Here is a 144,179-nt window from a genome sequence, read left to right as displayed (position 1 = left end):
CTTTTATAAACATCAAGTCCGGTAATAAACCGGTCGAAGGGCAAACATGAATAGTTGCGAAATTCGCGAAAACTTGTTATTGAGACACATGCAGGTTATGTTGCATAGCGGCGTATTGAATTCGAAATGTTATCAGGGCGCGTGAGGGGGGGGCCACCAGCCTTTCACATGCGCTCTCGTGGAATACCAAGTTTGCATTCTCAAAAATATCAGCACTGATATCTACATCACGAATTAGTTAATGCGATCAAAACAAATTTTCCAATGATAAAAAAAGTTCCATTATGGTATCAATTTCACACACATCCTCTGAAGCCACACCGCTTTTCTCAGGAGGTAGTCACACGCTAATAATATGTCTCCAAAAAATATGCATCTTTAACATCACTGTACTTTAAGGATTACTTAACTTCGTCGTTTATAAACACATGATATATCTCAAGCCTGAGCGCCCGCTCACAAATTGTGGGCGCTTGAAGCTTCAACGCCTTTATAACTCCGTCGTCTGAATTGAGGGTGAGCAGTGATAATCCTCCAAGATAAACACTACGGCGATAGAGTAAGAACGTACCACAACGTATAATTTTTCGCGGTGACAGAATCGATCCATCGCTTTTCTTCTTCAACAGTGCACAACTCCTTCAGCTACTACATTTAATAGCTCTTTTGCTCGGATCACACGAAACAGTTGTGTGTACTTCCTGTCTCTACATGAAAAGAAACCACTGAAAGATCGTTAATCAAATCCCGTGAAGCGTGTAATTGGATAACATAGCTTGTCTCTTATCCGATGGAGTCACTCTTGCGTCTTTTCTCAAGTGGCCTGCCCGATGCTTTGTTTCTTAAACTTTCTGCTTAAAGGAAGCCGTTAAGAAGGACAACAGTTTCTTACGACGCGAACAGTCGGGCCTCGTATACGCTGTAACGCCTGCCACAAGAGAGCAAGAATTAAGTGGGCGTTACTTTCTGAGCGTTCCCGTCACCGCCGCTGTCGCAAGTGAAAAATGGCGCAACAAGAACAAGCTGTACTTGATCTCGGCCCACTCCCTGTGAGCCGCGATCATTTTCATTACTTCGCGCGTTACCCCTCATACCGAGAGTAAATGTTCTTTCCTGTTTGCTCCTTGTGGCAGTGATAAACGCAGCAAGTTACAAATGTATAGACGGCTGTAAGTTGGCTTTAACCCCTTGTTGCCGCAACAAAATTTATATTAATTTTTCCCATTTTGTTCATGTCGAGAACACGTATTTCGTGGCCTGAATGTCGCCCAGGCCACCCTATCGGCTGCTCGCGGACCGGGTCTGGGCTGCACATTCGAGGGCAATACAAACTGGAACACCGAATTCGTTTCCAAACAAAGGCTGTTTGTGAAGAGTGGACTCGAACCTGACATGTGAATATGCTACAGAGTAGGTTTCCGGTTGAATATTTCGTCTCGCAAAACGCTTTAATGCGCTTGGCATATGCATTTAGCATGTACGGCCTCTTCAGTGAGAATTCGGATGCTTCCTTATTGGAACCCAGCCTGGCGAGTCTGTTGCATTGTAGCCGTGGGTTGGGCACGGGGGTCGTAAATATGGGCACCCCACACCTCCCCGCCTTGTCTTTGTTTTCGTGAGATGCACAGCTGCCGAGAAATTATATACACTGATCAACTAGCTTACACTTTGTCCTGCTTCTCCCCTTCGTGTGCAGAGTCCGGTTCCATACCCTGGATGGTCTTCGAGTTCATGACGTACGGAGACCTGGCGGAGCTGCTCCGAGCCAACGGCTACGGTCGTGACTCGGCAACTAGGAAACCCCCGACTCAGCTCACTCTGGTGAGTGATGAACATCCTTGGCGAACTGTCTGAAACCTTTCTTCTTTCCACTAAATGGGTAATTACCATCACCTAGTGCTGCTCATCGCAGGAAGGCGGCATTAGAAACAAAATATAAAGTAAAACGCTAACGAAGTGCACAGACAGGCTCGTTGTAATTTACACACACATCTGATGCTACCGGCTTGATTGACAGACTTTGACAATGCTGCGTTACGCCACTGACTCGTGCACGATCCTTACGTTACTTCTGCTTCTCTCGCTTCCACGTCTGTTTTCTTACGCCCTCCCCCCAAGGAGAGTAGCCAACCGTGGCTATCTCTAGCTAACCTCTCTGCCTTTATTACCTCTTGATCACTTTGTCCATCTCTCGCCTACTACACTGTCTATAAAGGAAGACATTTACAAATCGTAATGACATCTTGTGTTGCTAACGCAAAAGCGAATAAAAACGCGGAGCAACTCTTCCTTGATTCGAGTAGCATAGGTGTCTGCAAAGAGGCCCTATCGGCGTTTATGTGGAGTGAAAAGGAAAAGCAGAACGGGCGATTGTAGGTGCATTCTATTTTTCCGTTAGTTCAGTCCTCAAGAGCAACATGCCCAAGCCGCTGCTATCGCGCTGGAATAAAACAGAAGCAAAATGAGACAGCCCATTAAACAAAGCGCTTTTGCGGCGGTATCGTTAAAGTTTAGGTACCCGCCACAGCGGCTCAATGGCTGTAGCGTTTTGCTGCTGAGCACACAATCAGTGCGCGGGATCAAATATCGGGCCTCTACGGCCGCATTACAATGGATGCGAAAAAAACAAACTTTCTGTACTCACATACAGCTAGGTGGCACGTTGAAGAACTGCAGCGCTTGCATGAGCGCCATACGCAAACGAGTTCGAAAACGAAATATGGACACACAACTGTGGCAGGAATGGTATGCTTAACTGGTAATGAATAATATTGTGTGCAAGTGGCTCCAACACGGGGCCAGGTAGATGTCAGGCAATCTTATTATGCAAATGGTCCGGAACACCTTATTCTCTTATCATTTGAAGGAAGAAGGAGTGCTCGAAAGATATTGAGCGGAACTTGGGTGTAGCTTCAGTTCCCCACGGGCAGATTCTTTATTATTACTATTATTTTTTTTTTCAATACCACTAGCGACATTTGATCCGCTTGATTCTGCCCGATATTGACCAATAACGCAAATAACGCAGGTTTCCCGAGCCGACGAATCTCTTATCATTTGAAGAAGGATTGCTCGAAAGACATTGAGGCGGAACTTGGGTGTAGCTTCAGTTCCCCACGGGCAGATTCTTTATTATTACTATTATTATTTTTTTCAATGCCACTAGCGACATTTGATACGCTTGGTTCTGCCCGATAACGCAGGTTTCCCGAGCCGTTCCGCGGCTCGGGAGACCTGAAACGCGTAGACTTCGATTTTCGTGATGGAGGTCTACATCAGAAGTAAATGTTAAACTAACAATAGGCCGGAAATGCATGAGTATTCATCATACTTATTGTGGCTTCTTTTTCGCACTGCGAGACCACTGGCAAATCAGCTCGTGCGTCTGTTTGATTCTACTTTTTCGCAGGAGCAGCTAACTACATTTCTAAAACCTACGCCTCTATTTTTGAAATGAGAAACCAGGCTATATAAGTTAAAGCACTCTAGCCCGCCTACTGTTGACAAAATGACATAGAGTTGTGCGCGAGTTGGAGATCGCTTCAGGATGAAAAGCAAAAGCCGGTATCCTAGCAATTTTGAAGTCAGCCGCGTTTGATGGCAACGTATTCTAAGGCAAAACTGCAAAGAACAGTTATCATTAAATCTCACGTCTGAATAAGCTCCTTGGATGTTATGTGTAATAATCCCTTATCTCTCTCTAAATAGACTGTGCGCGCAATAAGCAGGAGAACGGGGAATTCAGAGACTTCATTTCGGACACGTGTAATGCGATAGTGTCGGCGATGAAACCTGCGTGGTTTATTTTGCCACCGTCATCTGCGCACTGCGCTGTGTCAACACGTATTCAACTTTAAGACGCGTACGAGTGTCAGGCAACAAGATTAGTATTTACACCATGCTAGTCTCAGCCGCTATGACGTTCTGTTTCGCAACAGAACGCCACAGCTATGTACAAAGTCGTGGACACACGAAGGCTAGATTTCCGATCGAAACGCGCGCATTTCGATGAAGGTCGAATGGTAAAACACCCAGATACATAAATGAGGTGTTCGCAGAGATCTGCACTGCGGCGCCTCTGTTTCAACTTAAGATGTCATAGCGCAGAAATTACTATAATTCTTATTATAATACTTGTTGCACCGGAATTGACGTCACGCGAGCTTAAGCGACGCGGCGCCAGATTGCACTGGCACGCTCTTCGGCACGTGCTAGCAGGGGTCCGTTACTTTTGCTCACCAATGTACATCAAACATTATGCAATACGGCAAACCTATATCGGAATTCGCAACAGGAAAGACCGAATATATTCACAGATTTTTCTCTTTACTTCTCCAAGCGGATTGCAAAATCTTCGACAGGCAGAATGCAGGAACGAAAGAGTCTCCTTTCTCGGTACTTCATTTGAAGTCGGTGATTTGACTTTTATTTATAGCTGCTTTGTTTCTTTCTATCTTTTTTCGTGCTGTCTGGAATTTTGCATACATCTGTCCAGTCAATGTTCATTTCATCGGCGCTTTCAGGCGTACTGGTGTCAGGTGTTGCGCAGTTCTTACGTCACGCCCGCAAGAACGAATTCACACAAAATCTGAAACGGAACTCAGAATGCAGTCGTTGAAAAGTTTGCCCCCAGCTGTTTGTCTCAAGCGCGGGCGAAAGCAAAGTTTGGGCTTGAGCCATACTGAGACGTTACCTTTTCTTTTTTATTTGCCCTCATTTTTCGTTGCGCACACTACATGAAATTCCGTACTGCTCAGTTCATCCATTTATTCTCGCTGATTCAAGCCGAAGAGATCGCGCGGTTAGCAATATTTCCCTGAGAAACTTATGAAGAGGCGAAGAGGCATGTTCTGGTCGGATACCGCATTTGCACGAAGGCAACACCAACGGCTGCACGCTGCCAACCACATCGCGCTTGAACTGAAGCATAAGCTATAACGGGTGTTATCTTTCTTTCTTTCTATTTTATTTCTTTCTTAAGACTTAACATAACGTGTAAAGGTCGCCCTGTGACATATAGCACAAATTTCCTCATTGAGCTGGATTGCTAGAAGGGGCCGATATTCTGTTGCACAAGAAGTGAAAATGCATGATCGACAAGATTACACTAATAAACTTGTTAACTAATTACTTTAGGGCACACATTGCAACTTACGAATTGAAATCAGTGAGTTCTCAGGCCATATCTCCACTAGGAACGAATTTTGTAACTCGCACCAGTCTTGAAATAAGCAACGCCAAACTTGCGGTTAAAATGCACTGTTGTTCGTTTTCCACGTGTACACGACGAGAAACAAAAGGTGGGAAAGAGAAAGAGAAAAAAAAAGAAAAAGAAAAGGTAAGCATAGCCCTATTTCGTAACGATCTACTTCATCTTTTATCATCCTTTTCGTATCACCCGACGATCCCTGCAAAAGGCCGATCCCGGCTATAACGGCGACGCGGCGGCGTCTCAGCCACGGTGTAAGATCTGTAATCTTTAGGTGGGGACACTCGCGAGGCGTGATCGACCAGATAAAGTAGCAACAGCGCTCGCCAATCGGCCCGGTGCCGGCAGCGGATACCTATCGGCGGTACGAGGCAACTTCAAGACAGAAAAGGTTTTATATACCGTTGGTATAGCAACCGGGCGATTCGCGGGAAATCCGAAATGGTTGCGCGTCGCGCAAAAGTAGGTCACCGTGGTGAGGGGCGCGAGGGAGGAGGGCATATCGCCTCGACGGAGCAGATACGGCGGCGCGATCTCTGGTTGCTTGTGTTATCCGCGCGCTCCTTGTCCGCGCAAACGTTTACCTGCGTTCTATATGCGCCTCGGTAAGGCCCACCGTGACGAGGCCAAATCAAAACGCGCGAAGCGGCGTTCAAACTCGTAAAGTTTGAACAGCACCGGACGGATCGCCGGTTTAGTCTTCGGACTAGCGTCACGTGGCTCAGTGCAGCCGAATCACGTCTCACAAAAGGAAGCCGCTGACGAAATGCTCGCGGCATGATTTGTTGAAGCTCAGCCATGTCTCTGATTAAGTGGTCTAACCCGTCGTGTGAATCCGGCTTAAGAAATGCTTAGAGGCATTCGGATTTTGTGCTCTTAAAATCGTTGTAGCTGTTCTTCGCTCACCTTCCGTCCCATTATGTTAGTTGCTTGCGTGCTGAGCCGCGTTCACTGACCAAGAAATCAACATGTATTGAACATTGCCATCTGCAAAATGAACTTTAAGTGGTGAGCAGCCATGTGCAAAATCTGACGAAACAACAGGACTACACAGCAAGCGACGATGGGCAGGAAATGCATCGTTAGAGGTTGCAAGTCAGGTTACCAGACCTGCAAAGAAAAATAAATTTTGTTCGATGTTTCTTCTGATCCAGAACGCCTCAAAGCCTGGGCTCAAGCGATTCCTAGGAAGGACCGTATGCTCAGCACAAAGGATGTAGTTTGCAGCAAACATTTCCCAGACGATACGATTTTGAAGAAAAGATACTTCTCAGAGCTAGGAGGAGAGCTCCTGCTTGACGTACCAAAAGGAAGCGTTCTTTCGGAAGCTGCAATTTCTTGCGTTTTTCCGTCTTCTCCCGCACAACCTTTGCTGGACCACCTTGCACAGCACGTTGTTCGCCCCACTGTTCTCCCCACAGTGCTGAACTTTCCGCCATGTATTAACCATTCAAACCACAAAAATGTAATTCGGGACAACACGAAACGGTACCTAATTGATGTACGCACAGCAATTGGTCCCGGTACCGCAAGTGGTTGCTTCGCAACAGAGGAGCAATATGCTTCTCGTTTACGAACAGTCACGCGCTCTCGTTCAAAGTTCTGCTTTGCTGCCAATCAAAAGCAGGCGTGTCCTCCTCCCTGTTAGTGCACTCGGAGACCCCGCAGCGAGATCGCCGATGCGAGAGCACCGAGTACCGTCAGCGAGCGCGCGTAAGCCAAACTTCTTAAGAAATAGAGCCGCAAAACACGAAATTTTGAAAAAGCTTCGGATCAAGCACGTGTCCGTTACACGCGAACAAATAGTAAGTTGGTAGGAAGCGCGAGAACCAGCTTCTAATGTCAGCGTGTTTCCCATAAATAAGCAGAGAGACCGCACCTGCCACATGCCTCAGAGCCATGCATGCCACATAGAGACGAGTAATCCGTGGCAGTAAGAGCGCCCGTCAGGGAATTCAGATTTCCCGCGAAACGCCGGTTGTAATAGCAACATTAGATAAAACCTTTTCTGTCTTTAAGTTCCATCGCACCGCCGATAGGTATCCGCTGCCGGCACCGGGCCGATCGGCGCGCGCCTTTGCTACTTTAACTGGTAATCTCGCCTCGCAAGCAAGTCGAGAAGTGTCCCCACCTAAAGAGTATATATCTTACACCGTGGTCTGAGCCAATGACGAAGAGCGAAAATAATGCAAAATGAAAGTCATCGTTATGAAATGTTAGCGTGATAAAGCATGTTAGAGTAGCTCAACATTATTTGGGACCCGTATCAAGCTAGTTTAATCGACCAAGTTTACAACGTGTCAAGAAAGACGCAAGGTCAGTCAATAATATCCAGCTATTCCTGCATATGTTTACATATGCTTTACACATATGTATGTACATATGTACATACATATGTTTTACACACGCACACACTATAAGGTATACACATGTTACAGGGCAGACTTTAGATAGGAAATATTTTACAGCGTAAGCTGTTATATGGGCTCATTCCAATAGCCGTTTCGGGTCGCGATGATGCCACCGCCGGCGGCCGCGTAACCACTATCGCCGGAAACGCGAAAAAAGTACCCGATTCCCGCTGGGATCGAACCCGCGCCCGCTTCGTGGGAACCGGATACTATACCACTGAGCCACGCAAGCGCTTGCTATCGAGCCGCGGAAAATACCCTAAGGCAAACGCAGGGCGAGACGACTCGAGCCTCCGCCAGTATGGTGGCGCCATCTAGGTAAGATGCCTGCAAACGCAGCGTCCGCAGGCGCAGACCACGATATGCGATTCAGACGAGGCGCGCAATCAACGCGCTGCCGAGCCTCCGCCAGTATGTGCGCCATCTAGTTAAGGTGCCTGCAAAGGCGACGCGCCCGTCATGAAAGTTGTAGTTTTAAGGCTTGATCGGGCTCAGCAGACTGCTGTGGAGAGAGCATTACAAGTCGCAGCTCGCCGTCGACGCCAGGCGGACAGTTCAGATCGTTCTCGTCAAAACGAGGCGAACAGACTGCTGCGAAGACCCTGTTGTGCGTGGTGCCCAAATTCGAGCTACTCTTGAGCAGCTCCACCAGCTTACGCTGGGGCTGTGCTGCGTGTCCCACGCAGGCCTGTGACTTTTTTTTTCAAGCAGGGTACAAACTTTGTCTAGGTCTTTATGTTCACAGTAAACAATTCCAGGGGCCGTATTGTATAACGTTTCATCCATTTTCCATTCTTTCTGCCCTTCGTCATTGGCTCGGATGTAAATCGCGCGCTGTTGCGCCGCCGTTATCGCTGGGGAGGGGTACTCGGCGCGGTGCGTGATAAGATAAATGGAAACAGAAAACAAAATTCCTGGGTCTTGCGAGCTAAAATCACGATCTGATTATGAGGCACGCCGTAGTGGGCGTCTCCGGGTTAATTCTGACCACCTGGGGTTCTTTAACGTGCACCTAAAATCTGGGTACACGAGCGTTCTTGCATTTCGCTCCCATCGAAATGCAGCCACCGCGGCCGGGATTTAACTCGCGACCTCGAGCTCAGAATCGCAACTCCACAGCCGCTAAGCCACTGCGGCTAGTGAAAATGAAATGAGACGTGACAAAATACGGGCCCATATTTTGACACCAGTGAACAATGTTATTCGGCGGCCATAGCTACTGAACAATGAAAAGATGAACGATGAAATGGAATATTTGTGTTAAGAAGTTTGGGCACGAAAATGGCAGTTTTAATGTCACCACCGAATTGAACGACATGATGTTCAGTGTATCGATGAGTATCGTAGATGGCGCACTCCAAGGTTATGATGGGATTATTCTGACATACCCATTCTATAGAATGTTGACTACGTGGCCTGTAATGCGAGACGTAAGTGAAACCACGTGTCTCAACGCAATATCTCAGGTGGCAATAAAGCATGCTAATAAAGTGTTTGCAGGCTTCCGATAACTTAAAGCAGCCAAATGTTAGTTAGCAACCAAATTCAACTTTGACTGTGTCAATTATTAAGCACCGAAAAGCTGCACCCACCCTGTAACGGCCAAGACGGCTAATAGTATCAGTAAATAATAAATAAAATACGGTCCCAGACACTGTTTCGCAAGTCGTCAAGCGTGTACCCCCGCTTACCTGGCAAGAATCTCATCATCGAATAATTACCTGCCGCTTACTCCATATCAGCCAACGAAATCCAACCGTGACAATGTCCTTCTCGTGCAATGTTTTCTTGACCCCAACTCGAAGGGCAGCAGCATCGCATCATACCTCCATTACCTATGCGTGTACTACACGTAGCTCTTATTTGATGTCGCCTATCAAACTGACCAAACAAACTAAACTCCCTTTTTTTCCTATCACCCTCCTAATTACGCATTTCCCAACGGCTGTAACTCAAACCTTCACGTACCAGACGTGGTTGCTTAATGTCTGGCGTTGCGCTGCTAAGAACGAGGTCGAGGGATCAAATTCCACGGGGGCTGCAATTCAATGGGTCCGAAATGCAAAAACGCCGGTGTACCATGCACTGGGCACACGATAAATAATTCCAGGAGGCCTAAATTAATCCGGAGTCCCCCAATACGGTGCGCCTCATAATCAAATCGTCGTTTTCGCACGTAAAACCCTAGAATTTAAAATATATATGAAAAAAGCCTTCAGGTTTTTTCTGTGGAAAGGGAGCCGACGTGGTTGGTTGGTCGCTGTTCCTATATTCCACGCCTTGCAGTGGTACGGGCGGTTAGCCTATAGAGGCCCGCGCACAGCGTCTATAGTATCCGTAATTATTGGACCAGGCCCGGGTGTTAAGAACAGTTTACTTCCAAGACAAGCACCTCCGTTGCGTCGGATGCGCAATATCTCTGGAGTGCCGTGTCGGATGCAAAAATATAGTAATAACAAAAGCATTTCGTGAAAGCCTCCGGCAAACACGTCGCTTGTCCGATCGCGATCGGACAGGAGTAAAAACACGACGGGCGAATTCGCCGTTCCTTAAATTGCGACGCTTGCAGAAGGCTCCGTGTAATTTTCTTCCACGTGACACGCATGCGTCCGATATCTCGTTACGCATGCAAACCTGATGCGAGTTCCCTGGACAGTCTTATCAGCACAACGCGGTGGCGGAGTGTTGGAACAAGTAACACGAGTAATTTGTTTGCGAAGCATGCTGGATACCTTCATGGAGGGAGTAAGAAAAAAAATATTTTTGCAGCTCACATGATCGAGTTTTGGAGAGCTTCAGATGCCGAAACTCGGAAGCACTAGAAAAAAAAAAGTACACAAGGAAATGGCCCGCCAGACGCCGAAGCGAGGCAATTCGCGAAGGATTCCTTCGGGCGCACTTGCCGTCACGCAATTTCTGCCGCTGCGAGGCGGCACGTCATTCACAGTTCCGTACGCGAATGGGAGCGAGCTGTCGTAGAGGCCCGTAAGTAAATCAAATAATCTGGCCCTGCCGGCTTTATCAAAGTGTTTCTCGTATTAGTGGGAAGCAGAAAATATGCTCATCGGGTCTTTCGACGGCGCCGCCAACTTGAACGTGCGCGATCGAACAATCAGTCAATCGATAAATTGATCATCCTGTGTCATCACAGTGCAGTGACGTCAATCCTGTCGGTCGGCGAACAGCTTGCTGCGGCGACGCTGGGGCAAGATGTCCAGATAACGACCGTAACAGTGTCATAATTCGTTTCTGTGGCGTCTGAAAGGTCACTGCGCTCGTTCAATTATATGCCGCAGGCGAACGACCGCTCACGTGAATCATGGACGAAAGCGCGCGCTACGCCCGCTATCAACGTCATTCTGCATCCAGAATCGCTATTCTGGGCATTGTCAATTCCCGCCATATTACCGAATCTGTCATCTAGTCAGTTCTGATCAGATGATGATGATGATGATTTATTGGCATCCCCTTTGAAACGGGGTGGCGACGAATAGTCACCTAGCCTGCTTGATTTAATCAGGTATACTACACATGTTCTTTATCTCGCATTTTTGTATACCTTTTTCAAAAATTTAGCTTGTACCGCTGCCTATGATTTTAAGAGATCAGGTCGTATCCATCTTTTCCCTGCTTTTTTTCCACCAGTACTCTAATCGTCTCTTGCTGATCTCTACGGCTGATCTGTTTATGTTTCCTTCCACTTTAAACCCAAGCGCTTCTGGGAGTTGCACGTTACCTACGGTTCTCGCTGGGTGGATCCCGTCGCATTCCATTAGGATGTGCTGAGTGGTCTCTGGATCTTTACTGCAGCATACACATGTCTCATCTAGTTCCGAATATTTGTTCCGATATGTTTTCGTCCTTAGGCAACCGGCTCGAGCCTCAAATAGCAAGGCACTGCCCTTTGTGTTATCGTACAGATTTTTCCTTCCAATTTCTTTCTTCTCATTCTTGTAAATCTCCATTGTCCTTTTCGTTTCCATTCTTTGCATCCAATTCACGGTCTCTATTTCTCTCACGGTCTCTATTTCTCTCATCAGCCCACAGGGCTGCTACGGCCTCTAGCGGATTGGCTCGAAACGCAACATGGCGAAATTCGCCAAAATGGCGAAATTTAGCAGTGCTGCAAGACAACACTCTAGGTTACGTTCATTTCTCGACTTATTTAATAAGAAATATACTGTGATCCCTTGGGCGTGGACGCAAAGAATTCTACACACAATTAACGTTTGTGGTCGATTTTATGGTTAAATTTTCACTGTGTAGCCTTTCTACGCTTTATCAATCAGTTTGCGTATTAATCGCCGGAATGCCACTTCTACTACCTTTCTATTCGTCTATATATCTGAGTGTCGAGATTTCATAACTTATATGCGCATTTTGCGTGCGTGTTATCTTGAGCAATACTGAATCAGGAAACGTTGATCCGCTGAAACGGCAGCATCCGCATGGGTTGGTCTCTCTCCTCGCGGACGCGCCTTCTAAATGTTCGTGGAAGTTAAATTCTCGCCACGCGAGGCTGTCGCAATGACTCCTTTACGTTCTACCGCATTTAAGAATGAAAGCATTCGCAGCAACTGGTGCTCACACTGTGCCGAACCATCGTGCGTATTTCCTGACCTTAGCGCTTGCTTTCTGTGCAGTCGAGCCTGCCATGGCTGGCGACGCAGATCGCGAGCGGTATGTGCTACCTGTCGTCCCAGCACTTCGTGCACAGAGACCTGGCCACAAGGAACTGCTTGGTGGGCAATGACCTCTGCGTCAAGATCTCCGACTTCGGCATGTCCCGCGACATCTACACCTGCGACTACTACAAGGTAGCACGCTTCAACACTCCAGTACAGTATATAGCCCATGCCTACCCGCTTGTTCTTGCGAAAGTGTCGCAGAAGAACTGAAACAAAAACACCATCGCCCTAACTTTAGCTCTGCAAGAGGTGTCCTCCGGTTTAAAGCGATATCACCAAACACTATGATTTGTGTAAACTATAGGCTGAATGGTAAAAACAAAAAAAAAAGAGGTGAATATATATCATACAAAGGCTGAATTTTCCCACCAAGTATTGAGATGCTATGGGCTGGCATTACCGAATCGCGGAAGAGCGGCCCAGATGTTAGTGACACAGTCAACGTACTACGCACGAAAATGCACACGAAAAAAAGAAAGAAAGAAAACAAGAAAAAAATTATCTGGAGCAGTGCAAGGCAAAACTAAGTGGATATCCAGTACATTTCTTCGCAGTTTGAGGAAGGCACCTCAAAATTGGTGTGATTGCTCTGTATTTCTATTAAATGGACAACTTGGCTTCAATTTCACAGTTACAACGTGCTTTCTAAAGCAAGTTTTTAACACATATATTGTGTAAGTTAGTTAATTAGCTGCAGTTGACATTTGTCATGGAAGTAACATCTGCCTCTTCAAGTAAACTTCCTGAAAAGGCGGAGTTGTTCCACCTGCCACAGGCTATAGGCTTTTTATTTCTTTTATCTAAGAAAATAAAACAGCGGTAAATTAGCATTCAGCGCCTAATAATACAGCTGATAGTCGCACTCAAATCAAATCAAATCATTTTAATTTTTTTCCAAAATACACGTAATGGATTGGAAACTCGTCTTGTGTATCCTTTTATGTTTCGCATATGTGCGTTTGCTTATCTGCGTCCACGTAATAATGAACCAACTAATTCATGAAGAATTCCAAACGTGAACCCGAGTTTGGTCGATACTAAATAGTGGAAGTTTAATTTTTAAACCGTATTTTTTCTACGCCAGCAAGCACTAGCAGGCTAGGCAAGGTAAGGCTGACGTAGAATACAAACGAGTTAGTCTCATTTTATTTATTGATTTCTTCATATACATCAACAGAAATCGAAGCAAAAGGCTATACAGCCTGACGGAGCCTTTTGCTCCCAGATACAGTTCGACACGCAGACATAATACAAGTAGGCAAACGAAACGAGAAGCCATTGAAGAAACGCTAAAGAAATCGAAGGCGGTAGCGTGTTAAGGAACCGCGAACAGCGGGTACTACGTAGACGCTAGCTCACACTCCGAAAGAGCTTCCAAAACGGAAAGTCCCAGCCTCTATAGGGACTTTTCCTCCTTGAGGCCAGTAGCAGACGGTTCGCCGTCTTTTGCCCAAGTTTTCGTCCCTTGAGCATCTGGTTCTGAAGATAGGGCGTTTAGCTTCATGATTTTTGCAAAAGAGTAGCTCCTGTGCCATGAGCAGCGACCACACTCGTGCTGTTACTCTTCGTTGTTCGAGGGAACTGCCTTTCCACCAAATTAGCCGACAAGACGCAGTCGACCGTAACGCAGTTAGTGGGTCCAAACGTTTTTTTAAAATGGATTAACAACTTCCGTTGCCTCCTACCTTTTTCTATTTATTGATTTCTCTCCTCAGTCGGCGAGCGTGCTCTCGTCTAAAACGAGGCGAGCAGCTCTTACGGTTGTTCGCGCCCTGTGCCGGGGAAATGAGTGGTTGTTACGCTCGCATATAAGTATGAGTCAGCAATTAGAGAGCGAAACTCCACAAATGGCCTCTCGGGCAAAGTTGTGGCCGCACTCGGCCTGCGCGGTCCACCAACGGACACTGAGTGCGCTGCTCTTTCGGACTCGCAGATACGTGGTTCCCGCATGCTGCCAGTGCGGTGGATGGCCCCCGAGAGCATAATGTACGGCAAGTTCACCCTCGAGTCCGACGTCTGGTCCTACGGTGTAGTCCTGTGGGAAATCTTCACCTTCGGAAAGCAGCCCTACTACGGCCACTCGAATGAGGAGGTACGTGCAACATCACCCTGTCATGAGATGCGCGGCCGTGAAGTCACTATGCGACTCGTACATTCTTTACATGCCCTAGCATCTGCAGCGAGTACGCTCCGATGCTGCTCAGTGGTGAGCGAAAGTGGGGCCAGGGTTTCCAACGACGAAACAACAACGTTGAATCGGTCATCCTGTACATGCCTGCCAAAGACTGTCTCCAGAACGCAGCGCACAAGCAGTTGATATAGCGATATTGTGATACAATAGATATGGTACTGTGCCACGCGCTCACGAGCCAGGTTGTGGTTAAGTTCCCTACACATCTTGCAGGCTGGCCTTCGCTCCATCAATCGATCGAACAAGACGCCGGAAATGTGACTAATCAAGTCGTTATTCGTCGCGCATTGAGCCGTACATTTTGCTCCTCTTGAAACTTGGGTATGCCTGACTATAGGCATATCCAAGTATTCCATTTTCATTTTCCAAGCTACGAGACTGTTGGAAGAACCATACGCTAGCTAATGTTAACGTGGACAGCGTCACGTTTGCCTGTTCAGCGAACCTCTCACTGTCTTTCGCGCGTTCATGTTTCAGGGCAACATCGAACTTAGACTCGCAGAATGATCCACGGGAGGCAGTTAACATTGCGTTGTGTCGAATAACTTCATTCGGCCATGTGTGCAGCCTCGACAACCATGTCCTTTAATAGATTATCTTAATTGTAGTACAAGAACTCAGACAAGACGCAGATGCAATCAGTTCAACATTACTGTCATTCTGGACGTTTTTCGCTGACAAATCAGCAGACAAAAAAAAAAAAACTTCGCGTATGTATGCAAATCCAGGCAACATGCATTAAAGACAACGAAGCTGTGTAAGGAAGATCTCACACGCTTCGGAAGATCTAGTGGTCTGTTTTGCCACTGCTCGAAATCTACCCAAGACTTTGCCACCGCTTCACCATATCCGGCTTAGAACTTCTATAGTCTCCGCCTTAACCGAATCTTGTTGGTGTATTCTGTGCCGGTTCTACCAGCACCGGCGTCCGGCTGCGCGTTCCCATGGCCTGTTCAAACATCCGCTTCGCGGCAGGCGAGGCAGGCTGCGTCGCTGGCCCTTCTTTGACTGACATTCGTTACCGGCCACGCCGCCACACGCCGCAGCCGTCGCCGCACGAAAAGTGTTGTGGAGATCGCTTTTACAACTTCGCAGTAAAAGAAGGGCGCTAAATGTCACGCATGAAATGTCGTTGCGTGAAGGCACCCGCAATCATCTTCACAGATGAGGCCACTCAGCTCTCGCGGTAATGAGCATAAGGCACGCATTGGCTCCTAGTAAAGACGATGTATTGCTGCTGAGGTTTCATCGTAAGTGAGATGGATGCACGCATCAACCCCGACTTTTGGCTTGGACTTAGCGCGGCTGCGCCTCGTCGAAGTTTATATCTGAGCTTCTTTCAACGCCTAAAATCCTACAAATATCCTAGAGTACCCACCAGCTCAAACACAAGACTTGTTAAACTCGCATCGACTGACCGAGCTCGGAAACACAGAAGCCTGAAAAAAGTTGTCGCAGTTTCACCTGAAAGGCGAAGCATCAATTGCGATAGCAAACTTGTAGAGAGCTATACGGAGTAATGATATTAGCTTTATCAGCTGTATAAACTTGGACATGCAGCAACATCGGCAACACGCAGAACTGTTGAAGACACCATCGGCGTTTTGCCCGCGTTCGCTCAAAATGCGTGCGGCGTTGGTGACTGTTGCCGGAGCCTCTGATATAAATAGGCACTGCGTGCCGCAGCTAAACGTCGCCTCCCTTCCCTCCCCCTCCCCCACGGCCTCTCGCTCGTCGAAAGAAGGCGCGTTTGCTCTACATACATGGTGATTGTGAAGGAGAACAGAGACGCCTACTTTTGCAGCCCTTAAGCGAGCACGGCGCAGAACGCGCGTTTGTTCTCCGCCGTGCGTTCACTCCCCGTGAAAGACGCGCCCCTCGCGCCCTTTCACTCGCACATACAGCGTTCGGCGCGCGGCGACGATTTCTTCTCCAAATGACGTCATACGGAACCTCACGGCGACGGCGACGGCGACGGCGACGCCGACGGCAGAAATCTGCTTTTGAGTGTCCATATAATTGCTATCGCAATAAAAGGTGCAGACCGCGAGCGGATGCGAACTCTTCGAAGACGGCAGGCAGAAAGTGCAACCGCCCGAAAGAAACGAGCAGGATAGGAAAAAATGCCGCAAGAAAACGTCTCATAGTTGCTCTTCGCAGTAACTAAGCTAAGGCAATAAAATAGTCGCTGAAGTCTGCCATTTCTTTTTTTTTTTTTAAGCTCTTACCGTCGTGACGCGTCCCTGCTTGAGAGCAAAACACCTTTTGTCGAGGAAGGTGTACTTGTACGCCGCGCAATTACAGCATGCAGCTGACGCTCATCCAGTGGCATGTTGTCTATACGCCAAAAGCGTTATCAGGCCATACTGCCAGGAGACTTTCCCTTGTCACAAAAGAAGACAAACGGCGTTCTTTGAATATCATCTTGAACGAAATAAAAATTACAAACACGAAACAAAACAGAAGCATAATTGACTGTTTAATGACAATCAGAAAGCAAAAAAGAATGAGAGAGAGGAGGGAGATTTGAAGCATGTTTATTATGGCTGGTAACAGCTCCTACGCGTTTCTCTCGGGAAATGAGGCATTCAAGCGTAGCAGACTTCATTCTTCAGACACAAGAGCACAATAAAAGGTGAATAACATGACTGAAGCTATATACATGAAGAAAACTTGAGCAGAAATTTTCATACATAGTCGCATAGTCGTACCTTGCCGCAATAGCCAGTCAGTGTAACGGACACATCAACCGTTTATTTGCCGTAAAAACGGACGAGTTTCAATGTCTCAACGTTATCACTGGTAATGGTGAACCGCTGTGCGTTTTGTTTGTTCGCGCTATCGGAGAACCGATTCTGTAACAGACATGTTGAAATGCTGCGACCTGGAACTGCTGGAAACACGACGAGACAAACAACGAATGAAATTGTTTTTCCAGGTAACCAGGAATCAAATAAAAATAAACAAAGAAACGTACATTCGTCCCTCTCTAAAACACAGTGCGCGTTTAAACCACGATCCAGCCTTATAAAACACACCTTGATGGTTTCCATACTCATTCTTTCCCTCATGTATTAACATATGGAATGGCCTTCCGGATTGCACTGTAACAGCACAATGTTGAAGAGTTTTAGACTCAACTAGACTTGTATTACAGGCAACGGGATAATTAAGAATTGATCATGCTTTGTGTTATTTCTTGCATTTCTAAGAGTCCTTACACGTGTACACTTTGTTCATTTTTTCTGTAATTTTTGTTTGACAATGCTTTATGTTGTTGTATTATCGGTGATGATATTTATGTTATTTTGTTTTTGTTTTTTTGACAATTCTCCTGTAATGGCCCTCAAGTGAGGGCTACAGTATTTCTAAATAAATAAATAAAAAAGGAAAAAAGAAGGCCTGTCAAAGCTTTCTGCTCGATGGTTCCGATGGGAATTAAAGTCATGCGACAATTCTGAATCACGGGGCAAAGTAAACACCAAATGAGTGGCCATTCAGCAAATAATCACCGCCAACTCCGCTCATTCGTGCGACGAGGCAATTTTGCGCACTGACAGCCTCCTCAGGTCAATGCCACGTGACATTTTACGGGCACCTCGGTAAGGACGACTTGATGCAGCGAAGCAAGAGCGGGATGCATGTTTCCCGGAATTAGCCCTCGAATAGCATCGAATCTAATACCTAGAAGTCTGGCGTACTGGCAGCAGAAACTGCCACCATTTCTGAGATGACAGCCGACAGGAATTAATTTACGAGAGCAATCATTGCTGGACTTCCGTGCTCGTTTTCCTTGGGCAGCTCCTCAAGTCTCCCCTTCTCTTCTCCCTATTTTTTTAGTGCACAACTATCTGAGTATATCTTGTGAACGCTTTCTTTCTTTTTTTTTTTTTTCTACCTGCTCCCCAGCAGAGGCCGAATGTTATAAAATGTTTGAAAAGAAGGATTCACAAAAAATAAAATTTGGTCGTACGTCACGCTGGCTATGAAAGTCAATCGGCACGTTCCGTTTGCTTGGTTTACTTTTTGATAACTGGCGGATTTCATTTAGAGGCGCAAAAATGTCCAATACACCTGCGGGTATGACATTAAAGCTGCGCATCGTCGGACGACGCCTTCTCTTTCTCACACGTAGCAGACACGCGCTGCTCTGCATGGCTAAGCCTAAACTGGTAAAAAGCGCGGTGCCTCCTCTTTTTAACTTTATAGAGAGGGACGTATTTACCCGACTTTCTTTTTAGTTTTGAGGTAGTGAATACTTCGTGCGTTTTTCTCACAAGTCCGCTGCTCACAGCCAGTAGCATATATCTGCCTCAAAGTGCGGCAATCAAAAAAAGGAAGAAAGAGCAACGCCCGCAAAGGAATTTGCACGCAGTCCACGTAGCTTTCAGAAACCGTGAACGGACTTCGAATATGCATTGTTCTGTTTTACTTTCTCCTGACGATTGCAACGCCTCTGAAGCCCTTCAGAATTCAAAAAGAACATTGCGCGAAAAACATAATAACTAGAGTCAAGCAAAAAAGAAAGAAAGATAGAAAACGCTATGATTATACAACAATCCGCACATTAAGCGACATCAGCGAGCTTCTAATTTGATAGCTCTGTGAAAATGCTATATATGAAGTTCTTCCTGTTGTACTCAGCAACCGATGGGAACGCCTCGTCTATCTACCAGGCACCTTATAACATTTTTTTTTTTTTCTTTCATCTGAAACGTGTGTCTTCAACTTGTCAACGTACTGTGTGTTTTTACGCTCAATCTCAAATTCGTTATCCAATGTAATACCTTCTTCTAAAAAAAATAAAAAAACAAGAGTTGGAATTTTAAAAATGCGATTTGAGTAGGTCCAATATTTGCGATTTGAGTAGGTCAAATATTGAGCAATATTTGACCTACTCAAATCGCATTTTAAAAATTCCAACTCTTTTTTTTTTCTGTCTAAGGCGGCCATGTATGCAACATGTAACTGTACAGCACTGTACAGTTACATGTTGCATACATGGACGCCTTATACAGAATGTTTCAAATAACGCGCACTAAGGTTTTAAAATAGCCATGCCCTTCTGCGCGAATGAAACACGTTGTAACTTGTCAGCAGCCACGGGAAAAAGCGACCAGTATGGTCGTGCGCGTTCTGTAAAATAACTAGTGGTGACCAATAGCCTGACTGCTTAAGTATTCATTTGACGGCCCAATTTCTACGTCCATCAGACGCTATTGTTTTCTGTAAGCTATCTTTCGTGAAGCTCTTTACTCAAACAGAAGTTAAAGCCAACAAAAAATTAAAGAAAGAAAATAAATACCTGTAAGTGTCGGCAAATGGGTTAAAGTTTCTATGACGACTAAGTGTTTCGGAAGTCTTGCAGTAAGCAATAATGTTTATTCCACTAAAAATTCAAAAATAAACTTCTCAATAGTTCTGGGAACTAGCATGAACCTAAAAAGAGCGTTCGGAACGAGGGCCGTGACGAGACCATTTAAAAGTCCACGTACTCCTTCACGATTGAACCATTATACAGTCGCCCGTACCAGTCTCGCCTGACGGCGCAAATCGAGAGCGCGCGCCGCGGTCCCTGGTAGCTTGGATTTCACCGACTGCTTACCGCTGTCAGAAACTGTCTAGCGCACCAGGCCCCAGCCGAGAAGCTAAACCGGCCACTGTACAAATCGGTAAAACTCCCGTCACATCTTAACAAAATATTAAACGTGAACTGCGTCTAGCTCATTCTGGGCGTATTTGCAGGGTTTCACCACTGCTGTAGCGCGCAACCTTGGCCTTCCGCGTTTTTCTTGATTTTATTACTCGACCTTTGCCTCGAATACCGAGAAAAAAATGCTACACAAAAGGGCGTCTGTCGGAAACAACTGCTTTTGTTGTTTTGAGAAGCGTGCGGGTTTCGCTTGCTGTACCCATCCGCAGCCGTGCAGAAAGACAGACCAGAGTCCTCCATTCGAACAAGAGCGTTTACTCGCGCAACTCGAGTGCCGCGCAACCGGCCGGACGACAACCCCCGAGGCCTCGCCTTCTATGCGGATGCATGTCTTTTATGCGGATCCAAAAGGAGGGCGCGGCCTACGGTGAGATCGAACCTCGAGCACAGCATCCCGATGCTCTACCCATTAGGCCACGGTCGTATGCATGGCTCTCTCGTGACAATGCCAACTAGCTCCTTGAGACGCGTCTGTCTCGTGTGCCAGTTTCTCGCATTCTTGCCTCGCGGAAACTACCGCTTTGAGAGGCTGTGTTAGACCCCCATCCTGGGGATTGACTTACGTTCCCCGCTCCTTTCCTCGTACAAGCTCACGCTACGCAGAAGCTGTGCGACATAGTACTGCCTTCGAGATCGTGCCAGGTCGAACAGGTTTCAAAGGGACACTAAGTAGAAAAATTATTTCAGATGTACTTGTAGATTACCCTTCTAGAATAGCAAAATAAAAATCACTATTACCCTGAGAAGAGGCTTAATAAGCCAAAAGAGACGCAAGCACGACAGACGGCTGGCGAACGTCTCCTTCCCGCACCAGCCAGCCATGACGTCATTGATTTTAGCGGCGTCTGCTACGGCGTAGTTAATTTGTTATCTGTAAAAAACAACTACATTGTGTTTAAAGGAGCCAAAGACTAAACGTGGCAAACTTCAAGAACTGTAACTGAGCCACAACGTGCCAAATACGAAAAAAAAAATGCTCTGAAATCCATGAGGTCACATTGACATACCGGCGCTGGGATCTCTGTGCGAAATTAAAGAAATGCAACTTTGACCTTCATTTTTTTGTAGTAATCAACCTCTTACCGCGAAATTAACAACAAATATAGTTTGGAAAGAATACTTCGTCAGTCTAAACTGATTTAGTGTTTCTCTTTAGTGTCCATTTAACGTTCCATCGCCGGAGTACAAATGTCATCGTCGTTTTAACGTAGATCACATGACACATGCGTAATACGTACGTTCAATTGTATTCCGAAAAGGGGGAATGCAAAAAACGCCCATGTACCTCATTTTGGGTGAACGTTGCAGAACCCCCCGTGGTCGAAATTAATCAGGAGCCTCTCACTACGGTGCCTGTCGTGGCCCGTGAGTTGGTTGGGGACGTCAAACTTAGTAACGTTAGTTCGAACACCCCGTGTAGAGCCACGTCTTACAAAGTTTGTACCGCGTAATCGAGGCAAATTCTGAAAAAGTGATACAGTCTACGAAGTAAGGCTACTACAGCATTGGTTGCAGTCACCTAGGGTAGCGGCTCGTGTTATATTGACGTTGTATTTAATTTGGGAATTAATCGAGCTTAGTTAACCAACTTTTTTGAATATTCACTTTTTGCTCGGTTTTTGTGAGAAAGTAGTAGATACTCATTAAAGATACTGCATTTCATTGTATGCACCACGCCACTCAAATAGTATCTTCTTGTTATTGGGTGTTTTTTCTTTGTTGTTGTTTTTGTTTTGTTTTGTTCTGTTTTTTTTTTTTCAATCAAACAGAAAGCACGCGAAAACAAAAATATTTACCACGCGGTGGCCAGTTCATGCTCCGCCACCATAATACCCTTAAAAAATTTGAAAATAAAACACAGACACGCACACGCGCGCGCTCACACAAAAACACAACGCGCACACCGACAGACACACGTACAAACGCACACACATCGCACCGAAGCGCGTACACTTACACACACAAACACACACACCACACAAATATGATTGTTTGTCCGGCGTGGGGCACATTGGACTGACAGGCCATTTATTACGCTGATGACATGTGCATTCATGTCAGCCACTGTTTCAGTGTTACGGTGCAAGGCAAAATCGCGCTGCTTCGTGACACCGGTTAACGACCCGCGAGAGCGCAGCGATCACGTACTGTCACCGGCTGCTATAGCGGGGGGAGGGGGGGGGGGGGGGGAGTGGGCTTCCTCCTGCTTCGATGGTAGCCGTCGAGCAAGACAGCAAGACCGGCTCGATCGTCTTCGCGGCGTTTGCAGCGCGGCGCACGATTCAGTCATCAAGTGTGTTTCTTCGTTTTTTTATTGTGTTGCAGACATTGCTTCTGTGTTCAATGCGGAAAAGAGTGACGTGGTGGAAGCAACTGATTTTGATAGTTGGATCAGTTCTAAAATTTGCTCGCGAACATCTAGACCAAAATGTCAACTAAAGATGTGAAAATTTCACTAACTAACCTTGAATAACTAATTAGTCTGAAAAAAAGTAAAATAAGTTACGCAAAATGACTGCATACAGCACGATAATTAAATCGTTGGAATTAACGTCCCGATGTTGCATAGGAATGCCGAAGTTCAGGGCTCCCGATAGTTATGACCAGCCGGTGATCTATACAGGTACTCAAGGAACGACACACAACCATTTTCTGCAATCCCCCCCCCAAACCCTCCGTTACCCCATTGGAATCAGCCGCCTCAGTCCGGAATCGCCCTCATGCTCAGCAGTCATTGCCAATGAGCAACTGCGGCGGGTGACAGTACCGTAATAGTCCCACCCCCGTAGATTATACCACTATTTCCATAAGCTTGACTCAACACACTCTGTGCTGCAAACTTAATTGGCTGGAAGAACTTCTTTTGCTGTAAAACATACTATATGGAAAGCGCCTTTTACGACTTCACCAGTCGAACCCCTCCTCCAGGTTTATACCTCCTGTAAAGCGTGCTTTGCCTCTCTATGATACATAACGCAGAGAAGCTGACATCAATATTGTAGCTGAAAAAAAGGAAAGACTTCTGAAGAGTTCGAGCTGCCTGCGCTTACGACCGGTCAAGATGCTTGAAAAGAACAACAATCGAATTCGTGTCTACAAATGAAAACAATATTGCTGGGTGTTTCGCCCTTAACTGCAACCTAAGTGCTACAAGCAAATTCCTTGCGTGTTTTCGCGTGAGGTAACCCTTTCGTCATTGCCCTAAGCACGAAGTCGCGGGTTCGGTTTCCAGCCATGGCAACCGCATTCCTATGGTAATAGAATGTAAGAACAATCGCGTACCTAGACTTACGTAAACATTAAATATCTCTATGCAGGTGATGCTTATCTGGAGCCCTCCATTATGGCACCTCTCATAGCCCCCACTGCGCAGTTTGTTTCTTAAAAGAACTAACGGGAATAAAACCTCAAAAGTTATCATTATTATTATCAGTCATAATCAGCATCTCGAACGCGGCGCGCACACGGCATCCTTCGTCGCGAAGAAACTGTTCCAATCTTCCCGGCGCGACGCAACCTTTTCAAAATCGCCGCAGCAGTTTCATAAGCACGGATTTCAGAACAAAGAGGAACCAGCTTCGGTCCCCGATGACTAGGCTTTATTTCCTTCGTCGCTTGTTTATTTATGACGTGACGCTAAGCTCGACATCTGCGTGACAGCCTCATCGTGTGTCGCCTGTTCATCGATATCGACAACGATATGCATGCGCGGTTGAGGATGCGCGCGCCGACCTGCTCCAATATATAACAAGTTACCCCCTCTAAATGCGTTGGAAAGTGAACAAAAAGGATGATGGCTGAAAAAAAAAATCGGAAAAGAGAAAGAGGGACTGAAACACACCTGTAGTATGCACTAACGCAAATTGCCGAAATATACGTAAATGAACGCACCCTCATACGCAAGCTAACGCATATATATACAAACAATGACACAATATATATAACAAACAATGACACCGAGGACAACATAGGGGAAATTACTTGTACTTACTAATTGAATTAAAGAAATGATAAATTAATGGGAATGAAATGGATGAAAAAAAACCGTATATATTTATAATATAAAGTTGTAGGACTTAAAAAAAAAAAGAACAATCAGTGTCACCTAGTTCATCCCGACGACCAGGAAACATTGAGCAGAAAGGCTGTTGTTTGGTTTCAGCATGATAATATTTCTTATGTTGTCGACCGCGGAGACACGGGGCCATTAAAACCTGATGTTAATTTATTTACATTCGTGCATAGTTCAGACAGTGCTCACTCTGGTGCGATTAAGAAGCGATGACGCAAAATATATGTCAGAACGTCTCGCAGACTTTCGTTTTCTCTCGATTCCCGTATGTCGCAGGAAATCTGCCTGCATTCTAATAATACACAGCTTTCCGTGAGCTTTAATTTTACAAGAATTGGCTTCGTCTATCGTCGGTATTAGCTGGCAGTGGATCGCATGGTAAACAGACGCGCACGAGGCAGCATTGAGACTAATGATGTGTCAGTCCTTTCCACACAGGCTTCAGCACAGTGCGCCTCTAGAGTTAAGCGTATACGTAAAAAATAAATACACAATTCACTCATTGCAGCTTCAAGAGGCTCAGGCTAATGAGGCGCTAGAAATAAACCTCACCGAGCTGCAAAGTCTGTTTTTTTTTTTTTTTTTTTTTTTTTTTTGCACGCAGCTGCATTGTGGAATTGGGTCTGCTCAAGAGACGACTGAGTTAAACGAAATGCATTTTTTCTTCCTTATTTGAATTTAATCACTTAGTCAATCACATTTTTGTTTATTGCGTCAGCACGAAGTCTTGAGAGTCATACGAAAGTAGAAGCTTCGTAACATTTTCCTGGTTCCGTCGAAGGTAGATTTAACTATTTGCGTTCGTTTCGCATCGGTTTTACGTGTGCCTAGCACAGCGGCCCACCGAAATAATTAGTAGTGCTTCGCTGAATGCATCGAAGGTAAATAAAAATAGAACAACCAGCGTCAATAGCACAGCTCTTTGAGGGCGCTATGCGTAAGCAGAACCAATATCATTTTCTTTACACGCAAGGCCGTTGTGTAACTTCACTAGGTTAAGCATCTTTCGCTCGCTTTATTTTACCCAATTGGCTTTACTTCAATCGCGAACTTGTATTTTAAGCTCCTCATCCTACAAAATATTTTAGATTACAGTAAAAAGAAACAGCACTACGAGATGGGACGAATCAGGAAGGAGCACACAGACACTACGCAGTGTCTTAGTGTTCTTTAGTGTTTCGTCCCGTCTGGTAACGCTATTTTTTTTTTTACTTTTTTTCTGTAATGAGGAACCAACTTATCAGTCAATTCCTGATAATATTGCAGCTTTCATATTCGCACAGAAAGAGAGTGTTCGTATATTGTTATTCAAGCTGCGTTCCCTCTTGTTATTTCATTCTTTATTCATGTGTGACATGAACGGCCTGTTTCCTTCAACTATGTACCACGCGCTTCAACTTGAGCGAGAAATATAATACTAAAAAAATTCTTCGCTAATATTTTGTTTCTTTTTTTTTTTTTACTCGCGCATTTCTGTACACATAAGTACATCGCTTTCCACATACCACACACCAGCATAACAATGGTATGATTAATTTACATATGTGAAAGCCTGTTACATCACAACTCATTACAATGGTACCTAGGGACATTGCGATGTTTTAATCATTCGTTAGGTGTAACAGCTCGTGAATGTGTAATATTCAATTAATGCAAATAAACAACAGTGCACTATCTTTACACGTACCTCAAGGGACCAGGGTAATTAGTTCGGTTTATGAGGAGTTCCATTCACCGAGAGATTGTGCTCAAGGGTACACAAGGTGCTCTTTTGAAAGAGCCAGATGCTCTCGTGCCAAAAGCACATAATAGTTGTAGCAGATCTGATTACAAAGCTTCTTCGACGCAGCCGCTGACTGGAGCTACCGGCGCAAAACTTGATTACAAAAAGAAAAATGCCACAAGAAAATAGCCGTGTTAGTGAAGCAACCACTCTCGAAGTCATCGATAGCTTTGACGTTCGTCACCAGCGTGAGCGTATTGTGCGGGCGTTTCTGAGCCGCCGTCTGAAACACGTCAAACTTGCAGCTCACTGTCCAGCAGAAAGAAACCACAGCTAGCCACGACTATGTTAAGCCACACGGACCATGGCACCCTCAAAAGCCAGCAAAAGCCACCTCGGTAGTTGTCCTAGTCCTGGAGAAATGGCGGGAAATCACGAAAAGGAAACGCAGGAAAGGCGCCAACAGTGATGCGTATCGCTATGCCACCGAGAGTGGCCACTCAGATTCGTTTTCGGTAACATTTGTAGTTCCGTTTACCCGGAGTTCGAAAAACAGCGCTTCCGTTTAACGAACATTCTTTTTTCAAATTTTTAGGTTTATTATCCATCCAACAAGCAACGATCAGGTACATATAGTATGCAGATGCAGACGAGGGTCCCAAAGTCAACGGTCGCAACGGGACCCTCGGTTCAAAAAAAAAATGTATACAAAACGTGGGTTTGACGCAGCGAAATTAAAAAGTACAAGGAATACAAATGAACGCGCGAATCGTAATACATTGGTAAGTGAAAATAAGCAAGGAAGTACACAATATATCAAAAAGTATAACTAATACAGCAGAACATATTATCGGGCATGAAACTTTGTTACTTGAACTTTAGCAGTTTTTCTTATCCATAACGTACGTGCGGTGATCCTTGTTGATTTTTTTTTGTCCTTTTTTTACCCTTCACGTGATTGTAATGTGGCTCATACGCATTGCTTTTCATGTATGAGTAGCACTTCATCAGCAATAAAACCTTTAGTTGGAAGTTAGCGCTTGTGTACGTCGTTTCCCTCCTGCCTCGTTCTTTGATTACGCGCTACGAATGAGCATAGAATCAATGCAGGCACCTGAACACTTTCGCAGGTGGTGAAGCTGATCCTGCAGGGCATCCTGCTGAGCCCGCCCGAGGAGTGTCCCGCGCACGTGTGTACCATCATGGCAGGCTGCTGGAAGACGGAGCCGCGCGACCGCCTCAGCTTCAGCGACATCTACAAGCGGCTCGTGGACACGTACCCGCCACCTCCGCCGCCGCAGGAAGAGCCGGAGCCCCTCGAGGAAGAGCTGGACAGCGAAGACTACCTGGTGCCCAAGGCGCCGGCCGCGCCCCGCCACCAACCATGGTGAAAGGAAGGCACACAAAACACACCCGCGCGCTCAGTCCGCCTCCTCTTACTACCATCCGGAGGCCAGTGACGCTTTTTGGAGGTCATCAGGCTCGCAATCACGCTCACCAGATGGTTGGCGAGAGTTCGCGCTAGTTCACTGGAAACCACGGTTATGCCGCTGTTGCTCGGCGATCGGTTGGTTCTCGGTTTGTGTGTGATGTACGGTCGATGACGTGGCTCTGACTCCGGCACGGTTGCGTTTCCACGCCCTGGAGTTCACCAGAAAAAGGCGCGGCGTTAAGACTTCAAATCGTAAAGTCGCACGTTTCGGAGTAGCATCTGGTTTTCGGGAATGGATTGTTGCATCCTGTAGTATAACGCCGCGCCGAAATGGCCTGACAAGACAGCGCGGCAGGTGGCGCGCGCTATAATTAAGGTTACCGAGCTCAATTTCCTCTAACCACGCCCAGTCAGCTGACGACAGTATGGTAAGTCGTGCAACTGAGCAAACTATTACTTAAAAAACTGCGCTCGTCCCCACGACGCTTACTGCGGCCGCCATCACAAGCTACATGCCAATCGAAAGCTGTGGCGCAAAGCGTACGTGTGTTCGCCATTTGCTGCACGCTTCTTGCGGAGTATGTTTGGAAATGAAAGTGAATCAGGCACGATGGCGTGGTTATTTTGTGTCCCGCGTGCAGGAAGGGCTTTGACCGCAGCAGTGGCAAAGGTGTCGCATCGCTACATAAAATCCAGCTCTTATTAATCACAAGCCTTGACGGAGACCTTCAGAGGCTTCTGTTTGGGTCGTTTCATTAGACATTCTTCACGATAGCCTTCACCTCACGGAATTTGAAGAGGAACTGCTACTGTTCGCAGGAACTGCTTTTTCAGCAAATCTGACGCGACGAGTACAACTGGATTAAGTGCGCAACAAAGAGAGAGAGAGAGAGAAGACGTTTTAAGCGTGCTCGTAAAAGTTGAATGAGGCAGCACCGCCCTTGGGGCTACTTGAGAAATGCTAGTTTTACGGACAGAGATAACCGTTGAAGGTAGTGCGCTTTCCATGTGGAGCGGTAATAAAGCAGCTATACATGCTTACGGGTTCGAGCTACGCTACTGCTCTTGGTGAACGTCTTCCTGCAAACGTGCGTCCGCCTGGACGCCTGTGGTAAGCGGTTCATCTCGCGATACCTCCTTCACTGGTTTCCTTTAGATGCGAGCCACATGCCCCTTTGCGTAAACCAGTCTCGCTGTGTAATCTGTTCTGAGTACATGCACTCTCATCTTTATATGCTTCAATTGCGTTTGTTCGAGCAGGTGTTCGTGTTTCTATTTATTCTATTTATTTCCTAGCGTGTATACAAAGTGTCGCAGGTATACTCGTCTGTGTACATAAACTGCATCACTGCATCCACATATGTGCGTGTAAGCCAAGTCTGTCATGTCTGTACAGTGTTGCATTAGATGCATGTTAGCCAACGCGCCGGCGGAAGCGCAAAGTGATGTTGAGTGCCACACAAAACAGGCCAGAATGGCTAACTTGGTGGAGCTACGGTGACTCAGAACGAACTGTACAGTGTCACGTTGGTAGATTTGTTGCGCATTTGCGACGCCTCACGCAAGTAAACACCGCGAGCCAGCCTCAATCGCTTATTATTGCTCATTCATTCGCCTAAAGAAACCAGTGCAGTACAGTGCCCTTCTTAAACGCACTTACTGCATTATATGTGAAGGCAGTGCCACTCCGCATGCGTGTTCGTAAGTGGAAACCCTATCACACTCGTGCGATGCTTAACGAAGCTACGGCGCTTGGCCGTCGCTTAGCTGGCTGATTCTCCGAGTTCTATCACGCTGCAGCAGGTGCCCCGGAAATTCCATCAAGGTGTCCCGTAACTCCTCTAGCCGCCTTTAAAGTCAATTTGAGGCGTTGTAACAGTGGCGACACAGGCCCGAACGGTAATTCCAGCGCTCATGCGCGCTTTCCCAAAGTGAAACCGCACTTCCGTCTGCACAACGCATAACACTTGAAGCTACGCTGCGCATTCCGTGGGCCACTGGAGGACGGAGTAAGCAGCAGCCGTAATGTAGCTGACTGTCCCGAATGCGCAAACCAGGGCAAGCTTGCACACTCGCAAAGAACACGCTGTGCTCGTCCTTCTGGGTCACCGTGGCACATTTCTGTACCTTAATACTGACATAATCACATTACGACAACCGTCCCTGCCTAAGGGCTACTCTGGAAAGCATATCCCAAGCGAACGCAGTCGAGTTCCTTTCAAAGACGGCTTCGCTAAGGCCGTGTGCAGAACCACAGTGAGTGAGGTTTATGTAAAACTCGAAAGATTGATCATCAATCGGACTCTATACGACAGCGGCTACGTTTGAGCAAAGCTCGCGCGAGTATCATGTTGAATAGTAACGGCTTTACGGGTGTCTCTCTTGTTCGTTGTTGTTCAGTTCGCCAGAGTCTACGAACGCAGTGTCTGTGATAGATATTTGTCCCAACGAAAATGTACCCCACGCGATATCGGCGTAGGCTTTTTTTTTTTTTTTTAGATATTGATGGCATAGAAAGTTCACTCGACTGAACAGTATAGCATACTCCTATTTATTTTTGCGTTAGGCCGGCAGCAAGCCATGCGACAAAGTGTTTAGCGAGTTATAAAGGCAGGCGTTGTTCATGTTAAGCACAAGCGGGTAGGCTAAGCTACGTACATTGAAATACAGCGTCTGCTTGTTCTCCGCTAAAGCCGGTGCCTGACAGCGAAATTGCTCAAGACTATACTTGTTTTATTTTTCTGCGGGTATTCCTTTTCAAGTTGTACTGTTTCCCGTCGTGATTCGCCTCGCCACTTTATTTTACGAGTGGAATGCCGATTTGGGCACGCACTTGTCTTACCGTGGTTAAAACCATGCACATGTAGCCTTTCTAATTACCTGGTCAGGGCGTTTCACCAGAAAAGTTTAAAAAACGTGGTTCACCAACTGTTCTTCCAACTGAACGCACTAGAAAAAAAAAGTGTCAAGGAAGAGAGCAATCTGTGGCATTTACGCCATCGCAATAAAGACCCAAAGGAAAAGAGCACAAAACGTGAATAATTAAGGACCCAATACCAATTATCATAGGAAACGGCAATGAAAGACTATAGCTACTAAATTGTGGGAAAAAAATTTCTCACATCACGACGTCTCGCATTACGCCGTCTATGTTGCACTTATTCGTGACGGTGCGCGATCAAATGTTGCACTCAGATCGATGAATGCCTACTTTCCGAGAAGCACTTCATTCCGCTCCGGAGCGCGGCACCATTTTATAACGCGTTGTGTTCAGGGCTTAAAGCGAGCTTTCGTTAGGGCGCCTCGCGGTGTAATCAGGTATTAAAGCGACGGCATCTGCCGACGAGCGTCCTTATCCAGAAAAGTCGCATTAAGAACAACATTTTTTTTTTTCTTTTTCTGATGCAGACGCACGCGTACGCACGATGTCACCCCGACGTGTTCCCACGTGTTCACAGGCGCTAAATGTTGGGAGCGTCGGAAGTTTTTGCGCACTGCGCGATGTCGAAAGTTTCCGTTAATCCACACTTTCGGTCGCGAAGTAACGGCGCGTTCAGCTTTCCGATGCATGTTCACGCGAATCGCGATCCATTTACGGTCCCCGTTGGAATTCAGTGAGATGCCCGAACTTTAGGCTGCAGCGAGGCGGCATTCGAGTCGTCGGTCAACTGCCCGAGTGCTGTTACACTAGTCGCCGTGGCACAGTGCGCAGTGCTTGCGTTTGACTGTTGTTCGAAGGCAACTGCAAATTATAGTTCGAGAGATACCGTTTTTACTCAATGCAAGCCTTTGTTTACTTTTTTTTTTTTTCGTGCCTGTGATCACAAATGTGGGGGAAGGTGCCTACATACGAAGCCAACCTTAAATTGTCGCGCGTATATATTTATTTTCTGCCAGGTTTGCATGGGATTGGATGGTGATGCCTGTAGAATGAAGGGGTGCTTGATAATCGATAAAATTCTGTCAATCACGTCGTCCGGTGAACTTTTGCCTGTCGCAGCCTTTCTTATTTTTGGCACCACGTGAGCATTAGCAGGCTACTCGTGCGCACGTACTTCATTCTGTCGGCAGCACTATAGTGCCAATTATGCCGCACGTGGCTAATCGCCTAAAACGCAGCAATAAGCATGCAGCTATACTTTTGGCCCGCCGCTCACGGAGTAAGCGTAGATGTTAGCTCAATAGATTGAGAGTTTCCAAGCGGTATTTGCAAATGGTGAGCCGCCTCTCAGTCGGTGATGGCACTTGGTGCTGATTTCTCATTTGCTGTAATGCGCTGAACGCAGTAAGTGGCACAATTTTCTCTGCTCGTGCGCACCAGGCACACAGATAAGATCGCACAAAAAACGGGCTTGCGATCAGTGACTGCATACTTCAGTGAACTCCAAGTGCATTTCGCATACGTCAGGTCACATTTAACGAAGAATTTTCTTTTTACTTATCGAAGGTACACGTGTCACCTCCCACACATGTCCTCGGTCAAAAGGTGTGTAAACAAGCTGGAACTTTTGTTTGGAGCTTTTTTTGCCCCCCACCTGAGGAAAGACGGTTTGAAAATGCTGTACTTACCAAGATTGAATGTACGTCGATATCTCCGTCGGCAAACCAAAAAGCACCCGCATTTCATCCTCACTACGATGACGGTCCCTGAGCACGGTCAACATGCGAACTGGCTAAAGATGTCCACGGTGCCCGAAACCTGCGGCCATAACATATCGCTGTTATGCTTTGTATTCCTTGAAGCACCAGATAACCATCAATTTTCCTTCCTTCTTTAGTTTAATCTGAACTGTCACAAAAAAAAAAAAAATGGACCAACAAGAAGCATTTTGTCGCTGCGACTCGCGAACAAAAAACAAAGCACGCAAGGAAATGACCTTTTTTTTTTTTTTTTTTTGCTTTTCGTTTCCCCATTTATCGATTGAAAAAGTTGGCGCAAACGAATTGTGGAAGCGATCACAGTCATTGTAATCTAATTCTCTCACTAGAAACTGCGCCACGTATTGGTCGTGGGACGTTCATTCTTTTTCAGTAATGGCCCGGAATTCACAATCCCGCAATTAGCGATCAAATTCGCAATTCGCAATCCCGTGTGTCGTGACACGACACACGGGATTGAGAATTGCGGACAATCACTGCGAATTGCGAATGTAATAGAATGTGATGTGGAGGAGGCAAGACTGAGCGCAAAACTTCCCTGTCGCGAAACTTTTTTTTTTTTTTTTTTTGCTCAACACGCAAGAATATAAGATATTTGGGCAGAAAAGCCCCCATTCTCATGCGAACTTCTTCCTAACCGCTGGAATGCTCAAACACTGCACTTAGCACAGCTGCGCAAGGCCCGCGCGCTTGAAGCCAGAGCATCACATTAACGCTGAGCTACGTTTTCATTTCCAAGCCTGGCCTTATGAAATCATACACCTTGACGAGCGCCACCGCATATCTCTGGTTTTGCCCATTCGATTTTACGGGCTGTCAGTACGTCCACTTGTATGACGTCAGGGCGCAGAACGCAAAGACATTGTGTTATGTAAAGTGATGTTAGCTTAACACTGACGAACGGACAAGAGCGAGGCTTGTCATGTGCAGGCGACGCGCTTACCCACACAGAAAGTGCGCGTTTCTTTGGCGGGCGGCGTTTGGTGCACGCATACGTGCACATCAAACGTATCCATTCACGAATGTCCAGGCCAGCTTTGCTTGATGCGCTTTGACGAGTCCCATGCACCAGAAACATGCGCTTACTGACGTGCGTATGGACTCATCTGCGCAACTGAGGGAGAGTTTCGCTTGGTATGTACAAAATTAAAGCATTTATACCGTGTCACGGCTTTCCGAGTGCATGAATTGTATAAGCGATGCCTCGTTGTAATCATCAACCGGTTGTTTGTTGAAGTCACATTTATATGTACCTATATATGTCGTCCGCAAGCGCACCTAGTGCGCCAACGGCGTGTACATATTATACATGTGCGCTCTTTATCTCCGCGTTATGTTCGAGCCGCTGTGTAAGAACCAGAAATCGTGTGGCGGCAGCCTGCGCTAGATAGGAAGCAGGAGCGCTTTTTTCGCTATTCAATTGGCGATTGTGAGCTGAAGGTTTGTCAGCGGCCATTTTATTATTCGACTGTTTGTGTACTTAATCGTCTTGGCGCCATAACTGCTGTCTGCTTTTGCAGACGAGGCGCTTCTGCTGGACAGACGGCCGCTGGAACTATAGATACGCGGAATTAAACCTACACGGTATTAGAGACGTATAACATAACACGCAGCTTACGGCCGCTCAGATCGCGAGCCATGCCTTACCCGTGTAGGGTTCTAAGAAGTTAACTGCTGTCTCAAAAAGCAGAAAAAAAAAAACATTGGATAATAGTAAAAAAAAAAAAAAAAATCTCGGAGCTGCTGCGCCAGACGTCGAAAAGTGAAGTTTTATCATTCGTCCAGCTCGTATACGACCGCTCCGCTACGCCGTCGGAGCTTCTGTTATTGTTACACCGCGGCCCGAACTAGAGATCACCCTTCCATTATTATCAACAATCTGCGCTTCGGGAACGCCCTGTACATAGATGTTGACGCTTCTGAGACACTCCCCGTTGTAAGCTGCACCGCGCTGCAGGCCGACCAACTCTACATGTGAATAAAAGCTTTATTTATCGACTACTCGTTGTCTTCACTGCTACACGCCAAAGCGAGAGCGACACCTCAGGACGACAATGTGTCCGCTGGCAGAGAACGGCCGTACAATGACGCCTGGCACACGGTGAGTCGGCCCCAACATCCAGGCTGTTTCCCGACTGGTATACCTTGAGTGCGTTACGCCTCTTTGAAAGGTAGCCGTGCTGTCTCCTTCAAATGATAAATTTGCGGCCGGAGGCACAGTCGTCATTCATTGTTATGTAGAGCCCACATACAATTATCCACATCGCCATTTCATCTCCCGTTCTGCGCCATTAGTTCCCACTTCAGTATGTATGCCCCAACGCCACATCGGCACAATTCGACAATTTTAAACAGGTTACGTTCCTCCTGCACTCAGACTTTCTGCTTTCCGGAGCGAGTGTCCGATCGTGTCAGATGCGTTTGTCTTTGAAAAAACATTATTAACGAATGGGCTGGCTTTTGAGCCTTTGGCTGGAGCACAAGACCACCAGGAAATATGCGTGTTTTTCAGGTATAAAGGGCTCTGGTAACAACTTCCCCCAAGCTGCAAGCAGTTTCCTCTCCCCTGACGGTTTTTTTTTTTTTTTTTTTTAATCTTTTGCCAGCATTCTTTTTAGCCCCAGTAGTAGTGGACATTGTGCAACGCACGCACCGCCCTCGAAAATCATGCGTGGTTGTGCCCAACTTGTTTAACCATCTCATTCGCCGATTCGCTCGAACGAGCCGTATATTGAGTCCCCGTGCAAGTTGTTGGCGGTATTCGATGTCAGGAACCATCATGAATAGACGCGAGCGATGAAAGATGTGGAAGGACAAAAAACGAACACTCGTCTTAGGTTGAAATGAATTAACATATAACTGACATTTTGAGACCGCGCTACGGGTCCCTCGTTCAATACTAAGAGCGGCACGAAAAAGCCACGCCGTCTTAAAACACACGATAATGGAAACATGAAAGGGGAAATTGTCATCTGCCCGACTGTGCCACAGAGTTACAGAGCTATAAAGCAACAAGAGCGCTTCAGAACAACGCGTCCACCAGATCAAGAAAAAAAAAAAAAAAAAAGAAGAATGCTGGTGACTCCTTTTGTGAGAGCAAGCTACTTCTGCCCTATGTAACACTTTGATGGACACGAGACAACGGATCGCTTTGTATCTGAAGCTGCTTAGCGTTACAAGTGCGTTTCTGATCAGGTACTGTTCACGAAAAGTCGGATATGAAAGCTGGCAAGCATTTTTTATTGGAGAAGTGAGACGTAATGTGCCACTATCTGCCTCATTTCTCTAACAGTCATCTCCGCCGTGTTCACTGATGTAGCCCGAAAGACGACCAATAGTGCCTGCGTCTACTGCGAAGACGGCTGTGCATCGATGCGATGGCATTTATAGTGCACAAGAACTAACAGAAAATAAGGGACATGCAGAAAATGAAAGAGTGCTGGCATCCCAGACTTCATTCTCCGACTGCCTCTCATTTCCTATAACCTTGCGTGCGCTGTGAATGCTATCGGAATGAATGGCAACCAACTCGACCAAGCTTCAACACTTGCAGCGGCAAGCTTGCAGCAAATAAAGGCGTTGAGCGTGTTAGGAGATAGCGGGTGAGCTTGTTGCTGTTGCCTAACACGTCTGTACCCACGATGGGGGATTGGCCAAGAACTGGCTGGATTATTCCAAATTAATATGGAGCATAAATTTCCGAATATCTATGGAATCAGCGTTGAATAGCGTAGAAATTCGCAGTTTTCCTTCCCCCAAGAACGTGGCCCACTGCAGTGTGTTCACTCCACCACAACCCCTTTTGAACTATACTTTCTCTGTATGTGCATCTTTTGTACTGCAGGCACTAAACACATTTTCTCGTACACTTGACAAGACAGCTCTCCTCTAAAAAAAAAAAAAAAAAGTAAAAAAAAATTGCGGCAGTACCTATTCACTATGACTGTCGATGGAAATGCGTTTAGCATTGAATCAACGCAATAGCGACACAACGTACTGCCACCGTCGAAACGAGTTATGTATGAAGCGTGTACTGCAGCGGCATTCCTCTTCCGTGCTTCCCTAAAAACACTGGGCGTCATCTAGCACCGCCGCTGTGAAGCCTACACTAGGCCTCCGAAATGCATGGCGCGCCGGTGCTCGCGAACGCTGAGAAACGCGTTATGCGGCAACCGGACTCCTCTCTCGCGCTTCTTTCTAGACACGCCGCGCCATCTGGTTGCACTGCCAAGAAGTCCGCGCGACTGATGCACACTCAACAAGGGCGCAGGTTCACAAATCAACCGGCGAAAGCCCCGGCACCCTTCCTAAACGATTCCGGCGGCGTGCCGCAGAGGGCAGCACCGGAAAATGAAAAAGGCGGATTGTTGCCTCAGTTGTCGCACACTCATTGACCAGGGTTTTCGGGAGGTTCAGCGAAGAGCGGCACATACTCAGTGTATTCATGGCGGCGCTGGCGTGAAAGGCGTTCATTGAAAAGCGCCGCATTCGCCCAGTGCGTTCGTGGCACAGCCTGCTAATGAGTCGGGTTGCTGTTCTTGCGGAACTCGTGACGTGTGTTCCGCTGCGCATCGGTAAAATAAGGGAGCTTTTTACAGAGAAGCTGTATATATGGCTAGGTTCTGGCGGGTCGCGTTCGCGGACAAAACGACGCGTAGAACAATTTTCGGCGTCGAAAACTCGCGTCTTGTTCACTGGGTATATACCAAAATTGGCATGGAAGGGTACGAATGTGGCATGGAAGGGTACGAATATATGACTAACATGACTGATAGGTTATGACATAAATAACGTCACATGCTCGTCACTTACGTCACGATTAACGATAATCAGGTGTGGCGCATATACCCCCATTGGATGTGCGGGTATGAGCCAGGGACAAGAAAGAAAGAAAGAAAGGTAGGTAGGAAGGAAGGAAGGAAGGAAGGAAACAAAGAAAAGAGAGAAACAAAGAAGGAAAGCAACCACGCGTGGCTCATACCGGGGCCGCACATTTCAGCTTCGCTGGTTTACCATCTGTACGGGGTACATGGGCGGTTAATTTTTCGTCATTGTAGAGCGGCACATACCTAGTTACCCAAGCTGGCATTAAAGACGTTAATTGAAGAGCGGCACACACCTACTGGCACATAGCCAGCTGCTCCAAGTGGGCGTCAAAGAGTTTCTTCCTGCAGCGGTACATACCCAGTCGCGCATGTCACAGCGACCCATGTGGGCCTGAAAGAGGTTCGTTGAAGAGTGGCACAATTATGTACACATTGCCACATACTCAGTGGCCCAAGTTGGTCCAATGGTTGATTTCGAACCTTTGGTCCCTCAACACAGCAGCCCTATGCGCAACCCATTCGACCATGGACTACCAGGCAGGCGGGAAAACAGTTAAACATACAGACATAGATATAGTTTGCCCCCGGAAAGTGCGCCAAGTAGCCTAAGAATGACTTAAAAAACACAAATTATCACTAAAATTGCAAAAAACTTGACAAATTCGGACTTCAATCAGCCTTTTTACGAGTCCGGCCGCGACCAAAACGTTTTCTTTCTTTTTATCTTACCAAAAGAACGTCATTTGCGTGTTATATGTGCTCGATATAATTAACATACTGAAAACCTAGGAGTAATCACTGCCGAACATGTGCTAGCATTCGTTTGTCTAACTACGTTTCAAGAGAAGGTGACAGCCAGACTATAGACACCGCTCGTTGTAAGATGACGCGATTACGCGGGTATCAAGAAACAGCTGGTTTAGCAGAGCGAATATGCCACCTAACTAGGGCATATTCCATGCGTGCCAGCTGATTCGCGATGTCCGAACGAGGCGACGATGCGGGAAGTGCAACAGAAGCCGAGGAAGAGGAGGCCGCACAGCGCGCGCCGTTTCGGGGCTCGCGTGTCAACAAGAGAAAGCGTTCTCGAAGGAAACGTCCCTGCACGGGAGCTAAGCCATGTTCGGGCCTTTCTAGCGCCCGATGCACCTGGAGATCCGAAGAAGCTTCCGTGTACGGGAGTACCAGCGACGTCCGGGAACCAGGAAACGTCACGCTGGCCCTGGCACGTTGTGCGCCGGCGAGTAGCACGAGCAAATGTACTACGCGCCAAGCGAGACAGTCAGCGGGGCCGCCGACGACTCCTGGAACGAAAACATGGAGGGCGTGTCGCTCGTAGGACCCACGGACACCCTATGCGCAACCGCCGCCCGCCGCCGCAACCAGCAGCGCAACGGCGCCAAGGTCCGCAAGTTAACCCCCATACCACAGGTGAAGCAAGGCGGCCGCTACCGGCCGGTGCGCGTCATCGAGACCGAGGTCATGGCGAGCGTGTCCGAGGAAGACGATCAACCATTTACTGAACTTGGCCAGGTTCGGTGGTCACCAGTCTCGCCTTCCCCGCAACGCTACCATCAGCACTACTACGATGGCACTTCTGGCCTCACGTCGTCGCGCAAGGTGCAGTACTGCCGCAGACCCGAAGTGCACGAGTACACGAAGGAGAGCAGCGGTTCTTACGTGGGCGCACGTCTCGACTGTAAGATCCACGCTGACGGCACCATTGTGAACTTGGGCCCAGACCAGGCTGCTGGCTTGCTCGCTGCCAGAGCCGGCAACGTTGGGAAGGCTGCAGACTTCGGACACAGTAACGCGGTAATGATGGCAGCAGGCACGCGAGCTGCAGCAACCGCCTTCGACGCAGTTGTCTGCAGCCCACCAAGAGAAAGCAACATCATCACGGTCTTGGAGCAGACCAAAGGAGGTCAGCAGCAGCAAGTCCTTCAGGTCATAGAAGACTGCAGTTGCTTTGACCAGGAGCCAAAGGCCGAGCCTTCGCCACAACCGGAGGTACAGACTTCTCCCTGCAGAGAGTGCTTGGACGAAATGCTTTACTACGGCCACGAACACGATCGAGCAGTGAGCAACACCGGCGGTGCGAAAGCACCAGCGCAAGTTCGGGTCATGCAAGAGGCGGCGCTATACGAGACCAACGATGACCGATTTAGATCTGTGCAGGTGAAGCAAGAGCGTATCCACGGAATTGTCCAGGAAGAGGCCCGCGCCACGCCAATGCCACGAAGCATTGAATCAAATCATGGAGCTGTTGCTGAGCCAGCCATACGCATAATCCATGAAGAGCGTCTTATTGATCCAAATGCACCACCAATGAAACAAGAACCAAGTGCAGTGTGTGTTCAAACGCCAAAAGAAGCGCTTTCGGCGACGGCGGCTGCAGCAGCAGGTGCAGCTGGAAAAGATGAACCCAGACATGAAGCTGTCATGGATCCTTCCATCGTTCCCGTCAAATCTCTGAGCAACGTGCACATCATTCAAGACTTTCCCAAGTTTGACGTTCCAGCATCAGTGCGCATTATACACAGTACTGCCAGCGCAAACAGCGCGCGACCTTCAAGCGTGCGTCTAGGACAGGACGTGATACCCAAGGCTATTCCAGTTCCTTATGAACCTTTGCATGTTCTCAAGGAAGAACGACGATTTGAAGCCGTAAACCTCATTAAAGGTGATCAACAAAGCGATTCGCACCAGCAGTTGTCAAAGCAAGAACGCAAGAGCGATCACGGTTCGGAGTCTCCCACACAAGGAAAAGAATCTCGCCCCTCGTCCGGTCGTGAACTTGGGCGCCAGCTGTCACATAGCCACGTCCACCAAACGTGGTCAAATAATTCTCGAGCTCTTGTGCCTTACGAAGAGCACATTAATGATGATGACAGGCGAGGACCAAGACGTCCTCGTGAGCCGGGCCGCATTAGCCGCGGGCACTCGCGCGAGGCGGCCTACCGCGCGCGTAGTTACGAGCGCCCCTGGGATCAGGCTCAACCACCAAGCATCCACATCCAGTCACGCCGACGTCCTGCTGGGCTGCACATCAACCTGGAATGTCCAGAGCCAGCGCCTTCGCCGTCACCCGACAGGACACGGCGTGAAAAACCCACACTGGACAAGCTAAGAGATCACAAGACTTCCGACCGACACGTGATTTCGAAAAGCCTGTTGCCCTTCGACCCACAGTTGAGACCACCGGAAGTACCACCGATTGACACACGTTCAGCGCCCATGGAGGAAGTGGCTCGTCATGCATGGAAACAATACTCTCGAGAATACCAGCGCTACTTGAGCAATCTTGCTGAATGGAACCAACATCAGCAGATGTTGCGAAACCAGCTGGGAAACTTGGGAAGCGACTCAACGGGAGCCGGAAGTGAAGTCGGTCAGTCCTTGGCCAGTCAAAAAGCCGATGTGGATGAAGAGCCGATGCATATTCGCATCACTTTGTCAGGAAACAGCCTGCGCCGTGGCCGCTCGGGCACCGTGCCCGGCCCATCCATGTCTCCAATGGGCTCGCCAAGAGGAGAACGCCCGAGCAAGCACACAGTGTGCACTGAAAGCATTAGCCTCATTGAAACTGTCGAGCCACCAGACCCACCACGCTGTAGCAGTCACATAGAAGCCAATCGGCAGCGCAAGGCCCGTGCTGCAGAAGAAGCAGAATTAGAGGCTAGCTTTGAAGAAAGGCCAGACAGACGCGTCCACATGACGCCACTTTGCACTGAGCACATGTCGTACCGTGCTTTTAGCAGCAACTCTCCAAACACAAGACCACCTCAGAGAGCCCCCCCTCCTCGAGGCACGCCAATGTCCCGTCTGGTGCCAGTGATGCCCATTACTAAGCATTACATGGAACGTATCGACTTTCCCGACAACTTGGAACCTCTGCGGCGTCAGAGTCCGCCACGCAAAATCCGTCGCCACGTGGTTTACCCGGTGTTTCCCCAGCTACAAATGGGAATACCAAGGGACTTCCTCGTCTACTTCCTGGTGTCTATGGCCACATTGGCCAGCATATTCGCAGCCATTGGAGTGTTCAGCAAGCACGAGCACAGTCTTAGTGAGCGCGTTACACAGAACGCACCTGTTGCCGTGCCACTTCCTAATGGCAGCAACTCCCTCTTTGTAGGTCTCAACCGGCGTGCTGCGCCGATGAACAACCTTGATGTATGTAAAAACACCGATTGCCAGAGAGAGGGACGCTATCTGACAAGTCAACTGAGCTGGGCGGTTGAACCATGCTCCGACTTTTATGCATTCGTCTGCAACAGACCAGGACCAGCACCTTTGAAGGTGCTTGAACGCAACGCAGCCAGCGAACTGCAACGAAAGTCGCCAAACGGGGAGATCATGCCACTCAAACAGCTCCACGATCGTTGCATGAAAGTTGACGGCCGCAACTGGAATCAGCTACATGCCGCCTTCACCCTCCTATCACTCGATGGTTGGCCTTTCGAAAACTCACACAACCTCAGCCACGACCTCATCTGGGAAGTTGCTGCAGCGTTAGAGCGACGTATCGGAGTGAGCAGTCTTTTAAGCGTGTCTGTGCAACCGCGATCAAAAGTAGTAGTACTCGCCAAGACAAAAATCTGGCCAGAGTCTAACGACAAGCTGATGGAGGCTCACTTCACAAAATATGCCAAAGCGCTTCATCCAGCAAGCGAAGATCTTGAAGAACGTATCGCCGAAGTGCTGAGCTTTGCCAGGAAGCTAGATTCCCTACAGGACCATAAGCCAAACGAGCGCTCCAGTTCTAACGCTAGTCCCTACAGCCACTTCATTTCTCTTCTCGGGCTTGGCGAGGACCAGCGAGATGTCCTTTTCTCCAAGCAACTGGCTTCACAGCTGAAGCAAGAGGTAAACAGCGTGGCGCCTCACATTGTGCTCAACTACCAAGGTTTGCTGGCAGCCGAGAAAATGTCGCCGCTTCTTCCCGATGCTAGTGTTAGCGAGGAGGGTTGTTGGCGCCTAGTGCAAGATGCACTGCCGGAGTTGTTCCTTTACGCCGTCTATCGTAACAAGAGATCGGCACTCAAGCAATCTGCCAACGTCACTGAGAGCATCAGAAACAATCTGGTTCTCTACGTGAACTCGGCCTCGTGGATGGAAGCTACCGTAAGACGAAAGGCCGTTGAGCGGCTGCATAACCTGCGCGTGCTTGCTTTCGTACCTGGCTGGTTCTCGGACGCCAAGCAAGTGCGCACCGAGTTCGCAAGCCTGCCGCATCCCAGTATGGACAATGGGCCATTGGCATACGTCGCGCTCAAGGAGCACACTCACGGCCGCCGACTACATGGAAAAGCATGGCCCGTACCGCCACACAGCTCACAGTGTGCCTTCGACGACACGCGGCGCACTGTATACGTGCCATTGCTGGCTACCAATCTCACCAACGTCCAGTCGGCACCGCTCATGCTGGCGAGGCTGCCGAGACTGGGCGTGCAGCTGGCCGCTTGCCTGATGCATGTAGTGACCGCGGAGGCAGCCCAGTGGTGGGGTGAACGAAGCTTACGAAAGCTGGAGCCGCTCCGCAAGTGCATCGACTCGCAAAGTCCTGTCGCTGAACCATCTACACGACACGTTCTCCTGGACCACACGGCGGCGTTAGCACCCGCGCACAGCGTCTACTCAAGCCGTCTGCGCGAGGGCGGCGCGCGGAACCACGAGTACCGGCTCAAGCACGCTGAGAACATTACGACGGAACAGATGTTCTTCATCAACTTCGCCACAGCACAGTGCCATGGCCCAGCCCAACTGGTCAATGTACCACTGAAGAACTACGAGCCCTTCCGCAGAGCCTTTGGCTGCCATCCAGGGGCGCGCATGAGTCCAGCCAAGACCTGCCGCTTCTGGACCAGCTGACAAGTCCACGACCCAAGAGAGCAGACACACATTTCACAACAGTGTTTGCCTGAGCTCATTGGCTGCACATAGCACAAATGGTTTCCAGCAGAATGTACAGTGTCATCGTCCTTTTCTGTCTGTGTCAGTACGTTCTGCTGGAAACCATTTGTGCTATGTACATTTCACCTTTGGACGTTCCTTGACAAACGTGTGCTTCTCGCACAGCCCGAGCCGAATCACTGGCGAGCATATTGCTGCTCCATTCTTCCGTCCGAGCAAGGCTTTGTGTGCCAGTGTTTGAGTACCGTTTTCCTATCTTGTGCAAAATAAACAAAGTAAAACAAAAACATGGCAAAATTTTCTACGCATGCATAGAATATGCTATGCAATAAATCTGCAGGCCTATTCTCCCATCTTTCACGTAAGCAGAAAATATAACGTTCATTGAAATGCTAATTCTACACCCAGAAGCTACATACTGTTGCTAGTAATTCAGTAAAAGAGCTTAGTGTACGAAATTAGTGTTGACAAAAGCATGTACACCGTGGGGTGACATCCGTCCTAGCTGCTACAGTCGGGTGAATGACTATTCTCCTTTCATGAACCTTCCTCCATCTTGCAAGCTGTAACACAAGAGGTATATATGTATCGTACTCCTCTCTGTTGCATACACCTCACAATTATTCCCTTAACAATTAAGCATCATGCACATCACCTTCGCCCTCATGACATCGGGGCGCAGACGTCTTATAGTGTGTATCCGCATGAACTAGTGTTTACATTTCAGCAAGCCTTTTGTGAGCTGTGCGGTGCATAAACATTTGAGTGAGATTACATGTTGCATTTAATGAAAGTAAAGACAATTGTACGCATTGAATTTAGTCGTGTAACATTTAGTTAACAGCTTCACGAAAATTTGTTTTGTATATAGATTTCAACATGTTCGATCAGAATAATTTTTCGCCCTCTATCCGCACGAGGTATGATTTGTCTAACTAATGTAGGTCGGTCATCAACAGATTTCTTCTAGCATGACCACACGTTTTCGATGCCCTACATCTAAATCGATGACTGTACAACTTTTTATACTTTCACTCTTCCAATGTTGGCAACATTATTATTTTTTTAAAGGCCGTTACCCTTTTGGTATTCTACAGCAATCTGGTGAAGTAAAAGAAGTTAGCAAGCTCATGAAATAAGACACACTAATAATACAAAAGGAAGGGCCCTTATCAACTGATCGAGTTTCGTAATTTAGAAATTTAAGTAAACGTCATTATGTACAGGCGTCCGTGAGAGCTCGATATCCCATTGAGTCGTTGTATGGTATATAATATTGTGAACTAGAATACTATTCTATTTAACTATAGTATATATGCATAGCGAGGCTTTATAACGATCCCTTATGTCCTTATAAACTTTCGTAATTTAAGACGCAGCAATAAGTGCTAGAAGAACGACTGCAGGGTAAATATTGGCCACTTCGGCACGCAAGAGCTACATGGCTTTCGTAGCGATGCATATACGTATATGCGTTTCCTTACTTTAGACTAAAGCACCTTTTACCATCTGTGCTCAACATTATCCAAGCGTAACATATATAGGATGTCGCAGCTAACCAAGCTGTTAAAAAAAAGAAAAAAAGAATTTAAAACATGGTGCAAGATACGGTTTTAAGACCTATGATGTTTGGCCGTCAGAGGTCAGACGACCGAATATTGTAGTTCTTATAATCATATCTTGCATAGCGATCATACAGTTAAACCTGGATATAACGAAATTGACAAATTCCCAAAAAACTTCGTTATAAAGAGGATTTCGTTATATGCAGGTTCGGCACGAAAATTCGAAAAAGAAACGCTTACCGTATTTACTCGATTCTAACGCGCCCTTGATTGTAACGCGCACCCGTTTTCCGTTTTCGTCGAAGCACTCATCCTTGGAATGTCACACCAGGTACCGGATGCGTGGACGCGTGTCATTTCGCACAAGCGCGAGGCATCGGAAACAAAGAGCGAGCATCACGATGGCGTTGTAGCGTCGTATAGTGTTACATAGAACCCCGCTGTTACGTTCCCGGGGGCTGCGTTTTCCCGGCTGTTCGTTTTCGGTCGGTCCCGGCACAGCTCCCACAGAACCCAATGCATTGGTAACCCCGCTGTTGCGTCGCAACTGTGGGACCGTTCCCGCATCATACGTTGCGAACTGCCACCCCGCGCCGGCCTGAGCGGCCATTTTGACTTTTCATGTCGCTTGGCTTAGTGGCTTGACGATGGCATTGGCCGCCCAAAGTGCCGGGGGCGACAACTATGACGTATTTTCGGTTTCCGCCAGAAAACGTATGGCCCTTGAGATCCGTATTGGCTACATAAAGATGGTGTCTATGACGCGTTGTGGCCCTAAAATTGGTTTTGGCTCATAGAAACTCCAAGGGCGATAACGCAGTCGCCGTGCGCCGTATGCTGTATGTGCGAGTGAAAACGTGCGAGGGGAGCCGACGACCGCGTCTAATCTCGCGCGCGCAAGAAAAGCAGGGAGGAAGCGCGCCCTCTTCCGTTGCGCTAGAGGCACCAGCGAGCGAGCAAGGGAGGAGGGATAGAGGGGCGGCGTTGTACTGTACTCTGGCATCAACTGCGTACTGCGCGGCGGCGCGCGGTTGCGCGGGCCGTATCTTGAAAGCGATCTGCGTTGGGGCAGAGTCTAGCAGTGTAGGTGTGTCGGCGGCTCGTAGCTTTGTGCGTGCTGTGTGTTCTCGGCGCTCAGTTTGCGTTGAAGCGATAGACAACAGCACGAAGGTCACTTCGCTCGCTTCTCCAGCGGCGCTTCCACACGCCGCCAGCGTTTGACAGCGCGTGTCCGCGCTCATCGAGTCTGATGTGCCACAGCGTGAACCAGCGCGTCGGCAACATCAGCTGGAAAAGGAGAGAGTGCCGGCTTGGCGGGCTAGGCCAGCTGCAGCAAGCGGCAGGATCAGGTTTGAATGAAGGGAGGGGGAAAGGTCACGCCCGCGGCGGCAAGATCGCCGGGTCGAGGGATGCAGGCCCGCCTCGCACACGCACGCACACGTGCGCTCGCTTCGTATTCCGTCGCGGCGGACAAGGTGCTTCCGGTTGCCGCTCGCGCAATAATGACAATGACAATGACAGGAGACCGCCTCGTTATATCGAGGGGGTCTCCTGCTGCCACTTCGTTACGTAGAGGTCTCAAATACATGTGCTTCTATGGAGTAATGGCGGGGAATAGAAAAACTCCGTTATATCCAGGAATTCGTTATATGGAGGTTCGTTATAAGCAGGTTTAACTGTATAATCGTTTTTTTTTTTCTTTTTTTCTTTGAATAGCTTGTCTAACGTTAGCTGGGACTCATGGTGCATGTATGTATATGTCGTGCACAAATCTAGAGTGAAGGGAAGAAAGATATATTGTAATTTGGATACAAGCACAGTTATACAGTATTTTTACACCTCTAACTTGCGCGGTTGGCTGCCAATGGCCCCATCGATAAATTCCAGACACGTTCCAGTTAAGAAAGTACACATTTTTGTATTGTGCTTCAAGTATTTTGGTATACGGCTAACAAGTTTAGCACACTGTTTGGTTTTAAGAAGTATAGAAGGACCCTGGTTTTATGTACACGCATCTAATACGCCCATCTCGTCCAGAAAGACTTGTGACATCACTGACCAGAGGGCCCAAATCTCCTTTCTTATTTTCAATAGATTCAACCACCTCTTTCCGCAGTACACCATGCAGTCAGCCTGAAACTGCGATAAGCTGGGAAAAGAAAAGAGAGAGAGAAGCTCGGCCATTTTTATCGTTATGCGCAGTACCAGGCAAAACAGGCCATTAACAACATTTGAGGAAGCATGAGCAAAAAATTATTGACTTTAATTCAATATATTTAGTGAACAATTAACATGCGGAAGTACATAATGAGCCGTATTTCATAGCCAGCCGCGGCAGCGCACGGATGTTGGCTATGCTGCACGCACGTGCATACATACATACACCGCCACAGCGCAGGAGGAGGCTTGGGTACGAAGTACGGCTCATTATGTATGCAGGTGTTGGCCGCACTTCCATTGCACGGGTTAGAATGGTTTAATTGCGCCTCCAGAGGTTCCATTGTAGAAGCTCACTGCCACCCCCCCCCCCCCCCTCAATCCCCGAGGGCCAACAGCCCTCCAACGTAGTAATTTAATCATTATTCTCACAATATCAAAAAATTACAGCAGAACTTATCTCATGATTAATGTCAACGGCAATGCGATTAGCATTCACGCAATGTAGCGACACACCATATTTCTGAATCCAGGTTTATTTAACTGTATTGCGACTCTGAGACTTCGGTTACTGAGGTGACATACTCCCGTATCATCGCACCTTGTTGTGGCACTCACTTTCCATGGTCGCCCATGAGCATGGCCGCATGACGACGAGTGTATGATGCCGACGCAGTGACAACGATAAAATGACGAAGAAGGAATGACGTCGATGGAACGACGAAAGGCGGTATGACGACGACGGCATGGCAACATTGAGATCGATGACGGCGCGTGAGATGTAGTGGTTAGAATGATCGATTGGAAAACTCAAGACTGTTGGTTCGATCTCAGGCTGGATGTGCTGGATGCCTTCTCTTACGTCATGCAAGAGAGACCAACCGTAACTATTGGAACCCATGACGTTGACGAACTTTCGCAAGGCGCAGATGCAAAGCGATTTGGTGAAACCTTCTGCGGCGCGGTATTATGACTCTGTGTAGCATGTACTCGGCGAATGACGGTTGTTGCCTTAGAGATTTCGGTGTAGAATTTGTTTTTTTTTTTTTTTTTGCCTAATTAGACATATGACACACAAGAGACTTCAGACAAGGTTACACAAACCAGTGCACCCTTGCTATTTTTTAATATCGCACGAGCGTCGATGGCACGGCATGTCAGCGGCCTTGTTGCTGCGACGGGCAGAGGGATCGGCGACAGTATGCGTGAAAGCACAAGGCGATTTCCAGTTCGAATGTAATCTGCTGTGCTCTTCACTGCAGGAGTGCACTTCACCGCTACAAGGTCGCTGACACGGTGTGCAGTCGACACTTGCGTGATATTATTAAAAAATATCAAGTACAAAACTTGGTATATATCACATGAAAAATTCACAGTTTCGCTCAAAGCAGTGACAGCGATAGCTTGTGTAACTCTAAAGACCCACCGCTTGTCAACCTTGCTCTCTTCCTTGTTTCATTTCGTGTCTCAACAGTGTGCTATCCCATTCTTTGTCCTTATAGATTTTTCAGTGAGCTTGGGATAGTAGGGTGTTTCAGTAAGATGCAGTGCTTTGGGAATCCTCCTCTATTGAAAGTTCAAACACAATATGAACTTGCATTGGGTGCATATTAGTCTATAGGTAATTTGTATTAGTGCCTGCACAGGGGCAATAGTGCTTGCTGATGAACTAATATAATTATGTATTAGGACCACCGTCAATTAGGACTACTACAGATAAAGCTTTACGTTGTAGTACAGTAACAGATTAATTAAGGACAAGCACATTTCTGTTGGAACTTCTATTTCAATTGGAACTAAATACCAATTGGTCCCAATTGGAAGTCATATGTGTAAGTAAAGCCATGAAACAACAAAATCTTTTATAATTATAGCATAATTATCATTTTAGTCCTCAAATAACAGATATTTGTAGTTTGTTATCAGTGGAGAGAAGCATTTAGATTTTTCATTAAAGATCTGCTATAAAACTTCACCGATTTGCCTCAAACCACTGGGACCACTGGCAACAGTAGTGCAGATGTCCATAAGATGGCCTTCACGCCGCCATTGTGCTGTATTTTCTCTTTGAAACATGGACTTTCACTGTCTGTTCATGTGTGCTCACAAATATACTTAAGCATATCTGCCAACCTATAAACTTTAAAATTTGTAAAAGTCCTGCAGCAGTGGGGAATGAGATTAGCATGCATTTTTTATAGCTTTGACCTGAACACACACCTTTTGTGGCATATATATGCACTTAACATTGATTTACCTTTAGACAGCATAGAAACAGCAGGAAACTTGGCACAGCAGAGAGTGACAAGCAACATTGTTTTTAGATCATAGTGAATTTTTCAGCAACATTGCTTTTACTGATTTTGCCTGCTTTAGGAACTACTAGCTTGCTCGAACCAAGTAGCCTTCTGGTATATGGTGTCTCACGCTGCCACAAGAAGGCTGCGCAAGTACCACCAGAATTTTTTTTGCATGCATTTCTCTTTTTTGCATTCTGGTGCAACCCCTTCTTTCAACACCTTTAAAACATTTTCGTGAGATAATTTATTTTTCGTATAACTTGGCGTAACATTCGTTAAGTCATAAAAGGGCCAAAATTTGTAAATTTATGAAAAATTTGCTAAAGTTCACAAATATGCTTAAGCCAATGAAGATTGGCATTCCATATCTTATCTATGTTAGTATGTCTGGCCACAGCAAGATTCCTGGAAGCATGTGGGATGTAGGCCTCCTCAAGGGCGACAGTCCGTCCATCTCACGCAATCCAGAAAAAGAAGCCAGCTTGATGTGCCAGAAAAATCTGTGCATTATCAGGATGCGTCACACTCAGTCTTTCTTCAAATCGCATGTAATTCCTCAAGCTGGTTTAGGAACGTCAGAAGCCAAACCCCAGACAAAGCAGGTGCAAAACGTAGAAGGCTGTAGCTTAATGCAGCTGTAAAGTGAGAAACTTTACACCTGACGTGTGGAGACAATGATTCATCAAGCAGCATTCGCAAGCGCTAATTACATCAGTGTGCCGTTGCCATCACAACTCTCGTGCCTCCATAAATTATGCGCTTCAATGTGTACTGAAATTGCTTCAAGATGGTGACCATGAAAGTGTAGTTTAGTTTGCCCAATAGGTCATTCAATTTAAAGACCAATTCACAAGACTATAAATTGACTTTTTATAAAACTGCCCTTTTTTAAAAACATCAAGATTCACATCGTGGACACCTTTCATGGACAGTCCAGTCATGACTGTAAGGAAGTGCCAGAAGAGATCCCAGGCTCCGCCCACCAAGAAATGTGGACACTTAAGTAAGAAATACTGGTTTATTCTTATTCCTTTACACAACCGGCTAGGCAGAAAGACCACTGAGTTAAGGCACTGGACAGAAAGTAAAGTATCAAAACATATATATTTAATGGACGGAAATTAAAGGAACCATATCAATGTTAGCAGTAATAAATGATATAAAATACCAGTTGAACCTAAATATAGCAAATACAAATATAATAAATTATTGGATATCACAAAGTAAATCTAAAATGTTTCTTGCCAATATATAAACATGTAAGGAATATACGCTTATAACGAATACTCGATACAATAAAAAATTTTTTGTCTGGTACGATTTTTGTTATAACAAAGCTCGACTGAAGGAAAAAGGAATAATATGCAAGTGATTTGGCGACTCCATAATCACAACACAACTCTTATCACCTGCACTGTGGCATCGTTCTTTTGGCATTCACCATTACAAGCAATAGGGATGGACTTGAGTGATGCAGGTGAGGCCCATTCTTTTTCCTCAGATGTATCTGCACTCCACAAGCAGAATGTTAATAAGCAGTGAATGTACAGGTACAAGCAGAGGGTATACAAACAAAAGCAAACATATACACACTATACAGCCACATATTAAATGTCTTTCGCTCTACCATTCTGGTTCAAGCACGCTAAGCATGCACAAGAAACACATTCTTGGGTTCAAATCGTTCCCAGATATTGCATGCAGCACCGCCTCTTAGCAGCAAATACGACACCTTAGTGGGCGTGGGAAGTGAGAGAGAGTAGTGCTCCACATTCAAGGAAGTGACACAACGTGGTCACTATAAACTCAGGTGCAGCTAACACTCTAAGCAATTATTTTGACGAGTATATCCTTTTAGCTCGCAAATCAGATAATAGTACTTACAGCTGCAAGAGACATACATATACACACCACTTTAAAAATGAAATTAAACTGTGGGGTTTATGTTCTGAAGCTGCACAGTGGGCTATGAGGAATGCTGTAGTGGAGGGATCTAGCTTAATTTTGACCACCTGGGATTCTTACAACATGCATCCAAAGCACAGTACACAAGCATTTTTGCACTCCTCCCCTATCAGAACGTGGCTACAGAGGCTGGGAATCGAACCCGCGACCTCGTGCTCAGCAGCACAATGCCATAGCCACCTTGCCGAGTATGCACAGCACTTTAAAAATGCACAAGGCACATATGGAATCACAACATGCATTGTACGGTCACACTCAATGGATTATAAGTTTACTACAATATGTAGCCACATGCCAACCTTAGCGTCCTTTTTTGCTCTCAGTAAAGAAACAAGCTGACATCTGCATGGCTGACTGGAAAGCCTCAATGTCATAGCATTGCAAACCAAGAGACATGAACCAAGTCAACATGACACCACACAGCAACAGTCAGCATACAACAGTGAGTATATACAACATGTATGCAATGGTATCTTTTTTTCTGAGGCCCGCGCAAGCCTAAAACATTAGAGCTGGCTTTGCAGTAACCTGCGCTGAAATGTAGTTCTCACTTCCTGCTGACCTCTGCAGTAACATTAAACAAGGTCAAGAATTTGCTAAAGTTTGGAACTTTTATGCAATTCTGTCGCACAGCATTGATCCTGCCTATGTACAGCCTCCCGCATTTTTAGCTATATCGTGCGAGCATCCATCACACGTCATTTTAGCGCCTTTAAGCGGCGATCATCAGCAAGACCGGCAGAAGTACTCTCAAGTGCACTAAGCACTCTCGTGTGCAAGAGTCGTCTAATGCGATGTTCCCTTCAGGACGACTTACAACCATATTATAGTGTTCTCGCACAATATAGCTAAAAATGTGGGAAGCTGTACACACATTTGTCTAATTTTCAATTCTGGGCAATGGAGATGATTGACTGATTTATTGATTGACTGATTGAGTGACTGATCAATCAATCTGAGATGTGACAGCAGCGGGTAATGCACGTTTTAACTGACTCCCACTGTGCTCCCAAGGGAGAGGCGATCCCCGGCAGTGCCACAGGAGTTCCACTGTGCAGCTCAGCTGAAGCTTGCAATTTGGTGAACGATACAACTGCATCTGTAGTACCTCTGACACAGCCTGTACTTATCATACCTAAGGCAACTGAATGTGGTGCGACACATGAGGGTGCACTTCTTCACTAAATTGTGTCACAGACTATCAGTTGGAGCTGCAGTTTGATGAGGCAGTTTTTATTTCGAGAGTAAGAAATGTAGGATAAGAGAAGCTGTCCTGAAGGAAAGTATGTACGAATGACTCTTTTCATATCCTGGGCATCGTAAGTGCACAAAAACAACAGAGCATTGATGTGCAGTCTTTTCAATGCCATTAAAGTGCTCTCTCCCCCAAGCCACTAACCAATAATCGAATTCCCATTGTTGGGCAACAACTAATTTGTCACATGGCACCATGCTAATAGCAGCATCCCATGAACTGCTTTCATCAGTTGTCATGCGGCAAGCGACCCAGTCACGCATTCAAGCATGCACACACACACGAAGATAAATAAATAAAAATAATAAAAAGACATTGCAATTTTCGATTGGACGAATTGATTTTTCAAACACAATTGGGACCAGTCAGCCCCATTATATCTTATTGAGACTAACCAATTGGACTAAAAAAATTTTTTTTTTTTTCTGCCAAGCTTTTGGATTCTACAGCATTGCAGAAAACAAAAGCTTGGCACTCAAATTGAGAAGCTTACTCGTGCTTGAACACTTAACAACAATTCTAATTCACTAATTCAAAAAGGCTCAACATTTCGTTAAATGTAATCAAACTTGAGTGCCATACATAATAGCAAATCACGGGTCACCGAGTGGTGCCAGTCTTTCAAAACAAATAGGCAAAGCTTTAAGGCAGATCTAGTGACTCAAAGAAATGCTAAATGCTTTGCTCCATTTGCCATACCAAACTACAGAACTAATACCTCTTATCCGAGGAGCTGAATTTCAATTGTGCTATTATTTTTATTAGCTATTTTGTAGTTTCACATCACCCATCCATGCAATTTTCAATTGAGACCAACTGTTACATCCACAGCCCCATTAAGACCAAGTGGAATTTAAGGTCCCATTAAGATCACTTAGTATTTATACACTCCAACTCAATTTACCAACATGAATATGAGTACATAAGTAGGAGGCACAATTGTGACTGTTGTAACACCAATCAGACCCACAGCAATTTTCAATTGGAACCAACTGGACCAAGCTTTCAATTCAATTCAATTTTCAATTGAAACCAACTGGACCAATTGGAACCAAGGTTCTATAACTTCATGTTGCTGCTGTGGGAGGGTCCGAATAATCAAAAGGTTAGAAAAATCAGGTTCTAAAAAATCGCTCAGCAACCGTATTTGTATTCTTCTGAAATCAGTTTTGCTTTAACTAGATGCATAAAATCATAAAATTATTGGTTTGAATACGACAATCGTGAACAAGGTCTAAAAATATAGCCTTTTACAATGAAATTGTAAAAGTTGGCAGGTATGTAATAACCAACATTCTTTCACCAAATAAAATAGATTCACTATTGAAAAATACTTCATCAGACTTGCTCTTTAGCGTTCCTTTAAAGCCACTACCATGCACAGCCACTCACTTTTCTTCAATACCCCAGAGAGAAATTATTAAACGAGCATAAAGAACATGGAAATTAAGAACAGCAGTGAATGTAGAAGTGACATTGTGAGGACCAAGTGCCAACAAAAGCTGTAAAAGTGTAGTGAACATGCATTGCACCTTATTATCACATGTCTGCACTGTTTCAAATTACTATGCAACAAATATCCCCATGGCACAAACTGACCTTCTGGAACTGAAGGCTAGCAACTAGTAAAGTAGCTGAAAGCAATTTGGTTATGATCATGTGTATACATAAACCCATCCATCGCCTGCTATTCTAACTGTATAAAGATAACTACAATGACACTTGTTTTCAAACTGCCCACCAGAATGTTAAGCAAGTCACTTTTCATGACCGCATAGCTCTCACAACATATGAATCACAATCTAGCTTAAACATTTCAACATTTCAAACATTTCAGCAATGGGCCACAATTGAGTCACACCATACAACACAGACACTGCCCCAGTGTGATATTGCCATCCCTTAGAAGGACACTAAAGGCCAACATTAAATTAATCCAGACTGCCTCATTACTCTTCTAGAAATTTTACAATGACTGCTTCATGTCAACAGATGATATAGTAGCAGAGAAAATCACAACTGAAGAAGGCCATACAATTTATCCAAAATTCAAATTGCCAGCAACAAATGAGGCGACTTAAACGCGGGTATCCTAAGCTGCACTAGAAATCTCAGAGTCATGCTCCAACAGGATCTACTGCCTGCATTAAGTCAGAGGCCTGCACAGAAACAGCGCCATACTTCCGTAAATGGCACAAACAGAAGCGGTGTGAAGATATAGCATCAGTGAGTTCTTCGCTTTCTTTCATACTGAAATGCACTGTGATTGGTATTTCACGTATGCCTTTTGTGCCAGCCTTTTCTTTATCTGTTCCTGCTTTAGTGTGAGTAAAGAACAAGCCAATGTTTTCTCATTATTTAACATAGCTAGCTTTGTTATTATCAGTGACTGACTACAACTTGCCAGTTATAAGAACATCACATGTAATGTGCTCTGAGACGATATTTTCCCAGTGATATCACTAATCCTGCCCTATATTTACGTCATTATCTCGCATACAAAAACTATGTCCTCAATAAAACATGATGCTTTAGGCACATTTGAGCACTAGCCTATCACTTCAGCTCAACTAAATATTTGCCTTCAATGTCCCTTGCACAGTTATGGTCCCTAGCTTCTGCAGCTACAACATTAAAAGAAAAGTTTAAGATAATGATGTTCTTTCTCTAACATATGTAAAGCTAGAGCAACAGAGTGTCATTTAAAGGAACAATTCATTCAAAAGAATTAGTATACATATAGGTCAGCAATCACAGCAATTTATAGGCAACCCAGAGTGCATAAATCAAAGAAAATTAAGCCTATGTAGAATCCAGAGCACTGTAACATTACCACAAATTGTACAAGTAAAAAGCAAAGAAGCTGCTGAATTAAATATGTCGCAGATTGCCCCAACTCAAGCCATTGTTTCTGGCTAACAACTGTGGCCATGACGCCACCTCTACATAAACTAGGGGGTTTCTGCAAAATACAGGTAAAAGAAGACACATCTAGTGGCTTCTGTATAGCAGTAAGGAATGCTTCCATGCTACGCACATTTAAGGCACTATATATTAAGGCACAAACAATGAATACAAGCAGCATGATGGGATCATGTTCATAACTTAGAAGCAGTTTGTGCTCTCAGCAGTACAAATCACTTTTAAACAACAGGCATTATTTAACATTCAACATATTCACAAAATTCATGCAGAAGTGCTGCTTGCATTACTTGCAGCATCTGTGGACACCTTTTCATGAATTTGTAGCAAGGTGACCTTGACAGGTGAGTCAACTGCAGTGCCGTCGCGTGACTGAAAAGTATGTTCCAAATTAAGAATGCAAGCAGACCTGTTTGTGATAAAAAGCAGATTCTATAAAATATGCTGCAATGACCAAATGTGGCAAGTGAAGCTCCAGTTTATGCAAACCCCTTTCCATTACTCATTATTCATCCAAATATTCAATGTTTTTGACTATTCAATTCTCTTTCATGGAATCCCACGAATGTCAGGCAACAAATAACGGGCTAAGTGTAAGACACAAGATCAAAAACAAGGCTAGCACACGCCTGGCATACTAATAACAGAAGGGCCGCAAAGTGAGACAAGCATTTAACACAAAGTGTACTCTAACTGTGGTATGAGGTGGCTGAATGAGGTGCATGTGGTATGTAGTTCTGTTTCAAAACTACAAGAATGAACCATGCACACTTTCTATGGGACGCTGGCCGAAAGTACTATATGTGGTGCTGTGGCCTATGGTACATTTAGAAGCATACACAAAGCTTAAATAAACATCCGATTCTGTTGCATAATGTGTAAATAGGTGACATGATTTGCACAAGCCATATGCATGAACAAACGCATGGCTGTTATTCCTTGGTGCAAAATATTTTGCCTCAGCAACACCCAGAAATGTTTTCACACTACCTGTGTTGCACTGATTTGTTCACTAACTGAACATTATTTAACTGACCAGACATCCCTAGTAAGCAAGCAACAACAAAACCTTGCCTATGTACACTGAGCTCAGAATGAAGCTGGAAATCTATGGACATGCATTGTCCACAGTAAGTGAAACAAAATTCCCCCTCTCACCAGTTAAAGAACGAGGAGCTTACGAGAGATGCCTGTGGTTTAACCAGATAAATCATAATTCTTCCCCAGGAAAGTGTGAAGTATACTTGCACTTACATGACCACATAGAATAGGAAGTGCCTTCAATATTTCAGATGCCAAAAGCAGGAAATTCTGGGCAAATGGTGCAACAGTCATGTTGGCCTGAAATGCACAATTCCACTTTAGTTGAAAACATACCTTTAGCTCCAATTACATAGGGTATATTTTAGAATGTCAATGCATGTTGCACAGTTTGGCATCAGTTTAGGTTGTTTAGTGGTACCCAAGATCATACAGCTTAACCAAATGGTGGTCGTTTATCAGGTGCGATTTGGTTAACCTGCCAAACAGACTAAACAAACATTGGACCACATGACACCAGGCAATGCAATGAAGGTTTGTTGCTACTAGAAAAAAAAATAATAATAAAGATGGAGACAATCACTCTCCATGTCGTTGGGCAATTATTCCTAAATACCACAAGAATAGTTTCGAGCAAACACAAAATTAGCTAAAATGTAAAGAAACTCCTACATTTCTGTAAACATAACATTAAAATAACCTTGAAATGATGGAGAAACTCAACAGCCAGAGATTACCAATGTTCTCAGACCAATTTCAACCTAATGTAGTCTAAGAACATTGGAGATAACCATGAAAAAATTGTCAGCAGGATCGAAGAACAGAAGACAAAATGTAAGCATAATACATATGACTTTGTCTTATCGTTTTGTCCTGAGTTTAGAATTTTGTTGACAGCTTTTTCATGGAAATGCACCAATTGGCTCAGATTCAGATGCTGATGGAGATGACAGCAAGGGTTCAGAGGCCAAGCACAGGACACTTGCACAAAATCCCCATGGTGCTAAGCTAGCTAGCTATAGACATCAACCTAGACTAATCACAAACATCAGATCAGCCTTTTAACATCATTATCAGGTGGTGCTATTAAAGGTAATAAAGGTGCGCTAAAGAGAAACACTGAATCAATTTAGATTAATAAAGTATTCTTGAAGAACTCCACTTTCGTTGAGTTCTCATAATACAGTAAAAGCTCGATGATACGAATCTCACGGGGTCACGAAAAATATTCGTATTAGCCGAAATTGGTATCATCGAAACACAATTAAAACTACTGTCGAATCTCGATAATTCGAACTCGAAGGGGCCCGAAAATTTGTTTGAATTAAAAGCACCATTTTTGAAGTATTCGTGCACCATAGCACGAACGGTGCGAGTCGTGAAATATCGCGGCGCGCAAGCGCATAGCAAGCGCGGGCCACAAACTGCTCACGCCTGCTAACGGTCGCTTCCCGATAACGACAGAAAACGAAGCTTCAGGGAGCGAGCGGGCGGCGCGGGCACACGGGTGCGCGCGGAGACCGTCGAAGGTGAGGGAGGAGGGCGGCTGGGAAGCGGATTTGGCCGCGTCAACTCCGCCGCTTCGGTGGCTCCCCTCGCCCTCCCTCTCAACTCCCTCGTAGCTCTCTCACCTTCGACTCCGTGCGCACACATCGAGCCACGGCAAACTCTTCCGCGCACTGCTGAACTTTGCCGACGACGTGGGTTTGGTCGACCGCCTGTTGGCCTCCCGTGTGGGCTCCCGTGTGGGCTCCCGGCGGCTCTTTCGGGGCCGCCCGGGGTGCTGTGTTGGCGTTGGGGTCTGGCGGGTGTCTCTCGGCGGCTACGCCCTTCCTCTGTTTGTTTGTTTGTTGTTATTGTTTTTATTGTTGTTGTTGTTGTTACTTTTTTTATTTTTTTTTTATTTTCTTTTTTTTTTCCTTACGACCTGTTCTCATTTCCGACAGTATGCGACGTGAACCCCACGCGCCTGCGGCGCCTTAGATGATGCTGCTGCTGCTTCCGCTCCTGCGCCTGCGACCTCTTTCCCTTCTCTTTCCTTTCACTCCCCATCCCCCTGTGCAGCGCGGTTGAGGTGTCCTCTATTGAGAGACAGTTATCGCGCTGCACTTTAACCCAATCTTTCACCCTTTCCAACAATAATCTCTCTACATCTCCGTGCGCGCCCGCCGCCGTGCTGGCGCCAGCTTATTTTAGCCGCCCCCTAAAGTTTCGTTTTCTGCCGTTATCGGGAAGCGGGCGTTTGTGGGCGTGGCAGTTTCGTTGGCCCGACTGTGCCTCCGCCGCTGCTTCCCTCTGCGCTGCTGCCGCAGCGTGCAAGGTCAACATGTGACTAGAAAATAGAGGAGAAGGGTTCACTGCCATTTTATCCGCGTGGCTGAGACGTCGGCACTAGTGTGTGCTAGAATACGGTTGTCTAGAACACTCTAGTGGGCACGTACACGCTTGTTCCGGCACGATGCAGAAACGGCGACCTTGCAATTTGAAAGAGGGGGAAATTTCCGCCGCTGGTTCTTTTTTTTTTCCCCGTTCCTTCGCGCGCGGCATTGAGGGGTCTCTCCTGAGCTTTTGCTCTACGGCGGTGTCGGAGCAATGCCGGTCGGAGGCGCCGCCGCGTAATTTGGCGCGCTGCTAAGAGCATTGTCGGTGCGCGGTATGTTCGAAATAAGCGTGTTCGAATTAACGAGATTCGACTGTAGCTAAATTAAAGAGTCAGAGGTGAACTCACTCAGGCACATGTACGTAAAAAGCATTTATTTCTTGAAGCGCCACCGCTTCAAACTCTTCGCGCCCAGTCGCGGATTCCGCGCTGTCCGCCTCCGCACCAAAAGAGAAGGAGAGAAAGCGCGTGACTGCGCGCTGTTCTCTTTCGCGGCCGTCGGTGGGGCGGCGTTTATTCGTATCAACCGACGCAGGCTGAAAATCGATTCGTAACAACCGTTCTCTAGCACGTTGCCAAGTAATGGGGCTCGGCCGGGACCACAGAAAAATTCGTATCATCCGGAAATTCGTATTAGCCATGATCGTATCATCGAGCTTTTACTGTAGGTTAATTATTAAAGAGGAAATGATGGTAAAGTTTCATTTATTGATTCCACACTGAAACACCAGAGCCGGTACGTCAGTGCGACGACCCGAATTTCAAAGTATTTTTTAGCATTTCGGTTATTGTGGTTCAGTAAAAGTACGTAATTGAAACTTCCCAAGTTCAGTCTTTGGCTCTTTGCGAATACAATGGAGTCCATTTTTACCGCTAAAAATTTGACTAGGCCCGAGAGAGAGAGAGAGACAAAGAGAGAGACAAGACCAGAGCAGACGGCATCAAAATCCATGACGTCATGGCATGCTGGTGTAGGAATTTCAAGGCAGCGTTGGCACTCATCCTTCATTTTTGGTATTAAGGAAGGGTGATTTACTAACACAGCTAAAATCATTTTTCTCTTTGATGTCCCTGCAGCATTCCAAAATAGCGGCCGTACTAAGCTAGATCTACATCTTGAACAGCTGGCATACTTTTTCCTGTGGCAAATGGGCCACCAAGACTTTTTTTTTTTTAGACATAAAATTTGAGATCATGTGGCTCTTCAACATTATGACATCTAAATTTGCTTGTCATGTGTTGCACACTTGCAAGCAGCTGATGGCAAAAACTACAATTACACAGCATATCTATGAAGACTAAACATTGTGCTCAAAGACTGTTTAAATATGAGGAACAACTCTGACACATGGTCAAAATGTCACAGCACTCAAGGGTTTTGAGAAGTTCATCAGTGCTCTGACATTTTTGGAGGGACTTCGAGAAATCATGAGGAGAGGGCTCCTCACCATTCCCCTGACAGTGCTAACAGCAAGGTACAAGAAATTTATAAGAAATCTTCGCTGCATTACAAGATTTTATTTAAATGTATGTGTTTACGTGAAATTTCAAAGGGAATTACGATTAGTTTGATATATTCATCTGTTCGTTATGGCATGTTTCGTTCTGATGAGGTTTGACTGTATAGTATATACTGCTCCTTTCAAACTGAAAATAAACAACAAGGCTAGTTATCATATATGCTGTAGTGTGGCGAGAACCTTTGGAAGAATCCTCTGCACACAAAATTGGTTGAAGCCATGCAGGGCATTGCTACTGCAATGAAGTATAGGCTGAGAGAAAGGGCACCTGACTGGTTACAGTATGTCATGCATTGTTCAGTATACTGAATGTGCCAGTGGAAGAAAGGAAGGAAGCAGAAATAGACATTTGAACTTTTTGGTGTAGTCGATAATTTGAAATATTTTGGCTCTATGTAAATGGGCTCAACTGTATTACATAATTTTACTTCAGCACTCACCACAGGTTTATCCTTTCCAAGATCCAAAAACAGCTGCATCTGACGAGCAATGAACTCAATGTCACTCTGTGCTTTCTCCACATCTACAAGCAACCTGAAAGAGGAAATAGCCAATATCACACTGTGGCTTAGTCACTAAGGGATAGGCATACAGCCTGAGCAGTAATTGAAACTCTCAAAACACATGTACAAACCAAAGTGTGGAGCTTGATATTTCTATGGAAAATAAATTTTAGGGCAAACTGCACAAAAATAAAATAAAACAGTGCAGACAACAAAATTGCATAGCAGTACACCCAGATGCAGTAAACGGCAGTTCACAAATGTGAAAGCTCACTAAAACAAAGCAGACATACACTTCCAAGAAACAGCAGTTTTTCAAATCAATTACTAGTGAAAGGCAACTTATTTTCCAACTTTGCTTAGGCTGATTTTATTTTACAGACAGCTTTTTATAAACTGCATTGCTGCACAGTGTCCTCTTCCTTTTTTAGCAAGCTCTGTGTCCTTCCTGGCACAAGCCATGCAGCAATTTTTTTTATCTAAAATAATTATACTTTGCAAGAAATCTAAGAAACATGTTTACGCACCTGGTTCTGTTCATGGTAGCCTTTATATGGGAACACACACTGGCCACTTCAGATGCCAACTTGTGGCTAAGATCAGCCAGTCGTGAGAGCGAGTCAGGACAGCACACCTACAACAAACCATGGTTTCAACACTTGTTTGAAGTCCAAGAAAAGTATGGTAACATGACCCAGGGCTTCTATGCATATCTATATTGCTAGGTTATATTGTGAAGTAAGCTATAGCTGCCACGGTTTTGGCAAGTTTTTGTTGAATGAACCATCAGCTACCTAAAACTACACTGTCCCCTTGTCGTGGAGTTACTAGGGCTTAACTTGGCATTTTTTTTCATACAGTGTATCAGATATGCCAGTCACTGGCAAAGTAGGCAGTCAACAAAAAAAAAGAGCACATGGAAACAAGCTCATTATTATTCAGCAAATTCCTGTTTACCACAGTGTTCCAAGTGAAAAGAAAAAGAACTGCATAATTTTTTTTTGCACAATTTAGGCTTCTGTTCATGATCTAATGCAAACTGGCTGAGAACAACCTCTTGTATAACAGAAATCAGTTTGACATGGGTTACCAAGTCTATAAAAAATGTTTGGTGAATCACATTTCTGAAATAAAAAAAATACCTGTCACCCTTACCACAAGCAGAAGTTTGGTAATGCTGTAAATGGTGTAAAAGTGAAGCATGAGAAGCGACAGTAACTTAGACTTAGTGCACCAGCTCCCTGTGAGATCACAGGAGCTGGCAATAACTAGTAAAGGCTAGCTATACATACAGGACATTAAAAAAAAAGATAAATAATGCAACATTAAAAAAAAAATTCAGCTGGCAATTTTGACATATTTGGCTGTGATAAGAAAGAGGGGGCTCCAAGCCTGCAAAAATATTGCAATAGATTAAATTTCGCACAATGACATCCCAAGTGCAACATTCTGGCATGAGAGAAGCAGTAAAGAAAAAGAAACAAGTAAGGTTGGCCTTCAGTTGCATAGGAGCATCGTAGCAATCTTGTGTGACCAAGTGAGTGCTAACCTATGATGTTCCTCACCAAGTTTACCTGGAAATTGTGGAATGAGTGTAAAAATGTTAACAGCAGGTACCAACCTCTTCCTGAGCATCCAAGATGGCCTTGACAAGCAGCTGTGCTTCATGAATGAGTGCATATATTGTGCTGTTGTTCTGGAGCCAATTCTTGCAACTTGTATTCCCAACACACAGGCTCCTCTGAAACAGGTCAAGAGAAACTGACATGGAAAAAAGAGCGTAAACTCAGTGTGACAAAGGAGCTTATAGGTGTCGAGGTAAGCTTACATCAGAGTACCAGAGGGAGCGACTGAGTGCCTCACGCCAGCCAGTTTTTGTGAATGTGTTTGACTGGTGACTGATGCTCGCATGGGCTCTCGGTACTCGTGGCCGCACTGTGTGCTTATGCCTGCAAAAAGAAAAAAAAAAGTGCCCACCTCTAAACACAAGTTTGGTACAGAATAAAGTATTGGTGATTTGTTATGGCACTATTATTACAACAAAGAACAGTCTATAATATCTAACAAGTTCGACACACTTCAGCTGTCCTGTACCAGTAATTGGGCATTTCCCACCTCAACAGGACAGCCTGCGCTTCCAAGATATTTTGAGATTCCCACTACCACCATTCTATTACAGCCCGTTTATTAAAAACAAGGTCACCTCAAATATACTCTCATTACAAAACACATCCTCAGTTGGGCATGAGATTAACTAAAGCCCGTACAATACTTATTAATACTCATGTCACAAATGGATTCTCAGTGGTCATTGAACTACTTGTGCTCATCTGTAAGGACACGAAACTATCTCTCCTTCAAAAAGGTACAAACGTGAGCGAGTTGGTACTGATTCATAGCTATCAAACAGCACGAAATAAAACTCAGACAAGAAAGATGACACAGGACGAGCACTGACTGCCAACAAAATGCATTTATTCTGCGTGTACATATATATCTCCTCTTAACAGGGAACATTACTGCTCTGCAAGCAATTCAGCTATAGCTATTTTACATCTGGGCATTGCTGCAGCTCTTATCCAGTGCAAGAAGGCCTTGACAAGTTCAACAACTATGCTAAACAAGCACGGAGAGTGGATGCATGGCATAGCTCTTAATCATAAATTTTATCCACTAAGGAACCACTATGACAAATAATTAACATTAGCATGAAAATAGTAATGTCCTAGAGTTCTTAAAATTGCCACAATAATGCGGATAATAATAAAGAATAAAACGTAAAATATTTTCAATTGCATGCACTATAACCTCCATTATTTAAGGCATTTGAAAACCTGTTTTTACCATGCCTGAATGCAATTTTTTTTTATGCAGTCATACCTTGATTTTTCTATTTAAGAAACTGCTTTCAATTCCCAAATGCATTTTCATACATCCTAATGCACTGAAACATTGAAGCAACGAATTGAACTCAACGGCTCAACCAATTTAACAAACATTTGGTGAAAAATATGGATAAATATTAGATAAATATAAGCATGCCAGGTTTCAAGTCAGCTGGCAGGTGCCATTGACCTGTTAAGGGTAGCCACTTAAATAAAGAAATGTAAGATGCACTCAACGGGCACGCTGTCTACAGTGTGTGCACATGCAAAAAAAAAATGTTTTCCCTCTTAAATAAAGTTAATGTTATTAGCGTGAGTGTTTTAAGTGTTTTCCATTTAACAAAGTGCTCAATTTGACTAAATATTGTTGGTTTGGTTCCATCAGCTTCGTTAAATAAAAAATTAACTGTATAATTTTCTCTACAGCTGCCAAAGTGATCACATAAAAAGGAAGTGTCTTATTTTTCGCCACAGAAAATTCCACAGAAAAATTCACTGCAACAAAGCAAAATTCTCAACAATGAGCATATTTAATGACTGCACCAAAGTCTTCGACTTATTAGAAAACTCATTACTGCATAACAAGTTGCTCTGCCATGGTATCATAGGCACCCCCGTTATACTAAAGAGAGTTACATAACAGGTCGTCAGCAATACATTGTAGCTAATCATAATGAATTTGAGATAATCTGCCATTTGCATTTCTCAAGGATCTATGCTGGGCTTTTTTATTCTGATGGTCAGTGATGATTTACATATTATGATACTTAAATCAGGACTGCACATTATGTGCTGATGGTATGAACATTTTTACACAGTATAAAATTCAGAAGCAGTCTATAAAGCATCGAAGGATACTATAGAGCTATAGCACATCAATGCGAAAATTATAAGAACACACTCATATTCTACAAAACTACATTGTATATTTTCAATGAAAATACTGCCTAGTAATATAATTTCTTCATACAGTGCCACACATTATATTTTGTGATCACAGCTTGCAGTCTCACTTCACATACTACACTATACACGCCCATATCACAATGGCTACACACACAAGTCTTTTTTTGAGGAGGTATGATTCTGTTTAATGTGCAGATAAATTGCTCACCATTCTATGGGTTAGGTCCACAATCACACGTCAAATAAGTGTAATAACACTGAAACTGCTAATAGGATTTCACGCACCCCTGCAATAAAACTGGGATGTGAACTTGTTACTTTTTTCACTTAGTTGTCACCAGCTTGGCCTCAATCACTGCAAATCAGAACTAACTATGGATTGCTACTTACTTACACTGACATTAAACTTTACAATTCTCACCCATCACATGTAAAGAGCAGATCTACTGTTGTGAGAAAAAGTAATGAAGCCTCATGAATGCGTGCCAATTGCAGCATCGCACCGCCTAGAACCTCGGCACTTAGGCTGGCACTGATATCTCCCACCACAAAAACCTATGTCTAACACATTTAACAGGTAGTGGCGGCTTGCGCAGAACTTAGATAGTGGCAGGTAAAGCATAGGATCAAGCGAATGGTCATGCTGGCAAGTAATATAGGATGGGCATGTGCACCGTGTGGGTCTTCACATCAGGTGAATCCAAAATGCCGAGGTGCTCGGTGGCAAAATTCAGCACGCACTTAAATTGCAGCCATTACTTTTGCTCATGACAGTACATAATGACAATTTATCGCACAGGCACTACAGCATGTCATATCACAACGATAAGTATAGTAATACAGCATCTGTATTATTTTGCTTTTGAACAGTATTTGTGTCACTTATCACACAATATTTATTTATTATTTGCATATTTTCCAGTTATTATGCCCCCTGCAGCAGTCTTTCCATTACCTATATATTTATATGCCTTTACTTACACTACAACTGATATAGTACATACATAATTACACACACATGCATGCATGCACCCCACGTGCACATGCGCTTATGCATGCACACACACACGCACACACCATATTGCCAAACCATTTCCCATTACTGCACTGTAATTATGGGTTCTAGCAGTTTACAAGACAGGAATATATAAAACACTCAAAGACATTTTCAGCTTTTTAAATGCATGACACACTTAAAGCTTCTGAAACTAGCCTTCAAAAAGATATATAAAACAAAAATTTTCTAACCAATATTGCAGCAATGTACCTAAAAATTTTCAGTCTTTAATAGATTACAGATAAGGCTTGAAGAGCTAAGATATTTAAGCAGAAAATGTCGAGATTGAATGAAAGCAGGTACCGAGAGCTCAAGAACATTTTCCACAGAGCAAAAAAAAACAGCATGAGCTTACAATAACATGGTGTGCCCGGATTCTTCAGCAGAAAACGTAGTGCCAGTGCTACCCTTTAGAGGACTGCACAGAAGGAAAAAAAGAAGGCCATTATTAGATCCAATGCTGCACAAACAAAACAAACTTGCTTATCAAAACAATGTGCATGCCTTTCAAGGCTCCCACAACCATTTACCCCAATTTTTCACGCCCATACATACACACCAGGAGCAATGGAAGCTGATACATGGTTTTAAGGAGTGATACTCTAAGCTGCTATTTATAATCAATCCTTTAGAGATTACCCAAATACTTGAGTTTATCTTAACGCTCACCAATCAGACAAAATCATTCAGTTACCAAAGCACATAGAGTGTTCAAGTCACAAATGGCCAGTGAGTAATTTCTTGTTGCCATACTTGCAACTTCAGAACACACTTTATTTTACATAAGGAAGCTCTGTACATAACACATTTTTCGTTTCAGCAAGCTGAAATTTGATTGAACTTCGCATAAAAGCCAACTTCCCAGTGACATAGGGAGAAAGCAGATGCATATGTGCAGAAGGGGACACAGGAGCACAGAAAAGGGTAAAAAAAAAAAAAGCACCGATGCAAAGTGATCCCATGCTTCAATACGCAATGTGGACTCTCGTGGCCTCATCTCTGGTAAAATGGCACGGTAGAGCCATCTCCCCACTCTAACAGCGACATGCAGCATGCACTGTGCTTTGCCCCAACTGTGAGAGATGACTCTGCCATTTCATTGCAGTGAAATTAACATTTCTTTTTGTCTGGCATCATCACAGACAGCCGGTGCTTCTGATTCATGCTGGATAAAAGAGGCAAGTAATGTACTTCACGATCGCATTAAACTGTATGCATTACAAGATAGCACCTCTGAGCGAAATTTAAGCACGAACGAGCCAGCATTTTATGCAGAAGAGTCATGTCTACACGTCACTCTTATTTATGCTATATTCGGTATATGTACACTCCAACCTTGACACCAATTGGGTTGTAAAAAGTACCCCCTTCCCTCTTGCATTACATTTGAGGTTGTGCAAATACAGTGACTACCCAGTGAAGACTTTATCTAGGGAGATTTGCCTGGCCACACTAGCACATGATGTTAATTCCTTTCCTCACAAAATAAGAATGTGCTGATGTATCACAACTGAAAGCACCGACAACTGTAGTTAGCTTTAATAGTGAGGAAGTCTTTAAATTTTGAGATGCATTATATTCCCAGTTATTTGCTTCCTGCAATGGCATAAACTAAAAATGCAACAGAATCAGAGTCCTACAAAGCTTCTGTGGCAGGTGACTTCGCACTCTCACTTGCTTGCGACTCCATTGCATCCAAAAGTGCTGCAAGAAAAAAAAGTTAGCGAGCTAGTTAGTTCGTTAGTTAGTTATTAAATAGTTATATAGAATTTTATGGCACAAAAGCAAATGAGGCTGTGATGCGCCCCCAAGCAAAAAAGTAAAGAATACAACTTCATTTCTTTATTGCACATTTTTACAGACTATCCCCAACTATCCCTAAAAATGCAGAAGTCATATATGCCAGCCAACTACACTGCAGTTTTCAAGGAACTGTCATTGTTATATATTTCTGAAATTGCTTACAATGAACTTTAAGTTGAGTTAAAAACTCCAATCAACCCTACACAATAACAAGTCCAGAAAAATAATACCATGTCAAGCCTTTTTGCAGCTTGTGCAATTTTACCAATTTCCTTTTAGAAGCCAGCTTCATGAGATAATGCATAGTTGTTTAAGATTTATTTACCTGTTATTTCGAGGTCTAGTGACTTCTCGACTGCTGGAGGACATCTGCTAATCATCGGTGTGGTAAGCCCAGTCAACAAGTGACCTATGACAATTTTCAAAAGATTGTTCAGTATGCCATCCAACAAAAGAACTGTTCAATAAACGAGACACTCCCATGACACACTTACTCGGAATATGTGATGGTGTCTGGGAAACAACATCCAAGTGCCTATCAATTTCTTCATGTATAGCCTTCACGCACCCACGAACAATCTTGGCCCCTTTGAGTCTATTCTCAGGCGGTGCTCGCTGCAGTGATCTTCGAGCTAAAGCAAAGAAATCCGCATTTCAGCTTGATACTGAAAACCACTTGAAGCAAGGTTATGTAAGAAATGCTGGTACTAATAAACAAGCCAACTAAATATCACAGTTTTATACAGTTCAACCTTGACATCACAAACTTCAATATAACGAAGTGTGTCTATGCACGATTTCAATATCATGAAATTTCACTGCAGCCGCAAAGAAATACCGAGACAATAAATGGAAACTACCACGGATGCAGATGGTTAAATGGTTGAATTACATGCGGTGGCTTGCAAACGCACCTCTAAAACGGCGTGCAGTGCGAACGAGAGTGACTGCCGAAGTAGAACAGCGTCATGTTCCACATAAAGTCCAAGTGCGATAAGATCCTATCACACCCACGCTGTATTTCATTTCATTTTATTGTTTCCGACACAATACAGGTCAGGGGAAGGTACGGCTAAAGGCAGAAGAGACTGCCTGACAATGGCCCTACCACCCATGCTTTAGATGCGAATGAAAGCTTGCGAGAGTGAGCCGAAAAGAATGGTGGCTTGATGGGCGCCGTTTTACCACATGAGCAAAGGGGAAAGGGGGTAGGAGAGAAAGCTCACGGTAACGCGATCCAGCGCGCGCAAGGGCTTATAGTGTTCATTTGAGTAACTACAGCACCCACAGGGCATTATTGTAGGGGGGAAACAACAATGTATACATCTTGATAAAGAAAGAAAAAGAAATAAGGAATGCAGACAGCAAAACACTTCACTGAATTTTCCTCCTTGCAAAAAAAACTAAGCAACAAAAAAGATGTCAGCCAAGCATGCACTGTGGGTATATTTTGAGTACAGAATTTAATGGGGGTGGGTTGAGTGTGTTGACAGTGGGGGGGGGGGATTCACCTGCGTCTCCTTTTCTAGCGTGGCCGTGGCTGCACATGGCTGTCAGCATGGCTGAGTGCATGCACAGCCCACGCACCCTGCTTTAGAGGTAATCTGCTTCATGTGCAAAGACTGGGCAGGTTGAGATGGCATAGCATTGTGCACTGTCTTCCTGCGCGTTTATTGCTGGAGGTTGCATAACCTTGAGTTTCGGAGAAGTGTTGAAGCGAGAGGCAGACGAAACATTCATTCCCTGCTGCTTGCTCTTTTCATGATAGCATCGTCCCATTGCGGGCGACACTATCACAGCCATGGGGGCGGAGTGGACACGAAAGTGGGGCTGGCTTCGCTTCGTACCACCAATTTCAATATACTATCGCCAAAATGGCACGAAACCGTATCTTTTGTCACGGACTTTAAAATTCAACAAAATAATTTTTTTTTTCTCGTTCAAGTTTGCTCTTTTCCCGACTGCCCGATAATTTCGAAAACTTTGCAGCCCCTTCCATGTAAGAAAAATACATCAGTGACATTTCGAAATTTCAACATAACAAAGCAAACTGCCGATTTTACCGACTTTGGTATATTGCAGTTTACCTGTAGATGGTGAACACCTGTACATGGTAGTGGAGTGAAGCAAAACATCAGTCTCAAAGCTTATAACTACCATAGTTATCCGAATATAGGTCGACCTTTCTATTTTCAAAAATATTACCCAAAATTAGCTGTCGACCTATATGTTTGATCAAAGAATCTCAACGTACTATATTCGTGAACAAAGCTAGCAAAAGTACTGAGCTAAGGGACCTCAACCATTGCACCAGCCATAAAGCCACTCTGGAGATAATCCAGACTAGTTTTAAGAAATTCTGCACATCTAATACACCGATGACACAGAGAACAGCGTCGATTAAGGTGCCGAAGATGCCTGCGGAGCATCCCATGAGGATGACTTCTCTGGCAGTTCCGACAAGGATGCAGCTTGCAGCATCGACTGGCGAGATTTAGTAGTTGAGCTTACAGTAAATAAAGTTGTGTCACATTGAAAGTCTTGTTTTTCGAAAAAGATATGGGACGACCTATATTCAAATTATATTTATTTTATTTCTCGGCGAGTTCAACATACTATAGGGGTTGACTTATATTTGTGTTTGACCTATTTTCTAGTAAATAGGGTAGTTAAGATGTAATAGCTTTATTACTTTGTGTTCCAGAAATTTCTATGATCAATTTCATTCAAGTTCATTATCATGCTTGGCACAGTATTTCTTAACCAAGAGAAAAATGTATTGGAGGTTCCAGGAGTAAGGGGATGTGTCTAGGATGTAGTATTATGACAAGAAGTTAACTGCTACAGATCTCTCGAATAACACCAACAGTGGCTGTGACAAGCTCACTTGATCATGTGGCCAAATTACTCTAGTGCTTGAGAGGCCACTTCGGCTGTGCTAGATGACGGCGCTGGATTGCTACAGCAGTATACAGTGGAATCTCGATGATACGATCACGGCTAATACGAATATCCGGATGATACGAATTTTTCTGAGGTCCCGGCCGAGCCCCATTACTTTGCAACGTGCTAGAGAACGGTTGTTACGAATCGATTTTCGACCCGCGTCGGTTGACCCCACCGACGGCCGCAAAAGAGAACAGCGCGCAGTCACTCGCGTTTCCCCTTTCTCTTTTGGTGCGGAGGCGCGGACGCGTCGCCGGACAGCGCGGAAGCCGCGACTGGGCGCGAAGAGTTTGACGCGGTGGCGCTTTTCTTGCTTTTGTGCTTTTCTTTTTGTCTCTTTGCTCGCTGCGGTGGCCGCGCTTCCCCACGCGCGGCCGCCGCAGCAAGCGAAGGTTCGTGCGGTCTATCGCTTGAACGGAAACTGAGCAGCGTAAGCACAGCGCATACAAAGGTCAGAGCCGTGTGGAGATCGCTTTCAAGATACGGTGTGCACGACAACACCGACAGCCGGCACAGGCGCAAAGTACAAGAACGCATTTGTTGGCAGAGTAGGAGCCCCCCCCCCCCCCCACTTTCTCCCTCCCGCGCTGCCTTCCCGCTTTGCTCCTTTCGAATGGGAGATTGCGTCGCCAGTTACCCTTGCGCCCGGTTGCAAGATACGCATTTAGTGCCACAGCACAGCGTCGCCCCCCCCCCCCCCCCCCCCTCCTTCCCATACCCCCACGGCCTCTCGAGCGACGGAAGCGGCGTTTGATCTCCGCTGTGCGTTCGCTCTCCGTGAAGGCGCGCGTCCTCCACACGCTTTCACTCACACATACGGCGCACGGCGACGATTTTATCGCCCTTGGACTCATGCTGCACATCTCATGCTCCTCCTCCGCATCACCCTCGTTGATCTCCTCTTCCATCGGTGGGCGCACCTCGTTGAGAAGCGTGCTCGCTACAGCCTTTGTCGGCGAGATTTTCCCGCGGAAGACGCATTATAATTGGTATTTTGTCTCACGCGGCTGCACTGTAAGCGGTATGTGTATACATGGAGTCGGAAAAGGCCGCGTTGTGGCCAGTTCTGCACTATAAATGGTTACGTTATAAGTGGCCTATACTGTAAATGCTTTTTACGTACGTGTGCCTGAGTGAGTTCACCTCTGACTCTTTAATTTCGCTAGTTTTAATTGTGTTTCGATGATACGAATTTCGGCTAATAGGAATATTTTTCGTGACCCCGTGAGATTCGTATCATCAAGATTCCCCTGTAGTACTAACAACAAAAATAGTTGGCTCATATTTGTGAAATCTATATTGCTGGCATGATAAGCAATTACATATCTATCATTCAATGCATAAACGTCAACAGAAAGTTTTAGTACTGCACATGCAATCATGCAAACAAACACTACGTTTTACGCAGAGCACATGCACAAAATGCAACAAGAATGGAAAGTCATGTGTATGCAGCTAGCACATAAGCACATATCCAATTATTGTGAGCATATGCAGAGAGCCTCACGTACCGCTCTTGTTCTCGTCCTGTTCAGGACAGCACAAGACTTCTTGTTTTCACAAAATGGCAATATCAAAGGCAACTAGTAGCATTATGCAGTTCTACCATAGTGCTAGAATACGAGCGAGCTTTACTTTTCAATGGCTTAATAATTTTTCTTGACTTGGCCTTAACTATATGCTGCAAGTGCTTTTAGTTTTATCAATGGTGCAGCAGGTTTACGTACAAGGGCACCCCCATGTACTTAAAGCACTGTTGTGACATCCATTGTTACATTCCATAAAATGCTTACCTGCAGCGTACAGGGTACCATGTACTCAGTGCTGAAACACTTGTGCTCTCTTAAAAGCTACAATAAATGTATAATGAGAGCAACCAAGAAGGATGTGGAGGATGATGCACTACATCTGACAAAAAAGAAAAGAAAATGTATAAGACCTAAAATACCTACCAATTTTTAGGTTCTTCAAGGCAGCCTGAACTTTTTCTGGCACTGTGCTACTTTCAAATGCCACTGCTGTCAGATCCTGCACAGCATTTATCCTCGTGCAGATTTCACTGATGACGTTAGCTGACTCCCGATTATCGAGTGAACTGTCATTCAAAGAAGCAATGCTTCTTTTCAGTGATACATCTGGAGCATAAAAGAAAAACAGCAAATAAAAGCCTCTGTGGTCATTCATACTAGGGGTACTCTTCACAAAGACCACCAGAGAACCTCAAAACATTGTGTTTCTAGCAACTCTTCGCAATTCTTTTTAGTTGGGCCAAACAGTTCTCGCCTTCAAGTCTATGTTGCTTTAATTCTGAATTAGGAATGGTGATATCTACAGAATGAATATAACAGGAAATCCATAGGAAGAAGAAAAAGAACTTCAGGTGAGACCCCCCCCCCCATGTGGATACATTGTGTTAATAAACAAAGAGAAAATTAAGAACCAATTAAAAAATCCCAAAATGGTTGGATGATTGTATGCACATAATATATCTAGTAAACAATGGATCCAAACAATACAACATGCCCAGCAAGCAAGTACTACATAGCCACTAGTGTCGTTCCACACCAAATGAACCAGTGTTTTTTCGACCATCACAGATAATAGTTGAAAGTAGTTTATAGTAGTTGTGTCTGTTGAAGTTAAAAACTCATTCTTCCCATCTGTTCTTGTTGCCAAAAATTGTCTTGCTTTTTTGGTGAGAATTTATTGTTCTAGTCTAATTGAGCTAGAAGGCACTAAGCAACATAATTTTTTAAAAGTACTGTATGTTGTATGACCCAGATTCTGATTTTGTGCATGGCAAGCCAATGACGTGGTGTGACTGTAAATATAGTCAATTTTTTAAATACAGTATAATCTCAGTATTAATGGAAATCTCTTAAACAAAACTGCCGGTTAAACAGAGCAACTAAATTGGTTGGTTTTTTTATTTGGATAATGCAACAAAAGCTTTCATTAGTCGGAATCAAAACTTTTGCAAGTCTTTGGAAACGGAACCACAGAAGCCAGAACTAAAGTAATTTTTTTCAGAAAACGTCAATATCTGATATTTTTTTGCGACCTGTGCCTTCTATGCAGAAAGGGATCCTTAACCCTTTCAGTGCCACTGACTTACCAGTACTTTCTCCATTCTCTCCAGTTGGATGTGTGCAGTTGGATGTGTGCAGTTGGATGTGTGCAGTTGGATGTGTACAGTAAAGTTGGATGTGTACAGTTGGATGTGTGCCTGCTAGCGCCTTTAATCCCTGACCCTTCTGGTTTTCTGTAAGCAAACTGGAGAATTTGTGAATAAAAAAAAATGTTACTTTGGTGGTAGGCTTAAATATATGTGATAGATACTTGGACAGTCCTATGTCTCTCTTATGCATGTACAAAGTTACAAAACTATCTTTTAAATGTGAATTTTTTTTTTTAATCTAGGAGACAGCATCGGGTTGTCTCCAAAGCGAGGCAAGCTGTGTTGAGCAATCACACCAGTGCTCTACAGCCCAGGCATGCCAAACTGGAATGTAGGTAACATAGCTAGCACCATCCACGATGCAGCAAAAAAGAAATGGTGCAATCATGTTTTATTACCAACAGATGTAGTATTCTGTAATGCAATACAGAATACGTGCCAATGAACCAACCAGTGCTATTAGTATAACACCGTTACTACATTTCCATCAAGAAATTCCTGGCACTATGTGCCTAAAAAATGTGTTTGAATCCTTTCTTCGACCATGAGACAAATCATCAAGGAACTTTGCTCATACCTCTTAATTTGAGGACAATGAGTTTAGAACTTCAAGTTGTGTAAATTTTTCAATTAAAGTATAATCTTGATGATACTAATTTCTTGGGGCCTATTAAAATATGTATTCGTATAATCAGACATTCGTATGATCCATGACAAACGATAGCCGCAGTACCAAAGTGGAGGTAAGGCACTCTTGTTTAAGGAGACTACTATCGATTGAAGAAGCCACTGGTGGCTTTGTGGACTATTCTTTTCTCAATGTCGTCAAGGAGACATTTCTAGAATGAGTAAAACTTCACACTTGCTCCTTCGCCTATGCTGCCAGAGCTCAATGTGTGCCTTAGTGAGCACTCTTCCAAGTGCACAGGTCTCTGCCAGTATTATGAGACTAATATTTCATAAGCTGACTTTACAACTGCCATGCTGTGGCCATACTTCCGTCTGTGAGGGATGGCAGTGCAAAAATATGTATCATCCGACGCAGCGAGAGAAAGCGTTCAAGTCATCCCGAAACAAACTGCATTGCACTCAATGCATTCTAGCCGGGGCTTTTTCAGAATTCCTATCACACCAAAATTGGATTCAAACGTGATCCCATCATTGAGATTTGACTGTATATCAATGATGGTAAAAAAGAACACTGGCTCATTTAGCGTGAAATGAACTTAAAAGAAAATAACAAGCATTCTGTAAAGTAAACACAACGTTACCACAAAGCACACAGACACAACCAGAGCAAGGCAACAAGTTATTCAAAGCAGGGGCTCACCAAGGCATACAAAGAAAGCAGTTGGCTCAGTGAGGTGAAGTAGGCTCTTGAAGAGGCCTTGAATATGAAAGTTCCATGCGCACTGCATCCTATCCAGCACATCTGAGAGGCCTTCATCGCTACTACTGACCAGTGACATGACTGCTGCCACCAGCTCTGGGTCTAGCCATTCCATCAGACGCAGGTGTTCCCACAGTTTGCTGACAGCTGAAACATCAAATGGTGGTCAATTCCCCTTTTAAGGGATTCCTTAAAGAGGTGTGTCACAAGGATTGCCTACTACTGACACTTTTGCTCCAGTTCTGTTTCCTACAACTGATAAGATACTATAGTACAAAAACAAAAAAGAAATTTATAGAAATCAGTTCCCACAAACAGATGTTTCTGAAAAATTCAAAGCTGCAAACACACGAAATTTTAGTGACAACTCAATCCACAACAATTCAGTTTCTCATTTCACTCCATCAATGATATTTCTGCAGGCCACCAATAATCGAAACAGCTCATTGCAAACATGCAAAGAAAGTTACCATGCCATGGTAGTCAAGTCTACTATAAGTGTATCTGTGGCTGTCAACACAGTACTTGAGGTAAAGATAATATTGCCACTGCAGGATAACACATCTCTGCTGCATAGAAGATTTCTCTGACAGATCCCATTCACATACTCGCACAAACAACAAAGCATTGCCATGTCCTATACTATGTATATACAAAAGAGAAATGAAAGCCCTCTTGGTATACTTTGAAGAGCCTGTTAATTATTATGGTGAGAGGACAGGCTTAATGATTGGCTCTAAGAAGAAATAACACATTACATTTTCACCTTTACATCTTCCCCCTTACTGATTCCATGCCTTTAGTTATATCATCATCAGCAGCAGCAGCAGCAGCCTATATTTATGTCCACTGCAGGACGAAGGCCTCTCCTTATGATCTCCTACAGTTGTTATATACAATAGACCAAAAATCAAACAATCAAAACTGCAAGCCGCCACTTTTCAGACTATCAATGAAGTGATCAGCCCCAACTGCATGTCTCAGGTTCAATTACAAACCACACACATGATGCAGCTCGTTATGTCCTAATATCCTGCTGCAGAACAATGTGGCAATGCCTGCAACAGAGCTATATATAGCTACGACTGTTTAATTTCTGGCTGACAGCAAACTCCCTGTCTAGAGCAGAAAAATAAGCAGCACTTGTATTTTAAAGTTCTATGACAAGCATGGCCCAAGATGTAATCATGTAAAGCCACTGGGCACACTAACACAAAACACAGATGTCAGAATGCTTTCTACTTAAATTTCGTGACAACAGATACAGAACACAGCATTAGTTTAACACCAATGCTGCAGAAGAACATTGATATCAAAAATAGAAATTTATATTTACTGTTCTATTTACTAATGATTTTTACTCTTCTATATTCTGCAGTAACTTTACTGTATTATTCACAAATTACTTTTACTAGTAAATGGTATTTACTAATAATGCAAAAGTAAAAGGTTAAGGAGGTATTTAAGCTAAAAAACATTTGGTACACTAACATCACTGTAATTAAGGTGGAGGAAAGAAAATCGCCTAGGACATTTAAGGAAGCAAAATTTCAAAAACATAGGGTGTTCATGCAAAATTTTAAGCTTGGAGCACATCACTGGTATTATACACCAAAAATCAATGTCACAGGCTACATCATGATTAAGCAACACCAAGGGTCAACGTTTTGTGACAAACTACTATTGCAATTTTCATCCTTTTCATATCATCCGTCATTCCAAGTGGGCAACTTTGGAAATAACGGTGGTGTAGCAGTATCTGAGTCAATCACGAAGGGTGAAAAAGAATTGAAAATGAAGTGGTTTGTTACAAAATATGACCCCAAATCACTTTCAGTCAAACGAGTTGCCATAAGGGTTCAGAACAAAGGTAATTCATGTTGTCATGCTGGGGAGGCCCGATGCATCACCCATCTCTATATCTTTCCATCACAACACCATTCAAAGGCTTGCTATATAATAAGCGACATCAGCATCTCTTGTACACAAAAGGAGGTCTGGTGTGGCTGTGGACCCCACATCGCCAGCGAGGATTATACCAAAAGTTCCTGGGCCTTTACACTGGCCCCTTCATTTTGGCACCTCTCAGTGACGTCACTTATGTGCTATATATATATATATATCCTCACATCTACTGGCTGCTGCTCTCACAAGACTGATGTCATTCATGTCGCCTGCTTTAAATGTTATCACCCTGGGAATCCTTACTGACTTGCCTGGTGGGCATCCTCTGCAACAGGAGAAAAGCTACGCTACTTTGGGTGACAAATGAAAGAAGAGAACAATGTTCGCCTGGACTCTGAGTGGCTCGATAGCTAAGCCTCCAACAATCATTACTCATCCTTTTATCTAAAATAAAAATGTCTCATCGTAACAATCCCTTTTTATTAACATGAATGCGGCTTCTTTCTCCTGAAATGGAACCAGAATTGTAGGTTCTATTTATACAAAACTGTGCAGAACTATGCTCAGTGGAAAAACACCTTACCTGCTAAGCCACTACCCAGACAACTCAAAATATCCCGTGGATGTTCCGGGAAGATCCGAACGTCCTCACTCTTTATGGGACGTACTGAGGACATCCATAACATCCTGCTCACAATGAATTTTAAACACATTTACTGCTGGACTTATCGCGAACCTAACTTGAGATATATCCGAGAAACATCCTCAGCAGGATATTCTCAGGACTTTGCTTCCAGGTGTGTTTATTTCGGAGCTTCATGCTTACCCGAACGAAATTGAGTATGACCAAAAACGAAATACAAACGGCACACGGCAAAAAGAGAAAAAAAAAAAACTTATTTGTACACTATTTTGTTTTAATTATTATTATTATTATTATTATTATTATTACGTTATTATTATTACATTATTATTATTACGTTATTATTATTGGTGGTGGTGTCCAAAGTGCATCTTCCACTGACGGTTCTCTTGAAGTAGCAAAGGCTATGCTTTTGCAAGTGCATAGGTGGTGCTACAACTGAGATAGTTCGTTTGATACCAACCTGCTTTTTAATGGTGGCAAGAAACAATGACGCAAAATTTCTGAGATTTCAGAGCACATGAAAGCACACAAATATACAAACCAAGACCTACAATATGGGTTCTCCATATCCAAGCTGCGGCATGCATATTTTAAATCAATTTGTAAATATAGCCCTCTAATTACAGTGTCAAACACTGTAATAACTTGGAACATGTCCTGACATCATCCTAAAATGGTCCCCCAATTATGTATCCGGTATGTTCTCAGCATCTACTTGGGACGGACAAATGAACTTGATCAGGAGCCTTTTAGGATTAGTGCAGGACATCCTTACGATGTACGAATGTCCTGATGCCCACATCCCACAGACTTACTGAGGATGCCTTTGCGTTGTCTGGGTACATAGCAAAGTGCTTCACTGTTGGCAGGCCACATTTAGTGCTTTGAAGGAGATGTCTAAGCCATTAAATGACATAACACAGAAGCGTCTCAAGAAGCACAAACACAAAGACAGCTGAAGAGCCTTGTCACAAACTACTTACATCTAACATCTGTCGTACAACCAGCAGCTAAATGTGCTATGCTGTATGTTGTGTCCACAGATTCACAAAAAGCATCCGCTTTACTTTTGTAGAGGTCAGACAGGTTGGCTGCACTGTTATTGCCCTCTTTTTTCTGGAATAAAAACAGGATAAAATTATTCCCCAATCTTTGGGTGCTTACCGAGAGGATGGATGGCTAGTATGCATTATTATCAACATGATCAGGGTTACACAAGGGACTAAATTAGTACTAAGTTGTTTTCTTACCTAAACAAAAAGTTTTTGAAGTCAATATTACTGAAGTTTTATTAGCAAGTGCACCACTTCAAATATTTTTTTTCCTTGACCACCTCATTGTACAGCTTATAGAAGTGGCACAAAAATAAATGCATAAAATTTTGTTTCTTGGTCGTTCTCAATTATTTAAGTCTCAATAAATTTTTTAATAATTATTTACAACCTAGAAAAACAAAAATTAGTAAACCGAAACTAGTAAACAAAAAAAATTGTGTGGATCCCATACATTGTGGGAATCGACGTAAGTGAAGCTTTCTGTCTTGTTTGCTTTGATTGACGATAATTAGCGGTGATGTTGACGACGAATGTTTAATTTCTTCAGCGTCTAGTCTAATACGAGAGTAGTGAGTTGATGTTAAAGGTTACCTTGCATGCACCACTGCTGTTTGTCTGCAGAGTACACAGAACACACAGGGAGACATGTTTGCTTGAGACGTTGTTGTGCACCATTGTTCATAATCACTGAGAGGATTGAGCATTATCATTGCCTCACATGACACATCGCATCGTGGCAGAAGTGTTAAACTGTAATTGAATTATGGGGCTATACGTGCCAAAACCACAATCGGATTATGAAGTACGCCATAGTGGCGGACTCTGGATTAATTTTAACATTCACTTCTTCTTTAATGAGCACCTAAATCTAAGTACACTAGTGTATTTGTATTTCACTCTCATCGAAATGCGGCTGCCGTGGTCGGGATTGAACCAGAGACCTCGAGAAATGCCATAGCTGCACAGCTACCACGGCAGGCACAGAAGTGTTGATTTGACATGCGAGCGCTTCTGCAGAGTTGCCTATACTCGCGGACAACTTTCTGTGGCAATGAAGGGAAAGCTACGGGCGCGTGGCTGCTGCATATGTGTTACCGCACCAACTAGTCCGGCAGCATTTGACAGTGCTTTTGGTTGCTCGGAACAGACGCTGAATTGGCGCAACTTCCATGTGTGACAGTTGTGCGTTTGCTCTGACGTGGAAGGGAAAAGCCGCAAGATAAGCTAACTTTCACACTCAGTGGTGTGTTCTATCTTATTTAACTGTAGCTAATAAGGTGTTTATGTTTTCTCTTCTCCAGCCTAAACTAACGTGGATTTAAATGCGGGACTCTTTTCAGAAGCGCTCTCACTTGTGGGCGCTTTGCCTCCAGAGCTTTCCCTTCATTGCCACAGAAAGTTGTCCGCGAGTATAGACCCTACGGTGCTTTAATGCGGCTTTGTGTGTGCAGGCCCTGCATCAGTTGTTTGCTTGACAAATTTGTATGGGTTTTATTTTTCAGAAATAGCAGAAATGTACCGCACCATACTTTCAGTTTGCCCACAACCGCTGTCGTGTCTATATCACGTCACCTTTTCCCTCTCCCGCTCATTCCCCCTGTATGAGAACTGCAAGCAAAGAGTGGCAAGACTGTTATTCACTCGTTTCACAACTGGGTTGGTCCTACCCATTGTGCCTCCTCTTCCCCCTCCTCTCTACCATTCTATCTACTTCTCCTCTGGAGTTGCACGTTAGTAGAAAGGTAAGTGCTGCATTTTCTGCAATGCTTTTGTGGGGAGTCACGGATAATTACAGCTATCAAAAGGCTGATGTGGCGACGCCCAGGCAGGTCCAGAGGGCATTTGCACATGCAACGCGATGGAAAGGTCCAAACGAGTTTCTCGCATCACCTTTAGTCTCTGCCACGCTACTTCTATGTATATACACGCTCTGAACCATCCCTCCCCCCGACGTGGCATGCAAGACAGCAGCAGCAGCAGCAGCAGCAGTAGTGATGCAAAAGTAAAAGGCAAAGGCAAAGAAAGATTCGCTTTAAAAATTTGGTTGCTCTCGCTTTATTTCAATGGAGTGTTCTCCTGCTATATAACGAAACTTAAAATGTGGGATCCGACACAGTATCAGTTTTGGCGAAGCAAAATCTTGTTCAGACGTGGCTCAAATCATAGATTCTGGCAGCAAGAATATCAAATACAGTCACACACCTATTTTTCAGACACCTGATTTTGCAGAACTGCACAATTATTTTAACTTGCCTGCGGCAACTCCTCTGAACCAATGCATAATGCCAGCCAAAATTTGGGATGCCATGCGGTGTGCCTGTCAATTTTTCAGACATAATCTGCAATTGTGCGATGCTGAAAGGGCATCAGGCGTCTTTTTAAGTATTTTCTTTTTCTTCTGTTTAGAAAAGTCTTCCATTGTCGGATATCACAACTTTCAGCTGTTAAAACATTGCTCGATCAAGAAGGGCCATAACACTGTTAGCATCTTCTCCTCCAGGTCGTGCTGCTACCATTCTGGTGCACTGATCTATTGCAACCAGAAAAGATTGCGTCTTGCGTACTCCAGGACTCTTCAGTTCAGCAAAGTCTATGTGCACCACTTCAAAGGGTTTCTCGGAAGGATATGGCTGTCGAGAACAAAGTTGCCAGCATGTCAACTCGGCCTCAAACCACAACTTTGCCTGACAAAGTGATGCTTTTAGTCTAGTGGCCTAGGCAGTACAGCTGTGATGAAAATTTGCTGATTGACAGCGCCAGGACATGGGGACAAGCTGTCGCACAAAGCTTGCCATCAATATTTTCATATCCACAGACCTCATCAGCGATGAAGCATGACACAGGATGGCCGTAGTTACGAAGTTCGAGTCCCTGTACGGCCCCGAAAAATCAGTAAGCAACTGAGCTAAGCAAGAGTACACAAAAGCAACTTGAACTGACATATTTAGGAAGCGCATGCGTGTTTTGGTTAGTGACATGGCTTGAATGGATGGCAGCTGGCAAACCAACGCGCTAATCCCGTGTGATCGCACCGATAGCACAGGGGCATATTCACAACGGCGCAGAGCACTGGCTATATCGCATCGCAATGGACAGACAATCTGTTATTGACCAGGTCAGTGGCAAAAAAATAATCAGGATGTGCGCATGGTAGTTAAAGCAGATGAAGGTGCGTTCCGCGGTAACGCTGCGAGAGCCAAACAGGCACAAGATGACGAGAACTGCAGCTTCCGTGCTGTGTTTGTGCAAAATAGAAAGAGGATTTTCTTATCCATTCAGTAAATAAAAGTGTGTTGACGTAGTAAGCACTTGTTTATTGTTTTTTTAGATACCCTCGACAATTTTACATTCGGTTAATTCGGACATTTTTTTCGGTCTCATGAAATCCAAATTAACGAGGTCTTACTGTGTAACAGACCACACTACACTGTAACATAGCATGGTGTCATTCATATATGCAAAAGAGAGTGACCATGTGACACAGAGAAGCAGAGATGATATGGAGTGGGGAAGCATATTTGCAGCTTAAAATGAGTTTGTCCATATCAATGCTGCAATGTAAAGCAGAACTACGAGATGCCTGAAAGAAGCTCATTTTGCCCAGAACAACTGAATGTCTTCAGGCTCTCACTACTTTCATGAAGTCAAAGAAAATGACACTGGCAATTCTGAGACAGCATTTGCAAGAAAAACACCAAGGGTTCTCACCAATGGGTCTTCTTTGGCAACTTGCAAGAGCCTCAAGAAAGACGAACTTGGCTTCATGTAGTTATGGACTATCAGTTCCACAAGAGCAATGTTCACAAGCTCCTCAAAGTTCTCCAAAGTGGCCTTCATCTTTTTGCGCTTTGATTCTGTACTGTTTCTGAAACATGGTGACTACGTAAGAATCACACAAGCATGAAATTATAGGCTGTGGCTTCCCATGGTTAAGAATCATATACATACCCTGAATCACACATTGACGCTTTTTCCAGGTCAAGTTTACACTCTAGAACCTAGTTGTACAGGAAAAAAGAAAAGTCGGTTAACAACATTACAGAAATTTCATGTTTTGTTGCTATCAGCAAACTTTTTCAGCAAGAAAATAACCAATCTATCATGTACACTGCATTGGCAGAAGTGGTACAGCGACTTTCAGCTATATCATCCTTAACATCTTGAAGCACAATTTATTAAAGCTCTTAAACAAAGTAGAAATCCAACACATCCCCGGTTTTCTAGCAAGAAAAATTGGCAAGGGTCTAATATGTGTTGCACAACAGCGGGCGGTTCCTAAAGTTAGCTTCGCCGCAATACATCCGTGTTATGCGGTAAAGCATACAAACGCCACGAAGGCGGTTTTGGTTTTGTATTCGAATGTACCGCACAGGCAATATTCGCCACAATTAAAAATAAAAAGGCATGTGTTAGAATCAGGTAAATAGTAAACACCATACTGAGACATTCTAAGCAACGGCTATTGCTTGAAAATTTTCCTAGGGCAGGGAGAAAACAGGCGTTTTCGATTAGAGATGTTATGTTGTGTGTTGAACGCATTCACTGTCCCGAGAAAGACGCTACCACTAATGAGGTCTCTTTTGACTTTTGGGGTGACCATAGGGGTCAGGTGCGTGCATGCTGACTGGTCAAGTTCGAATTATCCAGTAAAGGCCAATTGTAAAATCGATTTAACGAATGTGTGGGCCCATAGAAATACATGGGTTCCGGCCGGGACCTTCAGTCGGGAGTGAATTAACCGAAAAATTTAATTTCCCGAAGTCAAATTAACAGATGTTTACTGTATTAAAAAACTAAAGTGGAAAACTCTGTTGAGCTGCTGTATTGCTCAAAATTCATGACATTGGGCATTTGGACCTTCTTCAACCAACGTTGAATATTTGTGCAATGCAATTAGGGAATGCTACAAACAAAACTCAGAGCAAACACAAGGGACGAAGACAGAAGTGCACGACAGAAGCACTTATTTCTTCGTCTCTTATGTTAGTGCTCAGTTTTGTTTGCAACAATAAATCGATTATGACGAACCCAATTTGCTGTCCTAATTAAGGAATGGGTGGCATTTTTTTCTTCTCAAATGCTCTTCAATTATTTTAAAGGGGCCCTGAACCACTTTTTACTGAAGTCAAGAAATGGATTTGAAGTTAACATTGACTATTTCAGAAATACTTTGACAAAAGTACTCCAATGCGTTCAGCAGAAGCGGAGTTATTGGCAATCAAAGATCGTGTATGATACCCTTCCCGGTGCTCCCACTCTTTCTTCAATGCCTTACACAGCGAAGGCTACGGCAGAGCGGGGCGTGCCCACAACACACCGCCTACTGAATGTCACCATGGCGCGCAGTTCAAATTTGATTTTTGATGTTCACGGAGATGCCACTACTTCCAATTTTGGCGCCTACGACACGCCAAACTCTGAAGCTATCTATCAACTTATGGTGAAGTTTACGATGTCTTATCCTTTTGCTGTGCTACAGTGGACTAGATAGCTACACACAACTTTCTCGCACTGAGTGGCTTGTAGCACACTTCCTTTTACACTTATGTTTACAACAATCACATAATTTCCGAGGGTCAAACGAAACATTGCTTTATGTTCACTTATAACGAGCTTAGACCATGATGCCAACACACCTCGAAGGTGTGCAACCCAGGAAGCAGATGACCTGTTAGAGTCGGATGTTGGCGCTCGGGCAGGCTCACCATGTGCCTGGAGCCACAACGCCCACAGAGACTACTCGGAGCACGCAGCTGTCCTCAACCAGCCACAGTGAGCTGAGCGAGCCGGCTCATCACGGAACCCCACAGTGGCCGTGTTATCTATGTTACATAGCAGACGTGGCTATATGCAACTGTAGGGCATTCGCTATGTGCACGACAGGGCTGGAGTGCGTGCTCACACTCATGTGCTCCAGTCTGGCCGTGCTACATGGTGCGGACTGGTTTTTGTACTGCACCAGCTTGACCGACGGATGATAGCCACATCCAAATTGCAAATTTAGAAGTGCTGTCAATAGCTCAATACGAAGCGATGTCTGTCAAGGCGCCTAGTCAGGAGCTGCCAGGAGTGAGTGCGCGCTGGCAAGCATATGTGTGGTCTGAACGTGTTTCGTGTGATTCAAGGCTAGTTGAATGTTCAAAGCATGGTGCTCTTTGGCCATACCTGGCCCTTGTGTCACTAAATAACATACATTCATTCAATGTTCAAAGCTAATCGAAATTAGCCAGACCTGACGGCTACAACACCAATAAGCGGTGTGGCCAAAGTTAGCTCCTGCACGGCCGCAGTCGAGCGTGAGCAGACGATAGTTGGCTTCTTCCTGAAGTACGTAATCCTTATTGAAGTTCGAAAGTAGATTTTCTCTTAATTCAGCCTGTTAAGTAAACTGCATGCCAAGCACCATTTTTGATTGATGTCAGCTATCGGACAATGGCAGCGCTCTATGGGAATCTGCCCACTGACATCAAGGGGCAGCTGCCAACAGCACTGAAAAAGTGAGAAGGCCTCTGTTGAAAAAAATGTTTGAGAAAAAGGTGACTTTGCGCTTCACTTCAAAGAGGTGACGCCGCACACGAGTGCAAAATTTGCACGAGATACTCACAGCAGCGTATGCTATCCAAAGAATGTGTTTTTTCCCCAAGCCACTAGTGGGAGTGGGAGCTATGAGTGGGAGCGGCAGCACCAAAGCAACCATGTTGCTAAGACATTGCTGGCTTGCTTTGCAGATTTTGCCGCTGATGTCCCAAAGCGCAGTGTCAAGCACTACAGGCAGCACGTGTGATGTTTTGGAAGCTTCATCAGTGATTGCTTCTGATGCACATGGACCGACAACTGGAGCCCACCAATCGGAGGCACGTCTGCGGGGTTCCCGGAGTGCATAAAGCCTTCCCTGCGTCTGTTTCTATTCAGTGGGAGCAGCAGCACCGAAGCGAACATGTCGCTAAGACATTGCTGGCTTGCTTTGCAGGTTGGTTACGATTCTCTGGTTTATGGTTTCCGTTCTAATAGTCTTTGTCTAAATGTGCTGTCACTCCCAATGAAATGCTCTGAAATTTTGTGCACGTTGTGGTGTTGCTGGCAACTTTTGGTGGCGGGAGATATTGAGAGTAATCCTGGCCTCTCAACTGAGGATATGCTTCAGCTTATCTAGGACAAGCAGGCAATGTTGGATGATAGACTTGCACATTTTGAGAAAAACTAGACATGGCGGCACAGTCATGCACTAAGCTACTTGCACTCGAACGCAATGTGCGCGATCTTGAGTGCACTATCAGATTACAGCAGCAAAGAATTAATGACTTAGAGGATAGAGCTAGACACAATAATATTATGGTTTTTGGTGTACCGGAGAGCCCAAATGAGATGCTCAAAGACAAAGAAGATAAAGTAATTAAGGGTGTGTTTGGTGACCGCCTCGGTGTGGCAGTGTCCTCAGTGGAAAGGATTCATAGGCTCGGCCAAAAGACGGCAAGGGTAAAACTTGTGCATGATAAACTCTTTATCGGCGACGTTGCGTATACATGGGACTTGACGGCACATAGGCAGGTTGAAGCGCGCACTAACTGCCAATCTGGGCCGCATGAGTGTTCGTGACCACAGAAGCCTCAAGAAATAAGGCTACTAAATATAAATGCGTGAAGCATTGTTAATAAGCACGAACCATTCGAATGCTTAACTTTATTACATGACCCTCACGTGGTTGGCATCACGGAGACATGGTTACAACACGACACTAAAAATGAAGTTTTCCCGAAATTAAATCTCTGAAATACTTTATCGGGGTTTTCATGCTCTCGCTCCCAGGCAGAAATCCCTACCACTGCGGTTTTTGCCTTCCAAGTACTTATTAATGTTGACTTGGCATATATTCGATATGTCATGAATTCACGACACTGGCCGTTAAAACACTCAAATATGTCAACCTTTCCCTTAAAACAACGCAGCACACTTTTCTAAAGAATGAGTGTGACCTTTTGTGCTCTGGCTTCACCAATGTTAAGCCCCATTCCACAGCATAAGAATCCTAGAGTCTCTCCTGGGACACCTTTGGGAGCTTCTATGGTTACACAATTCTAAATCAATTCTACACAATTCTAACTACATCTAAAGAATGAGTGTGACCTTTTGTGCTCTGGCTTCACCAATGTTAAGCCCCATTCCACAGCATAAGAATCCTAGAGTCTCTCCTGGGACACCTTTGGGAGCTTCTATGGTTACACAATTCTAAATCAATTCTACACAATTCTAACTACAAGTACCTCTCCCTCCGCAAATGATAACCAACAAAAGGAGAGGTCGTACCCATTTACATTCAATTCAATAAATCACTTTCACTGTCAACCATGCGCTACTTCCACAGAGACTTCAGCTTTCTTTAACAGAGCCATGAGTAAAATAATGCAACATTTTGCACAATTATTAACAGCTTTCCATCACAAACAGCCCACAAAATGTCGACAAAAAAATTAAATGCCTCTGTCACCAGTACACCACCTCTTTGTAAGCAGTGATCAGCTTGTCCCGGTCCCCTTCTGGACAAAGGTGGCACACTGACATTCCATGGCTAGTCACTGCATCCACAGCAGAGTAAAAATCAGCCTCCAACTTGTGGCCCAAGTGGTACAGAGCCTGAAAGGTGAATGCTATGAATTATTACTGGTAACCTGCCACCAAAACGGGAAAAAAAAGAACAGCATAATGTATGCTACGATTACAGAGAGGCCTTTTACTGAGAAAAAAAGAGAAACATGGGCAAGTCACTCCTGCTTATTTAATGCTAGGAATGGCTAAATTACAGTCCTCTTGTGCAACCTATGGGCACCAGGGAACACCCAGTTCTTCCTATCGGTCCTATCAGATACACATACATCCAAATTTTTATGTTCACATTCCCTGGATTTGTATGAATTGTGCACAGTGGTACAAGCTTTAAAAGGTACAGATAAGTGATGTCACAAAAACAAAGCGCAGTTACAGCTAAGTACTATTAAAATTCAAAAAACAGGTGAGCTTGTCTAAGTGAGTTGCCTTTAGCACTGAGTACCAACCACTTTGATGTCAATAATGTTTAGATGCTCACATAGCTATTGTTATGAAACCAATACACACATACAAGAAAAAATAACTGAAGAAATGTAACATTTGCAAGAGTGTCAGCTCCTAAGAATTAAGCAATTACAGTAAAAGCTCGATGATACGATCACGGCTAATACGAATTTCCGGATGATACGAATTTTTCTGTGGTCCCGGCCGAGCCCCATTACTTAGCAATGTGCTAGAGAACGGTTGTTACGAATCGATTTTCAGCCAGCGTCGGTTGATACGAATAAACGCCGCCCTACCGACGGCCGCGAAAGAGAACAGCACGCAGTCACGCGCTTTCTCTCCTCTTTTGGTGCGGAGGCGCGGCGCCGGACAGCGCGGACTCCGCGAGTGGGCGCATAGAGTTTGAAGCGGTGGCGCTTCAAGAAATAAATGCTTTTTACGTACATGTGCCTGAGTGAGTTCACCTCTGACTCTTTAATTTAGTTACAGTCGAATCTCGTTAATTCGAACACGCTTATTTCGAACATACCGCGCACCGACAATGCTCTTAGCAGCGCGCCAAATAACGCGGCGGCGCCTCCGACCGGCATTGCTCCGACACCGCCGTAGAGCAAAAGCTCAGGAGAGACCCCTCAATGCCGCGCGCGAAGGAACGGGGAGAAAAAAAAAGAACCCGCGGCGGAAATTTCCCCCTCTCTCAAATTGCAAGGTCGCCTTTCTGCATCGCGCCGGAACAAGCGTGTACGTGCCGGCACGACTAGAGTGTTCTAGACAACCGTATTCTAGCACACACTAGTGCCGACGTCTCAGCCACGCGGATAAAATGGCAGTGAACCCTTCTCTATTTTCTAGTCACATGTTGACCTTGCACGCTGCGGCAGCAGCGCAGAGGGAAGCAGCGGCGGAGGCACAGTCGGGCCAACGAAACTGCCACGCCCGCAAACGCTCGCTTCCCGATAACGGCAGAAAACGAAACTTCAGGGGGCGGCTAAAATAAGCTGGCGCCAGCACGGCGGCGGGCGCGCACGGAGATGTGCGCACGGAGTCGAAGGTGAGAGAGCTACGAGGGAGTTGAGAGGGAGGGCGAGGGGAGCCACCGAAGCGGCGGAGTTGACCCGGCGAAATCCGCTTCCCTGGCGCGCCCTCCTCCCTCACCTTCGACGGTCTCCGCGCGCACCCGTGTGCCGGCGCCGCCCGCTCGCTCCCTGAAGCTTCGTTTTCTGTCGTTATCGGGAAGCGACCGTTAGCCGGCGTGGGCAGTTTGTGGCCCGCGCTTGCTATGCGCTTGCGCGCCGCGATATTTCACGACTCGCACCGTTCGTGCTATGGTGCACGAATACTTCAAAAATACGTCCTTTTAATTCGAACAAATTTTCAGGCCCCTTCGAGTTCGAATTATCGAGATTCTACAGTAGTTTTAATTGTGTTTCGATGATACGAATTTCGGCTAATACGAATATTTTTCGTGACCCCGTGAGATTCGTATCATCGAGCTTTTACTGTTAACTCTCTTTTCATTCACTTCCATGAGCCCACTAGATTTCAGCCTGCATGAAGCTTCTTTAGCATTCACACAGCTTGTTACATAATGCAAATTGAGATCCCCTATTATCATGTCTTCAGCAATGTTGTTTCATGATGTCACGTTGTTCAGCTCCAACAGTAAACTGCACTAACATCACGTCATATTAGGGCCAGCAGCATATGATGGCCACAATGTAGGTTAAAGCTTTCTCAGGAGACCAATTTCATGAATTTCAGCATGCTGCAACAGAGGATACCAGTGTAAGTACCCTTGAGCCCACTGAAGAGCAGGTATATTTTCAAGTACCTCAATAAAAGGAAAAAACTTAATGCTTCATTCCCTGCCATTTCTTTTCTTTATGCCATGACCAACCTGCTTATCCCTTGAGATGAAAGCACAGAGAGGTAGGCATATAATGATTCTACAATAGGAGCATGGTTTAAGATTCTCTACCCCCCCCCCCCCTTCCTCCACCATATAACAACCTGACAAAATGTACAATGCAGCCTACATACTTGAGACGACGAAGCACAGAAGGAAAACAGCAAGGACTACCAGCACTATGGCACAAGCAAGGCAGGCTGAACTTTGTGAGATAGGTCTTGCCAATATGAAATAAATGATCTAACGCACAGTAGCAAAATACGTCATACGGCACGCGGCAACAATTTTATCGCCATTGGACTTTATACGAAACCTCACAGATGAAGGCTACAGCCAGTTTCATGACCAGGAGTAAGTGCACTCCTTTGCTATTATATACTACATAGCGTGCCTAATTTTTTGTGCCACATAACATGCCCCCACGCTTTTTGTTCTTCTAAACAATGCAATACCTACCTCATCCACCTTCCCAACAAAGGCACCCATCCATCCATCTAAGAATTCATAGGAAGAAACACTGCAGGCGAAGTCTCGCAACTTGGACAGCCACAGGCCTGCTTGACGAATGGCAAAGCACCAAAGTATCTAGAGGATAATGTTCATCAATTTCAGCAATCATCAGTCACAGTGAATGTCCCAACTAAATCATGAACAAATGAAATAGCACCTCTCCCGATGTCCATGCTTGTTGCAGCAAAAGCACATGCCGGCAATTAAATGTTGACGGCACAGTCAAAGGCAAGGAGTATGCATAGGAACCACTTTTGGTTCCTGTTCAGCTGTTTTGGTAAACCTAGTTTTTGTAGCATTAGCAACAGAGATTAGGAGCAAGGAGTGCTAAGACATGGCCCCCACTATGCAGCCGACAGCACCAACCTATCACAGACATCCATTTAAAGGCACATCATGGTATGCCAGCATAAAAGTACAGTCGACTTCCATTAGTTTCAGAATGGTTAATTCAACTTCACCTTTAGAGGGTTGAAGAGCCAACTTTTAAATCATTTACCCATTTTAATGAAATTTTGTGGGGTGGTTGCCCTTATTGTCATTAGAATACATTTTAAATTTGATCACACTGAAGCAAACTGAAAAAAAGTTATGGTCATCATATTAAGCGCTTGAGTGTGGCTGCTTAGAACAATTGTCATTTAAAAAATAATAGCAATAATATTCATTGTTTTTTGCATAGATATTTTTAGGTGGTCTATAGCGCAGGATAAAAGCAGCCACTTTTTTTTTATGCCATTTCTGTAAAAACCCCCATCACTGGAAAACCAAGTATGTTTTTTGTGTTGTCACCATATGTCATATACCTAGCATTTTCGTTGTGCTAGAAGAAATTCAAAACTTAAAATGTACTTTATCTCATTCCTGACACATTTTCACTCTGGAAACTACCTTGTACCTCGAAAGCAGGTTTTCACAAAGTAGTCCCGAAATGATAGTTTTTCTAAAGGTGATGTCTGGCCAAAAAGTGCCATCAGAGAAACATCAATTAAAAGATTGCAAAACATGCTACTTTACTTTATGGTGAATAGTTATTAATCAAAGGCCCCTGCAGCATAAATTGAGCCCTCTTCTACAGCACAAGATTGCTCGGCGCCCAATCACTTCAAGTTGTCTTCTCTTTTTTTTTTTTCAGCTTTAGATATAGATTTTGATATGAAAGTTTTGATATGAAATGGATTTTAGATATGAAAGTTCCTTTGTCTGTTCTTGTGAAATGCTTCCCTTAGTTGCTTCTTGGAAATGCTTCCTCATCTGGACTTCATACTTCAGCTCCAGCTTCTCGAACACTCTCTTGATGCTGTGTGGCAGCCTCAGTGAGCTCTAGCAAGGCTGCTGCAGTCTCCACTATTCTTAGGAAAGCGAACTTTGTCTTCTGCCGCACCTTCCAGTCTAATGCAGAGGATGATTAATTTGCATTCTGCATCTGCATTTTGAACATCGTTCAAGGAGCTCTGGCTTACTAAGCTTGATGTATAGAACTAACCCTCTCACAATGTCTCTAGTAAAGGCTGGATGGCAGGTTGTTGGCCCCAATGGCTTGTTGTATCAACCAGGGCTTTGTATCAATTGTATTCCAAGTATTCACTGGTTATAATTCGATTGTATTCCACCAATTCAAATTTTTATATCGGTTTGCCAGTCAATCTAGATTCACCGGGACTGAAAATATGCCTTTTTTGTTGTCTTCTTGCCAGACTAAGTAACCATATTGATTTGCCATTCAATCCCGGCTTGCCACACCCGAAAATATTACCTCTTTTATGGCTTTCTTTCTCTGCACTACGCTTCAACCTCAATAGGTATCTTTAGGATAAAAAGCGCAAAGAATTATCTTCCGAATGAGGGCTCTCATTCCACGTTCAGTTTTTTCATGCTCTGTGGCCATGTTTTGACAACAGCGTTCACATGTGCTTTCAACGGCAAGCACATTAACAAATATAATTTTTTCTTTCATACAGCACAGATAGCAACAAAACTTGGTGAGAAGTTTTTTTATAAGTTGATGTACCCAAAAATATGCAAATCTACAGATGTGTCTTTTTTTTTTTTTCGGCAAAAACCATAATTTTAGCCCCGCATCCCCCCTTAATTTGACCTGCTCTAAAGCCCCAAAAAGGTAACTGTGCTTTTATTTTAAGGAAAAGCTTGTTATTTCATACCTTAAATGTCATTCATGGAATACAGTAGACTCCCTTTAAGATGAACTCAGTCATGTAAACTCTACAATAAACTGAATAGCTGGGTTCCTTGTTCAGTTTAATATATACAGTGGAACCTTGTCATAACAAACTTGCACTCGCAGCGAAAAACCGTTAAACCACGAATTTCGTTAATTTGAGGTTTGAAAGTTTCAGCAGTAAAAATAATTTCCCAAATTGGCAGAACATTCCTGCTGGATAGTATCTTTTCAGTAATCACTTATAAACAAATCACAAGAAGGTCGGCCTATAGACTAGAATTCAGCGCCGTTCTCAGGCGCCGCCATTTTCTCACAACGGTGGCGCCGCGGTGTGAGCATTGACTGTGGGCACTGCGAATCACTGCACTGGCGGAAGCAGGAGCGGTGGCAATGAATTGTTCTTCAAGCGGACCGTTTACGCTTAAAATTGCTAAGTGCATGCTCATTTCACTTTTGCATTATGTATACATGACGAACGCAGTAGAACAAGCGTTGGATCGAGGGCACGCTTGACTTTTCTAAAGTTTCGCAGTATCATGGTCGGAATGAGGGCGACGCATTTTCACTTGCGAAAACGAATGCATTTGTTTCCGTGCGTCATAAAGCAAGATATTCTGTTAGATTGAGTGTTCTGGCAAGTGCCAGCCATGGTGCAAGATAATTAGTGCCAATAAGCATGCTACAGCTGCATGTAACGTCGCTGTGCACTGTCACAGAGCCCTTGCAGGGACATGACAGTGTGTTGTGGCAAAGCTTTAGTTGCTGATAAAAGTAAAACTCACAAGGTATAAAACTAGATTTCATTCGTAGCTCGACAAACTTATCCAAACCGGGTAGTGGTTTTCGAAAAGCGTTTCACACCACGTGTAAAGTTACTGAGTGAAAGATGCGATGAAAGTAACAATAATGCCGCAAAGCACTGTTTGTTTTCTTTTGAACCGCCTCTGAAAGCTTATCTAATAGCCTTGTTGGCTACGCGATACGTGAACAAAGCGCACTTGCTTGAATACTCTCAGAAAAAAAAATAAAAAATTGCGTAGCTTGCATCGAAATTTCTGGAACCGTCCACTACGGCGAGCATCATAATCACATCGTGGTTTTGGCACGTAAAACCCCAGTAGTTATTAAGACGAAACTTTTACGTGTCTCATGCAGAGGTGTCCTTAAAGAGTTGGCAATGGCCTTGTCGAAAAACCGGCGTCGCCGCGGATGGGGAAAAAAATGTCACGTGGCCCTATGGAAATGAATATACCCGATCACCTGTGGCACATGCCTCGCTCCATACCCAAGTCCGTGATATGCGGGTATGCGCCACACGGGGTTTTACATGTAGCGAAAGCCTATCATTTGGTAATGTATAACCTAACGTGTAACCTAATGTATAACTCAACGCATGACTAAATTTGAACCAGGCTTCCCCCTTCAAGTGTTACAAAGAGTGTAAGGCCGAGCGGAATTTTTAAATATTGCCGCTCGCCACATTCCTATCAAGAATGCCGACGACGGCACAATGCCGCCCTGACGAGTAGCTTTTGTACATCGTTGCTACTCACTCAAACCGTGAGTGGCAACGACACTAACCAAGCGCCACGCACAAATAAACATACGCTAGTCCATCGATTCCCGCAGTCCACACCGAGAGGTGGCACCTGATGTCGAGAGTATTGGAGCGCGCCTGCAGCCTGCGTGCGAGGCTGAAATAATCTGGTCTATAGTAGTGTGGTTATGAGCCCCAGTGCACACGGTGCAGATCATGCCGAGAGCAATGCATCGGCGCGGCTCACGGCGTCCAAGATTACCGTGTTGTGGCGCACGGTGCCATAAATCTTCGATGCCATGGCTGACCACACTTAGTGCCTGCAGCCGTCATCAGATGGTGCCCTCAAATTAAAAACAAAAGGGCAAAAAGATTCAGATATTCGTCCCGAGAAAGAAAAGAAGAAATGTCGCAGCTTCGCCAGAAAGAGCATTGATGGCGATAGCAAAGAGACAACTATATATACGAAGTAAGGTTAGTAGTTTTATCGGTGTCACATGCGCTTAGAAACTTTAGATTACTACACGCATGAGAACAAAATGAGCATCAAGGCACCAACCACCTCGGCTCAGCCTTTGCACTTGCCGAAGATTACCTCCAAGATACGGCGTGTGGCTCGCATATAAAGAGCCATGCACAGCTACAGCAAAAGTAGAGGAAAGGAGAGATGCGCGCTCGAGGGACAGGGCAGATAGGCGCACATTCCCCCCCCCCCCCCTCCAGCACATGCTTGATCACATTACCATGCGCTCACCCCTTCCCCACCTCCTTTGCGCTGAAGAATCATCAGCTCTTGTGTTTCTCCACGCGCACTAAGCTGGTGCGGGCCCTGCGGCCTCGGCAAGTTGTTATACAACAAATGGTGCAGCGCTGTTTCCTGCATATAGCATCCCAGCGCGCGCACTTCGACGGCATTTTTACTGCTCCAACTTTTCATGCAGAAGGACACTTGCAAATAACTTTTTCCTTGGCCAACATTTCAATAGTTTTTGGCTAGATTTACAAGGCCTAGTACATGCTTATAATAACAGAAAAGTTTTTTGAATCGAAACCGTGTCACAAGATTACTTTGTTAAACCGCAAGAAAAATGCATAGTTTTCAATGGAACTAAGCTCAGGAAATGAAAATAGTTCAGTACATCATGAATTTCATTAAATTGAGGTTCGTTATATCGAGGTTTGGCTGTACATAGTACACTACTGGTAAGCTGAACTTCTGATAATTAAGGTGAACAAAAGTTTCAAAGATTCCCTTGCCTGTATGCATCTTAAAGGGGGCTCGCAAAGTAATTTTGCGATATTGCAAAAAGAATTACAACAAGCGATGCATGCAAACAAAAGCTATTCAACATCAAAATTCAAAGGAGAAGCAGAAAATAAGAAAAACGCCTGCTTTAAAATTCCACTCACCCAGTGATGCTATAAGCTACTATGTATTAACTCTTTCATTACTGCTAGAAATCTGCTCACTTTCCGTGCTTTTATGTTTTAACATTTAATTTCAAAACATAGTAGTCGCAACGTATACTGCGATACATTAAATTATAGCCAGATCACTGGTGTTTTGAATGGATATATAGCACTAATAATTGCTCAGACAATTTTTGAGAATGCTTATGTGAAAGAAACATTAAAGAAGCACCTTTGGGAACACAAATGAAAGCAATAATTTGCTATATTTATAATAAGTACTGAGCGTTAAAAAAATTTTTAAATATACAAAATATGTGCCTGGTTCCCAGTTTCCAACTTTTGTAAGCCAGATCACAAAAAAAAAATTGTGAAGATGTGTTGGTGTCAATACTAGCCATAGTGATGACTATGCTATGCGGAAAAGCAGTAGCTTCGCAAATGTGAAAACGGGTAAGTTTCTATAGTACAGGGAGCATTTGTTTTTACTCCTTGCAGCAGGCACCTAGTCTGTTTTTACAGCATTCTTTATGCTCATGAAGCAGTGGTTGTCAAGTCAGGGAGCATGCTGAGGCTTACTCATACTTGATTATTGGGTTCAATCAGCCTTTTTGAGCAAGCTAGGAGGCCTAGTGTGCATTCAACTGGCACTGGAGCCTCCACATGCTTTGTACAGTTCCTGTACAGTGCTGTAGAGTAATGTGGAGTGTTGCACAATATTGTACAGTAACGAATAAGGGCACTTGCGCAGGCGGTGTTCAGAATGTAAAAGATTAGACAGCTAGTCAAAGCTTTGGTCAAAGGTCGGTCTGAAATCGACTGTGTGCTCTAGTGTGAGTGAAAACCCCATACAACAGGAAGGACTGATCGTAATAATTTGTACGTACACTGTCGAAGCACTGAGGGATAAAAGCAACCCACGGTGGGGAAAATAATGTTGCCCTTTATATTAGTGAAACACAATTATCAAAATAACAAGCACTCATGAGCATCTACCGTTGTTTGAGACACTGTTAAAACAGCCTATATGATCGTTCGGAAAATTGACAACCCGGGAGAAGCTTCTGTGTCTTCACTGCTGCTGTCATTTAAAAATGATGTTGCCGAGTCAAACAAAACACAAATTTTGCGTCATTTTATTGAAGAAGTGTTAGGAGCTCTGGAGCTAGTTTTGACGATACCTCCAGTCAAAGTTTTATTTTACCAGACTCCCCAATCTGCCAAAAATGGTCAAATCTGACAAAAAGGTAAAATTCAGTCATCATTTCAGTAGATGCATGATGTTTCCAGTGGAAGAATTCCACGGAAACGTTTAACAATGCGCCAAAAAACTGTCGATCAAATTGATTGCTTAGAGGCATCACCTAGATCCATACTAAGCGAACAGGAAATAATAACAACCTGCATCAGCCTGCATCAAAGGGCCTTTTCAAAGATAATATGCCATAATGTGAGCTGTGGTTAGCTTACAAGCATTACTGGTTAAACCAAAAGGATTGAACATGCTCAATTAAGTGTGTAAAGGCTGTCAAACTTCTAACAATAATTAACTGTTCCAGGAAGTGCAGTGTCACATCTTATGGAAGAGTGTCATCCTGGAAGGCCCAGATAAGCTGCCACCCCAAAAAGTTGAGTTGGTTTTAGGCAATGTTCACAAGAAAATACATGAAAACTGACACCGAGCTGACATAGAGATGTGCAAGCCAATAAACAATGACAATAGCAGAAATTTCACCAGTGTTACATTATGTGTGATGCTTTCAGATGACAGCAGCAGTGACAACATTAGGAGTTCCTGGACCCACAACATAACATGACTGAAGTGCAAACAGTACTCTGCCTTACAGCATAGTTCTTTGCACTAGCACGATGAGAGCACTGAGCAGACTTCGCAATGAATATCAGTCTTGCAAGACTGTTTGTATAGCAACTGCTTGCGAGAAAATTACGGCTCACTATAACATGCCATTTCAAATACATAAGCTTTTAATTATATTTGAATTTCAAACGATTTTCATTCAAACTAATTTTGCATGTCCAAAATGAGATTTAATTAATGAAAGTCGGTCTTACGCATTAATAGTGAATGAATGCACAATAAGTGGCCCCAGGAACTTATTCATATCAGACCAAGCATTACCCTTGGTAACAGGGCCACACTGGTTACCATTAAAATTTATTGTGTGCTCCATTCAAATAAATTTTTGACGACGTGAAATGGCAACTATCAAGGCTTCAAACAGAAATTTCAAATAAAGAAAAGGCAAAAGTGCACAATCACTACTTGTAATAATATGTGTATGTCCTCCACTTTAAGGAAGTCACACAAACAAGAGCACTGCTTGCATATCCAATTCATCATCTTTCATCAAGGAAGCACTGGTTTCGAATGCAGCTATATATAGTATTTTTATTTTCTTGAATGTGCACCAGGACAATTGCAATTATTAAAAGAAAGACAAATATGCTTGCTTAAATCATACCTTTACATGCCGGCTGCCTGGATACTTGGAGAGAAGTGCACTAACAGACACCAAAAAGTATAGGTAAAACTTCTGTACTGCTGCAGTGTCCACAAACCCATCAAAGAGGCATCGCTGAGGCAGCGAGGAGACCCTCTGCTGGGCTTTCTTCAAGAATGGCAGCACATTTTTGAAGGCCTCCTGAAATAAGAAGGAAAATTGCTACAGCTCCACAAATAGTCAATAATTTGACAAACACTCATTTGGTCAGGTGGCATGTTAGGTAAAACAAAGTTGAAACTAATGTTGAAATAAATGCTGAAACCAGGTTTGTGCCATTTGCACAGGGCTGACCAAAGGTCTTCATTCGACATGAAATGAAACAAGGACAAAAGTTACCAATACTTAATTTAGGAAAACTTGGTCTTACTTTATGTTATCTCTCTTCTAACAGCGCAATGAAAAAAAGACAGAAAGGGCTACCGAAATTTCTTCTAGTTCTCATTTTCTTTAGAAAGGACCACAAACTCTTCAATGAAAGCCATCTAAATACATGATAGCCTCATGTGAAAAACACTTCAGCAAAAGTTAAGCTCCTGCAAACATGAAATATCACTTTGCATCTCTGAATGAAAGGGCAACATATCCCATTCAGTTCAATCAAGCATATGCCTTTGCTCAAGTGGTCAAAAACAGTAATCAGTTTCAAATTGATGGTCCTCTCTTTTCATGACAGGATTATGTTCCCCTTGGTGGAGAATTTATTGTGCAGTGTACTTCTTCATTCAAACTGCTCGTTTTGTTTGTTCGTCTGTTTACATTTATTTTCAGCTTTATAAATTGCCCTGCTCTTATCATCAAGAATAAAAGATAACTTACTAGGATTCTTGCGAACACATCCACACCTTGACTTCCATACAATGATTCCAACTCTTGCACACTTTCGATGGCAGTGTCATGAGCTTTTTCAAGAGCCGCAATCTCACATTCTTCAAGAGACGCAAGAAGCTGGAAATCAAGAATTGTTAGTCTCTTCATGATTCTTGAAGCATGCAGCTGATCTACTTTTACAAGGCGGTTAGTTAATCAAACGATCTGAAGAGTCACCTCAAGGCCCAGAGGTACAGCACACTGTTTTATAAAAGGAAGGCGCTGCTTTTCCTCACGGCAAGTCCTTAGTTCCGCGATTCCCACCTTAAGTTTATGTTTCAATGGCTCCAGGCTAGCCTGCAACTGAAATAAAAACAGCCATAACCGTACATCACGACAGCGCTCGCACATGAACAATCTGTCCTCGCGTTCAAAAAACAATGTCGCATACATTTAAAGCGTAATAATGAAGAGTGCTTACAGCTTCATCTCCGTATTTATCAGCTGTGTCTAATATCGCAAGAATAGAATCTACTACTTCTTCACTGCAGCGTTTTGCAGTACTGTCGACGCTTACTGCTAGCTTGTTAACCTGAAAGAAAAAGAAAGCATACAGACTTATTTGGGGACAGAAATTACGGACAAGTATGCTGCTATTTCTATTTACTGCTAAAACCACGACGATCGCTTAACGGGTGTCACACAGTGAACTTTCAGTCTCGAGTCCGATTGGAATCGAATTTCTCGATCACGATTGGCTTCTTTAGGCAAGCTGCTGAAGGGAGCCAATCGCGGTCGAGAAATTCGATTCCGATTTGGCTTGATCGCGATCTAAAGTACATCGTGCGAAACCCGTACAATACGACCGTTGCGTGACGCATTTATCGCATGTGTACCAACTGGTAACTTACCGACTCGGCCAAGTTCAACACCAGCGACATAAATTCGCGGTTTCTGGATAACACTTTAAGCTGACCTTCCATAATTGGAATATTGTTTCATATGCGGCATAAGCTGCATAAGTTCACGCTAAATTCAACACGTATTTATTTTAAAACTTCGCGCTGTTGTAACCTAGCAAACATCCGCCTTTCCCTTGGCTACATATCCTCGCACCGGACAGTAACGGCTGAACCAAAGCACGCTCTAGCGGCCATCGCGAGTCTTTGCCGGCACGGTTTGTTTGAGTGCACTTCGCCGAGAGTTCCCAAATGCGCTTTCCGTTGTAAGGAGGCATGTTTCTGAACATGTGATGCGGTAAATTGTATTTATTGCGCTGCTTAGTACAGTTGCATGCTTTTATTTACCGCACGTAATACTTATTAGACAGAATGATCCTAAATCAACTAGTGTCCGTGCTGAGGAGGCCGCTGCGGCCCAGCAATCGCAAGCGATCTGATATAGTCACCATCAAGTCCCTTGCCGCTAACATCGCTACCCGTCAGCTTTTCAAAGAAAGCAGCCTCTGTGTTCGCGATTTCGCTGGTGAGAGGTTTGAGTGCAATATAGTAGGCGAGTTCTGGAAGCGCTTAGCTGTCGAAGTGAACGAGCGGCTTGTGCTGCTCGGCGAAATCTTGGCGAAGCAGTGCAACTTCTATGTTGCTCACCGCATGCGGCGAGCTAATCAGATATGGAACTTATACAGTCGGCTGTATACGGAGAAGACACTTAAAACCCTAGTATCTAAGTTCCTCGACAGGCTCCGAAACAGGTCGCAGAAGCCCATTGCCTTCCTGCTAAGTGCAGCTCTCTTCAAATGGGAACACGAGCGGATCACAGACAACGAGGTGAAAGGGTAAGCGCAGATGTTTACTTCATCCAAAAGCTCTTTGGCAAGTAATGTATGCCTGACCTCTAGTTTCTAGTAGGTATACACTTGTAATTTGCAGTATTTTTAAAGGTTCTGATACTGATTCACGTGTTGTGGTGAACTGAGCGCGGAAAGCATAATTTTTTCGTTCGCATTTTACCCATCATCTGTGAACTTCTCTAATTGTGAACGCTCCTCGAACTCGTGTGCTGCGTAATACGTGGATAAATTCCTCGTTGGCGTCACCTATTCTCGCACGGGCGCGGTACGTCGGACACTTTCTCGCGCCTTACGGCGCTCTAGCTTCAAAATAACATCACTGATTTTCCCGGGGGAGTAGTAGAGACCGGACCTGTTTCCTGGAGTAGTATCTTCGCTCCTGCCAGTCTTTTCGTTTTGTGCTCTTCGTGACTTTTCAAACGCATTTTTGAATGGTCCCCTATGAGTTAAAAATGTTTTGAAAACTCAAGGAGAGCAGCATACGATCAAACCTGGCACTAGCGAAGATACTGCTCCAAGGGAGCAGGCCCGGTCTCTACGACAGCCTCTACTACTCCCCCGGGAAAATCAGTGATGTTATTTTGAATCTAGAGCGCCGTAAGGGGCGAGAAAGGTATAATCCGGCATGACTGATACAGCATGAGCGCCGCAGGCGCGAGAATAGGTGATGCCAACGAAGAATCTACCTGTGTATGTCACTATCGCTTAGCTAACAGCTGTTTGGCCTGACATTTCCAGGTGCATAGACGAGTTTGAGATCCTTTCACAAAAGTGTGGCAATACTAATGGCAACTTCAGCGAGCCAACTCTGCAGCCGGACATATTCAAAGCACATTTGGCTGAAGAAGGCTGGGAACCTGTTGTTGAGAATAGCAAGATGTTCCTGTGGAGGCGTTGGATGCCAGAAACGTCTGGCTATGAGTATAAAGGTACAGCAATGCTTGCATATGTTGTTTGTGATATGCATAGCTCGCTATGTTTTTCTTACACATGCTTGGTCATGCAGTGTTCGGGACGTTCAACGACATCCCTGCCCGGGCATTCTTTAGTGTTCAGGTATGCTCAGCCTACATTTCATGTTTACATGGTACATTTCATGTTTACATGGTTGCACTTTTTACACTTACTACTTGGCAAGAGTTGAAGACTAGATTGTAGTGTGGCATTTGTATATGGGGTGATCATTTTTGTGGAAACAGTCTCATTAAAAATCATTTGTGGCAGATAGCACTATTCCGTCAAATAGAGAATGCATGAAATTACTTGCATGACAAATAAGTGCGACGTTAGCTAAGTGTGATGTTAGCTACACAAACAAGTAATTCATCACATACTGAAAGGGTTGTTTTCGAATGTGCTTTTCAAACCATGTATTGACATTGTGGTCATAATACTTAAAATTTTTGCTGTATAATTATTTCGAATTACGCTATTAATAAATACACAAAAGAAATACTGGAGGCTTCTCCAAGACATTGCTAACAACACACAGTTAATTTCAACCATATAGAGGGCTTTGCTTTTCCATTTTTCTTTTTTTAACTTGCTTTGTGGTAGTTGGGACAGGTGGTATATGTGTTTGGGAAATGTTTCTGATCATCATGGTTACATGGAATTAGTCAAATCTGCAATGCAGCACATCCTTTGGCTGTGTGCACATCAATTAATGGGTTGTAGTGCTGAGCATTGCATTTGCACAACCGGGTCGTTCAGGTATTCACAAAAATAGCACTATGGTGATGCTGCAGTTTGCCTCCTATCGTAAATGCACCCTCTACAGCTGGGAACTGACTTCAAAGTGAGCTTCGAACACCATGCATCATCATATGCAGCCAACATTCATTATACTGCAGTCACAAGTGCAGGAAATCGACTTCGATAGAAGCGCTATTTCGTTAAAAGCGGAGGGGCTATAAGAGAGTGGTAGTAATGTGAGATGTGCGCTCCACCAGCACAGGAGCTTATAAAACGTCTGTTGAAACAAAGCCGCACTCAATAGAGGTGACATAGCAGAGCCAAATTCTGCTGACACCTTTACTTAGTTCTGTTTTCTAATTCGGCATGAGGAGTCCTGTTTGCAGTTTTTACTTTAGGACCGCTTCCTCTATGAAACCGGTTCTGTATTCATTTATAAACTTTGAAACTTCAGTCCACAGTAGCATTCTGTGTAAAATTTTACCCTAGAAAGCTCTATAAAACTGTGTCTGTGTGATGTAATGTAGAAATGATAGCTTTCAAAAACTCGAACATTACTAAAACAAATTCACTATGACAAAAATGTCTTCACGACCATGCATGTGGCGAGCGCGTCCAAAAAAAGTGCTCACATGGGCTTAGGACCCACTGCGCATGCGCTACTTCGCCTGCGCCGCTGCCGTTAGAGAATGCGCTCCGCATGAACCACGTATTCCAATGTTCACACTTTCTTTCTGAGCAATAAGTGACAGAACCAGTGGAAATGCTTCGGCTGCTGCTGCTGGCTAAACGAGCTGCCTGAGCAGAGGCTCTGCACTGCCCCTGAGAGGACCCTCTTGTTCAGAATCAATTTCTTTGCCATAGTATATTGCGAATTTAAAACACTTATACAGCTGCGCTCAAAATTTGCATTGTCGTAATCGTCGGTGAATTTTTTGTTCTTTTTTCCTGACACACCTTGTGTTCTATTAATGTGTGTGGCTGGACAGTGTGTAATTTTATTAGTGACATCTAATATTAGCTCCATTTCTTTATAGACAGACACAGAGTACCGCAAGCGATGGGACAAACTTGTGATCAAGCTGGACATCATCGACCGGGAGACAAGAGGCGGTTGCGAAGTAGTTCACTGGGTCATGCAGTACCCTGTAAGTTGCTTGAAATTTAATAAAAATCAATCTTGATGTCATCCTTGCCGAGGTTATGCCTACCTCCTCTGTCATGAACCGTCTTGAACAAATCACTTTGTTCACTGTGTATAAATCCTGAAACTGCAGTAAAATTAATGGCTATCATAAAGAATGTGCTAGGAGCTTGCATTTCTGAAAACATTATGCTGACTAGGGAAAAAATGCATCAAGTTTATGCTTTTCGCTCGTGCACTTCTGTTACAGGATGATATAGTTGTAAGCAGAGGTGTGCAAATAGTGTATGTCATGTCAGATTGGTTTTTCATCACTACATGTTACTTTGACCCAAGGTCTAAATTCACAAGGCAACTGGGAGAATTGGTCTTAGCTGATCTCTTTTTCTGGAAAGCAGCCACTGTGCATGATAAATCATTTGGAACATAATTTGGCACTGCAGGTGACTTCGGGTAGACATCTCCTCAGTTGGAAAGTAGTTTTATGGATAGAAGCGTGCATTGCAGGTAGCGTTTCACAAGGCAGGCAAAAAATGTGCTGCATGCACAATCTTTTAAAGGCCAACTGCAACAAAACTTCATGAGTGCGGCAAGTTGGGTGGCAAGTAACGTTGCATGGTGAATGTAAAATAGCATTAAAAAAAAAACAAGGACAAAGAAAAGGTAGACGTAACATATGCGCAACAATGTTGCATCTACCTTTTCTTTGTCCTCGTTTTTTAGTACTGTTTTACATTCACCATAGAAAATCAGATGATGCTAGCTTGGTGAAAAGGGAAAGTAGATGTTGCCAAAGTAATTGGAGCAAATGCCTGAGACTAGCAACCACACAGATTTTTAACCAATAGCCTGCAGAATGCCTGTAGGAGACAATGGGCACCCCTAGTGGTGTGCCACTTGGCTAGCCAATAAGGTAGATATGACGTTAGTCTCAGAATTGCACACAGAATGTTGGGAGCTGACCCAGTGGTATTTTCTGCCTTTAAAGTATGCAAAAAAAAAAAAAATGTTTGGAAGTGCAGCCACATGCAACATACAATGTGTAAAGCAATGAGCAAGCGTATATATGCCCAGGTAAGCCCAAGTTTGGGTTCTGCATCACTTCTGGTGAACTGTAATGGCTGTACTTTTTCCAGTTTTCGTATGGGAAATATTAGTTCTTGAAAGTTGCTTCTGGACACCTATTTGCATTTTGTACACAAAATTTTGTACTAAGCCTTCTCTGTATGCACTATATCACTACAAATATTGTTTACACAATGCAATGTTGCTTTACAGTTGGCCTTTAATGATGAAAGTTTCAGACAGGTGGACAGTGCATTTCCACTTCTCATAGGGCTGGTCTCATCATCAGGACATATAATAGCACTTGTCCCACTTGCCTTTTTCCTGTGTTGTACGTCCTAACCAGTTTCCCAAAGTGGGCTGGCAGTTCTAGCCATCTAGTCGTCAATTAGGGTATGAAAAGTAACTCTTGATTCCTTTTTTCCTTGAACACTTATTTACTGGTGTTGTACAGCCAAATTCTGATCAAGTAATTCTAGTATATTGGATTTCCATTTGTGCTGTAAGTTCCTAATCAGTGCTTGGGCTGAGCTGAGCCTTTTGTTATTTTGTTCTGATAAATGGCATTCATCTGAAAATTCGACCTCAAATTATATATGTACATTTACCTACGCTGTCCTTGGCAGGGAAATAAGCATTTGAGCAGCTAAGGGTGACATTTCTACTGGGGAAGGTTTAAAAGTGGGGGAAAGAGGCTGCCCAACAAAAGCCAACCTTTGAAGCTCGAAGGGTAAGCACAAAAAAAAAAAAAAAGAGGGGACCCTGCTTGCCAAATTCATAAGTGATGATAAAATCGGCTTCGTCAACCAGTGACAGCCACTGTTTTTACTTTTTCATATTAAAGGGGCCATCACACGGTCATCCAACTATTCTCAGTTGATCATTGTAACTGAGAGTAGAGGCCAAAATGGTTATAAAGTTGACTTTTGTTAATTCTACCATGATGGGACTGATGAAATTGATGGAATTATCCGGCAGGTTAAATTAAACAAATGCAGAAAAAACACCAAAACACACTGTTACTTAATTTGGCAGTATTTGCTCGACTTAACACGCGCCCGCTTTCTGTGTCCAGAGTAGAAATCTAATGTACACCCGATTTTTTGCAAGAGAAATGCTATGTATTGCACAATGGCGGCCAGTTTTCTAAAGTTAGCTTCGTCATACAGTTCCTTTTTTTTTTTTTTTAAGTTAGCTTTGCCGCAGTACATTTGTGTCATGCGGTAGAGCATATGAATATCGCAAAGGCAGTTTTGGTTTCGTATCCGATTGCACCGTTCAGGCAATTTTTTTCCCAATTTTTTTGAGAAAAAGAATGCACTTAAAATGTGGCAAACACCATAATCAGACATTGTGAGCTATGGCTCTTGCTTAAAAATCTTCCTAGGGTAGGCCAAAAATAGGTATTTTCGACAGGATATTTTTTTTTACATGTGTTCAACGCATTCACTGTCGCCCTAAGCACCACCGAGACAGACGCTGCGACTAAAGGGTAACGTGTGGGCTGACTAGTCAAGTTCAAATTATCTGGCGAAGGCCAATTTTAGGGTCGAACTAACTAAAGTTGGGGTGGGGATTGAATTAACCGGAGTCAAATTAACGGATGTCTACTCACAAAAAAGAAATCTCTGTGCACATTTTCACTTGAAGTTTCGATTTGAAATTGCTGCCTCTAAGCCCCTCCCACCAACAGTAACCACCATTCTGGCATAAATTGTATGACGTCAGGAAGTGCGGGGTCACCGCTGTGTCGTCTACTTCAAAACAGTTCAAAGTACATCAGATGTCTTGCGCTGCACATTTTGATACCCAGCTGTGCAGCAAGGCCATCGCTATTGAATTCACACGATGGAAGCAGCACAAACCAGAAAACACCTTCAAAAACTATGTCAAGCTGACCACCAACACGCACATGTGAAAACAAAATGCATAACTACCATGACATATTCCTGGCTTGTGCAATTGCCTTTCGTGCTTGCTGTGCACAAAAGCATCGAGATTGGCTTTCATTATTACAAGGGAGCCGTTGCTGGGGATGCAAATTTTCTCACCAGCTAGTGTTGCCAGACTGCTGCACTGTTCAAGAGCGATATAAAAAAATTTAAAATACAAATTTTCAATCGCATCAAATGTGCTCAAGTTCTGCCAGATTTCCGTTGGACGTGTATGTTTTAACACGCAATGCATAACTTAACCTAGAAAATTTGGTTTTATGGCTTAAGCTGGAAACGGGGATGGTTCAGTGTGCAAGAGGGTTGCTCAGAGGTGCCAAAAAAATTCACCGACGATTACGATACTCCCTAATGCGAAATTTGAGTGCAGCTCTATACGTGTTTTAATTTCGCGATATATTGACTGGTGCGGACAATATGTCGCATGTGGAACGTTGCAAATGGAGTGAAGTGTGGCGCAACTGCCTCGCTAATTGGGAAATCGCGAGAGGCAGCGCGTGGGTGACGCGTGTACATGGAGGAAAGAAAAAAACTTTGAGAGAACATCACATGATACCGCTAGCCTCTGCAAGCCAACCTCCTCTGACGCCGCCCCTTCTGCTCTCCGGGGCCTTGTGCACAGTGCCTATTGGGTAGGATTCGGCCCACATGGTTGCTGGACCATTTGAGATTGTTTGGTACATGGTAACCTTTAGTAACGCCTGCCGGTCACAGGCATGGAGTCACTCACGTTGGTGCCATCTCGTAGCCATCATCGCCGCAGAGTCCCGTCTTGCGTGGCACTACGCTTCTCACGCTATCGCCATACTTTCCTCCTTGCGCTCTCTTCACTATCACGGTCTTTCTTCCCTCGCTTCGCATTCGCTCTTTCATCTTTCGCTGTGCTCGTTCGCTTGGTTATGCCGAGGACGTTGACGCCCGCCGCAGGAACGAGTGCTCTAAAAGAAAACTAGGTAACTTAAGCTGCCAGGGAACTCATCTAGACAGTACTACTCTCTTTTGCCAAGGATAGCACTTCTATACCTGCTCTCCATAGCACCACACCTAAAGATTTCATAAATGCCCACACTGAAGTGGGGAGTCCCATGACAATTTGTGACATTGTGTGCGCTGTGAATAGGAAAGTGTGACTGCTTTGTATGATGGACTATATGGCGAGGAAATACCTAAATACATGGTGCACTCTTTGGCAGTCTGTATCGGGGTATGGCTTGTAGGTGGGATAAATGGATTTTATTGATTCATGATGCTTAATTTCCCACAGCAACAAAAGGGCTGTGAGATACGCTGTAGTGAGGGTCTCCAAATTGATTTGGACCACCTGGCATTAATTTTATAGCACACGCCCAAAGTATGGTTCACGAGCATTTTTGCATTCCACTGCTATTAAAATGCAGCCTTGACAGCCAGGAATTGAGCTCATGGCCATGTGCTAGTTGATTTTGAATTCTGGTGAATGACGGACAATACAAAAAGACAAGTCTGGCAAGAAGGGAACTCTTGGGAATCGAACCCATATGTGACTCCTCTTGTCAAACCAATTTCATGTCTTCTTGCTGTGTCAGGTGTTCGGTTTAAAGAGAAGCTGATGGGCACTGATAATTTTGGTCAATAAAATGGCAGCAAATTCTTACACATTATGCCTTTCTATTTAATGCCACATAATTTGGCCAATTTTTGCTGTCATGTCACAGTCAAATTAGTCAAACTTGAGTGTATTAGATCAGGACAGTGTGTTGTGCTTTTGCCTTTGGTAACAGTTACACGCAATGGTATGAGAGCTCTTATTATTGTTGAATGCTTGTTGATAACTGTTGGGAAATTGAAGGCATGTTGTCGATGTGGGCTGCATTACCTCAATACCATTTTGCCAGCATTTAAATAATGACAAAGATTGAATGCACATTGTAAAAAAACACTTCATTACTTGTCAGTTGGCTTTTCATGAATAAAAGCACAAGCAATAAATCAGTAAAACTAAAGAGATTTGAAGCATGAAGATTCATCATTTGCACTGTGTACTGCCTGCTGGGTGTAGTATTGTAAACAAACAAAACGGAGTTCACAGAACTGCTTTTGCTGTAATGTTTTTTGTTTTGCTACCACTGTTGAGAAGAGTGAATGTGCGAGTGATGTTCTGGCTAAATATTTTAGCTTGCTCATCTCATGTATGCATTATTTTTCAGTTTCCCATGTACAAGCGGGACTATGTGTACATAAGAAGAGCATTCGTTGATGACCAACGCAATGTGATGGTGCTCATGTCACGTTCAACGGATCACCCAGCTTGCCCTCCTATCAATGAGTGCGTCCGAGTGACCAAGTACACGTCACACATGGTGATCAGACCTCATCGAAGCATAGATGAGGTGAGTGCACCTATATTGGCAGGAATAACTTTGCCAGTATTATTTTTTATTATTATAATTATTTCTTGCCTTGAAAAACCCCACCAGCTTTCTCAGAGTGCTAAGGGATCCTCTCTCCCTTTCCACTTATGTGCACACCTGCCATGGTGGCTCAGTCAGCTAAGGCGCTGCGGTGCTGAGCACGAGATTGCGGGATCGAATCCTGGCCGCGGCGGCAGCATTTCAATGGAGGCGAAATGCAAGAACTTGTATGCTTGCATTGTAGTGTACGTTAAAGAACCCCAGGTGGTCAAAATTATTCCGGGGCCCTCCACTACGGCGTGCCTCATAATCAGAACTGGTTTTGGCACGTAAAACCCCAGAAAGAACACTTATGTGCACAGATTTCCAATGAATGTCAAAGGGAATTAACTGAATGGCTACATGTTAGGCTTGCGCGAGAATACAGTTAAACCTCGATATAATGAAGTGGGTAAAATCGGCAGTTTTCTTTATTATATTAAATTTCATTGTATTGAAATTCGGCCTTTGATGCAAATAAGTACAGTCACTGATGCATTTTCCTTACACCGAAAGGGCCAAAAAATTTTCTGAATTTTCGGGCAGTCCGAAAAAACTAATTTGAATAAGAAAAAAATTCATTTTTCTAAATTTGGGGAGTCGGCAAAGAAAGATGCTGTGTCGACGAGATCTTCACATTGGCTGTATGAAGCGAAGCCAGCCACTTTTTCGTGTCGACCACAGTGGGACAACGCTATCATGAAAAGCGCTGGCAGCCGGCAGTGAATACTTCATCTGCCTCTCGCTCGAAACTTGACATTACACAACATCCAATACTAAGCGGGCGGGAAGACAGCGCACATGATGCCATGCCACTCTTTGCACACACGGCAGATTACCTCTATTAGCCCCGAGAACGACCTACAGGGGCGCTGTGAGCAGTGACGTCAGGGCAAGGACTCACGCCCGTCGTCTGCTGCCGTTCGGGCGCTGTTCGAGCGCTTTCTGCAGTGTTTCCGTTTGTTCGCTGTCCTTCCTTGTGCTTGTATACTTATGACGGTCATCTCAAATACATTTTTACGACGTCATCATTCGCGCAAACTTATTCAAAGAGCTTTTTCCTAGACGACAATTTATTTTTCAAGGGCAACGTTGCGGTGCCAGCCGAAGAAGCTCAGACCAGCCCATTGCGTGTTTTTCATGCGAGGCTCTAGACTTTGCAGATTGAGGGACTAATAAAAAAAGCATAAATAGCACGTGACTAATAAAAGCATAAACGCATAAACATAGCACATAAGAATCCAGTTAGGATACCATATCTGCAGTGGTGCAACAAACATTTCACTATGTCTGCTACTTATGACTGCTACCATTTACCTTGATTTTAACCCATTAAAACATGTTTGCTTATGACGAGTAGCTCATGGTATAATATCTAATTTTTCATTTCTTCACAGAAACGCTCGGCAGTAACACGAGGACCTGACACTGCAGTTTAGATTCAACCAGCACCACTTATTCCTTTAACTGCTTCTCAAAATTAGGCCGTTCTTCACCGGTTAATTTCAAGTCGCGGTGTGGCAGTATAGTTTATTCTGTCGCAGTTCTCGCTTTATAATTGCAAAACCAAACAATTAATGGAAGACGTTTTTTAGCACGAAAGTGTTTTATGCCGGGTTTCACGACTGATTTCCGGCAACGGATGTGACGTCAGCTCTGGCGCCGCCATCTAGGAGCGGTGAAACGAAGGGAAGTGAAGCATCATCCGACTCACCGCAACCAGTATAAAAGGCGCAGTAAAGGCCATTGTGTTTGTTTGCACTACCGTGTTGTCGTTCCTTTGTCCCACGAGCACGTTTGAGACCCCACAATGTTGATGGCAATGCCCAGCTTCTTTTGCACTGCACCAACTTTTTTCTTTGCTGCTGAAAGTGGCAGACGATGTACTGGGGTGCAATCTTGTACGCGTTCCAAAATGGAACGGACCGCCTCCGTTCCATTTTGGAACGCGTACAAGATCGCGCCCCTGATGTACTATCGACCAAAAAAAAGCTTACGGACCAAGGGATCTGACAAAAAGCTGAATATCTCCGCAGCCTAAAAACGCAGCCTGGTATTCCCATTTCCAGCCTCTACTGGTATATGCGAACAATATTGTGATGTACGGTTTTACTGGCTACTTTTAAAGGCTGCCCGGATATTTAGCGTTTTCTGAGATCTCATGTTCTGTAAACTTTTTTGGTTGATAGTACATTATTGCATTTTAATCTATGGCCAGGGCTTGGATGATTTCTCGTGTCGATTTACTCCTAATTTTTCCCAGCTTTGATGGCACTTCCTTCAGGACAGAGGCATACCCTCAGGCCCTGTACTGGCAAAAAGAAATTATAAATCAACAAGAGTGATTATCGATGGCCTGGCTAGAGATGAAAGTGCATCAGCATCGGTCAGCATGCACTGTCTGTTGCCGAAAAAGGCTTCCTACGTAGTGCAAAAAAGCTGCACAGAGCCGTTGACCTGCGTAGTAGTAGTATAATTTGTGATAAGTCCCTCCTATCACATATGCGGACATAAATGATTGGAGGGACTCATCTTATACACGCAGGCATTTCACTGTGAATGAAAAAATGTCGCAGTTTCACCCGAAAGGTGAAGCATCGATTGCGATAGCGAATTAGTAGGCAACTATACGAACTAAGGATAGTAGTTTTATCGGCCGTATAAACTTGTAAACATTCGCTTACTAACTAAATTAACAAGCACGGTGTAACGCATGCACAGGTAAACATGAACACATCTCACTTGATGACCGCGGAAACTCGCCGTCAAAACGTTGGAGTTAGGAGGTGTGGCAATAGCCACAAGTGAATTGACCTTCGTGCTTTCTCTCGCTTCAACGCGAACTAAATGTCGAAAGCACAGCGCATACGAAGCAAAGCTACCGGCACTAGTTGCGCTTTGTTCACATCGCAAATCGCATTCAAGATACGGCACCCACGCAGCTGCTGCCAGAGTAACCCCCCCCCCCCTCCCCTTTCTCGCCTCCCCCACCCCGTGACGCGCGCTTCCGCTCTGCCTTTCTCTCCCGTGCATGCGAGATTGAGCTGCAATCGTCGGCTGACCCTCGCAAGCTTTCACTCCCACATGCAGCGTATGACTCGTGACAGCAATGTTACCGTGTTTTGACTTTATACTGAACCTCACAGCGACGACCATGACCTCGGAAGAAATGCGCTTCCGGTCGGCTCTTGTTCTGCGGTTCAGCTGACACTTGATCAGATGTCATAATTGGCTTACTTTGAGGTGCCATTGTCTAATTGTTTAATTTTATGCCAGACACCACTGGTACTGTTATGTTTTACAAAACATTCTGAATTTGTTTTCAACTTTGCATGGTCAGAGACAAAAGACCATGTGTTACGGGGAAAATAGAAAAAAACTTATTCACAGTTTAACCCATTAAGGACCCAGAAAAATCCACCAGTTACATTTTGGTGATTTTTTTGTGCGAGGCGATACTTTCACACTGCAAGTACATGGTGAAAGTTTCATGAGTGCCGCTTTATTCGTTGAAACGCTATGATAGTGTACTTTATAAAGTACGCTGGGCCTTTGTGGGAGCAAAACTTGATGTAGGTCACCAAATGTGAATGCTATATTTTGGAGCTTCAAAAAACAGGAAGGCTTCCAGCGAAGAGTGAAACAAGCTTTGCTTAAGCCCTCATAACCTTTGGTAACAAAATGAGCACTTTAGTGGAAAATATTCTTTGCTGGGAAGTGTTCTTACTATTCAAGTGTTGAGCATGATTAACGGGGAAGGACTTTGGGTGTTCAACAGCTTTCAGAGGCATGCGCGATGAAAATATATTATCGATGCAGATCTCCACAGGATATCTTACGATGAATGAAGGTTTTCAAAACTAAAGCATTCAGCATTTGGTTCATTGTTAGTTGAAACATTCAACAGACTGGTGGCATCTCCTCCAATAACAGTCTGTTCTTGGATTTCCGTCCTGTTGTATGATTTGGTCGGCAACATTTTCGTTAGAATTTTCTGATCTTTCAAGAGATGGGATCAACGTCTGGTTCCCCAATGCGGGTTGCTCTACTTTCATTGCATTACTCATCTCAATTGGCAGAGGAATATAGATCGTCTTTGGTGTTTTCTGTTTCCTCCCACCTATTCTCCGATTTGTAATAAAATCCTGCAAAATAATCTGTCGTTTTAAATAATGTTCATATGATATCTAAATGCATTTTTATTGATCTAAATTTAATGCAACACTGCTCGCTATTTTACAGACTCTAAAGATAAGAGCGTCATCTTTCTCGGCAGCAAGAAAGGAACCAGGTGGAATAATAGCAATCTTAATGTAATACTTAATATATTTTTTACCTGCAATGGTCTCTGAAGTGTTTGTAGTCAGCAAAGAATATTCAAAAAATAGTTGGCGAAAAATTAATGGTAAAAAAAAGCCACCGTGTGTGCTTCCAGAACAAGCATACCCATCTAGGATACACATAGACCCAGTGTACTTCACAAAGTACACCTACATTCATTTTCTCGCGACGCTGTAAATATATATAGTATATGGAACATCATGCATGCATCGTTTACGCCATTTCTTTCTAAAGCTTCCACAAAAACCTCAGCTTCGTGAAGCACATGATATGCTTGATAAAAAAAAATAAGGAAGGCGCATGTACAGCAGCACCTGCTATGTTCAGCACTTCTCTAAGTTTAGCGATGAATAAATCAAATACATAATGCAGCTGACAAAAAAACTACAATGTGGTCGTCTTGGCAAGACTATTTTTAGCAAAATGGAACACAGTATATTTCTTCTTCAATTATTTACAAATGAAAATGGTCCTGTACTTTTAAAAGTATGCTGGTCCCTAATGGGTTAAGCATGTAGGCAGCTAGGGTGCGAATTACACTTCTCTCGGGCAGTGCATAGGTTGCTTGATCTTACTAATTAACACAGCTGCGGATCCTGTCTTTTTCAGGATGGTTTTGACTTCCTGCTGTCATACTATGACGACCCGCGATCCTCGTTTCCGGGACCGATCTACAGCTGGATGGCAGCCTCAGGCGTGCCAGACTTCATTGAGAAGCTGCACTGTGCAGCCAAGGACTTGCACCTCAAGAGCACAAAGGCACCACAGCCAAACCTGAGTGGCCAGAGCTCATCAGTTCAGTGTGCCTATGCTTGAGGAGGCCATCTCTCTCATGGGCTGGTCTCTTGCAATGGTGTTGTGCACTTCCTTCAACAATGCTTGCAGTTTGTCAATTTAAGATATTCACTTCACAGGTGGGCTCAGCGGTATGAGATTGCGAGTAATGTTTTTGCTGTTATGACACGGTCACAGCCAAAATTTTGTGAAGCTGCGCACTGGATTTGACTGGCTGAGCTGTTAGATGGTGTACACATTTTCACAGTAAGTGCTCTGTACACTGTGTTGTTTCCACAAAGAAACATGGTTATTCCACAAAGAAATGCCATTCATTAGTAGGCCAGTGTATTTTGCAAAGTGTGTATGTGGGATATCATTTATAGATTGAAAGTGTGCTTTACTGAGCAGAAACTGAATTAGACCTTGTGACGGGATATCATATGAACTAACACAGTGGTACAGGAATTTTTGACTGCTGTGAACAGTTAATTCTTGCTGAGGTTTCTGGGCCTGCAAAAAACCTGTTCTCATCTAGTTAAGTGGTGACTTGACGTCGTAGATCTGTGAACAAGCCAAGGCATACTGCTGCATGAACCTAGCCATTTGGTGCTAAGGCACTACTTTGAAAGATATCTGTCTAGACGTAGCAATGCGCAATAATTTTACAATTGCAGCAGTTGTTCCACTGACAGAAAACTGAAGTATTCATGTGTATAGCCTTCACATTTTGTAGAAATGTTTCACATATTTGAAGCCTTGCCTCATGTCGGAGGTTGTTCTAATTTGTTTTTCCCAAACAGTGCTTTTATTTTACACCCCCCCCCCTCCACCCATGATATAGTTACATATAAGCAGCACCAGTAATATGATATCTCAAATGCCAGCAGTATGAAAAGCTGTTTTGTGAAAACTTCATGGTATGTGTTGTGCATCTGACCTAAGCCCACATAGATGTGTTCATGAATAGCCATTACAAGCCAAGGAAATCAAATAGGAATTAGCAAGACACTAGGACACATCTAAACTAGTAATGGTACATCAGCATGTCTGTAAATGTTTCTAAAATCTTAGTTTATTTGAAAGTGCACGTAATGAATTTTAAAGAGAGTGGTGCACAGCTAAAATATCACATCCAAGTGCAGAGTTTGTCATAAAGCCAGAAACAAGAAGTAGCTTACAGTAGTTGCAGAAATCCTTTTTGCCATTTTGTAGATAGTTACTGTAACTAACTGGTGGTACCGATTCTTGGGCGAGTTGGTTTGACATATTGCTAATTTTTCTAGCGCTGTTGAGATATAGACAATGAGGGAGATGAAACAGCAATAGAAAGTTAACTAGAAACTTTTGCCAAGAAGATTAGAGGACCTTTGACATGCTGTGGGCTCCCTTAGAGCAAACATGGAAGGGGCCCAGATAATCTGTTCATTTTATTTGAAGTTCTGCTAAATAAAAGCGCACAAAATCTGTCGGAAAATAAAGCAAAAGTCCTTGAACTGTTCAGCTTATCAGAACTTGTTTTAAGGAGGATCTGTTGTGTCTCAGTAGCTTTTTTTGATACATGGTTCTCTAGCAAATCCCATGTTGCAAAGGAGCAACAAAGGTGTTTTGACCGGCAGGACTATGAAAATGCTTTTTCTTATCATTGACTTGTGTATTGTAGACATAAGTTCGTGTTATTTGAACTATTGGCTACGCCCTAACATAACCATGAGCTCAAACTAGTGCCAATAACCTACTGGTTATATTAGTCAAAGTGGCAGTTTATCAGAGATGCAGAAAATTTAAAATTGTAAGTAAACTTAATTCCTCCGACCTCTTGCTTCACTGAAAGCAACAGGAACAGACAGTCCCTTCTTAAGGAGTTTCACCTTAAGATACCATAGAAACCGAAATATAGGTCGACCCCTGACCTTGTGGTGAATAAAATTTTTAAAATTTATGCAATGCAATTAACTACAGAACAATTTGATCAATACACCCATTCATCATCAGAGACAAAAGCCACACATAAACTGTGAGGATTCTTATCCGGGGATGACCGATAGTCGCTTATGATATCCCACAGCACATCACCGGTGATGTCCAAGGCATTTGTTATGCAGGGCTAGGCATGCGCAGCACTGTTGTCAGGCAATGAGTGGCACGCACTGGGCACCTGAGGTGCACGCCAACAATTGGTGCATCTGACTGTAGGCATCCTCGCGTGACTGCCAGCCATTCACTCGTTCTGATGATCTAATTTCCGTCGATGCAGCTTCAGGTTCTTCGCGCTATTTTCGCACACTACGGTGACCGGCGAGACTTCTCTTTTGCACCGTCAATTTGTCCCAGTGGTTAAACGTTCTCTTGCACAATGCACGCAAATAAATTCCACCATGGTGTCTTCAAGTTGAGCATGAACATCGTAGCGGCCGCGGAATGAAATTTTCAGTGAAAGTCAACAGTTGCACTCACCTTGGTTGCATCATTTCCCAACCAAACAGTGTAGTGTTGACATGCTTTTGTTTGCGTCCGTGAATTCTATTGCATTTTTTGATGCAGCGCTAAAGTCAAGCCGAGACCTCCTAATTTTGCACCCCAGGAAGGTAGTAACACATGTTCGCACATTGTTTGCGAACTTCGCAACAGCAACAACAAAATTGGGGATACTTTCTCTGTTTTCAATTTTTAATCCCATAGTGGCCAGATGAGAAGTGGAATTGTGTCAAAGACTGCTACCGTATTTACTCGAATCTAGGCCGACTCCGATTCTAAGCCAAGCCAACCCCCCAAAAGTTCGAAGCCAGACAAAAAAAAAACTTACCTTGAATGTAGGCCGAAGGAAAAAGCGAGGACAGCATTCGCAAAATGAAACAGCATTCATTAAATATGAACATGCTGAGCACATTCTATGTCACCATCGCTGCTAGCCTCGTTGCTATCTTCCTTACTGCTGACATCTTCAAACAGTGCACTGTAATCAGTACCATCAAGCGCATTAGAGATGCTGCACTTTTTGAAGGAGCGCACGATCAATGTTCCTGGGTAAATGCCATCCTTGTTGCGGCGCACGCAAAAAGCTTCTCCCGTGGCCCCCTCCAACGACAGATGTTTTTTTTATAGATGCCGAAGTTCCGCCTGGCTTGAACATTTGACGATGCCGCTATGGCTAGCACAACTACCGTATTTACTCCATTCTCACGCGCCCTCGATTGTAACGCGCACCCGTTTTCCGTGACGAAAAAAAAAGTCCTTTACAGTACCACGCATCTCGTGCTTTCAAACAGAAATACAACTTTCTGTCATTTGGAAAAACAGATTTCTGTCTGATGCACTGAAGTTGTGATGAATAAAAAAAGTCGCAGTTTCATCCGAAAGGCGATGCATTGAATGCGATAGCAAATTAGTAGAATGCTATACGAAGTAAGGATAGCAGTTTTATCGGCCGTATAAAGTTGCAAACATTCGCTTACTAAATAAATTAACAAGCATGGTGTCACGCGCGCACAAGCAAACATGAACACATCTCGCTCGTTGACCGCGGAAACAAACTGTCAAAACACTGGAGACGAAGCGCGGCGAGCGACTTGACCTTCGTGCTAGCATGCCTCTCGCTTCAATGCGACCTATAAACGGCGAAAACACAGCGCACGGCGGACTTTCCCCATCGTAGATTGCTTTCAAGATAGGGCCAAGGCGATCGTATCGCCGAAGTGCATCGTCACAGATTACGTCCTGCTTCGGTCCACTGAAACTATTCCGCATTGCTTTGCTGGCGAAAATCCTGTCCTTCTGTTTGCGCGAGTCTCCCGCTCGAACGCCATGATGCGGCCCGATTTCTGTCCGTCTCCGCACACGTTATCACTTTCCTTTTAAATGTGGCATAACGATGAACTCAGTAATTCATGCCGATAGAGCAGACGCAGAGAACGTGAAGACAGATGGCAAACTATTGCCTAAGCACACGGAGGAAGCTACGGCATGCTACGGTAGCTAGGCTAGAGAGTAGCTAGGCTCGACGAGCGTGCGAGGCGGCCATTTTGAAATGCGGACAGCTATAGGGTCATGTTAAAAGTTCGCTTTAGATTCGAGTAAATAAGGTATTCGTTAGAAAGCGGCACTTTAGTGGCATCGCCTGTTTGGTGCCATTACGATAATGCCACACCGTGCGCCGATGCTACACCATACCGATCCTACCGATACGACGCAGGTCAAAATGGTGACGTCCCTCGTGTACTTCAGTTGGCTACTGCGGGGCTAGTAGCGGCTGCGATACTGACTGTTCTAGATGGCGCTAACTATGCACCATATTTATCAGTTGCAGTTAAAAACTGGCGCGTTTTTTTTTAATCCTCGAATCTACGCCGACCCTAGAGTTTCGTATATAATTATTTGAATAAAAGACTATTGGCCTAGATTAGAATAAATATGGGCTATATAAGACGAAGGGGCACTTTTTAAAAGCATTTTTGGGAAAGAAACTTGACCTATATTCTGGTTTTTATGGTAGCCAACCATTAATAATGTCTGGAATATTGTGTTGGTTGAGACCTTACTTGTCTTGTTGCACCCTTCGTTAGAAGTTATAGTCCTGGCATGAGAGTGATTAGTAATATTGCCTTGAACAAAAACACACCACTTCAATCCATGACATGAACATACATTTCTGATCTGTGTAAGGAATTACAAGTCTTTATGCTGCTTATTATGCCCCCAGTTTTGTGAGGCAACGCTTTTGTACGGAATGTTAGTTGTTGATGGAATCTAGTTGTATAGGTAGTGAGGTGCTAGTCATATTAGTGTTTTTTTATTATACACATGTTTTCCAGGAAAGTTAGTGTGGTGTCTGGTTCTGCTGTGTTCTTTTGATTTTTCTTTGGCAGAAGTACACGTTGGCTGTTACCTTGTACTATAATACTGCTTCAACAGGTAGCACCTTTTAGCTTGGTTACTATAGTCTTTCACTTCAATGATGAATAGGTTGCTGTTATTCACCTTGAATGAAGTTTAAAGCACCTCAGTTTTCTTGCACACTATTTGTTGTCATGTTTTATCCTTGCGCCATAATTTCTTGCAATGTGGTGCTGTTATATTTTTTTCTAATAATCAAAGATTGCAGAGGTAACTTGTTGTTTCAGTTTAATGTGAAGATTTCATTTTTGTGTGTACTCAGGTAACCAGCTTAGGTTGAACATTTGCCAACAACCTGCAGCTTTTCATGGCTAACCAGTGTATAATAGCTGGCAGGGTTTATTGCACCTCTTGTTTAGCACACAGCTGTAAGTTAGAAATTTTAAGGCGACTATTGTTTTGATGGCTGCTTAGCTAGTTTTCATGTCTTTAATTTGCACAATAACGTTTGTAGATTTTTTAATTGCACCATTCCTTTGCAATAACTTTCAGCCAAGATTTCATTATTGATATCGGCAGAGCACAGTGTGTTGTAGTGATAAATAGTTAATAAGCATGCTGATTGTTTTTTGTGCCATTTTATGTATACCTCACTTACCCATCTCTCTTCTTATTTTCCAAATAACATGTGACATGCAATTTTAACTCAACCATACTACGATCACCTTCTGTTTAATTCATTTGTTGTCGTTCCACAGCAGGCATACAAAACATTGAACATGTGTTCAAAGAGTCCCTAAGAGATGGCTGAGCATACCAAGAAAAGAGAACGATAGAATAAATCCTCTATTTTAACTGACATGTGCTTGTGGCAGGTGCTGCCCCACGTATAACTGGAACCAACTTTCCACATGTTGAGCATCGCCAAACATGTAAAGAATGCATAATGTCACGTGTTGGGAACACGCCTAACATGCGACTGCAGGCAGTTACTCATCATTTGATATAATGGGGTCCCAGGTTTGGAGTTTTTTGGGATAAGCGTACCGTTTAAGCAATAGACAGTTTTAGTTTGACGTTAGCATGATAACGGGGTTAAGGGAAATAGCGTTACTGTTCCACAAAGAAACTTTGCAGAAAGCGAGTTTTGGTATAGTGTGAAGGCGTAGTTTACGTGCAAGACGCTATTCCATTATGCTTTTAATTTCACATACGTAGTGCACAAACGCCATGCTCCGAAAAGTGAATGCCATGTGTGCATCCGAAAAGTGCATGAGGCAGCGCACTGAAAGCCAGGAGTGCATTGTATTTGTGCTTTGCATGTCTGCCGATTCGTAGCGAAATCAATACAAGCAGTACAAGCTGTCGACCATGGCCTCCGACATCTTCTCGGAGGCCATATGCTGTCGTGTCTATCTTCTGACTTCGGCGATAGGTGGCACTGCTATCGTGAAAGTTTCTCACATTAGGCCTCGAAGCGTTCGAAATGAGAAGCAATCTCAAAAACTCTGCAAGGTTATTCCTAATACTGTGTTGTCGAAGAGCCTTGCGACTAACCGAAAGCTGTTTACACAATCATTTGTTACAAACGAAGTTAATTCTACAAATGCAACGCCAAATTCAATTCGAAGCCAGCAGTCCTTTTTTACATAAATGACGTAAACCTTGCAAAGACGGTAACGTTAAATCTGAGAAATGGCGTGCATATGCTAAATGCTATGGGTCATTTAGCATTCTGCGCATGCACATTTCAATCCTGCTATTCCGCTAAGCCCACTATTACGCTAAACTAAAACTGTATAATACTGTTCCTGCTTGGCTAGGCATTAAGGATGTCAGATGTGTGATGGCATCTTGGTGTATAAATAAAATACAGTGGTGCCTCGCAGAACGAACTTGATTCATTCTGGGGGTGGGTTTGTTCTGCAAGAGGTTCGTTCTGTGGGAAATATTTTAGTGTGATTAGCATTCTTTGGGAACTTTACCCACTTGGCGGTATTATCTAACCTCTTTCACCCAGTGACCGAAGTTGTCTACTCACCTGGGCCACTAGCTATGTGCAGGCTGCTATCTTGCCAAGCAGACAACATGGGCCACTAGATATGTGCCCAAATAGACAACTTAGGCTGCTGTCTGGCGTAGTAGACAACGTGGGTCACGGGGTATTTTGCCACAGGGTATGTGCCCGAACAGACATCTTTGGCACTGTGTATCTGATATTGGTATGTGCCCATCCTTGGCCAATCCCCCATAATGGATGTGCCAAGGTGACACAAGGATTATGTAGCCTTAAATATATTGAAGCGATAGCGCCCCATTCGCAACAAACACGGCCGTTTGGTGAAGAGCCATTGCAACGAAGTTGCAGCCAGGATATTAGGGATATTACAGAGTTCAACTGGGGAGTAGTAATTACAACAAGGTGTACTTTGTCATGGTATCACTTGGTATTGTGGTTATCAGCGAGATGGCCACTTCGTGTGTCTGCAGTGGCAGTACTGTTTGTCGCTACATTGCTTTAAGGCTAATTGCATTAAGGTTGAAATTCATTGCGCGATGGGTTCTGCCATAATTTTTTTTCCTATTGACTAGGAAAGACTGTAGGAAACAATAATTTGTTCCGAGAGCTTGGGAGCTTGGTTATTGATGTGAAAATGCAAAAAACATTACAACACATCAGTAAAATATTTGTCAATGTATTTACCAAAGATGGAGGATATTCAAGATGAGATGGAGAGAGGGTGACGTCCTGCTTAGTGTTTACAGCCATTTGCTGTATAGACACTTCTCAGTTCTGTCCGAGTTCATCTCTCTGAGATAGGCGAGACGGAAGACACTGCTGTGAAAAAAGTTCTCCTGTCTCTGTCATAGCTTTTTTTAAAGATTCAAGATGGAAGAACTGATGCAAGTCACCTACGCATTTCTGAAGATGAGAGTAATGCGAGAACCTGGCTAGGCGAAGGAAAATGTCTCAGGATTAGGGAGGCCGAGGAAGCGCATAGGCACATCTGTGTGCAGGTATGTTTAGTTTGTACAGAGGAACCGTGCTTGCTCTGCAAAATGTTCACTGAACGAGGCACCACTGTTTTATCACCTCTTGTTAGGCTCATGTCACAAGTTGGCTGAGTACGAAACATTACATTATTGCTCTGATTTTTATTATTGGTGGCCATGTCCATTGCAACCTCCCTGGAAGGTTGCAGTGGAGGAAAAGCTGAAAATGTGGGTCCTGAGAACATGGCTGGTATTACCTTTTACTATGCTGGGAAATCAAGGAGAGTGATTGACAGTTTCGTCACATAAATGCACTCTCCTTTGCTTTTGTTTTGTTTAGTAAATTTGTTTAGCCCTCATTCACTCTAAGCAAACTGTGTTATTCCAGTTAGCATTTGCTGGTCTTGTTAGCGCCTTACTTAAATGCTTTGTGGGCATTGCACTGTGGATGGGTGTTAAGATGTATAGTCTTGGCAAATTGCCTGTAAACACAAATGACTGTCGCACACTTCGTGATTGCCAGACTGCATTTTGGCAAGCCACATACACGCACAAGCTTGAATTTAAAGGGTTGCCTTTTGTAAAGCATCATTGCTTTTTTTTATTATTTTTTTAATCTGTTATGGGTATCATTGCAGGCATTTTGAGCAAAAACTGCAAGTAGTGATGTGAATGGAAATGTATGGAAGTAGGAGATGTGTTCTGGAGTTGTTGCAGTATCATGATGGGGATAAATAAACGTTGTTTTATGCTTACGTTTGCTCTTTTGATGCTTTCATTAGAACCATTCAGCATGGGAACTGAAAGCTCCGACTTGTATTTATAAAAGTGTGGTGCCAATTTGATCTCTAAAAGAGCCTGTGCTGGGGCATGTTTTATGCTTTGATCCACCCTTAAAGGGACACTAAACGCAAATATAAAATCAAGTTAAAGGGGCCCTGAACCACCCCTCGGGCTTGGTGAAATAACATTGTCCGCGGGTAGCATACGCTGTTGTGAACATCTCAGCCAAGTTCTGCTGTCGTATGCGGTCCGTGGAGTTCGCAAGCTGAGCGCGAAGTCGCCTTTCTCAAACGCTCTCGTTTCAAAAGACCCCATGATCCTCACTCTTTTCTGTCTGCTTTATTTCGTAATAAAGCACACTCCAATACGCGGCTACTATGGTCGCTGCGGTCGGCTACACCGCGGCCACTGCGAGGTGCCGCCATGAGTCCACTGGCTAAGCGCACTGCGGCTCGCTGAGGACAACCGCGTTTGGCTTACATTTAGCGCGTCGTAGGCACCTAAATCAGAAGTCGTGGCGTCTACATTAACATCCTTGCGTGCCTCATAATCAGAACTGCTTTTGGCACGTAAAACCCCAGAAAAAAGAAGATACGTTAACATCCAAAATGAAACTTGAACTGCCCGCCACGGTGATGTCTCGGAGACGGAGCATTGTGGCCCCGCCCCACTTTGCCGTAGCCTTTGTAGTGCAAGGCATTGACGGAGGTAGGGGAGCACAACGGAGGCCGTGTTTGATTGCCGATAACGCCGCTTCTGCTGAACGCATTAAAGTACTTATTGCAGCCAAGTGATTCTTAAATAGCCTATTTTCACTTCAAATGTCTTTCTCCACTTCGATAAAAAGTGTTTCAGGGCCCCTTTAAAGTGATAGATTAGTGCTCGAGAACGTCTAAGGCATCAGTATTATCACGAATAGAGCTTTAGTAACCTATAAATTGAGGTAAATGCAGAACACGATTAGAGACTCCCCCGGAACATTGAGGTACTAGCCCGATGACGAAGGAACTTCTCATTTTTATTCTGTCACTAGTACTCAACCACAAAAAAAATAATTGTAATGAATTATAAGACGTAAGAAAATGCTACTTGTTCAGTTCTATTTGATCTTTAGAAACAAACTCGACATTACCATTGACAACGACGCGGGCGGCCGAAAGGTTTCGGTTTCTCCACTCTGCGCTTTCGCGTTTCAATAGTTTCGTTATCGCGTATTAATGTTTGATTTTGCTGGCTCGCGAAGCTCTCACAAATTGCAAGTAGAGTAGAATGCCATATCCATGTGATGTAGCAGGGTTACCGGACGGGTCATGCCACTTGACCAAGAGCAGCCACAGTAGCAGATCAAATGCTATGTCCTGGCTCAGTTTTTCCATAGCTGTGCGTTTGTGTTTTGCGCTGAAAACCGTAGTGCCGTCTGTCGGGCGCTATTTTACTCACCGATGGCAGTAAAGGGTGGTGATGGCGTATGCAACGTTACCACTCCCTGTTCGTGGACGGGCAATTTGAATTGCGCTAAAGGTATGCAGACCTTTAAGAAACAATTTTCTTGTAAACTAAGTCTTGGCACGAAGCAAGCGCTGTGAGGTTTCTAGAATGGTATTTTAACAGTCTACGTTGACTTATTATTTGCCTTTAATGTCCCTTTAATATTCATTGCAACATTATTCATCAACAAGGCTTCTTTCTATTCACAACATTAAAGCTGGCCAGAGGCTTTATTAATAATTTCTCCACTTGTTGGTACTGCAAAGTGTCAGGTTCAAGTGCATGACAAATCAGTTCTGCGGAAGAATGCATGGTAGAGGATAATTCATGAAAGGAAAATTTGCCATTCACCCCATTTTAGCAGACGCTACAATGAAAACCCACGCGGGTCTCTCAGAAAGCTTTGCAGTTGAAAAATTTATTATGGTTGGGAATAGGACCCAGTACCAAGACACTTCTCGGGCCGCCGAATTTTGGGGCAGCCTGGGCCTGCGGCTGTAATAACGGGCCCGCCGGAGGAATTCAGTGTACATGCCTGAAAATATTGCTATGTACGTTCGCCTCTTAAAGGGGCCCTGAAGCACTTTTCCAACTGCAGTCGAACCTCGATATAACGAAGTTGTATTGCACCGAAAAACTTCGTTAAATCGCCAATTTCGTTAATTTGAGGTTTTAAAGTTTCATCAGTAAAAAATTCCTAGAGCATTAAGGTGGATATTGTTAGTAAGCACTTATAAACAAATCTCAAGAAGGTCGGGCCATAATAGCGCGGTTATGAGTGACAGCGCGTGCGGTGCAGATCGTGCCGAGAGCAATGCATCGACGTGGCTCGCGGCGTCCGAGATTTGCGTGCGTGCGTAGTGTTGCATGGCGCCGTAAAGCGCGCTTTGTGCCCGCAGCCGGTGCCTACAAATTAAAACTGAAGGTGCAAAAAAGGTACGGATATTTTTCCTGAGCAAAAAAAGAATGAAAAGTCAGAACTTACACGAGTCTCAGAAACTTGGGACTACGCGACCGCCAACACTAGACGCGGGAACCCAGTGTGCACCAAGGCACGAACCGGTTCGGCATTTGCACTTGCCGCAGAGAGTTTACCTACCTCCAAGATACGGCGCGTGCCCCGCGCGTGGTCATGTGCGAGGAGAAGGCAGATGGGCGCGCTTTTCTGAATTCCCTAGCGCGTGCTTTGATCACGTTATCGCGCGTTCACTCCCTCCCCATCCCTCTTGCGCAGAAGGAACCGTCAACTCTCTTGTTTCTCCGAGCGCTGCGAGCTGCCACGCGTCCCGCAACTTGCTACCAACGCGACAAATGGCGCAGTGGCGTTTCCCGCCTAGCGCGTCCCGGTGCGCTCGCCCTTCGACGGCGTTCTTGTCGCTCAAACTTTTATTTATAAGCCGATATGTATTCTCAAATGCGTTATTTTTTCTCGTTTTTTACCGCACACATAATCCCACTCCATTCATGTGGGTATGTAGAAGTGGTGTATCTCTGTAAGAGTTCGTCATGAGACGGGTTGTAAGTATGAGTAGCCACCAACTAGGCCATTTCATCGCCCTTTTGAACTGCGTGTCTAGTGTTGGCTTTGCTAGCGAACGAACAAACCCAACTCGCAGGACTGAGTGTGCCACTTCACCAGCAAATATTCAATGAGAAGTGTCGCTGAAAGTGCAAACACACAATGAATGTTTCAACTAAGGCGCAACGAGCTTTAAAGAAGGTTTCATTGTGCATTAAAGAAAATCCGTGTGCTATGCTGCGTGCGTTTGCATGCATTTCAAGGCTGAACGGAGCGAGAAATTGTGCGTGAAGTGTGAAATGATAAATTATGCAATTATTTACTCGTTTAGTATAATATAGTAGCCGCCCAAGCAGGCATCATAACTATGAACAGTATGATTGAAATTTTGATTGTACCGATCATAAAAATCCGCGTGTCTGCTTACGACATGCTTACTTTATTTTAAGAAAGTATGGTAATTTATGAAAACCTTAAAGGCCTTCAGGAAGGCATCGGGTAAGGGGAAAACTGGTTACATCAACGTAAAACAAGCTTTATTAAACGAGGAAAAAAAAGTATCAACGTAACAAAAGCTTTATTCGCACAACGTAATAGCGTGCAAGATCAGTGCAGTTAATACAAGAAGTACAAAATGCCAACTGAAAACGTGAAAAAAGCACGAACGGTAAGATACTAGTACATATTACATGAAGGTCATCACTCTATATACAGAGTAGGCGTACAATGCAGCAATTGCCATGTGAATTGCTGAATCACCGCAGTGCAAAAACAAGTAAGACAAGGCAACAAAAATTAACCGCCAGCCACAGTAAGCTAGTTCAAAGACCGTGAATAAATAGTGTGTGAACCCACACGATTTGTTTAAAAAACTAGTTATTAAACATAAGTACTACAATATCAATGTATAAGAATATAGAAAAGTACAGGCAAAAATAAAGGGCACTAAATGGTTGAGACGGCAAAATGTTCTAGGCAGAGCTGAAAAATTGTACAAATATCCTGTGAAAATCTTCCGCAACGTGAAAAGAGAAGCAGAGTGCGCACGTTGATACTCGCGCGGTCCTCCCACCTTCTACCTCCGTCCCTGCGTGCGCTGGAGCACACAGCTAAAAGCATTGAGCACCGCTTTCGTTTTCTTTTTATCGCGATAGCAATTATATGGACACTCCAAGCTCATCTTTGCCGTCGTCGTCGCCGTGCGCCGTGCGTGCGAGGGTGAGCAGGCAAACGCAGCTTAATCTCCACGCGAGAGAAGAGGAAGGCTGCCGCAAGCGCACGCACGGAGAGACGGGAGGGTGCGTTCTGCTTCGGCGGCTGCTGCTCGCGGAGCTATCTTGAAAGCGATCTGCGACGCGGCCGAAGTGTGCGCCCGCGGATACCTTATCTTCAAAGCGATCTGCGGTGGGCCAAAGTGCATTCGCCGAGTGCCGGTAGCTTCGTATGCGATGCGCTTACGGCGTTTAGTACGCGTTGAAGCGAGAGCCATTGCGAAGGTCAATTTGCTAGCTGCCGCTGGCGCGCTTTCTCACTCCATTTTTTTGACGAGCTCCCGCGGTAATCGAGCGACATGTGTTCATGTTTACCTGTGCGCGCGTGACACCGTGCTTGTTGATTTAGTTAGTAAGGGAATATTTGCAACTTTATACGGCCGATAAAACTACTATCCTTACTTCGTATAGCTGTCTACCAATTTGCTATCGCAAGCGATGCTTAGCCTTTTGGGCGAAACTGCGAGGTCTTTTTTTTTTTCTTCTTTCTTTTTTTTTTCTTTTGCTGGGGAGCACGTCCAATTGGGCGGCCGGAGCAAAACCTGCGTAGCAGATGCAGCTACGCGCAGTGCAAAGATGAAGTTATTTTTGTCTTTTTTAGATCGCAGACATGTTTTTTTTTTATTTATTGAACTCAAAGTTAGCAATTAAGTATTAATGAGAATGCTCTTGCGAACACGAAATCAGCCAATAGCGTTGGTGGGTCCAGCTGCTTTCGATAACGCTGCATGACGACATTGGGGAAGTGAGAGCAAGGAATTTTTTGCTCCGTTTGACAGGAGATTGTAAATTCCCTGCTGCATGCAATGCAGTAATATTTGGCTCACATGTTCACAGCAGCCTCTACGACAGATCGGCAACGTTTCCTTGCTATGTCCAAAAAGTGTTTCAGGGCCCCTTTATAAAGATGTACACGGTCACGCGATGAAGTGGCCGCCTAGCTCGAGCCTGCCAGCTAATCGGCGCTGCCTTGATTTTATAAATATATTCTGTAAATAGTATCCAGTACAATTACTGTTTCTTTCGCGTAACACATTGGTGGAGGTACGCGTTCCCCTACCTCGTCACGGAGCTCCGCAGTTTCCGCACCGTCCAACTATCGGCCATGGCTCCCGGTGACACCTCGTCTCCGCACACGACGGCGGCCCCAGCAACAACGTACGTCACGCTTTCTCATATCCGCGATCCTGGCACGTTTTCCGACCAAGGTGACCTTGATGTCGAGGACTGGCTCAACAGGTACTAGCGTGTTAGCCAGAACAACGTGTGGGACCCTACCATAATGCTTGCGAATGCTATCTTCTACTTAGGCGGAACGCCGTGGGTCTGGCTCGAGACACATGAGGACGAGCTCTCTACTCCATCTGGTCGCCAACTTTCTGCGAGGAAAGAGCTCGCTACGCGCGTCCAATCATCTACTGAGTCGTATGCCCCGTACATACAGTACGTACAGTCAACCACAAATTATTTCGGCCCACGAAATCTGAGAAAAAGTTGAATATCTCGGCAGCCTCACAACCGCGTAGCCTGTTTTTTTCGGGCCTCGACTAGAATATGCTAACAACATTGTCGTATACAGTTTTACTGGCTACTGGAACAGGCTGCTCGGTAATTGAACGTTTTCTGAGGTCCTGTGCTCGCCAGTTGCCGAAAAGTAGATGAGAAAATGGCCGAGATTGACAAAGTTGGCCATGTGCTAAAAGTGATAGCGGGCGACGCGTTCAATTTACTGATATACAGCGATATGTCTCTACCATCGACACTGTTGTCAAGGGGTGCCGCCGCTTTGAGCATGCCAAGAGCCACCGAGTAGTCCGCTGTTTCTCCCCCCCTACCTACACGGATGCAACGTCATCCTGCGCGGATCTTTCCACCGCACCATCCTCCTATGAGAACGTGACCCGCATAGCTTCCGCTCCTGCGCCTGCGACCTCTTTCCCTACTCTTATCTTTCAGTCCCCATCCCCCTGTGCAGCGCGGTTAAGGTGTCTTCTATTGAGAGACAGTTATCGCGCTGCACATTAACCCATTCTTTCACCCTTTCCAACTATAATCTCTTCTCTCTCTCGTTCGTCACGAGCTTGAGGCTGCTTGTCTGGCCCCGTTTCATATCTGGCCTCCTGATCATGACACTAACCATTCAGGCAGTCGCGCGCCAAGAGTTTGCAAACCTCGGTTTGCCTACCGCCTGCTCCGCCTCCCGATCTGACGCCATGGACCGGTACCGATGCCCGTGCCTCGCAACGACCAGTATATCGCTCCTCTAGTCGGCACTCCGGCTGAGTGGCGAACTCCGGACGCCACGCCGATCTACTTCCGTTGCGGCCGCATTGGTCATGTTGCCCGCCACTGCCGTACCCGCTGAGCGTCCCCTTCTTGGAGCAACATTTCCCCCTCCGCTCGTCCGTTTACCGACCCTCGATCGTAGCTATTCGCCCCGTATGCCTCCTACCTCTGACGTTACTGTGAATCGCAGCCGCTCCACTCGTTCGCCTTCAAGGCAGTCGGTCCCCTTCGCCCCAACCACGCCGCAATCGTAGACAAAACTACGAAATCTCCCGGACTGAAAAATCGAACATGCAGCTCTTGGAGGTAGTGCTGCGTTATTTTCGTCGGGCCAAAATCCTCAATTGACGCCCCCTACGAACCAGAACTTGCTAGAGGTTCAAGTCGACGGCGTTCCTTTGGCAGCATTTATTGATACTGGGTATTGTTGCGTCTCTTAACGGCATTGGGCATTCTTTGGGTGCTTCCCACGAAGATGATAATGATTTAATGGCATCCCCTTTGAAACGGGCCGGTGACAAATAGTCACCTAGCCTTCTTCATTTAATCAGATATACTATACATGTTCTTTATCTAGGATTTTTGTATACCTCTCATTAATATTTTTATTTTTTCCCCAAAAATCTACCTTGTATACCGCTACCTATGATCTTAAGAGATCACGTCGTATCAATCTCTTCCCTGCTTTTTTTCCCACCAGTACTCTAATCGTCTCTTGCTTATCTCTACGGCTTATCGGTTGATGTTTCCTTCCACTTTGAACCCAAGCGCTTCTGGAAGTTCTTTGTTACCTACGGTTCTCGCTGGGTGAACCCCTTCGCATTGTATTAGAATGTGCTGAGTGGTCTCCGGATCTCTACTGCAGCATACGCATGCCTCATCTAGTTCCGAATATTTGCTACGGTATGTTTTGGTCCTTAGGCAACCGGCTCGAGCCTCAAATAGCAAGGCACTGCCCTTTGTGTTATCGTACAGATTTTCCCGTCTAATTTCTTTCTTCTCATCCTTGTAAATCTCCATAGTCCTTTTTGTTTCCATTCTTTGCATCCAATTCACTGTCTATTTCTCTCACTTTCTTTCTGATGACTCCAGCTGGTTGTCTATTTACAGTTTTGAATATCCTGTACTTGGTTGCCAACTTCCTTGACCTCTTCCTCCATTCTGTGTCCACGTTTTTCAGGTACAGATGCTTGTGCACTTTAGCCGCCCATCAAAGCGACCACTTCACCAGCGACCCGCCTAGACGACGACGAAGCCCGGCGCTGACTATTGACGAGTAAACATGCTTTGAGGCAACAATAACAACAACAAAGAAGCTCCCTTCGAGGTGACAGCAACCGTCGCATTCTGTGGAAGCGGTAACGACCGTCAAGGCCAGGCTAAATTACTACGAGCTGACCGTCACGGAGAGCCCACTAATTGCGGCAAGGAGCCAGCATCGACAACTTCCGTGGAACAGCGTGGACCCCCGTTTCCCGTTTGCCTCGTTATTGCAGCGGGTTCAAAGGTTGGACATCAGAGCCAGAGTCTGGTAGAATGGTGCGACATCATGGGTGGAATTTTGCGACCAGTTCCGCTTGACCGAGACACGGTCATCAAATTCCCTTGTCTTAGTTACCTAGGAAAAACGTCTGTTTAAAAGCGGACATCTTTGGTGCTGTGAAGTGCGTGCTTGCAGTGTGATCAGTCATGTAAAGTGCTCCGCCATAGAGTGCGCTCCTATATCCATGGAGCGGTGATTTGTAAATATGTAAAATAAACCAATGCGTTTCCTTCAACCTCCCGACCTCATCTCACCAACAACCAACCGTCGGTGATTAGAGACGGTCGACAGCTTGGGTCCGCTTAGTCAGCTTAGTGCGACGCCCCGATATAGCCAAGGCCAGCTGCCATGATTTAGGCGCTCCGGTGTCGTAAGCAAGCGGCCCTCTGAGTGACGCCTCCCAGACAACGCAAAGGAATCTTCAGTAAGTCTTTGAAATTTCGGCATCAGGATATTCCTGCATCCTAAGGATGTCCTGCACTAATTCTAAAAGGCTCCTGATCAGGTCCATTTGTACATCCCAAGTAGCAGGTACATAATTGAAGGACCATTTTAGGACGTGTTCCAAGGCACTACTGTTTACATAATTCATTATTCACAAATTGGGTTAGTATATGCATGAAGCAGCTCGGATATGAGAACTGATATTGTAGGGCTCCGTTTTGATATTTGTGTGCTTTCATGTGCTCTGAAATCTCAGAAATCTTGCGTCTTTGTTTCTTGCAACCATTAGAAATTAAGCAGTTCGGTATCAAACGAACTACTTCAGGCGCAGCACCAACTATGCACTTACAATAGTGTCACAAAAGAGCGCATAATCGAAGCGCGCGCCTCGCATCACTCAAGCCAGCAAGGAAACAAGACGGCCCCGCGGCAGCTTGGACAGAGGGAGAGAGCGCGTATGCCACAGACAGCAGACATGACCAACGGAGTCTAGAAGCTTCGACAAGATATGCGAAGGCGACGGTAACGAGAGAGAGAGAGAGCGCTCTCCGAAACTACAACTCACCCGGCGAGTCGAGAAAGAGACGGAATAAGACAGCCCGAGCGTGCGCCAACGGATGATTCACCACTCTCCTCGACGCTCCGACGGCTGTGGTCGAAAACGCGAGAAATGTTCAGAAGATTCCCAGGCTTTGTTCATGCTACGGGATCACGACTCCGACCGAAGGTTCGAGAAGCGCCGGCGAAGGCAATAAAAGCGCCGTGCGGGAATCAGAAGGGGGATCAGACCGCCCCGGTGAAGAGACGTGACGTGAAGACTGACCGTCTGCGGAAGAAGGGGATTCCTGGGCAAGCTATCGACGAGTTCCTCGAGCGTCTGCATTTCCGGAAGAAGTTCCTTCTTCGAGATTTGCCTCGAGCTACGCCGAGATCGTCTGGCTCAAGACCAGCACGGGTGACTACGACTGGACACTTTGTGTTCCTATTCATTCTGTACTTCACGTGTTGGACTCTTAGTGCTTGTCGTTAATTATTTTCCAGTGTTTTGTTAATCCCCATTTGAATTACATTGTGTTGTGCCTAGCCGAAGTGTGTATGTAACTTCCTTATTTGAAGAATATATTTTGTTGTGTTTCGACAACTCTGGGCTCTGACTCGGTCTTTGAACCACAACCGGCGTTCGCTGGCGCACCAGAGGGACCCTTATTAATTGTCCTTGCTTTCGTGCGGTTATTTTCGGAAGCTGATAAGTCGGCTTTAGAATGTGGCCCGGCGTTGGCGCCTCGTTCACGGGGTGTGTGACAAATAGCATAGCATTCGAGATCGGCTTTTGCCACCTCAAGAGAACCGTTGGGGGAAGGTGCACTTTGGACACCACGACCAATAGTAAAAAAAAATGTAATATATCTAGGGTTTTACGTGCCAAAACTACGATTTGACTAGGCACGCCGCAGTGAGGGACTACGGATTAATTTTGACCACCTGGAGTTCTTTAACGTGCATCCAATGCACGGTACACGGGCGTTTTTGCATAATAATAATAATAATAATAATAATAATAATAATGATAATGATAATAATAGTTTAAAACAAAGTAGTCTACAAATAATTTTTTGTAGTGTGCCATTTGTATTTCGTTTTTGGTTATACTGTTATACTCAATTTCATTCGGGCAAGCACGAGGATCCCAAATGAACACACCTGGAAGCAGCGTCCCGAGAATATCCTGCTGACGATGTTTCAGTTTCAGTTTATTATTCATAGTTAGGTTGACGATAAGTCCCGCAGTAGATGTGTTTAAAATTCATCGTGGGTATGGTGATGTGGACGCCCTGAGTGCGCCCCATAAAAGGCTGGGACGTTCGGATTTTTCCGGGACATCCACAGTGTGTTTTGTGTTGTCTGGGCTGAGTCCGAACCACGAACCCCTGAACAGAATCCGAACAGTATAAATTATGATCGCCAACCTCCGTCGTCGACTCAAGATGTCCTGACGCCTGCTGCCACACGAGCCGTACGCGTCGCCAATGGCGGCACTGTTGCTATCAGTGGGATGCGTACTGCCCGCGAAGCATCGCCGACTGGCACGTTCCAGTCCTTTTACCGACTAACTGTCCCCTGACTTCATTGTTGGACTAGATTTTCTTATAACGCACTCCGCTCTGATCGACTGTTCCGGCTGTACTCTCTGCCTCACTTTCCTCTTCTGCCGGATATTCGTTGCAAGCTCCCGAACAACCTCGCTACTGCCGCCTTCGTCCGCCTGTCTCGATTCTAAAGCCTTGACTTACGTCGATTTCATGTCACCTGCTCCCGTGCCCGATGGTGATTACGTCGTCACGTCTATTCCTGAGGTCCTTCTGACGCGTAGTATCACGTTGCCACACTCTGCCGTAACCGCTGCCGCCAACCGGACATGTCTCCCTGTTGTTAATTTTGGCATGAGCAAGCAAGCCCTACCCTATCACAAGGCATATCGCTGGCAACGTTACGTGCTTTGCCGCACGACAACGCAACGACGTTTGTAGTAGAGACCTGCATGTTCCGCTACTCCAACATCACCGCAGGATGCTACTTGCTTCGGCGCCACATTTCAGCGCATGATCACCGCATACGTATCACCTGAGCAACAGACAGCTCTCCTTAGACCATATGGTCGCTTAGCGCAAATAATGAAGGAGCTACGGGGTCAAGGGGACGGGGTCATTGGCGCTCCCCTTGACCCCGTTCCTCTTTCATTATTTGCGCTAAGCGACCATATATGGTCTAAGGTATAACATGAACCGACTAGCCCAGCAACAAGCTTTATTAGAAGACAGCTCTCCGCCGCTCTTTGCTTCCCATCGGGACATCTTTCACCTTAACAATAACCAGTTGGTTAAAAATTCACGCGTTAAGTATAAACCGCATGCACGCGATCTTGCGCGCGACAGCGACAAGCGACGCGATGGAAATGGCTGTCGCGTTCGCTCGTCGCCTACAAGTCGTACCGCATGCGAGCGACGACTTGGAGCGACGTCTCCCCGGTGTTGCCGGTATGAGGGCAGCAAATACGCACGGAAACTGGCAGGACGCGTGCTTTATTAATTCAAGTTGATGTGTTTTACTGTAAAGTGCAGCATAAATATTTCTTAAGGTCTTGCATTAGGTTGTTATCCTTGCACGTATCAAAATTTAGTCGTTCGCTCGTTCCGTGCGACAATCGGTAGTACTTGACTGATGTACATCCTGTTCCGGCTTCGCGCTATTGGCTAGTCGCTCATAGCACTTCCGGGCGACGAGCGACGAATTCTAGATGTTCAGAACCGCGAGCGATCTGTTCGCGCGACGGCCCGTTTCGTCGCTCGAAGCCGTCGCTCGTCGCCGTCGCGCACAAAATCGCTCACATGCGGTTGGGGCTTTAAGCATCAAAGAAGTACTGGTGATGCTACTCCCATTCATCGCCAGACATATCGGGTGTCTGCATCAGAGCGCTAGGTTATTGACCCTTTTCACGGTAATCCCGTGGGCGCTGCCACGTTTGACCACGTGACGCGTCCATTGCTTGCCTCAACTGCCTCCGTTGCATCCGTGTTTACAATGGATGTGTATGACGCCGGTGTGGCTTTGCAAACCTTTCTTTCGGGAGATATCGTAGACGATGACTGGGTGACGACACGAAGCTTTGGCCACAACTTCAGAGAACATGCAAAAGCGCTTTCGGAGCTGATTAAGCTTTGTCCAAACGGCGCGAGCAGCGTATATAGTGCTTGTTCTAAAAGCGGGGATAAATATGTATTCCAAGCTACCCAAACTTTCCGTTCATGAGTTGGATCAAAATTAGTGTATTTTGCTCTTCGTTCTTTTTTTGGCAAATATTTTGAAGCAGCGGCTTGTCACGTTTCTGATTCAGTAAAGTTCCTCGGTGCGGTCACTATCTGGTAATTTTCTGCCTAATCACTTACGGGTGTGCTCAGTTCTGATAGATTTGTTCTTGATGAGCACAAGGCTTGAAACGTAGCTGTTCTGTACATTGTAATACCTCGTAGCAAAGATGTATTATTGCTAGTAACTCGCATACTCTTGTGGACTGTCACGAAACAGTTAGATTCGACTATTCGTTCGCTATCGGTGTGGTCCGTCATTTATTGTGCGTATATAGTGCGCATATATTCAAGTGTGCGGCCTTTTTTTTGTTTTTTTTTGTTTTTTTTTAGTTCTTGACACGTTGGCGATAGAGTGGGAGTAAGTTTCCGTGCCAGTTGTGGTATATGTGTGTAGAAGATACTGTGCGCGAAACTTACTATGACAGGAAGCGGCGCTACCCCCTTTGTCATTGTTTAACGAGCGGTATACTCACTATTGCCGATATTCCGGGGCCCCTTTCTTTGAAGGTTAGCGATACACCACCGGTGGATGAGCAAAATTAATGTCTGTATCCTCGAGGAAAGCCGTACATCTCGAAGTGTCCATTCAATCCTTGGAATATTCATCCTAGTCTTAAATTCCGCTTCCCTTTTCACCCTCTCCAACTTCATCAGGTCCGCGTGGCCACGACCTTACCTGTGTATCATCTGTATACAGACGGCTCTTATACTTTTCACTCTGCTGGTTCTGCTTTTGTGCTTTTTCACCCTCATGACCATATTACTAAAGTGGGAATGTACAGGATCATTGGGGCCACCAGCGCCTTTGCTACCGAAACTATCGCGCTCTTAGAGGCACTCACATACATACGCACCTTGCCTCATGTCACCCCCCCCCCCCCCCTACGCATTTATTTTGACTGCATCTTGCTTCTTAGCGCATTAGCGAATTTAACCACTAACAGCTAGCAACTACGCCCACGAAATCAAACAGCTGCTCCTCTTTATCATGTCATTGCGTTGCGTCGAAATATTCAATGTGCCAGCGCATAAGGGTGTTAATTGACAGCAATGAACTTGCCGACAACATTGCCAACTCCGCTTCCTCACACGGAATATCGCGTTTCATTCTCGCTACACCGACTTCCATTAAAACAAAGATGCGCGCGTCTTCTTACGCGCAGTGGAGTGTGGCTTGGCTACGAGATAACGCGGACACAGAACTCTACAAATGGATTCCGAATATCAAACGTACACCCCCCTTTTTCCCGCCACAAAAACCAATAGCACACCTCATCACTGCTCACGCCCGGTTGCCTTTTCATTATTTTCGTTTTAATCTGTCTCCCGATAGTAATTGTGCATGCAGTCAAACATGCACAGATTTGCAACATTTCTTTAATCACTGCCCGTTGACTTCAGAGATTGTCGGTTTGCTCAAAGACCACCGCGACATTACATTGACGCCCGCACATTATAATTCACCATTACTGGACCAACGGAAGAGAACACTTTTAATACGTCTTTATCGCCTCATTTCCTCTTTTAGTTTCCCTGCTTGTTCTTGATCCTGTACTCTTGGAGTGCATGATTATTTTTTCTCTCGCATCCTCATGTATTCTTAGTTTTGTTTGTTTTTTAAATTCTGTTTTGTTTCTCTTCTTTCTCTTTATTTTTTTCATCTCTGTTTTCAGCTTTCTCTCTATAGTTTCCTTGGTTATGCCAACTAAGCTGGAGCCACGCTCCGAGGGCACTATTGGCGGAATGTCTGATGTCATTCCTCATACTTGACATCATCATTAATCCTATCAATCCGCGAGTACGCTCGTACACTTTTGTTCTTTGGTTTTCTTTCCCCCGCACTTTGCAATGCTCGCCACTTTTCTATCTGTCATTTTGACATTGCCTTCATCCTCAGTCCTTCAGTTCTGCCCGTAGAGTCCCGCAACTGCCGAGTACGACAATGCTGCTCCGTCAACCTGGGATTGCTGCCTGCCACCATGCCGAACCTGCCTGGCCTCTGTTCATGGCGGATTGTCTCGACGACTTGGACAGTTTTCTTTCCTTCCACCCCCCCCCCCCCTTTCTTTATGGTCTTTTCCTTTTACATTTTATTTCTTTTCTTTCACCGCCTTTTTATTCATTACTAATTCTTCACATTTATTCATCAATAAACCACCTGTAGAGATTATCGAGACGCAACCAACTGCCAAGGCAGACTAAACGAATGAAGTGTGGCGCAAGGAAAAAGAAGAAGGAAAACCAAGAAGGAGACAGGATAGGGCGCCAAACTTTCAACTAGTTTTATTTCCAGCACATCACCCAAATATATCTATTTCCAAAAATATGCGCACAAAGACAAGGCGCAGCACGTGTCACAGGCTACCTCACTGCGCTATCTAAAAACGAACATACACTTTTGTAGAGGGAAACAGAAAGCACACTGATACAACCATCACCCTTCTTCCTTATGTGATACGCCTCGAGCAGTTCACGGGCTAACACTTCTCTGCTTTTTCCTATCACGCGCGTGTCATCAAACCGTGGAGCACAGCCATGCGAGGCACAATGGAAAGGCTGGTGTGAACCCACACCATTTTTAATCGATGAAACATGCTTCCTTAGGCGGTCATTAACACAGCGGCCTGTTTGGCCTATATACGATTTGCCACAGCTCAACGGAATTTCGTATACGACGCCCACTATGCAACGCAGTACCGGCTTACTGGCGTGCTTCTTTCCGCACGGAAGCTTGGCCTTTTGGGAAGAAATGCGGGCGCAAAGCTTAGACAACTTGTTAGGGGCCGAAAAAAAAAAAAAACACCTTACGTCATGCCTGTTTGCACCTTTTTTCAAATTGTGGGAGATTTTGTGCATGTAAGGCAAAACCAGTGGTCTCTTCTTCTGCATGGCCTCAGGCTGTCTGCTGCACCCTTTCTCTTTCTGGAGCAAAGATTCAGCCACACTGGTTATGACCACCGAAGGAAACCCGGCTGCAACCAACCTCGAAATATGTAGCTGAAAACTGTCGTCCATTGTGTGCTCGCAAGACTTCTTTAAAGCAGACCTTATACACAGTGTCGCGATAGCTCTTTTCACTGTTTTTGAGTGCGCGGAATCATAAGGCAGAAGGTCCTTACGGGCGCGGGGGCTATACCTCCAGCACGTATGAGTATAGTGTTTAGTAGCAGGTTAATGTCTAAAAACTACAACTGATTGTCAAGCGGAAGCTCAAAAACAGTCTTGGGTTTATACCACTTTTCATTTTTATTTAATTGGTTTAAACCTGCGATACCTCTGGTGGTGCAGGTCTCCCTCACTTTCATTTACGTTTCTTTTATATTGGAGGGGCTCAAAACTTGCCGGTAACATGTACGGTCAGTTGCAGCAGCGGTTCGCGAACTACTGCACACGTCTTCAATCCACATGCTTCAATTCAGCATGATTGGAACACAGCGCGTTAGCGAAAACTGCATTTCCGACAGCTCATCAATCACACAGAAGCAAGGTAGAAGCGGCAATGGTTTCGTATTCGTGTGCTGTCGCTGAGGCGACGTGCGGTGCACCGCCGAAAGTGCCATCTCGTTTCTCTAGAAGAAACTGCTCCTCGAAAAGGGTCAGTACAAGCAGAGGTAAACAAGCTCGACAAAGGCATTATTGAGCCTTTGTCGCGCTTGTCAAAAAAAAAAAAAAAAAAAGAAGGGATGTCACGTGGCGTTTCTGCGTTGATTATCGTCATCTTAACCGCATTATACCAAGAAAGACGTTTGCCCGTATACCGCTCATTGACGACGCTCTTGATTGTTTTCACGGTGCCAAGTACTTTTCGTCTATAGACCTTCGATCTGGTTATTTACAAACTTCTATGGATGATAACGATCACGAGAAGGCCGCGTTCGTCACAGTCTATATCAATTCAAAGTTGTGCCGTTCTATCTATGCAACGCCCCCGCCACGTTCGAGCGTATGATACTCTTTGCTTCAAGGGTTTCAATGGTCAACGTGCATGCCTGTGTTGCCTAGACGATGTTCTCGTATTTTCTCCCAACATTTGAGACACCCACATAAACCGCCTATCTACTATTATCGATGTCTTACGTAAGGTTGTACTACAACTAAATTCGTTAAAACGTCACTTCGGGCGTCGACAGATAACAGTGCTGGGCCGCCTTATTGACGCTTCCGGTACACAACCTGACTCGGAAAAAAATTGGTGCTGTGACTTCTTTTCCTGTGCCTCAGTCGGCCAAATACGTCCAGAGTTTTGTGGAACTTGTTCCTACTTCCGACGGTTCGTCAAAGGTTTTGCAGCGATCGCACGGTTGCGTACTGATCTACCCAAGAAAGACGTGCCTGTTATATGGAGTCCGTGCACCTCAAGCTGCCGCTTTTTCTGAACTCGCTGCCATTTTGACCACGCCTCCTATCTTGGCGCATTTCAACCCATTCGCTCCTACAGAGGTGCGTACCGATGCCAGTGGACACGGAATAGCGCCGTTTTAGCGCAACGCCAACGTGGACACGCCCGTGTAATTGCCTATATGCCAGCCGCCTCCTCACAGCCGCAGAGCGTAATTACTCGATTACGGAGCGTGAATGTCTTGCTCTCGTCTGGGTGGTTTACAAGTTCCGCCCATATTTACGGGCAAAGCCTTCTTTGTAATCACCGACAATCACGCGCTCTGTTGGTATTCGTCATTCAAGGATCCTCAAGGTCTTGGTCGCTAGGCTCTGCGTCTGCAAGAATATTCATATCAGGCTGTTTACAAATCCGGCCACTTGCATCAAGATGCAGACTGTTTATCTCGTTACCCTGTGGATGAACTGCCGGCCGTCACCACCAACACTGACGCCGGCGCGTGCGATTTTTTTTTTTTTTTTAATTTCCCAGCTGTCCACGTCACCGACGAGCAACGCCGTGACGCCATTTTGCGCGCACTCATTGGGCCGCCTTGAAGTTTCACCTTCAGAAACGTCCCTTCGCTTGTTCGTGCTCAAAGACGGTGTATTATACCGCCACAACGTTCACCCTGATGGTACTACTCTCCTCCTCATCGTTCCCATGCAAATACCTCCGCTCGACTGTTTTCCACAAACTCCGCGATGTCCCAACTGCCGGCCACCTTGCGGTGTCTCTCGAACTTATGACTAAATCCACCGACGCTTCTTTTGGCCTGGCCTCGCCCGATCCTGCGAAAATACGTTGCGGCTTGTGAGCAATGCCAACGCCACAAAATACCATTGGCCCTCCCTGCAGGGTATACCTTCAATCGCTCGACATCCCGTCGGAGCCGTTCTTTCGCGTTGGCTTGGACTTGGTCCTTTTCCTGTGTCAACCTTTAGCAACAAGTGTGTAGCTGTGGCTACAGATTACGCCACGCGCTACGCAATAACCCGATCGCTACTAACAAGCAGCACCACGGATGTTGCTGATTTTCTACTTCACTACGTTATTCTGCAACATTGAGCGCCACGCCAACTGCTGACTGACCGTCGCCATACATTCCTTTCAAGAGTCATCGCAGGCATCTTACAGGCTTGTTCAACGCGCCATAATCTCACGACATATTGCCGTCCACAAACAAATGGTCTCACTCTTATACTCTTAATCGGACTCTTACAGACATGATTTCTAAGCATGTCTCGTTGGACCACAATGATTGGCAACTTGCTCTGCCGTATGTAACCTTGCGTACAATTCGTTGCGCCACGTCACGGATGGCTAATCCCCGTTTTTGCTGTTCGGTCGAGAAGCAACATTGTCACTGAACACGTTCCTTCCATTTGTACCTGGCAGCGAATATGCATAAGACGTCATCACCCGAGCGGCGCAAGCTCGGCAGATCGCCCGCACATCCCCTTTTGACCTCCCAATAGAACCAGCGGTGTTTGTACGATCGACGACACAAAGACGTGCATTTTAGCCCTGTTCGCTGGTACTACTCATGGTCCCCATCTCGTCATGTTGGGCCCTCGGAAAAGGTACTATCTCGGTACACGGGTCCGTACCGCGTACTTCGTGCCGATCCCGTTACATATGAGATCGTCCCCGCCGCTCCCACTATACCTATACCTCATCAGCACCACAGTCCAGCGATGTGCATGTTGCACGCCTCAAACATTATCACTCTGTCGCTGCCACAGATCATCACACGCGCCTGGACGGTGCTTCTGCCGCCGAGGATAATGCTACCTGCGTTCGCCTCTTAAAAATTGGAGGACGCTTGAGCTTCGCCTTTTAGAGTGGAACGCGATAGCGTTATCGGCCCCGTTCACATCTCATTTTTCTTTATGAGTATGCTTCGCTGCAACACAGAACGTGGGAAAGTCAGCTTACAAAGACCAAGCTTACACCTGATCCCCTTATAGTCGGCTTCACTTTTAAACAGAACTGCATTGCTGGGAAGACGTTTTTCCAGGGGCAATATAAGTCGTCTTATATTAAAATGTGAAGGACCTAGGACCTTTTTTATTGTTTTATTAATTGTTTGCTATTGCCCCGACGCGCGCGCGTGTCCAAAACGCATTAGGCAGGCTAAGTCCCAATTTGACCTGTCGAGGATGCGAGCGCCATCTGGATAGGATTTTTGCAAGTAACCTACCCGAGCGCGCCGCTGTTGGTATGGTAGAAATGCTGGAAATGGGGTTTATATATGAGTTTCCTCGTAACAGAATTATGTTTTCTCGTACATTTAAAATCCGACGCCACCATGTCGGTAGGTTGTGTTTAAGTCGTACTTTACCATTTTCTGACGGATTTTGCTGTGAGAAATTCAATTTTTGTTCACTAACATCTTGCGCCACGCGGAGGGCCTGCGTGGTCGGGGTGGTTCGGGATGATTTTCTCCGCCACGGACGCCAGCGCTTACGTCGACGCCGGCGCCGACACCGGATTTTCTGCTACACGGGGCCCTTAACGCTAACGCGTTAAACGATGAACACGGTCACTCGACAAAGAAAAGGACAACTGGCCGCCTGGCTCGAGCCTGCCAGCTAGTTTGGTCAGCGCTGCCTCGCTTTTGTAAATATATTCTGTAAATAGTCTCCAGTACGATTACTGCTTCTTTGGCGTAACAGTGTCATTGCTTAGGTGGTGTATCCAAAGGCCGCGGAGTAACCAAAGACATTACAATTCAACTGCAGTGCATATAAAATATTGCGAAAAAGCTTTTTCCGACAGAGCACGTCGTACAGCTAACATGAAAAGGCCGACAGAAGCAAAGGCATGGGTTGAAAATTTCTGTTCAGGCATTTTATTTAAAAGCTCTCGCCTAGCATTTTATGTTGTAAACACCAAGGATTATACACTACGTGTATAGAAAAAGAAGTGCCAGTTTCGCCTGAAGCCGTAGCATTTACAGCCATCACAAGATTTAGCGCTTGCGCTCCTCGCACGCTGTTCGTATACACAATACGCGAAGGTGACATCGAGCGGCGGCAGCCAGCGAATCAGCTGCTGCTGTGCAGCAGGAGCAGCGCGCCCTGTGTATCTGCTATAGCAGGTACACAGGGCGTGTCGCGACGCTTGTGCGATGAGGCAGTAGCGCACCCAGGATCTCTGCCAGGGGGGGGGGGGGGGGGGGGGTTGACAGTTTGCCAATACCATCTAAACAGCACTAATTTCGATTTCTTCACGGCAAATTGTAAAAAAAAAAATCGCTTTTTGCGAGTGTGCAGACGATTGCGCGTCTTACATCTTAGTTGCAGTACTCAAATGCCTAAGGAAAGAAAAGGGGTTAAACAAAAGGGGGGATTAAGTAGGCCTCAGGGGGGTGGGTTACAACCCCCGAACCCCCCCCCCGTCGGTGCGCCACTGCGATGAGGAACGTCGGCAACGGCGTTCCGGCGTCGTGGCGCACGAGGTGAGACCGACTGAAAACTGAGAAAACTGTGCGTTTCTCAGTGCTATAGATTTAGCTCGAAGCTTACTGTCTCTTCCGCTCAGACCAGTGTACATATATACGCACCGGCGTCGTAAGCACACAGTGGCTCAGCAGGAATGCTAAAGTGTACGCGCACAATTAACGCTCATGCCAGCAGTATAGAAGCCAGAACGCTGTCTTGGCTCCGGCAGAGCCGACTGAGCGGAGCGTGATCCATCGTGTTACCACAGTCCTTTAATATGCGTCTGGGTGTTACACAACGCGGAACAAGATGGAACGACTGCAGCTTGCCCAGTCTCATATCGTGCCGCAGTCTATGACCCTGCGTAAGGGTGACTTGGCGTGGCTTCGACGCTTTTGCAGCTGAACGCACTCCACGTCTCTGTATACTAATCCCGACCCGCCGTGGTGGCGTAGTGGATTTGGCGTTGCGCTGCTAAGTCCGATGGCGCGCGATGAAATCCCGGCAGCGGCGGCCGCATTTCGATGAGGATGAAATGCAAAAAACGCCCGTGTACCGTGCGTTTAAAATAACTTTTAAACCGCTTATTCAGTTTTTCGTGAACATTAGGGGGAATGTTATGTCCGGGTGCCAAGTTCTAAAACGGCAGAATAATTTTTCAGAGTTAGTAATTTTAAAATCTTCACGTGCTACATAAAAATTATAGCCTGATCACTCGTGTTTTGAATGGATGTAAAGCAGTAATAATTGCTTCAGACAGTTTTTGATAATTCTTAGGTGAAACTTCAAAGAAGCACCTCAAGGAACACGAATGAAAGTAATAATGTGCTATTTTTAGTGTAAGTACCGAGTTAAAAATATATATGAAATATACAAAATATGCAGCTCTCGGTTTCCAACTTTTGTAAATCAGATCACTCAAAAGAATTATTGTGGAGATTTATTGGCGTCAATGCTAGCCATAGTGATGACTATACTATGCGGGAAAGCAGTAGCTTCACAAATGTGAAAACGGGTAAGTTCTTATTGTACAGGGAGCATTTATATTTTACTCATTGCAGCAGGCACCTGGTTCGTTTGCTACTGCATCCTTTAGGCTCGCAAAGCAATGATTGTCAGGTCAGAGAGCTTGCAGAGGCATCCTTATACTTGATTATTACGGTCGATCAGCTTTTCTCTGCAAACAAAGTAGTCTATAGTGTGCGTTCAACTGACGTTGGAGCCTCCACGTGCTATGTTCAGTTCCTGTACAGTGATGTACAGTAATGTGGAGTGTTGCACAATATTATACAGTAATGAATAAGGCCACCTGCACAGATGGTGTTCAGAAGGTAAGAGATTAGACTGCTATAGTCAAGCTTCAAGTCGAAGGTCCGTATGAAATCAACTGCGTGCTCTTTTGTGAGTGAAAACCCCACACGACGGGAAAGATTTCTCGTAATAATTTGTGCATATTCGATCGAAGCGCTGATGGATAAAACCAACCACTGTGAGGAAAATAAAGTTGCACTTAATATTAGTCGAACACAGTTATCAAAATAACACGCACCTTTGTTTAAGACATCGTTAAACAGCCGAGAAGTCGATCGGATCGGAAAATTATACAACCCGAGAGGAGCTTCTTTGTGTTTATTTTTATTTATTTATTTATTTATTTATTTATTTATTTATTTATTTATTTATTTATTATTTAGATACCCTAAGGGCCCACAGGGGCATTACATAGGAGGGGGGGGGGGCATAAAACAGAACACAATTTTCACAAATGAAGGAGCATCGCAGGTGGTAAATACAGCACTTTGGGGTGCAGCAAGTCTTGAAACATATTAACAAGGTAAATATTCTTACAAAATTAACACTCAACGAAGCAAGAACAAAATAGCGAAAGCGAATAAGTGCTCTGGGAGAGAAAAGTGTTACTAAAAGTGCTAGGATTGTAAATACGTTAGCAATGCTGAATGAAATAAAGAA

At 44.7% G+C, this 144,179-nt stretch overlaps 3 protein-coding genes across 4 annotated transcripts in view; 2 read left to right on the top strand and 1 right to left on the bottom strand.

The window, feature by feature from the left end:
* LOC119444986 (high affinity nerve growth factor receptor-like) overlaps positions 1–28,191 on the top strand; it is a 38,346-nt gene extending 10,155 nt beyond the window's left edge. The window contains exons 3-6 of the mRNA XM_037709645.2: positions 1,697–1,821; positions 12,264–12,437; positions 14,242–14,400; positions 27,138–28,191. Coding sequence (XP_037565573.2) covers positions 1,697–1,821; positions 12,264–12,437; positions 14,242–14,400; positions 27,138–27,398 — 719 coding nt within the window. The 3' untranslated portion in view covers positions 27,399–28,191. The remainder of the gene's footprint in view (positions 1–1,696; positions 1,822–12,263; positions 12,438–14,241; positions 14,401–27,137) is intronic.
* Positions 28,192–49,866: 21,675 nt separating this feature from the next.
* On the bottom strand, positions 49,867–99,237 carry LOC119458919 (uncharacterized). Of its 2 annotated transcripts, XR_007466443.1 has the most exons (23): positions 99,059–99,237; positions 98,629–98,739; positions 98,385–98,510; positions 98,157–98,285; positions 97,299–97,478; positions 89,633–89,761; positions 86,716–86,850; positions 82,168–82,217; positions 81,928–82,084; positions 78,148–78,280; positions 74,554–74,760; positions 71,998–72,180; positions 67,594–67,731; positions 67,425–67,508; positions 66,937–67,000; positions 65,652–65,714; positions 62,277–62,397; positions 62,070–62,189; positions 60,976–61,082; positions 60,386–60,479; positions 56,259–56,345; positions 53,135–55,376; positions 49,867–53,084 (listed from the first exon to the last, which is right to left on the bottom strand). XR_007466443.1 is itself a non-coding variant. In XM_037720777.2 (22 exons), the coding sequence occupies exons 1-22, from the start codon at positions 99,128–99,130 to the stop codon at positions 55,269–55,271; spliced, it is 2,598 nt and encodes an 865-aa protein (XP_037576705.1). In that variant the 5' UTR covers positions 99,131–99,237; the 3' UTR covers positions 49,867–55,268. The 2 variants fall into 2 exon arrangements, 1 of the variants encoding a protein (XP_037576705.1); XM_037720777.2 differs by having other exon boundaries at positions 49,867–55,376.
* A 61-nt stretch (positions 99,238–99,298) lies between these two features.
* LOC119458908 (stAR-related lipid transfer protein 7, mitochondrial) lies at positions 99,299–121,939 on the top strand. The gene is made up of 6 exons (XM_037720769.2): positions 99,299–99,942; positions 100,696–100,886; positions 100,964–101,013; positions 102,690–102,800; positions 108,000–108,182; positions 113,193–121,939. Exons 1-6 carry the CDS (start codon positions 99,479–99,481, stop codon positions 113,397–113,399), a joined length of 1,206 nt encoding a protein of 401 aa, XP_037576697.1. The 5' UTR covers positions 99,299–99,478; the 3' UTR covers positions 113,400–121,939.
* Positions 121,940–144,179: the final 22,240 nt, after the last annotated feature.

This window comes from Dermacentor silvarum, chromosome 1 (assembly GCF_013339745.2).
Source record: "Dermacentor silvarum isolate Dsil-2018 chromosome 1, BIME_Dsil_1.4, whole genome shotgun sequence".
Lineage (NCBI taxonomy): Eukaryota > Metazoa > Arthropoda > Arachnida > Ixodida > Ixodidae > Dermacentor > Dermacentor silvarum.
This window is presented reverse-complemented; position numbering and strand designations above follow the sequence as displayed.

What these genes read in the sequence shown, in the direction of transcription:
- LOC119458908 (XM_037720769.2), top strand. Translation starts at nt 99,479, where the DNA reads ATGATCCTAAATCAACTAGTGTCCGTGCTGAGGAGGCCGCTGCGGCCC. An exon ending in GTCTGGCTATGAGTATAAAG is followed by an intron (nt 100,887 to 100,963) that starts GTACAGCAATGC and finishes TTGGTCATGCAG; the next exon opens with TGTTCGGGACGTTCAACGAC. An exon ending in CTCATCGAAGCATAGATGAG is followed by an intron (nt 108,183 to 113,192) that starts GTGAGTGCACCT and finishes TGTCTTTTTCAG; the next exon opens with GATGGTTTTGACTTCCTGCT.
- LOC119458919 (XM_037720777.2), bottom strand. Translation starts at nt 99,130, where the DNA reads ATGGAAGGTCAGCTTAAAGTGTTATCCAGAAACCGCGAATTTATGTCG. An exon ending in CTGTACCTCTGGGCCTTGAG is followed by an intron (nt 98,286 to 98,384) that starts GTGACTCTTCAG and finishes CTTGATTTCCAG; the next exon opens with CTTCTTGCGTCTCTTGAAGA. An exon ending in TTGTTGGGAAGGTGGATGAG is followed by an intron (nt 86,851 to 89,632) that starts GTAGGTATTGCA and finishes TTCACCTTTCAG; the next exon opens with GCTCTGTACCACTTGGGCCA.